Source organism: Spinacia oleracea, chromosome 5 (assembly GCF_020520425.1).
Source record: "Spinacia oleracea cultivar Varoflay chromosome 5, BTI_SOV_V1, whole genome shotgun sequence".
NCBI classification, from domain to species: Eukaryota; Viridiplantae; Streptophyta; class Magnoliopsida; order Caryophyllales; family Amaranthaceae; genus Spinacia; species Spinacia oleracea.
In genome coordinates, this window is record NC_079491.1 from 20,020,226 (window position 1) to 20,164,404 (window position 144,179).

At 36.1% G+C, this 144,179-nt stretch overlaps 4 protein-coding genes, 3 long non-coding RNA genes, 1 other non-coding gene and 1 pseudogene across 14 annotated transcripts; 5 read left to right on the forward strand and 4 right to left on the reverse strand.

Moving 5' to 3' along the window:
- Positions 1–272: 272 nt before the first annotated feature.
- On the reverse strand, positions 273–379 carry LOC130462131 (small nucleolar RNA R71). The gene has a single exon (XR_008922272.1). It is a non-coding gene; the product is annotated as a small nucleolar RNA R71 (small nucleolar RNA).
- A 14,030-nt stretch (positions 380–14,409) lies between these two features.
- Positions 14,410–31,996, forward strand: LOC110799782 (protein SHORT ROOT IN SALT MEDIUM 1). Of its 3 annotated transcripts, none has more exons than XM_022005053.2 (22): positions 14,410–14,589; positions 16,068–16,141; positions 16,259–16,459; positions 17,561–17,845; positions 18,749–18,846; positions 19,072–19,737; positions 19,840–19,885; positions 20,533–20,625; positions 20,741–20,796; positions 21,465–21,576; positions 24,861–25,072; positions 25,161–25,224; positions 27,516–27,689; positions 28,266–28,296; positions 28,380–29,515; positions 29,599–29,673; positions 29,762–29,836; positions 29,910–30,305; positions 31,132–31,341; positions 31,426–31,467; positions 31,554–31,616; positions 31,711–31,996. In XM_022005053.2, the coding sequence occupies exons 2-22, from the start codon at positions 16,070–16,072 to the stop codon at positions 31,807–31,809; spliced, it is 4,206 nt and encodes a 1,401-aa protein (XP_021860745.2). In that variant the 5' UTR covers positions 14,410–14,589; positions 16,068–16,069; the 3' UTR covers positions 31,810–31,996. The 3 variants fall into 3 exon arrangements, with proteins under 3 accessions (XP_021860745.2, XP_056684720.1, XP_021860744.2); XM_056828742.1 differs by having other exon boundaries at positions 14,412–14,626; positions 28,377–29,515; XM_022005052.2 differs by having other exon boundaries at positions 14,412–14,589; positions 28,377–29,515.
- Positions 31,997–34,190: 2,194 nt separating this feature from the next.
- Positions 34,191–60,383, forward strand: LOC110799784 (uncharacterized). 2 transcript variants are annotated; one of them, XM_022005055.2, is made up of 10 exons: positions 34,193–34,553; positions 36,691–36,753; positions 40,507–40,602; positions 49,559–49,677; positions 53,369–53,564; positions 56,611–56,786; positions 57,400–57,529; positions 58,301–58,461; positions 59,357–59,479; positions 59,830–60,383. In XM_022005055.2, the coding sequence occupies exons 1-10, from the start codon at positions 34,287–34,289 to the stop codon at positions 60,053–60,055; spliced, it is 1,557 nt and encodes a 518-aa protein (XP_021860747.2). In that variant the 5' UTR covers positions 34,193–34,286; the 3' UTR covers positions 60,056–60,383. The 2 variants fall into 2 exon arrangements, with proteins under 2 accessions (XP_056684209.1, XP_021860747.2); XM_056828231.1 differs by lacking the exon at positions 40,507–40,602 and having other exon boundaries at positions 34,191–34,553.
- A 15,405-nt stretch (positions 60,384–75,788) lies between these two features.
- On the forward strand, positions 75,789–101,104 carry LOC110787910 (abscisic acid 8'-hydroxylase 2). Of its 2 annotated transcripts, XM_056828603.1 has the most exons (9): positions 75,791–76,241; positions 78,179–78,506; positions 78,681–78,830; positions 94,495–94,770; positions 94,984–95,067; positions 95,221–95,299; positions 96,418–96,527; positions 99,086–99,204; positions 100,825–101,104. In XM_056828603.1, the coding sequence occupies exons 1-9, from the start codon at positions 75,973–75,975 to the stop codon at positions 100,913–100,915; spliced, it is 1,506 nt and encodes a 501-aa protein (XP_056684581.1). In that variant the 5' UTR covers positions 75,791–75,972; the 3' UTR covers positions 100,916–101,104. The 2 variants fall into 2 exon arrangements, with proteins under 2 accessions (XP_056684582.1, XP_056684581.1); XM_056828604.1 differs by lacking the exon at positions 94,495–94,770 and having other exon boundaries at positions 75,789–76,241.
- LOC130460879 (uncharacterized) lies at positions 89,063–92,848 on the reverse strand. The gene is made up of 4 exons (XR_008921071.1): positions 91,325–92,848; positions 90,973–91,236; positions 90,252–90,316; positions 89,063–89,298 (listed from the first exon to the last, which is right to left on the reverse strand). It is a non-coding gene; the product is annotated as an uncharacterized lncRNA (long non-coding RNA).
- Positions 101,105–101,871: 767 nt separating the features above from the next.
- Positions 101,872–102,393, reverse strand: LOC130461218 (uncharacterized). The gene is made up of 2 exons (XR_008921621.1): positions 102,257–102,393; positions 101,872–102,047 (listed from the first exon to the last, which is right to left on the reverse strand). It is a non-coding gene; the product is annotated as an uncharacterized lncRNA (long non-coding RNA).
- A 313-nt stretch (positions 102,394–102,706) lies between these two features.
- Positions 102,707–112,010, forward strand: LOC130461217 (uncharacterized). Of its 2 annotated transcripts, none has more exons than XR_008921619.1 (3): positions 102,707–102,842; positions 106,178–106,282; positions 111,491–112,010. It is a non-coding gene; the product is annotated as an uncharacterized lncRNA (long non-coding RNA). The 2 variants fall into 2 exon arrangements; XR_008921620.1 differs by having other exon boundaries at positions 102,717–102,842; positions 106,193–106,282.
- Positions 112,011–123,114: 11,104 nt separating this feature from the next.
- LOC110781632 (F-box/LRR-repeat protein At1g06630-like) lies at positions 123,115–125,706 on the forward strand (annotated as a pseudogene).
- Positions 125,707–128,844: 3,138 nt separating this feature from the next.
- Positions 128,845–134,089, reverse strand: LOC110778316 (uncharacterized). Of its 2 annotated transcripts, none has more exons than XM_021982883.2 (3): positions 133,782–134,089; positions 131,318–131,574; positions 128,845–129,418 (listed from the first exon to the last, which is right to left on the reverse strand). In XM_021982883.2, exons 2-3 carry the CDS (start codon positions 131,501–131,503, stop codon positions 129,233–129,235), a joined length of 372 nt encoding a protein of 123 aa, XP_021838575.1. In that variant the 5' UTR covers positions 131,504–131,574; positions 133,782–134,089; the 3' UTR covers positions 128,845–129,232. The 2 variants fall into 2 exon arrangements, with proteins under 2 accessions (XP_021838575.1, XP_021838574.1); XM_021982882.2 differs by having other exon boundaries at positions 133,761–134,087.
- Between the last annotated feature and the right edge of the window lie 10,090 nt (positions 134,090–144,179).

Here is a 144,179-nt window from a genome sequence, read left to right on the forward strand (position 1 = left end):
CATTCATTAACATGATCGAGAGACGCCAGTACGGTGGGGAACCAGGTGAAGATCCGAATCTTCACATTCAGTCCTTTATCCAATATTGCTCCACCATCAAGCAAAAGGGATTGACTCCGGAACAGACTATGGAGATACTTTTCCCGTTCTCTTTGAGTGGGAAAGCTAAACTGTGGATTAATGGGTTGAATCGGGCGGCTTTGAAAATAAATAATTGGGAATCCTTGGCTCTTGCTTTTTATGTTAAATATTTTCCACCTGAGAAAACGGCTCGTCTGAGGGGTCAGATATTAGGTATCTCACAACAAGCGGATGAGAGTTTGTTCGAGGTCTGGGAGAGATTCAAGGATATGCAAAGAGAATGCCCGCACCATGGTTTGGAAGATTGGTTCTTGATTCAGCAGTTTTATAATGGTCTGGGCAATGAGTCTAGATGTTTGTTGGATTCAGCTGCAAGTGGGAGGTTCATGCAACTTGAGGTGCCTAGAGCTATGGAGGTGATTGAGGAGATAGCCATTCACAATGCCCAGTATGGAAATCCTAGAGGTCTATCTAACAGGGGTGGTAAGCATGATTTAAATTCTATTGAACAATTAACTGCCCAATTGACTGCTTTACATTATAAGTTTGATAATATGCAAGCGGCCAATGCTCAATCTGCCCAACCTGTTAGTGTAGCTGCTATGAGTGCCCAACCTACTACTATTTGTGAAAGTTGTGGAATGTCTGGTCATTATGCACAGGAATGTAGGAGCTCTATTGAACAATGTAATGCATTTCAATCCTACAAACAAAACAACCCATTCTCCAACTCTTACAATGAGGGCTACAAAAATAACCCTCTGCTTTCCTACAGGAGCAACAATATCCAAAACCCTCACCAAGTTCAACATCCACCACCACAACCATATCAACCCCCACACCAACAATCTTACCAACCCCGAAACAACTACAACCAACAGTCTAGTGGGCCACCTGGGTTCTCTAGACAACACACATCACCCCCACAACCACAACCTCAAACCACACAGCCTGACCCTATGCTAGTAGAGATGAGAAACATGATGCTACAAATGCAAAAATCTCTAAGTGAAAAGGATGCAAAAATCGATGCTCTTACTGCTTATAACAAGATCATTGATATACAGTTGGCACAGATGGCTACTACTATTGCAGGGAGGCCACCAGGCCAACTTCCTTCACAGCCCGAAAATAGGGAGACTGCTAATGCAATTACATTGAGGAGTGGTAGGGATTATGATGGTCCTTCTATGCCGGTTGAGGTTGATTCCGGGGTGTCTGCTAATGATCTGGTCAGTGAGGAAATCCCGAAGATAGTTATGGGTGAAAAGGAAGCTGAAAAGGTAGTCAATGAGAATGAGGCTACAACTGAGGTTAAGAAGGGGGCGGATATTCAAGTACCACCTATTGCACTCCCCTTCCCAAACCGACAACTCAAGAATAAGCTGGACAAGCAGTTTGGCAAATTCTTGGAAGTGGTCAAAAATTTGCAGGTAACGGTTCCTTTTACTGAATTAATTTTACATGTTCCTGCGTATGCTAAATTCATGAAAGATATTTTGACCAGGAAACGTGCTTTTTGTGAGGTAGAGACTGTAGCTTTTACTGAGGAATGTAGTGCTTATTTGCAAAACAAGTCTCCACCTAAACTTAAGGACCCCGGGAGTTTTTCCATCCCATGTAACATTGGCACCGTATTTATTGATAAAGCTTTATGTGATCTAGGTGCTAGTGTGTCTGTCATGCCTTTGTCTGTCTGTACTAAACTGAATATGGGTGAGCTTAAGGTTACCAATATCACTCTGCAAATGGCCGACCGTTCTGTCAAATACCCCTTAGGTGTTTTAGAGGACGTTCCTGTTAGAGTAGGTAAATTCTATATACCTGTAGACTTTGTAGTATTAGACATGCAGGAGGATTCTCAAATTCCCATAATCTTAGGTAGACCCTTCCTTCACACGGCGGGGGCGGTAATTGATGTTAAAAGTGGGAAATTGACATTGTCTGTTGGGGATGATAAGGTGACTTTTAATCTAAACAGTGCCTTAAAAAGTCCCATGCTATAGGAGGAACAATGCTATCGCATAGATGTAGTTGACCTTATTACTCGTGATAACGTCTCCCAAGTTCTCGAAAGAGACCCTTTGGAGGCAGTGCTTTGTTGTGAGTCTTCTGCAGGTGATAGCAGTTCTTGGAGTGCTGAAGTGGATGCTCTGGAGTTGGCTCTTAATGGTGGAGAATCTGAGCCGGAGAGCACCAAATTGAAGAGGTTAGTTCGGCCGGTTTGCTCTGTTAAAGAGGTAAAGAAACCCGAACTTAAGCCTCTTCCTGCTAACCTTAAGTATGCGTTTTTAGATAATGAACAACTTTGCCCTGTGATCGTCAGTACTACACTTGATGCAGACCAGTTATCCCAACTTCTTATTGTGTTGAAAAGGCACAAAAAGGCCATTGGGTACAGTATTGATGATTTAAAGGGTATTAGCCCTGACTTTTGTATGCATAGGATACATCTAGATGAAAATCATAAACCATGCATTCAACCCCAGCGTCGTTTGAACCCTGTCATGCAAGATGTTGTAAAAGCTAAAGTTATGAAATTGCTTGATGCGGGTATAGTGTATGCTGTGTCTGATTCTAAGTGGGTGAGTCCCGTTCAGGTAGTGCCTAAGAAAGGGGGGACAACTGTGGTGAGAAATGAAAAAAATGAGTTGATACCAACTAGGGTAGTCACAGGTTGGCGCATGTGCATTGATTATAGGCGTCTTAATGTTGCTACTAAAAAGGACCATTTTCCCCTTCCCTTCATTGATCAAATGTTAGAAAGGCTAGCCTGTCACAAGTTTTTCTGTTATCTGGATGGTTATTCTGGTTTCTTTCAAATTCCCATACATCCAGACGACCAGGAAAAGACCACCTTCACCTGTCCCTATGGTACCTTTGCATATCGTAGGATGCCTTTTGGTCTGTGTAATGCACCTGCTACTTTCCAACGTTGCATGATGAGTATCTTTTCTGATTTTATTGAGTCTATCATGGAAGTGTTTATGGATGATTTTAGCGTCTATGGTACTTCTTTTGATTCTTGCTTGCTAAATCTGACTAAAGTTTTGAAAAGATGTGAAGAGTGCAATTTAGTCTTGAACTGGGAAAAGTGTCATTTCATGGTTACTGAAGGGGTGGTTTTGGGACATTTGATATCTGATAAGGGCATTCAGGTGGATCGAGCTAAGGTCCAAGTGATTGAACAATTACCCCCTCCAGTTAATGTGAAGGGTGTTAGAAGTTTTCTTGGTCATGCGGGGTTTTATCGCCGCTTTATCAAGGATTTTTCTAAAATTGTTAAACCACTTACCCAGCTCCTCCTCAAGGATGCCCCGTTTGTGTTTACTGATGCTTGTCTTGAAGCCTTTGACAGGATTAAACAGGCACTGATTTCGGCTCCCATCATTCGTTCTCCCGAATGGGATCTTCCGTTTGAGATAATGTGTGATGCAAGTGATTATGCAGTTGGGGCAGTTCTGGGTCAGAGAAAGGAGAAGGTTTTACATGCCATCTATTATGCAAGTAAGACCTTAGATGAAGCTCAGGTTAATTATGCTACTACTGAGAAGGAGCTTCTAGCTATAGTCTATGCCTTGGATAAATTCCGCACCTATCTGATTGGATCCAAGGTGATAGTCTATACTGACCATGCGGCCCTTAAGTATCTGCTCTCTAAGAAGGAAGCCAAGCCTAGGCTTATTCGATGGATACTACTGCTACAGGAGTTCGATATAGAGATCCGCGACAAGAAAGGGGCTGAGAATGTGGTTGCCGATCACTTGTCTAGATTGAGGTATGACGATGGTAAGGGATCTACACCAATTGATGATTCATTTCCGGATGATCATCTACTTGCACTTGCCAGTCAGTCACCATGGTTCGCAGCTTTTGCTAACTACATTGTAGGGAGAATTCTTCCGGCCGATCTTTCATATCAACAGAAGAAGAAATTCCTACATGATGTCCGGTTTTACTTTTGGGACGACCCTTATTTGTTTCGTGAGACTGCTGAAGGGTTATACAAGCGTTGTATTCCAGAATGGGAAGTTCAAGGTGTTATCAGTAGGTGTCATTCTTCACCTTATGGTGGTCACCATGGACCGTCTAAAACAAACGCTAAGCTGTCACAATGTGGTTTTTACTGGCCTACTATGTTCAAGGATGCACAGGCTTTTATTATGGCTTGTGATGCGTGCCAGAGGGCCGGCACTATTTCGAGGAGGTATGAGATGCCACAGAACGGGATCCTTGAGGTTGAGATTTTCGATGTGTGGCGAATTGATTATATGGGACCATTCCCATCGTCCAAGGGTAACTTGTATATCCTTGTTGCTGTAGATTATGTGTCAAAGTGGGTGGAAGCCGTTGCCTCACCTACTAACGATGCTAAGACAGTCATCTCCCTGTTCAAGAAGATCATTTTTCCTAGATTTGGGGTTCCGCGCGCTTTGATCAGTGATGGAGGGTCACACTTCCATGAGAAGCATCTGGATGCGCTCCTGCGCAAGTATGGAGTTTATCACCGCACTGGACTAGCCTACCACCCTCAGACGAGTGGTCAAGTTGAGGTCTCCAACCGAGAGATCAAATCTATCCTTGAGAAAGTGGTGGCGAAGTCTAGGAAGGATTGGAGCGATAAGCTAGATGATACTCTATGGGCATACAGAACCGCCTTTAAGACACCTATTGGTACCTCCCCGTATCGGTTGGTGTATGGCAAGGCGTGTCACTTACCAGTAAAAATGGAATACAAGGCTTATTGGGCAATCAAACAGCTCAACATGGATGCAAAGCTAGCCGGTGAGAAGCGGTTACTTCAATTGGGTGAGCTCGATGAATTCCGACTACAAGCCTATGATAGTGCCCGGATTTACAAGGAAAAGACCAAGAAGTGGCACGACAATCACATTTTGCGTAGAGAGTTCGCGGTGGGCGACAAGGCTCTACTTTTTAACTCTAGGCTTAAGTTATTTCCTGGAAAACTTAAGTCTAGGTGGTCTGGGCCGTTCACCGTGACTATGGTAAGCAAGTTTGGGTTTGTTGAAGTAGAGAATGAGAATGGTGAACGATTCAAGGTCAACGGGCAACGTCTGAAGTTGTACCATGATGGGGCCACTGTAGGAGTGGTTGAGGTCCATCACCTCAATCCCTCCGCCTCATAAACTGCATATTCAAGGTAACAAGGTCGAGCGGGACCTAGAAATAAACCAGCGCTTTGCGGGAGGCAACCCGTATTTTATCGCTTTAGTAGTATAAGTTTGATTTTTGGATTTTTATTCTATTTTTGTGTGTTTAGTTAGTATTTCCCATACCTAAGTGTGTTCAAGCATTGTTTTTGGTGTTAGTGAGGTGAGAAGAGGGCATTACGCTGTTTGGGTGTTTAATAATGTGCAGGCCTAAAGCTCCAAGTTCGAGAAAGTGAAATTACGCACAAGGCCAAGCACGCTGCAAACCGCACGATCCGAATCGGGCGAAGTGCGCCCGATCGGGCGCGCACGGATGAGATTCTTGCAGTTTATTTCCGCCCGATCGGGCGAAGCATGCCCGATCGGGCGGTCTGGCGAGTGGAATGCTCGATCGGGCGAAATTTTTTCACCCGATCGGGCGGTCTGGCGAGTGGAACGCCCGAGTCGGGCGTTTGTCTGCCCGATCGAGCGCAGAAGACGAGTGGAATGCCCGATCGGGCGAAATTATTTTGCCCGATCGGGCGGTTGATGAAATTTTCGAGGAAAAGTCAAGGATGATTATGGGCAGGAAAAAGTCAAGAAAATGAGCATTCGCAAAACGCCCGATCCGGATCGGGTGAGGTGCGCCCGATCGGGCGCGCACGGATGAAAAGAAAAGGATCGCATCTCGCCCGATCGGGCGGAATGTCGCCCGATCGGGCGCGACGCGATTTCAGCAATAAACCACGATTCCACCCTTTCTTTCTTCACTTCCTCTTCATCTTCAACCTAAATTTCTCTCACTTCCTCCATTAAACCCCAACTCCCAAAAACTTCAAACCACCATATCTCCCTCAAATCTCCACCAAATTCAACAATTCTTTCATCAAAATCATCCTCTCATCATCCTCTACAACCTACACCTAACCGATTTGAGTTTTCTCTCATCCCCACAAAATCCCCAAATTCACCCAAAAAGCTCAAAAACTCAAAAATTCAGATTTTTCATCAATGGCAAATAGACCACAAAGAAAATGCACGAGGGTACCAAGAAATCAACATGAGGCTTCCACGAGCCAAGCTCGGGAACCTCCACCACCACCTCCACCACCGCAATTCGAGCCCGACACGGATTTTCCGGATGTCATCTTTATTACGGAGGAGCAACGAGCACGATTCATGCACCTCAAATTGAGGGAGGTAATCCCTACTCGCTTTATATGTCAAAAATCCTTGCATGAAATGGGAATTGAGCGTGATGTAAAACGTGTTTTTGTTGGTGTTGGTATGAGTAAACTGTATAGTATGCTCCGTCTCACATTTAGACGGTTGACTCTAGAATTCTTGAGTAGTTTTAATGTGTGTAGGGATGGCTATCGAACCGTGTCATCGGTTCAATTTCGTGTGATGAATAGAACCTACACCATGAGCTTATCTGATTTTGGTAGGATTTTTGGATTATCTACCACATATAGTAGGAAACGTAAGGAGACCCATAACAACTGCACCATGTGGGGAAAGCTTACGGGCAATGATAATCCCGGGAGTATGCAACATTTGCATGCTTCCAAGATACAACACCCTGTACCCATTGTCTTTTACAGGTTCCTAGGATTTACAATCTTTGGTAGGGATGAGACCCAGAACATTAGGAGTACGGAGCTAGAGATCCTAGGTGGCTACGTTTCAGAAGGAGAGGAGAGCTACAAAATGAACCTTGCACATCACATGGCCTCTCAATTTTACTCCATAGCCACCTCCACACATACTACCGAAATTACCATTGGTGGGTTGATCACCCATATAGCCATGGCCACGGCCAACTTTACTGAGGCTAACCAGATTCCAGTTCTGGGTAGCAACTTGCTTGATTTGGCTTATTTTGCTGGACTCCGTAGGCTACAGGGGGAGCATGGGTTATTTAGGCCGGGAGCCATGTACTGGATGTTAGAGGGAAACAGGCTTTTCACCTTGCCTGACCCTCAGGGCCGCACTAGTTTCAGACCCGGTCAGGCTCATTATCTATTTGTTGGATTTGAGCAAGAGCCTCAGCCTGACCCCCAGCCTCAGCCTGACCCTCAGCCAGAGCCCCATCAGTACCAGCCAGAGCCTCGCACCTACTTCAGGAGGGGGCGTCGAGACACGGGGAGGCCCCAGAGTGGCCCGGTAGTACATGAGGAGCAGGGGTCCATTGATGAGAGGTTGAGCAGACTTGAGCTCGGGTTCCGGGAGTTCGCAGCTGATCACCAGAGGACCATGTTCCCATTTTATGATCAGTATGCCAGGCAGGGCTATATTGCCCCAGATTACGAGCACCCTACCTGGTATACCTATCCCGCGGAGGGATATGGAGCTCCGGGTTCTATGGGCACCTTCACACCCACCCAGTACGGAGGGTGGGGAGCGGGTCCTAGTGGGCATGGTGGCCGAGATGATGGTGATGATGATGATGATGGCGGCAATGGCCGTCAATGATGGAGATGAGATCGAGTTGGTTCGATACCCTTGAGCCAATGAGGACATTGTCTGATTTGGTTTGGGGAGGGTTTCACATTACTTGTACATTGTAGGTATGTTTTTCTTTTCTTTTCGCATTTCTTTATTTTGGTGTGTTTAATGCTTTCTAGATTAGTTTATTGCTTTGAAAAAAAAAATACAAAAATACGTTCCGATGAATGCAAAATCATGCTTCCTTGTGCCCCTTTGATTGAAAATTGTTTTGATTCTTGGTGTTTGATGATGGGCAATGTAGATGTGTTAGCCATGATTTGTTGTTCGATTGTTTTGATGCCTAAACATGAGTCAACTCCGACTAACTACTTGTGGACTTGGTGCTTGACTAGTTGACTTGGTTAGGATGTGTGATAGCTTCCTGGTGTGCCATTGATTTTGAGTATTGGTTTGCAACTATTAGTAATGTTTTATGACTCATATACATGCACATTGTGGAGGACGAAGGCATTTTCCTATTTAGGTAGCCTTCAGATGAAATTAGATACGTTTGTTCCCTCTTTTTCTACCCATGTTGTGCTTGTGCCATTTATTCGGTGACTAACCATATTACAAGCCCGTAAATTCCCCATTGGTTACTAGTCCCAAGCCTAGCTTGGGGGAGCTAATAGTAGTGAGGTGAGGGAGTTGTAGTGTGGTACATTTTGAGCATATTGAGTATTGAAAAGGGAAGTTCTTCTTATCATGATTGTTGTTGAAAAAAAAAATGAAATGAAAAATGAATGAGATGAGGAGAATAAAAAAATCGTGTGAAGGTTCCAAAAAAGAAAAAAAAATGAGATTGAGCAAGAAAAAAAAAAAAGGAAAAATCGTTATTCTCAAAACAATTCAAAGCATTGTTTCACTCAAGTATTGTAATTTCTTATCTTTATGAGTGATTGATTTTAATTGTGAAAGAAAGGCAAGAAAGTATAGTGTGGTTTGTTTGTTGTTTCATCATGTGTTGAGTGGGAGAGTTGTGGTCATCATTTGTGGTTGATCATGGTTTTGCTAGGATTTATGCTCCCCAAAGCCAAGGCTTTAAGCTCACATTTTACCCAAATTCACCGCACCCCTACCTAAGCCTATCATTACAAGCTTTGAAGACCTTCCGACCTTTGTGCATAGAGTCATATTAATGTGAAAGTAGTTGTTTATCAATGCAAGTTATGACATGACACATTCCGAGTCGACTACTAGGTTGAGTGCATGTTTTTCTAGACACACGAGTGTTGTGAGTTTGGGAGGGCATTGTACACATATATGTTGGGAGGGGAGCGAACGGGTACATTTTTTATCCGCCACATAAATGAGTGACGAGTGTGTGAGCACTGGTTTTGAATTCCATTGTACACTTGTGGTTCGCTTTGCGTGACGATTGTTGAGGTGGATTGGCGGTTGAATGAATTTGATTGGTTAACATTGATGCATGCTTGTTGGATTTTGCCTCGAATTATGTTTTTCATTTTTGAATTATGTCGGGGGTGAAGTTGGTTTTGTGTTCATCGATGATTTCCTTGCTTAGGGACAAGCAAGGATCTAGCTTGGGGAGGTTTGATATGCATGTTTTATATAGTACTTTTACCCCCGTCCCTTTGTACTTTTATGTGTCAAACGTGCTCTTAGGAGCCGTTTCTAGTACTAATGTGTGTTATTGAGTGTGCCTTGAGTTTCAGGTTTGATTATGAGAAATTGGTTGTTTTAGACCCGTTTCATTGTTGACCTAGGCCACTATATGAGTCCGAGAAGTTCGGGACCTCCATCGTCGACTTTCGGGAGCCTTGGATGCTTATGGTTGAGCCCCGGGAGTTAGACTCAGTGATATGGGCGAGCTACATTGAAGATTGCAAATCGCCCTTGTAACACCCCAACAATTCCCATTTTCTAAAATAACCTCTTTTTAAATATAACTGTAGGGAATTATCAAAGTATTATCGCCCGTGTGAAAACGTTACGGCTTATTCAGAATTTTGCAGCGGAAAACATAAAACTAACCTTTAGGTTCATAAATAATCTATTACATATTAGGTCCAAACCAATTAACTGAATTAAGGAAATACGAATAGTACAACAAATTTCAAATCCAAGTTAACAAATTAAATCACTTAATTAAACGAATAGAACTACAAGCTCTCTAATCCCGATCCCAATGATGCATCATCTTCAAACCTGTAGATGGGCAACGCTTATTGATCCTTAGAGACTGCTCACCAAAGATGGGTCATTACAGGATCAATAAGGCATAGCCATGATCAACACACACAAACAAAGCACGTAATCAGCAAAGCTGAGTACTACATACTAAAACAACAACAATCCTAGCATGACACTGTCAAACCAACAATCCTAACATGATACTAATAAATATAAGTAAGGACAGACAAAACATAATAATTTGACGATTATACTTGACTAGACTAAGCTAGGCTTAATAACCATAATATTATTTTAGTTGAAATAGACAATGGACCGAGTTGACCATCCAGAAGTCTTCACTAAGGAAGACGAGGTACGGGCGCGACTCCGTAACCTCAGTGACCTGCGATATCGAGGAACGTTTGAATAAAAAATAGGACACGGTGATCAATCCGGTCCCAGAAAAGGCCATGGGCTACCACCATGAACCCCAACTCCTGTTTGTCCGTCACTTCAGACGTGCACAGTCTAAAGCTATTGCTATTCAGTTTCACTTTACATGATTTACAAATTGAGATTCCGTTATGACTCAACCATTACCTAAGACAGACAATTCACATTTGTTCATAACTGCTTTTATCTTGGAATTAAGTAAGTGACCATAAAAGCATCAATCAAGACTCATTCCAACTTAACCAATCTTTCCTTTAACCATGAGCAACCCTGTATATGGGCATAAAGTTTCAACTTACTAAACAAGGTCCTCCGCCCTCATAAAGTAGTGAAAAGATAGAAAGGGAACAACAACCAATCGGTCCAACCCAATCATATAGAATAATCTAGTGTTCCCAACCAACATGTTTGTATCAATCATCCATACTAACATGTTACAGTTCTCATAATGCAAAATAAGTTCAATAAGTTTGTCCAACAGTATTAAACATGCACATTCAATATAACCCAGTTCGTCCATAATATCAACATCACCAAGTTCAACAATAATATCAACATAACCAAGTTCAACAACAAGATTCAACATGGTTTCAACAATTAGCACACATTCCAAGCACACAGGTATGTACGTACCTTGTGTAAACAAACTGATAGGCCACCTTAACACTTTCAAAAGTCGCCTAGAGAGAATTCTCCGCCTAAAACAACCAACAAGTAATACCAATCAATTTCTAATCATTGGTAACCATAATAAAGCATTCTAAATGCATCCTAAACATATTTAGAGCTCTCCCCAATATCAAAACTTAAACATTTGATTTCCTAGCATCATACTTATTGAACTAGTGACTGAAATTCGTTGAAAACTTTTTGCAAACACCGTACTTTAAATTTTCAGCAACATAATTAATTTCACACTACTCCCTAAGCTTTGAAATCATAAAAACAATAACTTTAATAATTTATAATCATCCTACCATGATCTCGAAACTATTAAAACCATTAAAATTCATACTTTAATAATTAAAACCATTATTTCAATCAAATTGCAAAATCTGAAAATTATATATATTATTTGAGCATACTACATAAATCTGAAAATCCAATTAACTCATAAAAATCATAAATTTATTAAATCAAATCATGAATTAAATAAACAAAATAAAATCAAAATATTTAGTTTACTTAGGGTTTAAGAAATAACCAAGAATTAGAGAGGGGAGAGGAGGCTGGCCGGTAGACGGTGGCGGCTTGCAGCGAGGGAGGAGCACGGTGGTTGCGTGCGGTGGTTGCTGCGCGAATATGGTGGTGGTCAGCCACGAAATCGAAGAGCAAGCAATGAACGAAGAACGAAAAATCAAAAGAAAAAGGGAGGAGGAAAGAGGAGGCTACCGTGCAAGGCGGTGGTCGAGGTTCGTGGGTGACTGCGCTAGGTGGTGGACGGCGGCACACGGTGGTGCTTTGCGGTGGCTGCGCGAATCAGAACGGAGTCAAGCCATGAGCAAGAACGAAACAAGGAAATACAAAGAAGAAGGAGAAGGAGAGATCGAATGAGAGGGAGAAGGAACTCACCGGCGTCGAGGGCTCAGTCGTGAGGAGGAGAGCCGCGGCGAGGAGGGAGAGAGCAACGGCTGGGAGGTTGTACGTGAAGCAGGAGGGTTTTTTTTTTTTTTTTTTTTTTTCTTTTCTGGTTTTCCACGTGAAGAGTAGAGAGGAGAAGGGTTTGGTGTTTTGTGTTTTGTGTTTTACATGGAGTAGAAGTGTGGGGTTATGGGTTTATATTATTGGGCTTTATTCAATTGGGCTAGACTTAGGAATTTAGTATTTAGGATTCGAATCCAAAATCGAATTCGTTTTAACGTAAAATTCGAAAATACATTTTGATTTCGTAAATCATTAAAAGTATTCCAAATGAAATAAAATAATTACATTTCAATTACATATTCGTTTCTAAAATCCGTAATTTATGTTTAAATATATATTAAATATATTAAATATTCGTTAAAATATATAACTAAAATGTATAAAATTACGGGGGATTACAGCCCTGGAAGCTGAGGGCGAAATGCAACCATCGGGCGGAATTATACAATATGGAATCATCAACGCGCGCCCGATCGGGCGCAGCTCGCCCGATCCGGATCGGGCGGTCAATCTGGAGGCTGAATGGAGAGTTCACAAACCGCCCGATCGGGCGGATTTTGGCCCGATCGGGCCGACTATCGAGTGGATCGCCCGATCGGGCGAAGCGACGCCCGATCGGGCGACGCCAACCCCCAGCACTTATGCGCGAGTTTTCTTTCCGTTTTTTGGGCTTTATTTTGGGCAAACTATATAAGCAAGCCTTAATTGTTTTTAGAGAACACTTTATTTTCTAGTATTGAAGCTTAGTATTATTTCCTTAGCCTAATTTTCTCTCTAGTTTATGCAAAAACACTTAGTTTAATTCTCAATAAAAATTCAAGCTTTCAATTCCCTTGTTCTTCAAATAGGTATTAATTCTTATTTCAATTCATTGTCTTGCTTCAATAATGCTTTTAATTATGATTATTGCTTTGTTTATTGTCAACATGCTTGAGTAGTCTAATTTCTAGGGTTGGGGATCCATGAATAATATGAAGGGATGATTGAATGGTTATGATTGTTGGATTGTAATTGATTCCTATTGATTGGTTTATTTCACTATGCAATTAGATTTGCGCAGGTTTAATTGTGGTAGTTATGCAATATCAAATTAAGATTCGAGAGATGCAATTTGATGTTTAGGCTTGTGTCAATAGGTAGAATTAGAGTTAATACGTAGCGAGAGCCCGTTAATTCTAAGTCTATGATTAGTATCGACTTGAGAGAGCATGCTAATCTAATTAATTACTTTGTTGATTATCGTGATTGTTCAATGTCCTGAATTATTATTTGTTGGAAAACCTATACCCTGGATTCTCTAATATATTGATTCATTCTTGTTTAATATTCGTTCGTAGTTTTAGTATACAAACCATCAACCAACTTTGTTCACAATAGTCTAGATTAATTAATTGATAGTAGAAAGAACGCCTGTTTCCCTGTGGATTCGATCCTGACTTCCTTGCTACCTAGCTAGTGGACCTTAGGTTATTTTTTACTAGGTAATACGACTTTAGCTTGTCACATGGCCTTTGCCTTAATGACCCTATGATGATCTATCATTTGCACTTGCATTGATGGGGAGTAGAATAATATAGCAGGTTGGTAGATCGAAATCATGTGGCTTGGGATGATTGAGAGAGTTGCATTCTTTCGTACTTTGAACTATTTTATTATACTTCAACTATGTTTGAATTCGTTGAACTTTTTATACTTTGGTTTTTGGGCCGTCATGGTTCCAATTTGTAGGAGGCCTCGATAATTTAATTATTTATGTTTTGAAAAGTTAGTTGACATTAAATTCCGCTGGGTAATTCTGGTAATAGCCTTAACCGTTATCACGGTGGCGGTAATACTTTAGTAATTCCTTTATTTTAAGTTGGAAAATGGTTTTATAAAAGCAAGGAATTTTTAGGGTGTTACACTTTTGTTCTTCTTTCGCGTGTTGGTTGCATCCACTCCTTCTTCTATCACTTTTTTTCCTTTTTTTCCCGCTCTCCTACCTCATAGTCAGATTTTGACACTTCTTTGCAAGCTTCTATATTTTTATTTTTGTTTGCCTAAGAATAAACAAATGTTGTCGTACACCTATGTTGTAACACCCTAATAATTCCTAGGAAATAATTAGAATGCTAAGCTTGTTAAGTGTTATAATTTTCAGCAATATTAGGACAAAATAGTAATTTTACATTCAGTTTCTCAAACCTCTAATTGCAAAAAGCTACTATATTAAGCTTTTTAAGGATTAACATTTTTATCCCAAAACTCTCTTCCAAATCTCTTATAACCTAACACTCCCAATTAGCTTTATAAAAAAATCAAACATCTAATCCACCTCAAAAATAACTTTTTTCCCTTAAACTTCTCATAACCAAATACCCTCAATAAAACTATCAATTATTTACAAAAATAACTATCAATTATTTACAAAAATGCAATTTAAATGGGAAAAATCACTTACATTAACTCGGACGACCCCTGGCTCGAGCGTTAACTAGTTAAACTTTTTCTCTCTCTTCAAACTCCAAATCTTCGCTCTGCATCTCTTTCCTCCGCCTCTCAAAACCCGAACAACAAAAGCAGCATCTTGTAGTTGTAGCTCTAGTCGGCGGCGCCTCTGCCAACCACCTCTTCTTCTCCGCTGCTGGTATTCTTGGTAATTATCTACGAGTATTTTGTATCGATTCTAAAATGTAATTTTCTAAATTGTTAATTTTGTTCTGTTAGGTTTTTGTTAGCTTTGTTTTCATATAACTCGATTTTTCTGATAAGACGGGTTTCAAATTGTTAAACATATTCTGTTGGGTTTATTTTGGTGTTGGTATGTGTCTAATTAGTCTATAACCACTTCATAATTTTACTTGAAGATCATACTATCTTTTTTCCAATATCATTTTGGTTAAAATGTTAAATGCTACTACTATGTTTTGAAAGAGGGAGCAGAGTAGAAAAGAGCAATAAATTAAGGGAATGATGAAGTTTATAAGTTCAATTGAATATCAATCTGGGCAACTTTTATTTCTATTTTTTTAAAAAAAATTGAATTCTTGAGCTTGAGGAAATGTAGGTGGTGGTGGTTCTTGAGTTTAATGATTGGCATCAATACCATTGGACTACTCTGGGCGTTCAGCCTAATTTCACAGGCTATTGTTTATAACCCTTTTATGTTAGGAAGGGAAACTATGAAAGTGGGTCTTTTCTCCCTGGGCCCGGGGTGGGCGCCCATCCTGCCTTGACTCTGGGACGGGCCTGGATACAAGTTGGCATTTCTGCTGTTTTATGTTGTCAAATTCCGCATTTTGGGCGAAGACTATGTTTATAGGAAGTGAGGTTACTTAGTTCTTTTCTGTTTGGATCTGGTGTAAATGGGCTGGAGCAGGAGGTGTGAGATTTCTTAGCCTGGAAGTCAGATTTCTTAGTTATCATTCTTTGTGTTGGGAAATGTGTTGCCGAAATCGGCCTGTCATGCATTTTGCTGAAATTCTTTGTTGGATAGAAGTAAACAGATTATGTATCTGTTGCTGAAGCTGCACACGTGTTAGACTAACTTGCTGATGCAATGATTACCCTTAATTACTCTTGATCCTGTAGAACTTTTTGTGTAGAAACCCGTGTTTCTTCAACTCTGCCATGTCTAGGCTTACTACAGGGGCTTATTAGTCTTTCACTTTATTATATATACTGAGCCACAACTTTTATATAGTCTGAAATGTGGTTTTGCAAGTTGGATAAACATTCATTGTACTTTTGTGCGCTCTTGTATCTTCTTAATTTTAAAATTTATTTTGATGTTATGTCTTGTTGCAAATAGAACTTAAACTATTATATTGATTCTACCTGTTAACCTGGAGATATGCTGATGTTCATCATTCCTTGTATTATTCAAGGACAACAGATCATTTGTTTTGAATATTAGAGGCTGAAATTGTACAACAACCCATCTATCTCAAGTACAGTAGAAAAAGGGTTGGGTACTTAGGTGGCAGGGTTGGTACTGGTCTGTTAATTATATGGCTCAACCCTGGCCAGTTTGGTTTCGACTTGGCCCGTTGAGTATGTCTATATGACGTGCGACTGTTTATCTGATAAATATGTATAAACAAGGACCTGATTTATTTTCCTTTGACTTTGCAGACATGTATTCCTCCAGAGGAAGTGATTCATATGGGCAGCAGTCCTACTCTGCACAGTCATCATATGGACAAAATGTAATACTATTGAACTTACACTCAATATTACCTTTCTTATCCTTTATTGAAGGTATATCATATCCTTCTATTAGGATTTTGTATCACATGCTCATATCTGCCTCTCCTTTTTCGCAGTCTTCATCTGCATATCCTGGGAACTCTGCTGGGGTACCAGCTAGTAGTTCTCATTTGACAATGGGGTCTCGACATCAATCAATTTTAGGTGGTCCGCATGAATCAGAAATTGGAGGATTTAGAGCTCATCCTGCAGCAGCACAGTATGGAGGACAATATGGTTCTTTGTACGGCCAATCTTCACTGAGTGCTAGTCAGCAGGTCAGTGGAAACTTGCTATTAAAGATATTGGAATAATTAGAATAATTGGTAAGGGGCAATCACATTTCAACATCAGGTTTCGAGTCAGTTAGACCCCAAATTTGTGCTTTATGACAGACAAACCAAACCCAAATCACTAAGATCCAGAGTTAGGGTTTGTAGAACCTTGGAGGCTGGATCAGACCATGCGATGGGACTTTAATATGATTACTCCATGAATTAAGGGAAACAGGCGAAGAAGCTTACCTGTAGCCATTTTGTGTCTCCAATTTCTCCCGCACTGCCATTTTACCATTTCTGTTCCCTTTCTGTGAACTCCATTTCCTCCTGCTTGGAGTTTCACCCTTGCATTATACCCATACCATCTCTTTTCTCTAATATATCTCCTTCTAGACTCTTTTTTGTGGCTAGGCCTTCCTCTACCAGATCACCACCATCTCAATTCCCTTCGTCCTTTTATCTAGGATCTGGCAGGATTATGTATTCCAGTTCAGTTATTTTCTCCTTTTTTTTTAAAGTTCTGTATCTAGGTTCGATATCTAAAAGTCTGATGTAGATTACCCTGGTTATTGAAAATAATGGTAAAATGATTATGGTGATTGTGATGTTGGCTCTTGTGAGGGTCTGAGGGAAACAATGTGGAAGATGAGGTGCGTTGGGGGCAGAGTGCCGAGGAAGCAACAAAGAGAACAGGGGAGTCATGGGTGAATTACGTATTAAGGAAGAAACTTAGTGGTGATGTTGGTTGGTGATGACGGAGGGAGGAAATTCCGGAATGTGGATCAGAATTTCTGTTTATTATCAACCCCTCCTCCCCCTAGTTCTTCTGTTATTTGATGAGATTATAAACAATCAACTTTCTGAAAATGAGGATATCACTTCTTACTCTTAGTTAACTATATGTCTATATGTATCTTGTTTTCCTCTCAATTTTGTTCCTTACAATTATGTTTGTTAGTTAGCTCGTATTTGAAACCTTATCAACCATTAATCGACATTAGAGTTGCATATGTAGTTTTAAAATTGTTTGTACATGTTAGTTTAGTTGGTTGCTTTATCCCCCCCCCTTTTAATTTGTGACAAGTCTTATTGTTTTTGAAGGGTACTTCTATAAGTGTTAAGGGATCTGGGCCATCTACTATGGAAGGGCGTGCTAGTTATGGTTCGGGGAGAGCAGATTCCCCGAAGTACGCCTCTAAGGACTATGTGCCTACTTCTAGCCATGGGTATGGCCACAAATCTGAGCTCTTAATCCCTGATAAGATGGCCGAATATGCATCACTTGAGAGAAGGCAATTTGCTGAAAGGCAGGGGGCTTATGTGGGAAGGGATTTGCCAGTTGATGCTGGTGGAAGATATGCTGATTCTGTTGGTTATACTCATAAGGTATTTTCTTTACTTTTTCCTCCTTATTTCTTTGAACTTGTATGCTTGTTCATTGGTCTTTCCTAATATTTTTTTTCCTTTCGATTTGGAGAGTGGAGGGGGTTATAGGTTTGGTAATTTGTAGGTTTTTTGCCTTACTTTGGCTCTTAGTTTTTTATTTGAAGAAGTTGGTAAATAGTGTTTATATTTTGTCCTCTGTTGTTGGTAGTTAAATTAGCGTATTAAAAACTCTGATAAAACAATTTTTTTGAGGTTTACTAAATTAGCATTACACACTTGTTCTTTTCTTCCCCCCCACAAAGTTCTATATTCCTTTTTAAGATGCTTTGAAATAATAGTTCCATTTCTCTTTTTGGTAAAGTTTTCCTCCCCTAAAGACGATGATAGTTTGATACCCCTGATAATATAGTAAAGTGGTCACATGGGTACTATCACATGGACATATATGTCAAAATGTTGCCCTTGGCCCACTCTTCTTACAAAAATGTGCCATTAAGATATAGAACAACTAAAAAAGGGAGGTAGTAATTTAAGAGAAGTTGTACGTAAAGTAGTTTGTTGGAGAGAAATTATTTAGGGTATTGTGGAGAATGTCTGTTGTCCTTGTGAACTAATGACATCATCATTAATAATGCAATGACTCATTATAGTTTCATATCTGTACTGTAATGATATAGACCTGCTGTTACTGTTGTCATTTCCTTGAATCAACTTTCTTTGGTACCTCCATCAGAGACTTCTTTTTATTTTACTAGGTGCAAGGCCTAAGGCATATTGCATACTCTATCTTGATAATAGAACTTACTAGACCGAGGTGCTTCTTGTGGACCCTATTGCACAATTCTCTGGTCCATGTTTGGAAACCAAATAACCAATTCCTAATTAATTTTAATTGTTCGACAGTCTGAGATGTATGATCGTTTGGATGAAGCTTCAATTCTTCGACAAGAACAGATGTTGAAATCTCAGTCATTGCAATCTGCTTCTCATGAGGCTTCCAGGTACTTATGATGGATGTTAATTTTACAGACTCCTGAAAGTTTTGTTTTGTGGATATCATCCTGTACTTTTGTTCTGAGAAGTTTCTTTATAAGGAGGAGTGTCAATTAATCCTGCTCCTGTTGTAAAACCACTTCCATGTTTATGAATTTGTGCTGCCTGTATGCAGTGTTACCAATCACTATTATTTTTCCTTTTTACACTAAATAGCAACACGTTTCTGGCAGACAAGCTGATTATCTTGCTGTAAGAAGTGGTATATTTCGACATCCAGCCCAAGAACTTGTGTCTTATGGAGGAAGACTTGAGGCTGATCCTCGTGTATCAGCTGTTGGGAATTCCTCATATGGCGGACAACCTGCTCCTTCAATCTTGGGAGCAGCTCCTCAGAGGAATGTAGATGATCAGGTGTATGCTCAAACTTCTTCAAATCCTGGTTATGGAGTGAGCCTGCCTCCGGGTAGGGACTATGGCATGGGGAAAGGGCTTCATGGAACTGCTCTCGAGTCTGACTTTCCTGGAAGTCTTTCATCACGTAGTGGACTTTCAAGACTTGATGATATAAAAGATGATAGATATTCTCGTGGACTTGATCTAAGGGAAGATGAGCGTCGAAGGGAGCAACTGCGTGATAGAGAAAGGGAAAGAGATAGGGATCGAGAACGGGAACGCGAACGTGATCGAGAAAAGGAGCGTGAAAGAAAGCGCCTATTAGAGCTCCGGGAAAAAGAGCGTGAACGTGAACGTGATCGTGATCGTGAGCGCAAACGAGCACTTGAAAGTAGGCGTGATCGTACTCCACCAAGATCATCCAAGGATCGGCGTGGTTCCTCATTGACGAAGGATGGCAAACCCTTAAGACGGGACTCTCCTCGCCGTGAAGCTCTTCATAGGTGGATCATGATGTTTGAATTTATCATGCTGTAGTTCTCTATATATCGTTGCTGGCATATCCAGGAGATTCTTAACTAACTTGTTGTTCTATTACGCTGAAGGATTCATTCGCCGGTTAGAGAAAAAAGGAGGGAATATGCTTGCAAGGTAAAGATATATCAAAAGAGCCTGCCCTGTTTGTATTACAATTGTATCATCTGATCCCTCTATATGGTATCTGAAACTGGATGCTGCTGAATTTCCAATTCCATGGTTCCTTCCATTCCTTCTACAGAGAATTATTTCCTTATTTCTGGCGTATCTTCTTGGCTCTTTCCTTCACTGAGTTTGTTCTTGGATTATCTTCTTGGTAGTTGGTACTTTCTTGATTGAATGCTTACATTTTGGATTCTGCCTCTGGAACCTGGCAGATTACCATCATCTTTTTATTCTCTCCTTCCTAAACCATGCATTTTCTTCCATTTACCTATTCGGCTATTGACCTGTCCTGCTCTTCTTTTCCTCATCTTCCAGTGTTTCTGCTCATCAAATTAATCTAGTTCCGGTACTTGTGGTTTCTAAGTGCCCTTAGATGGTATTGGAAAACCTACAGAGTTAGAAGAACATGTATCCTATACATGACCGACTTGAATTATCTGTTAACATTTGTTTTATCTGTAACAGTTTTTTCTTTATAGTGTACATCTGTACTGTAATATCTACCTAACTCACACCGCATTTGGTTGGGTGCTACTGATTTGCTTTTGCTGGCACTGCTTCATTATTGTCTTTTGACCAACCTTCTTTATCATCAGGTTTACACTTCTTCATTGGTAGACGTGGAGAGGGATTATCTGTCAGTAGATAAGCGTTACCCAAGGCTTTATATATCACCAGAATTTTCAAAGGTTGTCAAGACGCGTACCATAATAGTTTGTTTCATCTTGTTTGACTTCAGGGTTGCTTATTGAAATTCATATTCCTTAATACTGTTGAATCCTGATCCTGACTCTCTGTTCCAAGGTGGTGGTTAATTGGCCAAGGGTGAATTTGAAACTTCCCATGCATACTCCTGTCAGGTATCTCTACTATTTATCATATCCCCACTTCTCTCTCTCTCTCTCTCTCTATATCCCCACACCCCCCTCCCTCTCTCTTCCATACCTCTAGGCTTCAATGAATTTGGATTGATATCCTATAATAAATAGCTAATAGAAAGGGCCAAGAGTTCGTATTACGAAATTATGTCATACAAGTATTTACTCAAGTACAAAAGTTGAATGTCAGCAATTCAATTTTCCACTGGTGGAATGTGCCCTAGTACCTGAAAATATTGATGTTTAGAATGTCTTTTATACTTCGTTTTTTTTAATTGCACCATTTGAACTTTTTCACCATCCACTTTTTCACAATCCACTATCCACAACGAAAAATATAGTCATGCGAGATCTTATTAGGTTCATCTCGATTTATAGGTTCAAAATATCAACTTTTTGTTTAAAAGACAATTAAAGATACTAATGGTCAAAGTTTTGTATTGGCAAGCGTGGAACGCCAAATGGTGCAATTAAAAAAACGGAGGAAATATTAGCTAAGCTATTGATCACAACAGGTTTTGGTGAGAACTACTAGGTTGATGATTCTGCTGACCTTTTTAGTCCCATTGTTTATATGTATTCCTTATAAAGAATATTTGAAGTAATAAGTATCTCTTTTTGTGCTCTTCCCCAAATGTGTCTGCGAGCAGTTTTGAGCATGATTTTGTCGAGGATGCAAGCGGTGCAGTTCAGAAAGAGCTCTCTACCATGCATTCAGATACTGCAAATCCAGAGCACAAGCGGACTGTGTGGAAAGCAAAGGTAAACCTGTCTCAAATGTATTGTGGTGGAAAGAGGTTTATAACTTGTTTGGAGAGGAGGGAGGCATTATTTTAATTGAAAATTTCTTGTATTTGAATTGGACAATTGGTTGTCTGGCTCTGGCATCATCAACTATTCAACTGCCCTTAGAAAATTAAGAGTTTCGACTGATGTCCTATACATCTCGAGAAGGAGATTTGAGTTTTATTTTTATTTTTTATGTTGCGGTGTTATTAGGCACTTGCAAATTTGTTTCCTTCTAACTTTAAGACTTTTCATGATTATATTAACAAAAGATGTTTGTGCATGCCATCCTCAAGACCAATGTTTTCTTCATTATGTGAGGAATGTGGGGTAGATGCGTACAGCCATGTGGAATTGTATTTGGAATGTTTCTTTACTTTACATTTAAAAGTGGTCAAGGTTTTATAGAACCTAAAAGGAGAGAAAGCGCACATTCTTATAATTTATGTTACTTTTCTTCGGGGGATACAGATGTTGTGTCAGATCCACCATTGACTTTGAATTTGTAACTGATGCCAATTTCTCCCTGTCCTCTCTCTTTCCTATCTGTATAATATTATCTGTGACTGTGATGTCTGTTGTTCTACTTGACTTTTTAGTTTCTGTCAAAGCACCAACTCTATTGCAGTATGTTTGTGTTCTCTTCAAATCAATATATATACCAAAAGAAGTGATACTGTATCATTGAAATCAAATCGAGTTGGAGGAATGTTTTTAGGAGACAGAACTAGAATTCTTGAAATGAGTCATGACAATTTGATAAAGGTCAGATAAGCAAGGATACTGGAAAAGTCAGGGAGAAGAGGAAGTGAGACTGAAAAGGCGATTTTATCAAGTTAGCGGGAGGGATGTATGGTTACAATATAAAAAGGCTGTTGACATTAAACCGATTGGTTTCTCAGCTCAGTTACTATCAGATTTATAAAATAATTTAACTTTTTTGCTTAAAATATCTGACACCTCTAAAATCAAAGGGAAATTCTACATAGTAGCTCGTGTTTTGGAGTTTTCAAACTTGGTGGAAACTTTTTTTTCTTTTGACTTTCTAAATTGGCCCTTTGTTTTTGTTAAACAACTTTCATGACCTTATTTTGCCAAAAGAAAATTGAAAAGAAAAAAACAAACTACCTATAAATCTATAATTAATTAAAAAAAAAAGACTCAAAATTTGTTCTTTTAAAAAATCAACCAACTACTAACCCACCAAGAACAAACACACCACCGCCCTACCCCTGTCCCATCTCACAGCCATGGAGCCACCCCTTAACTCCACCTTCCATAAGTCCATTGTTTAAAAAAGTGCAAAGCGCACTAAAGCAATACGAGTCCTAGAGCAGTAGAGCTTAAGCGTAAAGCGCGAGCTTCATCGAAGTGAAGCGCACTTTTTAAGAAGTCAAGGTTTCTTTACCATTATAGAGCGCGAGCTTCATCGAAGTGAAGCGCACTTTTTAAGAAGTCAAGGTTTCTTTACCATTATAGATATATATCTTACTAAAATAACCACAAAACACATAAGCATCAGATTTTCTTCCCTATTGCTCCTTGTTTTAACAAAATAAAGCATATAACATAGTGTTTATCATGTAATATCCACTAGGAAACAAATATACTATGCTATTTTCAAAAGGATATGTCATCTTCTTTTTTTCTTCTTTTTTCTTTTCTTTTGGACTCTTGGCCCACTTTCTATTGTTAAGGATTAATAGGATGTGGTCCAATAGACAATAACAACATATAAAAAAGGCTTTTAACGTGAATTTTTTTTATAAAGAAGAATTTCAATGAAGCTCAAAAAAGCGCGCTTCATACGCTTTTTGCGCTTCATGCGCTTAAGTGCGCTTCGGTGCGCTTTTTCACAAACGCTTCGCTCAGACCTAATTAAGCCCTTTGCCCTAGAGCTTCGAGCTTCAGCGCTTAAGCGAGCTTTTTTAAACACTGCACCAGTCCCAAATGCTACTAACCGCCACCTGCAACAAACTACCAAACTCAGCCGCCCTGTTATCTGCCAAAAACTACCAAACGCAGCAGCCTTGTTGTCGAAATCACAATTCCAAGCTCACATACTCCTCTTTCTCTCTCCTAAAATAGTGCTGCCACTGTACATCACCACCACGTCCGTCGTGTATCCGACCACCAGGGTCACCTACAGTACATCACCATCTATAATCTTCGCTTCTGCTGCTGTTGACTCACCCAACCACATCACATTTAACGTCTTTGTGCTCCTCTGCTTCATAAAATAAGAATTAGTGTTTGCCCCAATTCTCAGTTTGGAGTACAGTACACTTATTTCTAAAAGGTAACCTCATGATCCTTGTGGTTTGGGTGGTGGCAAGAATGTTGCCGGCATTATGTGGTGTGGCAGGGGTGGACAGAGGTAAGGCGGTAGTGGTTGCTTGGTTGTTCTTGATTAGGAGGAGGGGATGGGGGTGTTTGGGTTATTTTTTTTCTTTTTAAAAAACTTATTATGGGTTGCTTGATTGTTTTTTGCAAAATAAGGTCACAAAGTTGTTTTACAAAAAACAGAGGGTCAATTTAGAAAGTTAAAATAAATAAATTCCACCAAGTAAAACCGAATACACAAGTCACCATGTAGAATTTCCCAAATTAAAAAAACGCACGCTGACCGATTCACATACACAGATTACATACCTTTTGACATACTCCGTCTGTTCATAAAACTACTCCCTTTTCCATTTTTTTTCAGTTTCGTAAAGAACTGGTGCCTCCAGTTCCGACTCTTGTTTTAGTCTTCGTGCTACTTGAATTTATTCGTACCCTGAAGCTCTGTATTTTTGTTGACAAAAATTGCAGAATCTCTTTTAATTAAATACATATAGTTTTGCTTCGAAAGAAAACCATCTTTTGCTCCATGTATCCCTGTTGTGTGCTGAGTTTCATCAAATTTTGAAGATATGCTCCGTTTTTCTTAAGGATTGGTAGTAGAGTTACAACTTGGACTAGTGGCCAGGGAATTGGGTGATGGGGTGGCGGTTATTGAACTTGGTTGTCACTGTTTAACTTATAGAGTACTGAAAACGAGTTGTAACTAGTTTTATTTCATGAACATTTTTATTTGATAAAGAAAATTTTGTTTGGTATGATGAAATGCCAAGTGTCCAAGGTGGCACTGACTGATTTTTCCTAGTTAACCTTCAAAACAAGATTAATCATTTTGATTTATCATTTCTGCTCTTTTGATAACAATATATTTGTCCTGGATGAAGTTTAGTTATTTTGTCGATTTGACTCTGTTACAGATGATTTTGATGAGTGGGCTCAGCAGAAGTGCTACTGAGGACCTCTGCTCTGAAAAAATTTCGGATGATCGCATACCACACATTTGCAATTTACTTAGATTTGCTGTTTTAAAAAAAGACCGTTCCTTAATGGCAATTGGAGGCCCTTGGGATGCTGTTGATGGTGGAGATCCATCACTTGATGATTCTTCATTAATTCATACTGTTCTCAGGTTTGTGTGTTTCTTTGTCCGTTTATGTTGCCCATTTGTGAGTTTTATGGTCATAAGTGTAAAAGATATGGACTTTGTTTCCATGTAGATATGCAAAAGATTTGAGCCATCTTGATCTGCAGAATTGTCAGCATTGGAATCGTTTCCTTGAGGTAAAGCCTTTTGGAGTGTTGGCATCAATTTGATGGTTAGATTCTTTGAACAATGTCTATGAAGAATTTGTGAATGTGATAATGTTGTGTATCAATGCTATGTGAACTGGGCTTGATGTTAATTTAATTGGGTTTCTCATGAAGATTTGTAAGCTTTTTGCAATGCATTTTAAGTTGTAAAGTATTTGTCAAGTTCCTGGTTTTATGAGGACTTTGTAAGGGTTTGGTTGTTGGGAACTTTTAGCTGGGTTAATATTCCTGATTGTATTTGTTTGAGAAAAACAAGTTGTTTAAGCTCGTCTATTCTATTCTTTCGAGTTAGGTGAGGATTAACTTATTGCTTTTCGTAACTGTATCTCTTGTGAGGCCCTTGTGAAACATTTTAAAGGCAAATCACCTCAATAATCCCCAGTTTTAACCTAATTTTACATTTATGATGCCCAGCCTTTTATTGCCCAACATACTAAACCCTTGATGAGTGCAATTAATTGTAATCATAGTTCATAATAAATTTATAGATGTATATGCTAGGTTACTTTAAATAATTCTGTTTAAGGGTTGTTTGGTTCATTAACTGGAGTGGATTGGTATGGAACTCATACCTGGGTGGAATGGGTTCTCTTTCCCATACCAATCTGAAACTGTTTGGTATAATTCTGGAATGAATTCTATAATTAATCATGTTGTTTGGTTCATTTTTTGTAATGGATTCTATATCTAGTTTTTTTTTTTAATGTAAAATTAAATAATGAACTAACAAAAGAATTCTCATCATCAAATTTAATTCCATTAAAGTCTCTTAAAAATTCTTCAAAAGGAAAAAAATAGAACTTGAAATTTTAATTTTAATTTGATTTGTATGGTATATATATCTCCAAACATTCTAAACATTATACTACCAGTTCAAGAATTATAAAAAGGACACAAGACAAAATCAATTTAATTAAACTTAACATGTAATGTACGAAGTATATACATAAGAGAACAAGGAATTGAAGGACAAAAATAATAGATTGTGGAATTATATGAAGCACAAAAGTAATAAATCAATGGAAGACACTTACAGGAGGAAAAAAGGACAACATGACCAACCCTATCTAAATCTTAAATCCAAAAATAAATCACCTCACTAATAACAACTGAGCCCCATGTCCAAACAACCCCATAAAAACTTCATCACATAGACAAAACTTGCGGAGAAAAGAAAAAGAAAAAAAAATCAACAGGAACCAACCATGCCGGAGAAGATGGAAGCAATGTATAAAAAGGCTCAAGGCGCAACAAGGCGATTTGGAGTTCCCAGCGCCTTAGGCGCGCCTCGGTGCGCCTCGGTGCGCCTCATTGAAGTGAGGCGCCCTAATAAAAAGTGAAAAAAAAAGTGAAAAAATGGTATGTCTCTTGGTAGGTGCGCCTTTTTTGCGCCCTTTTGCGCCTCAAAGTGCGCCTTTGTGCGCCTTGGTGCGCCTTTTTGCGCCTTAGGTGCGCCTCATTGAAGTCGCCTCGCCTAGACAATAAAAGGCGCTGGCTCCAATCGCCTTGCGCCTCAGAGCCTAGGCGCGCCTTTTTATACACTGGATGGAAGGTCGCAGTCTCGATGGTGATTGGTCGCCAGATTCGGAGATGGTGGGCAGTATTATTTGCGCTTCTCTCTCCTCCTCTCTCTTTGGTGAGTTAGGGTTTGTAACTTGAGTGAAATGCCTTTTGAATCTCAAGGGGGAGGTGGGTATGATGGGGAAAACCCCTTTGGTATGAGGCTCCATTCTAAAAAGCCTCAACCAAACAATAAAATGGATGGAATAGATTCCTACTCCATTCCAACCATTCTAAGATGCCCAACCAAATGCCCCCTTACTGTGGTTACATTAAGCAGCAATTTTTGGGGATGAAGTTTTGTTATTCGCAGATGCAAATGAATCATCTTTAAGAGATGACTATTATTAGAATTTAGACAGATGATTATTTTTTGTTACAAGATTTTAGAATGGATGATTATATAATCCCCTTAGATTTGTGAACAGTCTTTGGATTATGCGCTAGAATCATAAAATCTCCCTTTTGTTATCAGATAGGTAAATAGAGGAGAAAAGAATGATATGAAATGCTAACATGAGATATGTTATAGTACTCCGTGTAACATTTTGTTGTTTCTTAAGGTTGATCGTATGAGTTTATTATTCTGTAAATTACTGTTGTGTTTCAAATTTGTAGTAGGTACTCGGTCCAAAATGCCACAAAGTCACTGAATTTATTGGTTAATTCACTAATTTCTTTGATGGTGCTCTGTTCTGTAGATACATTATGACAGAGTTGGCAGGGATGGCTTGTTTAGTCATAGAGAGGTTACTGTAATTTTCGTTCCAGATCTTTCAGATTGTCTTCCTTCACTAAATGCATGGCGAGAGCAGTGGTTGGCGCACAAGAAAGCTGTTGCAGAGCGCGAGAAGAAACTCTCTTTAGGAAAAGAGGTTTGTCTGTTCAACAAATTTATGCATTACCTCAATTCTTCCTTGTATATATTTTACGCATGCCCATTATTCGTTTTGCAAACTACAACAACTGGATGTGGATACGAGTTTTTGACTTGGGTATGGATACAAGATTCAAACAGTGGATTTGTTTTTTTGTAATTTGAAGACTCAAGGACCTGGATAACAAGTGTCTAATTAGACACTAAGAGCTAGGTGATTTATATATAAATTATTTTAAAATTAAATTTATTTTAATATTTTTCGGGATTTATTTGCTAATTCTATTGATTTATAGTATTGATTTTACTTCTTTAAAATGATAGGAGTAACTTGTTTGACTAAAAGAATACTGTAAAAAATAAACTAGTAAAAGAATAGGAATTGGACCCACTGAAAAAGTATCCCTTGGGCTTCTCTAATTGATCGTAGTGCATTCTGGAAATTTTTCTCCGTAACAGAAAGAAAGGTTCTATGAACAGTCAATCATCAAGGTTATGGTTGTTGTGTTGCTTGTTTTATGTAGATTCCTTGCGGCTTTCTGTTTATTGATGCTTTATGTATTGTTCAATGCAGAAATCGAAGGACAAAAGAGATCCTCCAAAAGGTACAAGAGTTTTTACTTTTACGTGCAGTAGTTTTTTCTTATCATGTGTAGTTAGTAGTTATTCTACTTTCATGATGTAGCAGAAAGCAGCTCTCCACGGGATGTTAAAAAAGCTGAGAAAAAGAAGGAAGTTTTGAACCCAGGACAGGCAGTCGATGTTGATAAAGAGAAGGATGGAGATCTGAAGGGGGCTAGTACGGCAGAAAAAGGTGTAGACACAAGTTTAAAAAATGCCGAGAAGAAAGAAGTGGATGAATTGACTAACGAAGCCAACAATATAGAGAAAAAGAGTGCAGGGGCCAACACTAGTGCTCAAAAGAGTTTGAAACCTGCTAAGAAAAAAATTGTGAGGAAAATTGTCAAGCAGAAGGTTGCTGATAAAATCGTCACTGGTGAAAATGGAGGTAAAGATAGTAATAAGTTGGAGGATAAGGCTATTGAGCCAATGGGTGTAAACTCAGAAACTGCTGGTCAGCAAGATGCATCACCTGCAGATGTCACTGGTGTCAAAACTTTTACCAGAAAGAAAGTAGCAAAGAAGTTGTCAGAAGCTGACGCTGTTGTGAAAGAATTGGACAAAGAATCTGGTTTGAAAAGTGATAAGAATCCAGACTCTACTGAAGATAAACCGGAGGTGAAACCAGATGCAACTGGTGTTACCGTGGTGCGGGATGGTCCTGTAAAAAGAGTAGTGAAAAGGAAAATCATCAAGAGGGTACCAAAAAAGAAGGGCACTGGTGGAGTAGCCAATAGTGAGAACAAGACTGTTATTCAGAGTCTGGATGAAAACATGAATAATTCTGTAAAGTTAAGTGATAATGTAGGTGATGCTAAGGTAGATGAAGACAAGGCAAGTGTAGGTGGAAACTTAGTGAAATGTGCTCCTACAACAACCCCTATAGTAGAAGGTTCTCAGAAGCACGATGATACGATGTTATCTAGTAAAGTTGAGAAGAGTACTGACAAAGTTAAAGGAAAGGATAAAGAGATTCTTGATGAGAATAGAGTTTCTGACACTAAAAACGCTCCTACGAAGGATATTCAAGCTGATAGCAAGGGTACATCAAAGGGAAAGGCCAAGGAGAAGGAGAGGAAGGAAAAGGATAAAAAAGATGAACCAAGAAGCAAATCAAGCAAAGATACGGATCGAAAAAAATCAGAGGAACCTCCTCGACATCCTGGACTCATTCTACAAACAAAAAGTGGCAGGGAAACCTATGTATGTGTTTGTGTTTTCATTTTTATCCCTTATTAAATTGTGAATTTGATATGCCATTTTCTGATTATCGAAATTTGCTGCAGATGCGATCATTGTCACTTTCCCTGGACTCATTGCTAGACTATTCTGACAATGATGTGGAAGAAGAAACATTTGAGGTCTTTATAATTCTCCTTACCCCATGTTCACTATATTGTATCAGTCAAATCTACTAGATTCATGATGGTGGTTTTTTCATGCTCACAGCTCTCAGTATTTGCGGAGTCTTTGTATGAGATGCTTCAATATCAAATGAGTTCTCGTGTATTAACATTTCTACAGGTACAGAGATTGAGTTTCTACTTGTATTTGTCTCTCTAGTGAGTACATTATACTTACATGGCTGGTTTTGCAGAAATTGCGGATTAAATTTGTAACCAAACGGAATAATCGGAAAAGAGAAAGGGAGAGTGCTGAGAGAAAGAGAAAGGAGAAGGCATCAGCAAAGCGTTTGAAAACTGAAGATACTCCTACAGAAGAGAAGTCTAGTAAATCCCAGTTGAAAGGTGAAAGTCATTCTAGTGATGAGAAGTTGATGTCTGAGAAGGATAGCAATGTTGTCAAGGGCAGTAAATCTGAAAATAATGATGAAACTGAAAAAGAGACTGTAGAAGATGATGAAGAAATGATTGAAGAGGAGGATCCGGAAGAAGATCCGGAAGAAGATCCAGAAGAAGATCCAGAGGAAGATGATGAGGAAGATGATGAAGATATGCAAGAAGCAAGCCCTCAAAAAGACTTGCCCAAGGAGGTTAATATTTTTAATACTAGAGCATATTGTTTTTATCTTCTTTGCTTTTATTTTGGCATTCTCAATGTGAAAACATCATGGCCTCTTCCGTCTCCAAAATTATTTGTTCTTATCGTGATTTGGATTTTATAACATAATTTTCAACCTTTGCTGAATGAGCTGGCATTGTCTTTCCTTTATAAGTGTAGTAATTGGTCTTAGGATTTGTTTTGTCGGTGAGCGATGGAATGAACCCATCTATGTCAACTCGTATATGGTCCTCTACATTGTGCCCCCACTCCTCCTATGTCAACTCTTATATGGTCCTCCACATTGTGCCCCCACTCTTCCTAGAGTCCCAGGTATAAAACTGAAATTTATTATGAAATTAAAATTTTAATTTAAATAACCTTTTAGTTTATATAGTAGGCAGTCCACGGATGAGCATCTAAGTTACAAGTTCATTTACAGTTTTTATTGTGAAAAGGTGATTTATTCGTGATCTTAGATCAGCCATTAATATTCTATCTTACAAATGGCTATAGGATGATATTAAATGAAATATTCATCAATGAACCTATAGCAATTCATCATTTGTGACGTGATAGAATCCATTAATTTTGTTTGGTTGTTTGTTTGATGGAGGTTAATTGATGAACCTAAATTGAAAGGCTTGTCTGCTAAAGATCTTTCAATGTTGCTGACTTGTCGTCTAACAATAAAATTGAATGTGAAGCTTGTTTTTCATAGACCTCTATTGCTAGTTTCATTGATGATTCTCAACTGGGAGCATCGTACAATATTTTTTTTTCCGTCGACTTATCACATATCTTTGTTTTTGTCCTAGGAAGTTGAGCCGGAAAAGATTGAGACTGAGAAGAATCAGAAACAGGGTGATGACAAAGATGCAAGAAAGCAAACTGCAGAAGATGATGCCAACTCTGATGTGAAGAAAGTTAGTGGTGATGCAGAGGCCAGCAAACCAAAGGAAGTGAGAGCTGATGTTTCGAAGAAAACTTCAGCCGATAAAGCGCCAGTGGACAAGGAACTACTACAGGTAACTTCACTGGGATTGTTAGATATGAGTTCTCGTTTGAAACTTGACATGATTTTTGCTGATGGTGATTGTTCATGTTATCAGGCTTTTAGGTTCTTTGATCGAAATCGAGTTGGCTATCTCAGGGTAAGCATGTATAACTGCCTGCCAGTCTTTTTCTATCTGTGCATGTTTAACTTAATCCCAGACTTGGAAATGCGTTGTTATTTCAGGTGGAAGATTTGAGACTACTTATTCACAACCTAGGGAAATTTTTCTCCCACCGGGATGTGAAGGTTAGAGCTTGCTGACACTATCACACTTTATGTCACTACGTTTTTACGTGCGTTGTTATTGAGGATCATGTCCACTGATTGTCTTTTGTTTTAGGAACTTGTGCAAAGTGCTTTGTTGGAAAGCAATACAGGACGGGATGACCGCATAATGTACGAGAAGTTGGTAAGAATGTCTGTTGACATGGAAAAGTAATTGCTGTTTGGAATTGGCTGGCTTTGATATTGTATGATGATACTTCAAAACCTTGTATCATTTCAAACGAAGGGACAATTACTTGAAATGGTATTGTTTTTGTTATTTCCAGGATAGAAACAGGTATTTGTTTCAAATTTCGTTGTACCATGATTTTTTTTTTGATAAAAGAATCTGTTGCCCCAGATATTGTTGAACTGTGTGGTGATTGTGTTTTGATTTAATCAATTGGATTAATGGTAGAAATTTGAACCAGGCGAACTTCCCCAAGTTAGCGATACAGTGTTGGATGAAAAACCTCTAAATCTAAGAGGATTATGATTATGTTACATTTTATTCAGGCAAAACTTATTTGATGTTACATGTTTTCGATGGCAGATAGGTTTGATCTTTATTGTTGGTTATATTGGTATCCAAATACTATCTTTCTCAAAAGTATTGGATTATCCACAAGTTTTAAGGGGCTTACTATTTACCGCCCCATATTACTCAAAACCGCCCTAATATTTTACCCATATACCCCTTTTATTTACCCCCTCATTTTAGCATTTACCATTATCCTTTACCTTTTCCCTTTTTACCGCCCACCGTAAACATAATGTGAAATAATTTACATGGCCGAGACTACCGGTGGAACATCAAATTCACAAGAGGACTTTTTTTCGGAAAAAAATATTCAGAAACTTATGCATTTCTAGTTTGTACCATGGTACAGACTTATGAAGTTTAAGCTTGTACCATGGTACAGACTTATGAGTTTTGAGCTCCGACCATGGTATAGACTTATGTAGTTTAAGCTCGTACCATGGAAGGAGCTTAAACTTCATAAGTGTATACCATGGTCGGAGCTCAAAACTCATAAGTCTATACTATTTAATGTTTTGATTTGTTGTTGAATTTGATGTAATTTGTTTCGGAGAAAAGATTAAGAGACTTATGCATCTTAATCTTGTACCATGGTACAGACTTATGAATTTTAAGCTCGTACCATGGCAGGAGCTTAAAATGCATAAGTCTATGCCATGGTGTGAGCTTAAAATGCATAAGTCTATGCCATGGTGTGAGCTTAAAATGCATAAGTCTCTACCATGGTGTAAACTTAAAATGCATAAGTTTGTGGAATCAAAATTAAATTAGCATTTTTTTAATTTATTGATTAATGTACTTATTGACAAATAAAATTGCTTGGTTTAAATAATTTTTTTTATGGGTGTATGGTGGTGGTTTGGATGAAGATACTTTCTCTCTTCAAAATAGATGGGGTAATTAATTTGGGAGAAAAGTTTCATTATATAAGGATATTAAAGTAAAATAGTGGGGCGGTTTTGAATAATGTGGGGCGGCTTTTAGCGCTCCACAGTTTTAAACACAATTCTTAGGTTTATTACAAGTGTGGACATTTGAGACGCGATTATTTTCAGTCTTTCGGTCTCATTGCAAAGCTCGGTCTGAGAAATGATGATTGATTAAGCACTTTTATCACGTCCAAAATCGTAATCTATATGGGAAATTTTAGATTATATGGAATCACATTATCAATTAAAAGAACCAATGAGATCTTGGTGTAGTGGTTACTGGTTAGGACTTAGGACTGAGTGCCTATGTATAATAGGTCTTAGATTCGAATATTCCCGCCCTTATTTGTAATTCACTAATTTGCGTTGTCCTCGTTACTTAATCAAAAAATAAATAAATTATCAACTAAAAGGGATGTTCTTCTTGTACTTCCAGCGGAATTAAGTCAGGTTTGACCCATTAAATTATGTTTCAAATCAATTAACTTTTCCAGTTTTGGAGCGATTTTTTATAATAATGCTAAAAGAGTCCAAAATTCAAGAAATGCCCTATCAAAGATATGAGGACAATCCAGTTTTGCAATCTATGAATACTCACTTTGATTCACAATAAGCCCAATAACTACTTTTATAGTTTCCTTTTACGGTGCGATGTTTAGCGAGCATCAAAGCGAACTAATCTTCAAACTAGCAATCGTAATTACTCATGTTTTGAGGAATAGTTCTAATCAACATTAATAAGAACTACTTATGACATGATTTTAATCTCTTAAAATGTTCTCATGGTCAATCCGATACAAGATCCAACAAGTATCTATGCAAAAGATTTCTGACATAACATGTCCATCTAGTTCAAGAAACTGAACTAAAAATCTAGTTGCAATCTTACCTTCAATAGTCATTGATTTTCCAACCTTTCAATGATCCGGATTAGAAATCCTCTGTGACCTTCAATATTTAAGTTCACCTATGAGATGTTTATTTGTCAAATAATCCATACCTTTTTATACATGTTATGGATTTATGTTATATTTACCCTTTTTTTTTCCCCAATGATGTATTATTCCGTACATCTGATATCAAAATTTACGTCCTCGTATATAAATCGCGAAATCCCTTCTCTCTTGTGAGTTGTGATCCTGTCATCTCCTTTCCCAGAGCTGCAAGAAGCTGCAAAACGCAATGCAGGCAGCAGTGCACCTTTGCTGCTCAACCCCACAACCAATTCCAACCTTCTCGACCCATTATTTTCAATTTCCCATTTGTCACATTCACCACAAACACAAGCAGCAGTTTCTGCACCCCGTAATTCGATTCCCTCACCCCAAACGCCGAGCATTTCGGGTCATTAGGGCGGCCGCTAAAGCTGATTACTACACTTCTCTGAATATTGATAGAAATGCTACTTTGGATCAAATCAAGAGCTCTTATCGGAATCTCGCTCGCAAGGTTTCGTTTCTGCTGATTTTACTTTCATTTTCGCCGAATTTGTCTTCTTTGTGTAGTAATTATTTAGTGCATGCATCATTGTTTTGCTTCACCTTGATCGTACGGATTATTCAATTTGATTGATGATGGTATTCGTAATACCCATTTCTGTTTGGGTTTTGGTAGTTTATGGAATTTAATGTTGTGTTTGGGGGATTTTGGTTTTTTATAGATACACTGTTCTAATACTAACGAAACTTAGAACTCAGAACTCGAACTCAAACTCAAACTCAAATTCAAACTCAGAATGTGAAACTGGTCCTACTAGGATGATACTATTCATTGACTAATTCTAGCACTCCCACGAACCATAAGCTCATTGGGAATTTGGGATCAAGAGTGGTGCAGAATAATTGAATCACTAGTGTATGTTTAATGTGCCATTTTCCTGGAGTGGAAATTTCATGTGACATTTTCCTTATCTAAAAGCTGTTGTGGGGCATGATGTAACAGAGAGAGATGACAATGAAGGAAAAATAAATACCCCCTCTGTGTGATAGTTGATAGTGGTGTATTTTTTTAATATAATTAGTGGGAAATGTGTAAGGGGTAGTTGGGGTGTGAATTTTTAAATGATTTTTTGTAGGGAGTGAGTTAGTATGTAAGTGTGAGAAATAATATAATATTGGTAAAAAAATTTCATTTATAGAAGTGGTGCAACTGTGCAAGTATTAAGGGATGGTCTGAAAAAGAAAGCGGTGCGAGTATTAAGGGACGGAGGGAGTATTAGCTGAAGCTTTTCCGCTGGTGGGAGAATAACATTGGTTCATTCTTGTTTACCTAGTGTACCCCTCTCTACTATCTCTCCCTGTTCAAAATTTTCACTGATGGCTTCTTTTGTGTTTGGGTCTAGTGATGTGAGGAAGGGCCATCTCGCTAGGTGGGGTTTATTGTGTCATCCGAAGATGGTTGAAGGAGGTTTTGGTGTTGCAGAGTGGGGCCTATACAAATTGTGAAATGACTGATATCTATATTTCACTGTGCTATGATATTTTTCAAATTGCATTGAGTGCATCCCTAATAGCCCTTCTTCTTTTACATAAGGTTATTTGGTTATTTTCCAGTGTGAAGGACTACTATAAATATACATTATATCCAACAATGCAACCTTTTTATTCTGAAAATGTATTCAACAAAAATAGAGCTAGGAATTGTTCGTCTTGTTTGATATCTATCATACATAAAGGTTGGGTCTTTTTTATATAATTTTTTTTAGTTGGCTTTAAACTGCATACACCATGTTTCTATTTGTTAATTTGTTTTCTTAGACGAGCAAAGATTTCCATTAGGAGTTAGAACATTATTTCATAAGAGTTATGAGGAGGATCAATCCCCTACCAAATTCGAGAAAAATAAATATTGAACTTCAATCATGCATTATATTAATTAGAAAGGGGAACACTTGGGAAGGCCCCAAGAGTGTTAGGTGTGAGCCCAAAGAGAAGCTGAAGATACCAAATTTTTATGTAAGAAATCCGGAGGATTCCACCCGGCCCCAAAAAATAAGATCATACTTTTCCAATCAAAGACCCAATTAATAGCAAAAGTCGCAGCTCACCACAAATTTTGTCCTACCTCCCGGCCTCCCAACCTTATATGCTGTACCTGTTGATGTGAAGAACAGTTAAGGGAATTACCTGACTAACCCTGGCAGATTAAAAAGCCTTTGGCAAAGGAAATTCTCCAATATCACTGCAATAAGTGTTTCCTTGTCTCTTCATTAGCAAAACACAAGATTGACGTATGAGGAGATGGATAGCAGCTTGTTTGGCCTATGAATTTTTCAAACTACTCATGTTAACCCAAGTACATGGTGTGTGTATGTAAGATATAATAGTTGGAAACTCTTTCTTTAGTAACCAGACTGTATTATATGCAGCTAGACCCTTTTAAAGCGGAAATCTTCAACTATTATTAATTTGATTTGAAACATTTTATGCTGTGTCTCGGTGTCTGAGGTACCCCAGCCTAGGCCTCTTGCAATATTACTTTTTACTTGGTAGCATTTGGACTCCTCTTGTCATAAAATTTGATGGGATGTTAAATAGTGGTACAAATTTTTCCTTAATTGATTGCTAATATTGCTGTATTTAAACAGTACCATCCAGACAAAAATCCTGGTTCAGAGGACAAATTCAAAGAAATAAGCGCTGCATACGAGGTACTTTTCCCCTTGATAGGTCTTGCCTATTTGGGTAATGTCAGTTAATTTCTTTTCTTGGGATCTCGGCCACTTAGCTTTCCCGATCCTCTTATCGTGATAGAAATGTTAATACTTGCTTTAGAAGATATATGTTGGGTAATTGGAAGATATATTTGTTTTACTAGAGATAAAATTCCATGGTTTGCAATTTATTTATTTATTCCGTGTATGTATATATAGCCTGTTCATTTCCTGTATGGATTGAGCATGAAGAGAATGAAAGTAAGGATTTGATCATGCTAAAACCCAAGTAAAAAGATATAACCCTATGTTATAGGAATGGTGATATTATGTGTTTGTATCAAGTAGAGTGAGAAATTGTGTTGGTTTCATTAAACTTACATTTATGCGATTGTTGAGATAACTACTGAAAATGGCGGTCTAGATAACTACTGAAAATGGCGGTCTAGCAAATACTTGATATGCTCGTTAGGAAGGTTATGAAGTCTTAAATGAAAAGTTCATTGAATAGTCAGCACAATATGTTATATTGACCATTCATCTATTTTTCATTTACTCAAAATATCACAAATGAAGAACATTAGGGAAACAACTCCAAAATCTTCATTAACATGTCAAACCAATTTTGTTAAGGGATTTCCGTATTTGCACTTAATTTGGAAAATAAAATGCTAGTTGAAGGGCACTTAATTTTTTAGGCAAATATATTATTTACCTAAGGGAATTTATCGGTTACAGAACTAGTCAACTCTATTGCTTACAACTTCAAGAACCTTACAACATTATGTTCACCCCCCTTCTCCCAACCTTCTAGGAAGGGTTAAGTGCAAAGAAAAAAAAAAAATTTATGCTAGTAGGCTAGCACGAATCTATTACATTATACTAAAACAACGTGTCACTCTTGGTGGAAAATTTTCCCGCCAAATTTCTTTTCCTAAAAAAATCTCTATTTCATATAGTTTTTATTTCCTAATTTTTTTTTGTTTATGGATTATGAAAATAACATATGCCACATAATAATTTGCTTAGAATGATTTTTGGTAATATTTTAGTCAAATCGTTATATTAATAATGGAAAACGTATGTACTCAATATTTTGGCCAATTCAGCATATCAAGCAAATCAAATATGTAATACGTAGCAGGATGTAAATTGCATATTCGTATTAGAGGATTAAATGAGTAAGTTCAAGATTTAATAATTATGTAGTAACTTTAGGGAGAAAAATATTTCAGTCATAATTTTAGAATATCCGTGCATGCACGAGACCTAATCTAGTTTTACAACATAGGTCTCTCATATAAATCACTATTGCATCTAGAAGGAGTCTTAAAACAAAACTTCTTCCGTCCTAAAAATATTGCAACATGGCCACATGGGGGGTAGTGCCCAAAATTTAAGAAATTGGGTAAAAGGTGAGAGGACACAAAAGCCATGTGAATTACCCACAAACTTAGGAGTTATTAGTAAGGGTATATTGGATATTGCACATGAAAGGAAACATTCAATTTACTTGAGAGGGAAACGTTCCAATATTTGTGAAACTTCCTGAAATGGTAAACATTTCAAAGTTAATGGAACAGAGGAAGTATATTTAAAGACAATATTCATTCAGATAACGTACACTGTACACTGTCTCAACGAAGAGCATACCATATAAACTAGCCGTCTTCTGCTTCTTCCTCCAAGCTGGAACTGCCATATTTACTTCAGCCTCTAAGGATAGATTTGTATAGAAAATCCTAGCAACATTAAGACCTTTTCTAGGCATGGGTAGAGAAAGGACACTCTATGCTTTGCAGATTCTGGTTATACAGAATACAGTAGACAAATTGGATCAACATTCCCTTCCCACTTCTAAAGCTTATATTTTGTCTTCCATTTACCAAGTACATCAAGCCAGGTGACAAAGACACATTCTGGACTAGCTTAATTGTTGTATATAAGTCTTTTCCAAGAAACAGCAGGAAAAATACTCATCAAGTGCTTATAAAATCTGCCTGAAACCTTATTGCGTGAAACAAAGTTTAGAGGATTGACATGTTCCTCCAGAATATATCTGCATTCCCAAATCTCCTTCAGAGCCCAAGAAATACCTTTGAGGGTGGCCTAATTAATAAGACTTCTATTTTAGTGGGGATGTCATGCCATTCTTCTTGTTGAAAAATTTCAAACTAAACCTAAACCCTATAATTAGGTTGTTAAATGTGGTAGTTGTATAATTAAACTGTTAAAATAAAATAAAATAAAATTTAAAGATTTTGAAAATGCCAAACCAAACCTATTGAAGTAGGTTAGGATGCAATCCCTGCGAATTCATTTCATTTGCACCATGTAATTCATGGCTACTTGCATCATGTTCTCATTTTGCGTTTGCATTTATTTGCCTGGTGTTTGGTATTAATCCCTTTGATTCGATAAAGGAACCCAATTTTTTGCCCCCAAAGGCTTTTTGATATTCCCTCCACCCTAAAATAATTGTCACATGGATTTTAGACTCTTAGAGACGTGAAAAAAAAAAAGAGGAGCAGGCAGTCATTTCGAATGTGATTTGTGAACAAAGAGTTATCTTGCTTCGGATTAGCAGTGGTGATTAGGTCAACCGAGGAAGGAAGCTCTCCGATGGTGGCTTATGTGATAGAGGGAAACAATGGAAGACTCTAGATTGAACCTGATCCTCTAGAGGTTGGTTATTATCAGACAGAAACGGGCATGTGTTGTTCGTATGCGTTTCAAAATGTTGACACATCATCTCGACCTTTTGGATGACCAAATGTTTTGGGTTTCACGTGGGCGCTTTTGTAGCATTTCGTATTTCTCGCTTTAGGAGGTTTAAATGCAAACCCTGAGTGTGTTCATGTGCTTTATAGCCTAATGGTTTTTGGTTGGGTTTAAAATATCCTTAATAAGATTGAGTAATGAGCATAGTGAAGTATCCAACTGTCTGAAAGGGTTTTGTTCAAACTTTTGTCAACCTTAACTCCAAGTGCTTGAAAAATGTAATGTTTATCTTTGGACTCATGTTGTGGCTGCCTGGCCTATATGACTAGTATGTTCTACATTACTCTGTGCCATGCTTCATGATGTCACTGTCTTTTGGAAACCACCTCTTAGCTATCTTAGACTAGTTGGAGGATTGCATACATTTACACCTCTCCAGTTCCCGTCATTTGATCGTTCTATGATTGGTTATGAAAACTCTACACATGTACCACAACTAGAAGACCGTAGCACTTGGACATTTTGTCTCCATTCTAGGTGTAGCCCTTAATCATTATATGGAAACACTAAGGATGCTCATTTTGTCAGTATTCATACTGATTATCAGAACAAGTTAAAACATTAAGTTATGGTTTGACATGACGCTTTTTAAAGTTAAAACATTAAGTTATGCTTTTAGATGACACTTTTTTAAGTTAAAACACTAAGTTATGCTATTAGATGACACTTGTAATGATGCTGTAGTTAAAATTCTTCAGTTTTTCTGTTTCTCAAAGACTCAAACTGGAAACTTAGGATGGTATGAAGGCAATACGTTGGAGAACTACCAATAGATTTAATACAACTGGATATAGTGTTCCCTTAAGTGGGATATATTATCTGGACTTAGAATACATAACTGTTTAAGCTCTTCAGCGCCGTTTATCTGATTTTTGATACGTGATTCATGGAATGGATAGTAGATTCTGTATCCAATACTTCTTTTAAGATACTTGTTCCTTAATCCTCTGGGAAAAATGTTATTTGTAGATCTTGTCAAATAAAGAGAAGAGAGCATTGTACGATCGTTTTGGTGAAGCTGGTTTGCATGGAGAGTCGGTGGGCCCAAGCTTTGATGCCCAAGAAGTAAGGTTTTACTTGTAAATTGCTTTTGCCATGTTTGCTACACTCTCTTGAAGTGGTATTGATAATAAGGGTGTATTGGATGCGTGGTACAATAATTAGCCAGATACTGAACACATTGTGGCACGAATCGCATGATACTGTAGACATGTACAATTCTTTCAATTTTAATTTGGTAACTAATACTACTACCTCCAATTTTTTGTTCTATTCACTCACTGTAGACACATAGTTTAAGAAAATTGTGGAAGATAAAGTAGGAGAGAGGTGTAAAAAGGTGGTAGGTGTAAGAAAAAGGTGGGTGGATGTAAGAAAAAGTAATAGAGAGAAAGAGTGGAAAAGTGTAATATCGTGGGGTAGTAGGGTAAGATGGTAAAAGAAGTATGCCAAAATGGATTAAAATAAAATGAGTAGAACGAAAAAAACCATAAATGGAAAGTGACTAGAACATAGAAAGCCGGGGGTATAGTAATGGAGGAATTGAAGAAAGAAATTTATGTGTTGGATTATAGTGGAGTGTGGTTAATTGGAAGTCATAAAGCTTCCCTGTAACATATTGGAGTATCAACTACCAAAGATTGCAAAGTTTAAGGATATGGACAAGCATATTAGCAAATCTGAATCTATAATCCCTTGGTCCAATAGCATGAAGATTGCCTTTACTCCCCAACTTCCCTGGTTTGAATCTAGTGAAGCCTCAATTTCTAAGTTGGGATATTTTTTCCCTTTCAAAAAGAGGGAGGCAGACTAGCAGACCATAGAGCATGGTCACAGTTCATATTGGATAATTCATGAATAGAAAGTTGGACTAACCTATTACGAAACTAGATTGGCCAATCCGTTTAGTGAAACCTTCGCCCCATGCCACTATTAGTCTTTACCTTTGCTGACTGATAACTTTACGGCCTATCACACTAATATCTTATCGAATTATATGTTTTCTTTTTCTTCTTGTATTGTTTATTGTTGTAAATCTTTTTCATTTTAAACAGTACTTGGCAGAGGACTTGCTCCGTGGATTGGGAGAGGGTAATTAGTTTTCACTCACAAAGGAAATCTGCAGCCCATCTGGGTTAAACCTATGAAATGACCACGAAATAACTCCCAAGTTGGCTACTCTACACGTTTTTCATCATAATATTGGTGCAAATTTTAAGGGGGGTAGCATGTTCTGGGTCCAATTTGTGTTGTGTGTCTCTAGCAAAGCAATGAATATTTCCTCCATTTTTTTATTAGTTATTTAGTTGCAACCAAGTAAAGTTTTTCACTATTCGCATACTCCCTTTTGGCTATCTTTTATGATTTATAGGTAAGCCAAAACATAGTCATGTGGGATTGTGTTAGATCCTTCTCAATGTATATTTTTCACGATATTAACTTTTTGTAGTTTTTACTTATGTATAGGAAAATATATTTGTGGTTTAAGTTATGCGTTGACAAACTTAAAAGTCAAACGGTTGCAACTATAAAAACCCTTGGAGGAAGTTTATGATTTTAAAAGTTAGTTAGCTAATGGATTGATACAAGATATTTTCATGTGTTTTTATTTTCATATTTTGTTAGGTAGTCAAATTAGATTGTCCTTTTGTTTGAGGTTGTACGTTTAGTCGGCTTTGGAGCTGGACAATTTCTATCTTTATCTTCGTAAGTTTAAGGGGCCGTTTTGTTCACCTTTTAAAAAATAAATTTTCAGGTCCAAAAAGTTCCAATCAGGTGTAATAAGTTTCAATATTAATAATGATAATAATAATAATAATTATAATAATAATAAATTATAATTATTGTTACGATATTAACTCGAACCGATAAGAACCCAACCTCGACGAAAATCGACCCATTTCATTTCGCTACCCGATTAACCCAATCCGACATGACCCAACCCGATCCGATATGACCCAATCCCATTCTCTATGAACCCGAGCATTAAAAAGACGAATCCGTTTAAACTCGGGCCCGTTTCAACTCGGCCATATAAACCCGAACCCGTTTCAACCTGGACTCATTTAAACCCGCATCAATTTAAACTCGGACCCGTTTCAACCCGAACCCGTTGGTTGGTTTAGGGGGTGTTTCGAGGTTTGGATCACTCTTAGAGGTTTGACTAGTCAAACTCTAAAAGTGGTGTTTGGTAAAAATGATTATTGAAAAGAGGATGGAGTTAAAAGTTAAAACCTCTCATTTTGAAAAAGCTCATTTCACTAACTTTTTGCTAGAGGGTTGCTAATGTAACATTGTAAAATACATTACTCCATAATTACCGTTCTTACCTAACAACATTTAATAAATGCTACTCCCTCCGTATTTTTTTATGTATGTACCCACTTTCCAAAAGGAGGTGTTTTGTTTATTCTACTTTACTCTATATTTGACAATCGTTTGTTACCATCTCACCCAGGGGTGTGCACGGTCCGGTCCGGACCGGAAATTGGACCAGAACGGACCGGACCAATAGATTCCGGTCCGGTCCTCGGTCCTTGAAAATACACAATTCCGGTTTTCCGGTCCGGTCCGGTCAAAACCCGGAATTTTCCGGTCCGGACCGGTGACCCGGAATATAATTTTAAAAACATAAATTTTAGATAGAAGAGCACAATTTATAGCCCACATACATTAATCCTCTCCCGCAAAAAAAAAGACTTTGAGAATTTTTTGTATATCAGTGGCCTTTATCCCCTTTAAATTAAGCTTATGATGTGATGTATGCTATACTTAAAGAGAAATATAGGTCGTAAAAAGATAAAATCGTAAAAACAAATTGAGTTTAAGATTGTAAATCGCAAAAATAAAAAAAACCGGTCCAAGCCGGTCCAAAACCGGACCGGACCTGAATTTTCCGGTCCGGTTCCGGTCCGGACCGGATTCTTTCCGGTCCGGTCCTCGGTCCGCGAATTCTAAAAATTCCGGTCCACCGGTCCGGTCCGGTTTTGGACCCGTGCACACCCTATTCTCACCCCTGGCCCCATAATAAATAATAATTACACCTTTTCATCATCTCTCTCCTACTTACCCACTAGTACCATTAATTAATTACATCTCTCTTACTTTTTCCACCTTTTTTACACTCACTCGCCATTCCTCAAAACAAGAGTTTACACTAAAGAGTATAAAAGACAAACGTCCATAAATATCATTATACAAAATAAAATAGTTAACAACTTTTAGCAAACCTCTATTTGTTACCAAACATATTTATACAAACAACAAAAAAAGGTAATTAGCTACCTACAAATGCAAACATCAGTAAACAGTTAAAAACTAAACTCTAATTGCTAAACAGTGCTTTAGTGCACAAACTTTAACTCACTACGTATTAGTTACGTTTTTCATTGGTCCTGATAGGAATGCCTTTTCTTGCGTTGTTGCTGATATGGAAAGATTTCAACTTGGGAGACCTCGGTTAGAGGATAAAGCGAATTATTGTGATCTTTATGATAATTATGTCTTACATGTTGATACTAAGAAGGTTGATTTCATATTTATTCCATATGCCCTCGTATTCTCACTATCCAATTGGAAAAAACTTTGGGAGTCACAATTCTGTAGTTGTTCATATAAATCTGAAGAAGGGTAGGTTGTTAGAAAAGTTAAATAGTTAGGAAAATTATTGCTGACTGATAATTTTGTTATGCATAGTTCCTACACAAGAACTTGAACAAGAAAGGAGTGTTTTCAATGGTGTAGCAATCCACCTATCTTAAAGTAAAGATAACATTAGGGATATAATTTTCTGTTTACCCACAAGGAAAGATGAGCAACGTGGATGTTTACCCACAAGGAAAGATGTGCAATATTCGTGGGTGCTGTGAAAGTTGTCAAAGCAAACACAATAGATGTGGGAAAAATTTGTCAATTGTTACCTAGCTTATTAAAGTTAGCATTTACTATCTAGCTTTCTAACACGTGATGCTAATTGCTATCTTAATTCGTTTTCCAGCCAATTAAGTCGATTAATATCATAATTAGTTAATTACCCTTAATTACAATTAAAAGATTTTAATAACTAGTAATAAATTAAACATACCACCCAATTTTTTTTAATAACCAACCAAAATTAAAAAGAAAAATTGGATTTAAATAATACCAACTGTCGCCGATAGGTGTTAAATAATACGACCTTAATACTAACTTTCATTCATTGCGTGTTAAATGATATGATGGCGACCAGAGTATGAAATAAAAGAATATTCCAATTAGGGTGAAATTTTGTTATTAAAATTTTAATTCAATGACCAAAATTGTTAATTAACTAACAAAACTCAATCCATAGCTAACTAAAAATTTAATTAACTAATAAAAGTAGTTAAGTCTAACCAGAATGGTTAATTAAATAATAAAAAATCAAATTATAGCTAAACAAAATTTTTACTAACAAAAAAAAATCTACTTTAATACAACCAGAAGGATAATTAAATAGCAAAATTAAACTTATAGCTACTCAAAGTGTGTTGATTAACTAAGGAACATTAATTTTGCTAAAATTTGATAAACAATTAAATTAGTTACAAAATACTTTTACTTTATTTTCTTGATTTTATAATAATTACATACTATTTCGGTTAGAATATTCCTTATATTTCTATTTGGTCACCCGTTATATTATTTAGCACATAATCGTTGAAAGTTGGTATTATTTACAACAAATAACTAAGGTCGTATTATTTAGCACCCATAAGCTATAGTTGGTATTATTTGAAGTCAAATTTTCAAATTAAAATCCCACAAATGCTACTTTTCTTGTCTCAAAATCCAAAATCCTTTGTTCTTCTACCCAACCCACTTTCACTTTCTCTCTACTTTCCTAGATTACCCAACGATGGGTTCAACTCTTCTTTTCCCTCGGTGTGGTAATATGGATGATTATCATTTGCAAGAGCAAAACTTATCGTTTGTAAACGACCTGTTATTCTCAAAAAATGTGGAGCTTTTTCTGAGCAATCTTTCACGGATTTAGCAATCAGCTCGGGTTGTAGGGTTATTTCTATGGTTCACCAATTTTACGTTTATTAGGTATTTAATTTGTTTAATTGTAATTGGGGTAATTATGATATCATTTGTCGACGTAATTGACCGGAAAATGTGGCTTGTACTTGATAAACTCCTTAACATGGTTGTAGTAATTGGTATCACGTGTTAGCAAGTTAAGTAGTAATTGCTAACTGTTGATAAACTCTTTAATAAGGTAGATAGTAGTTAACAAATTTTCTAGATGTTGTTACTTCTTTGATGTATCAAATTGATCTTCTTATGCCTTTATGGATATGGACTACGAGGAAATAAATACATGAATACGAGTGTATATGTAGCCAATTAGAAGCTCCCTCAATTATTGAAATTGTTGCTCTTGGGTTGAGTTTGATGCGTTGAAAACCATCAAATTACTAAAGATATGTGTACTTATCTTTCTCAAGAATGATGTGTGGGCTCGTGTGTGACTTAAATTTAGTAAGCTCATTGGGGTTCATTTTGTGTTTTGCTCATCTTACGTAGGTTTATATTGTGGACTTATTAGACTTAGGTGAGTTGGGGATGGTTTTAACTTTATAAAACTAAACAAATATTATTTCTCACTCTAGTTTGCATGAATACAAGCTAAGATGTGGCTTAGCAAGATAAAGGCAGATGACCTAACTCTATAATTAAAGGCCAAGATAAAGTTTTAATTGTCTATTTCCAAGCCTTATGTACGCTGTCCACTAGCGTCTCAATCCCGTCGAGCCACTAGTCAAGGCTACCCGATAATTTGCCAAGTTAAGTGTGTTACAAAAAAAATGACTAAGTAATGAACTTTGTCCGTAAGTAGAATGATTACAAATGTGTTGACTACTTTGTACAAATGAATGGGGTTGCCTATTTATAGGCCACCTTCACCTATCTCTAGAGTATTACAACCTAGAGTATTCTATACAATTCTTACAAGGAAATGCCTACAAGTTTCTAGAACGTTCCCCTCCTTGGGAACTTTACATACAAGTAGGCTTCTAGAAATATTGAGTGCTTCTAGACTTTCATCATCTAGAACCTTCAAGAGAAAACCATACTAGAGTGGTGAGAGTGCTTAAGAGTTCACTGGAAAACTCTAGAAGCTTCCGGGCCCATCCGGGGCTGCCTGCTGTCAAACGTGACTTTCTGGGCCCAAACAGGTGGGACCCCCTATTTGGATTCCTCTATAGGGGGTGGACGCCTCCCTTGCTGCTGCCTATGCACTCCCCCATGGCCCATGATGCTGTCAATGCCCACGATAGTGCACCCCGATGCTTCAACTCCCCACACGACCCTTTATGCGATGGTGCACCACATTGCCTGGTGGTTCCCAACTCCTTTGATGCCGCCTTCGGTGGTGCACCACGTTGCCTTGTGATGCTCAATGCGCTGCATGCTACCACATGCGATGGTGTGAAAGGCCATCCGTGACAAGCAACTATGTTTATAAAAAACCGTGAACTTGAGTCTTCTGTCCAACCAAGTGGCGAATTAAAAGACATTAGAAAAAGAACAACAATTTGTAGGTTTTGATCTGGAGGAGCACTCATATTTTTGTGGGATTCATGTGGCATGTGGGCTGCTCATCGCATGCTTTATGATATATTCATAGTGTTAGCGGTAGTTTATTAGTGTGGTCTTGGTCTAGCACGTGTTTGCATGTCTAGCAATTGCTGCAGCAAAAATAATGTTTCAAAAGTAAGCTTCTGCACAAGGAATTTCCAGTGTTGTTATTTCCATGTTTTCTTAGGTTGTCACGTTAGAGTTTGCATTAGTTTAACGTAGTTACTTTCAGCCGGTTTCAGAACTTGACCATTTCGAGTGCATTTGTGTCGGTTTTTTTTGTCCTTTTATTAGCTGTGGTGATTTGTTAGAAGTACAGTTTGGTGGCTGTTATGATATCAGTTTTCGATGAGTTACGAGAATAAGGCTGTTATATTCCGAAGTATAATTCCTTACAGCCTTTTGTTTGAGTTATTACGTGCGAATGGAAAGCCAAGTCAAGAGTTTTGGATCATTGAGTTCTGAATATAGTATTCAAAACCCTTTGCTCGGCTTACTCTTTTGTCACCATTCACTGAAGCAGGATCCAAAACAGATTGCATCTTGTGGCACATATGATTTTGATTTGGCTACAAAGTTTCAAATGTGGAACTCTAAGCCTTTCCAACCACCAAAGAAACAGAGCTAGCCCATACTTCACGGGGGACTGGAATTGTTCTGATTGAAGCAGTGATTTATGGGGCAAGTTGAGAAAGAGCTGAAGAGGTAGCCTTGGTGGTGATGTGCAATGTAGGCATGTAGCTGGTGAATGGTGATGCAAGATCTGGGGTTTTGGAGTTTGGGCTGTGGTGGCCCTGTTGGGTGGCAGGGAAAGGAAAATGGTGGCTGCATAGTGGAGATAGGTGCAGAGAGACACTGGGGTGGTTGTGCCATTGTGATGGTACCAGATTAAGGGACATGGGGGGAGGGATGATGGTGGTCAAGGGTAACTATTGAAGAGAGAAAAGGGTATAGTGTGTTAATCCCTTCCTTAAAATATTTGACAACCAAATGCTTTAATAGAGAATTGGTTTTTATCCCTTGAACCAAAAGTAAAGGGTGAATTCCCTTCCCGATTCCTTTTGCCCTATTTCAGTCTCTTGATTCCTTAGCTTTCCTTGATGTGACCTAACCAACCATTTGATCACTTAATCAAAGCCTCCACATAATTCATATAGTAAGTGTATTAGAATATTAGGTACATCTTTAAGAGGTAGTCTGGATAGGCAATCAAAGGCAAAGAATAAACTTTCTTTAACAAAAACTCCGTATGTGGGTACATGTAAAGTTGTAAACTCTTCTTGAGGGTTATCTAAATAAGATGGAGTATTAGGTTTAGTATTTTCGATTCTGCTTGACGATCTTGATTTACTTTTATTTACTTTTATGTCCTTTTTATTGTTGAATAGCGTATTGCTTTCAACCTGTCTTGTGTACTGGGAACAATATAAATTTTTTGAGCAACCATGCCTTAATCATTCTTGTTTATGAGTGACACTTTTGTTAGTGTTACCCTTTTATGTGTTAAGTGATCCTTTTAAAAGGGGAATTGAAAGCATTACAACTCTTACTTTGACTATGAAAAATGTAACTTGTGCAAAACTAGACCTGCTGCATGATAATATTATTGTGTGGGCGCACCTGATCTTTTGTATTGGTTATTTGAAATAATAAGATATGTTTACACAGTAGATTATCCAAGTCACCCAAATTCCTTAAGTTCACCAGTAAATACGTTATAATCTTATTGAATACCTGTTTTGTGGAATATTTTCAAAACAAGATGTGCAGCTGCTCCATGAGCTACTCCATTTATGCAAAACTAGACCTGCTACACAATAATATTATCGTGTGGGTGCACCTGATCTTTTGTATTGGTTATTTGAAATAATTAGATATGTTTACACAGTAGATTACCAAACCACCCAAATTCCTTAAATTCACCAGTAAATGCGTTCTAATCTTATCGAACACCCGTTTTGTGGAATATTTTCAAAACAAGATGCGCAGTTGCCCCATGAGCTACTCCATGTTACTTGTGATTCATGAGGAGTTTCTCAGTTTTCCCATGAATGCCCTTTCATCAGTAAGCTACAGGCTAGCTAAAATGTGATCATATTATCATAAGCTCATTGTAATGAAACCTACATCAACAGAACCTAGCCAAGCACCTTTTCCGTTTTGGTCTTTAAAATATTTCCCTTTCAGATGTATCTTTAGGCATATGTGGAAGGACAAGCCAGGACTTTGGGAAACTATTCTTTTTGCTGGTTTACAAAAAACAAAAAAGAATCTTCTATGTTATGTTGACTTATATCTGTATTTTGATTGATCATTTGGTAATGCATTTGACTTTTCCTTGAAATGTATTTGGATTTTACTTATTATTATGTGTTACTCAGTTGTTCATGTACTTGGTCTCGTTCTAATTCCGTAGGTGGATCCTTTTCAAGTATTCGATTCAATATTTGGTGAAGCAGATAATTTTTTTGGAGGTCAAGGCATGGGTGTCAATTTTGAAAGGAGAAACAGAGGCAGGCTTAATCTTGATATTTGGTAATTGTTGCATTTTACTGCATGCCATTAAACACTAAGTGAAGATATGCTTGGATTTTAGAATAATGTCAGGTTTAGCCCTGCAAATGTTGTGGTAGGAATTTTCTTCAACCAATGAGTATTACTACTTGTGCTTGCTTTAATTTATTCCCTATGGTTGTGAACATAATTTCTTAGATGTAACGATTCTCTGCAATTTATCTCCACAATTGCCTTTTTAGTTCTGTTTGAATTTGATATAAATTTGGTTTAAAACTCTTGATGTCAAACTCCCTGAAATATAAACAAAGACAATGTTTGATATGTAAACTACAAATCTACAACACCGCTGATATTTTGCTTGGTTAGAAGGAACAACTGGTCATCGTTCCTCTTGTTCCATTTTTTTTCTTTTTTTTCCTCCAGTTTTTGGTTTATGTTGTAGTTTGATTTCTCTGTTCCCTACCCTGTTGTTCAAATTAGTTTGAAGGCTCCTTTGTTAGGTTTATGTGATGAGTTGATTATGTTTGGAGTTTCAGTATATTGTTTCATGTTAGTGTCGGTAGATGTACCCTATCTGTTTTCTTTTGTTGTTCCCGCTTTCCTAAAGGGGTGCCCTTTTTTTTTGTTCTATCCACTTTTAATTTATTCTATATTTGGCACACATTGTACCATGTTACTCCTTTTCCCTCACAATAGTACACTTTTCACTCACTTTTTATTTTTTCTTACACCCACCCATCTCTTTCCTCTCTGTTACTATATCTACTGTTTTTTACACCCTGTCATTTCTCCTAAAAACAAGAGAATGTGGCTTTCAAAATTGATGGGGTTTGATTACGAAATTCAGTATCGAAATGGACAGGAGAATGTGGTTGCTGATGCATTATCAAGGGTACACGGAGCAGAAATTTTGTGTATGGCAATGTCTTTAATCTCTTCTGATTTGGGAGATCGTATTAAGGCCAGTTATCTAGCAGATGATAGTTTTAAAGCTATTCTAGAACAACTACAACAAGGTAATAATCATCCTACTTTCGAGCTCAGGGGTGGATTATTAAGGAAGAAGGGAAGAATAGTAGTGGGACCTGATTCAATATTGAGGGAAAAATTGATTCACTTGGCAGCATTCGTCACCAGAAGGGGGTCATTCAGGCAGAGATTTGACTCTAAGAAGGTTGAAGAGTGTGTTTTACTGGAGAGGCATGAGTAAAACTGTGAGGCAGTTTGTAAGAGAGTGTGTAGCATGTCAGGCATCCAAATATGATGCATCTGCATATCCGGGTTTATTACAACCACTTCCTATCCCAGAAGAAGTGTGGTTGGATATATCCATGGATTTTGTAACTGGGTTACCTAAATCCATGGGTTAGGAGGTAGTTTTGGTCGTAGTGGATAGATTGAGCAAGTATGCTCATTTTATTGCACTAGCACATCCTTTTTCTGCTATACAAGTAGCGCAAGCCTATTTGGACAACGTATTCAAGCTCCATGGGTGGCCCAAGAGCATAGTGAGTGATAGAGATGCTGTGTTTTAGCAAGTTTTGGAAAGGGTTGTTATCTCCTCACGGGACAGAGTTCTTACTATCTTCTTCTTACCATCCTGAGACTGATGGACAAACAGAAGTAGTAAACCGATGCTTAGAATGTTATTTGAGGTGTATGTGTGGAAATCAGCCTAAAGATTGGTGTTTATGGTTACCTCTGGCAGAATGGTGGTACAATACTCACTATCATTCATCCACTCAGCTAACACCGTATGAGATAGTATATAATCAGCCACCCCCTCTGCATTTACCTTATCTAGCAGGGGATTCATCCGTGGAAACTGTAGATAGAAGCATGCAGAAGAGAGAAAATATGATTAAGGAACTTAAGGGTCATTTAGAGAAAGCTCAGAACAGAATGAAATGTCAGGCAGTTTAATATTGGAGATTGGGTTTGGCTAAAGTTGCAGCCATATAGACAAGTGTCAGTGCAGCAAAGAAGCAACCAAAAGCTGTCTCATAAGTACTTTGGTCCTTTCCAAGTACAAGCTTTGGTTGGAAAGGTAGCATACAAGCTTAAACTTCCGGCAGATTCTCAGATTCATGACGTATTTCATGATCACAGCTCAAAAAATTTCATGGACAGTTACCAGTTGCTGCTCATATTCCTCTGTGGTTCCAGGGTCAACACGATTCTACTGTTTTTCAACCAGAAGCAATAATAGGAAGGAAAGTTGTGAAATTTCAGAATCAAGCTCAAGTGCAGTATTTGATTAGATGGGTAGGGTATTCTGACCTGTAAGATTTTTGTAAAGTAACAAATTATAACGTTTCTTTAAAGCTTCAGAAAAACATCTCACTATGCCGCATCCTCAATGACCTAAATAATCCATCTTGAATTCTGACAGTGAAGGAACTTGGGAGAATGCAGCAGAATTTGAGAAGAAGTACCCTAATTTTGATGTATCTTAGACTTGGGACAAGTTTATTTTTGAAGGGGGAAAGTATGATACGGGAAATAACAGAAATCTGTTATAACTGTTTCAGCAGAAGTTGTTAAGCTTCTTGATTGTTTCCTTAGTAATAATCAGCTAATTAGGGAGCTGTAATTAAGCTGTACAAACTCATTTGTAGAATTCATTCATTCATCTAATAAGAATCTCTTCTTTCTCTCTATATTCTCTTCACTTCTCTCTCTTGTTTCTATCAGATTATGTAGGATCTTTTGATCCTGCAACATCTACAGTAAGTGGGTATAACAAAAAAGGGGGGCGGGGGGAGCATATCATCCCTCAAATAGATTATCCTTTTACATGGTTTTAGAACAACTATAAAAGGGTAAAGAGGAAACCTTTGATCTCTGATTAATGTAGCAGCACATTGTCTGAAGTCTGTTTCAACAACATGATGCTCTTCTGGAACCAGAACTAAAAATAGGTGCTTGTTTTATTTTAAATGCCGTTTGGCTGAGTTGCTAGAGGCATTTAGTAATTCCCATATGGAGGGTTTGTCATAGGAACTATCTTTCCGGGAAGAAATTATGGTACATGGAAAATAAGTAAGTTGATTTGTGTAAGTAAATGTGGTGTAAAATGGATACCATAATATGAACTGGCAGTCTGACACTATAGTGTTATACGATAGAAAAATGACTAGAAAGTGACGGAGTACCTAAAAGTCTCTTCCCCACTTTCGGACCTTCTCTTCTGAATATTGAGCTCACCATCTATAGGGGTAGACAGCTTTAAGTGAAGTAGCAAAAGGGAGGAATTGTTAGGATTCGGAAGCTTACTAGTTTGGGGGCCAGGAAGACTTTGGTTTACAGCTTTTAATGAGGAAACTAGAAACGCAAATAGTTAGAGATTTAGGAAAGTAGTCACTTGTTTGGTTGTTCCTAGCCATGACCTAATCATAGTGAATGTAGATTATTGTAAATTTGTGCATGAGAGCCAAGATTTTGGGCAGGGGTAATATGGAGGACTTATAGATGCCTCTGACATGCATGCTGTTGTCTTCGTTGGTGGTGATGGTTGCCTCATGTGCTATTGATACCAGTCTCTTTTGAGTTATGATCTTCACATTTGACAATTGAATGTCTTAAATATCTCTGCATATCAAAGACTTTATCCACAAAGTATAATGTCGACCTGTTATTTGGGTTGTCTAGTTCCTTCTTTCAAAGTATCTGTTGTTTACTATTGTATAATATTTTTCTTCTTCTGTAGGTCGGATCTTAATTTAACCTTTGAAGAATCAGTCTTTGGAGGAAAGCAAGAAGTTGAAGTTCCCTGTTTGGAGACATGTGGTGTATGTGGTGGTACAGGAGCTAAATCAACCAATTGCATCAAATCATGTACTGACTGTGGAGGTAGAGGAAGGGTCATGAAAAGTCAGAGAACACCATTTGGTGTAGTTTCTCAGGTAACACTACAACTTTGCAGTGAATTATCCTTTGATTCAGATCTTTGTTTTGTAAGTGAATTATTGCAATTACTGGATTCATTTCTTCTTTGTTATTTATTGGTGAGTTTTGGACACAGTTCACATTTATTTCCATTATGAAATCCATAATTTGACATCATCTTCTGATTCTTCTCTATTATCTGTGAATTGATTCGTTTTTTTTTCCGGTGAAAGGGAGCTGTGGACTGGGTGTCAGTGGTTTTAATAAGGGAAACATCTCTAGTTATCTGTTACTAGATCTTCCTGAAATCTTCTGGTAGGGGAATTTCTGCATTTGATGGACTATGAATCCTTTGTTATTTGTTCTGGTCATTGTCGATTTCTAGGGCAGTTCATGTGATGAATTTTTAAACAAGGGACCGTTAGAATCAGCTTCTCTGCTGTTAAGGCCAAATACTTCTGAGTATCCCTAGAGTTTGCTTGAAGTGGCAGCCTAGTGCACTATATGTATTTGATTTGAGTAAACTAAAGAAACCAGATGGCTATTGTTATGACAAGAAAGATGTTTGATCATGTTAAATTCCAAAACCATGCATTTATGATTTGTTATGTCTGCTACAAAAATTGATTTCTAAAACATGCAGTTGAAGTATGGGAAAATTCTCAACCTGGAGGGATTTCCCTTACAATCAGCTTTTAGGAAATTGTCCATGGTAACCCTGTACTACGGGCCATTTACCAAAACGACCCTCACTAATTGACTTTCTCTAAATTATCTTTAATTTTAAAGTAAACTCTGACAAGTAATCTTATAACCCTGGAAATACTTCCTTGTCATGAAGAGGGCTCATTTTGAAAAATGATTTAACCTACAGGGTTAATGGGTTATCATAGATAGTTTTCCATTTGTTGAAAATAAATTCATGAACTTGTATTATATTTCATTGAAACCAGAAAGATATGACCAAAAGAAATTAACATTTTCCTATTAGGCAGGGACAGTATTATATTGGTGGCAGTTGATAAGCTAGTATGAAATTTTTGAGTGTTTGACTCAGAAGAGGAGAGAACGAGCAGAGAATTAAGGGAACATGACGTATTTAATCTATGAAAGACTAACATAGGTGCGGAAAACTGAATTCTAGACAGAATTTAGGATAATTTTTTTTTTACCACCTAGAAAAATCGAAAAATTGATTTTTACCACCTAAAAAACTAAAACTTGTATTTTACCACCTAAAAAAATTTAAAACTTGTTTTTTACCACCTGAAAAATGGGAAAATATATGAAAATGTTATGTATGGGGCCACAATATCGGTAATACTTCTTATATGTTCTATTCTTCCACGATTTCATGTATTTAACTCTCTTCTCTTCCCCAACTTCCTTATATTCCATGAATTTACATTATTTTTCACCACCATTAACTCAAAAAATTGACAAAATATAATGAAAGTAAAGAGAGAAGGGTGAAAGAGTTAAAAAAAATCACACAGGGAGTGTTAAAAATTGAAGGGAAATTGAATTTGGTAGCCATACATAAAGGTTTCATCTATTTTTTCGCTTTCAGGCATTAAAAGCAAGTTTTAATTTATTTTTAGGTGGTAAAATACAAGTTTTAATTTTTTAGGTGGGAAAAAACAAATTTTCGATTTTTGTGGGTGGTAAAAAACAATACGTCCCAAAATTTAATCACCAGGATTTATGGCTATCAAATAGATTTAATCATTTAATTGCATACAGAAAATAATCACGAACAATTAAACCTAAACTAGATTGGTTGAAAGCATAAAGAACTAAATCACCAGCTGAAAAAATTAAGCGTACATAGATCTCTATTAATATGCTAATGAATACTACTTCTATTCGAAAAATAATCCTAATGACTTAACCAAGAAACCCCCTTCGATTGAAAGGAAATAACTCGTAGCCAAAATCTAAGAAAACGACTAAAACTTGCAGACCATGGTCTTGGGTCAGCCCAAAGTGGCGTCTGACCAAGCCCAGGTGCAAGACGAGCCAAGCTAGCCCCGAGTGAGGTAGCGCGTGGGCTCTGGATGGCGCGTGACCCTCCTGAATCTTCAAACCAAACCGTAACTTGATTAGGAGCTGATTTCCATGATTCGTTTGTAATTAAGCTAGCTATCACCTTTGTAGTAACTCCTAAGTCCTAACCAATTCCCATGCAAAGCATCAATTCATGACAAGTTTAAGGCGACATTCTTAACCATTAAAGCAAGGATTTCATCATCTAATGCTCTTGCATCAGAAAGTTGACCAAAAAAAAAGGAAACAAAAAGGGAAAAATGTGTTTCTGGGGTGCGTGTGGGAAGGGTGGGATTTGGGCTGATTATGGAGAGGAAATCATTATATGGGTAGGTGGGACAGGGGATAGTTTAAAAATGCTTCGTAATTAATTTTAAAGCGTTCGAAGTGTCTGTTTTCCCCGAAAACGGGTATTCTAAAATTGATATCTTATGTTTTTTGGATATCCGATTAGATATCCAAATAATTAGATCAAGATACGGATCAGTTTTTCGCACAATTTTTCATAGCGCTAGATGGCATGGGTTATATTATGGTCTAATGACCTGATCCTTATCTACTTGATACAATTACCTTTGAATATTTGATACCTCTGCTTCAGTTGGCCCTATAGACAGAAGGATGCAAAGGGTTCAGGTGTTTGCACATTTTGACTTGTTGAATACTCGCTGCTGCCTGATCTGATGATACTCAAATAAGTTGCTTATCAGATTTAGCATTATGTTCTGTGGATGAAATGTCTAGTTTACTTGGCATCACAAGCTTAGTTGGTCCTTTTGTGTATGTAGATCTTTAGACAAAGTGCACAAAAACTTATGCAGCATTGTAAGTTCTTTCATCATTATATGGTACTTGTTGGTTTTTAATGCAATAGTGTATATGGTGACTAGCATTTTATATGTATGTTTTTTTGGTTTTGGTGAAAGCATTTGATATATTTTTGGACTGCTGATGTTTATTTAGATTTGAAGTTATGCTCTTGTCCTCCCGAAGCTGCATGTTATGTTCATTTTGTAGGTGTCTACTTGCCTGAGTTGTGCAGGAGATGGAAAGGTTGTGACTGATGATTGTGCAAAGTGTGGTGGGCTAGGCAGCATAAGATCCAAGCGGAGTTTTGATGTAGTTATCCCACCAGGTGTAGATGATGGGGCCACAATGCAACTACGAGGAGAGGGTAACTTGGATAGTAAAAGGTATAGTCTTGCTTTCGATGCATTTAATGAATAGTTCTGTTATGCTTCTTTAGTTATTGAGATAAGTAGTTACTGCAATTAAGGCATGCCCAGCTTGCTTAATCCAAGCTCTAATAATCAAATGACATAAAACACAAACTAGAAAATAACAAGTTTCTTAGTGTCTTTTCTGTATCAAGTCATATTCAGTTTTATTGTCTCCCTGCCTACCCATAATATACTAGGAAATTGTGCTAGTTGCCTACGATACTATAGAAAGGGAAACATTCTGTCTCCCCTCACCAATGCATATGTAAAAAAATAATATAGTACAGGTATTTATAGTCTGCATTTATCTTCTGCCATGCATCTTTTGGTCTCACCTATCTTGATACAAAACTCTGGAGTTTAACTGAAAACAGCTAGTTAACATTGGTGAAAATAGGACATGTTTGGTGGTTTTTGTTTCACATTCTCTTCCATACTTTACAGTTTTGTTTTTGGGGTGCTGCATTCCTGATCTTTACGGGATTGGGTAATGACGGGGGAGGGCTGGCTCCTTGATGCCAATGCCGAAGAAACAAAAGAGAGATCTCTTGGTTGAAATAAAGGTTATGGTGTTCTTTGGATGCAGGGGAATTCGTGGAGATCTATACTTGGTTCTTCGTATTAAAGGAAAAGATGGGGTATGGAGGGAAGGTCTCAATCTTTTCTCTAGAATCAGGATCAGTTATACTGAGGCGATATTAGGGACTATGATCAAGGTATGCTAATGGTTAGATTTGGGAATTTTATTATGTAATTGATTTCTCTATCTACTTGTTTATGTTGCTAATTCTCTGTACCTCACAAAATAAGTATTTCATTTCAATGAGAAATGAGATGAAATACTTCTATTGAAAAATAAATGTTAGGAAATTTTGATGAAGTCAATAAATATAGAGTATCAACACTTCGCACAAAATGAAACTGTAACAAGTGATTTAGGGCAGACCCCTGTACTTCATAAACAAGCCTTTTGAAGTTTGTTTCTCACCTTTCTTCTTCCCCTCTAGTCTGATATATGATTCGTAATGGAAGAAAATTATCGTTTGGAAGCAGTGGAGCTATTGTACCACTTTCTTTACACGTCTATATTGCTTGAAGTTCTTATCCTCTATCTCTCTGTTCTTTGCCATGGAATCATTCATTGTTTTAGGAATATTCAATCCAGAAGAAACCTACTAGATTGGTAATTGGACATTGTCTTCTGTACTTCCTTGAGTGTAGCTGCTTGTTTCCAACGGAAAATTTTATCTGATTCTTGTAGCGGAATCCTGTTAAAATCTATAGAAATAGGGGAGTGAAAAAATAAATATTGGCAAGTGGGCAAATGGTATTGAAGGAGAGAGAAAGAATAAAATATTAGAGGAAGTTGTCAAAAATAGAAGTGTTACATTTATTCAGGAACGGCCGTTTAAGGACAGTGTCGCACTTAAATAGGAACAGGGTGAGTAATTCTTTTAAATGATGACTTGAATTTTGACCATTTTCAGGTGGAAACTGTTGAGGGTTCAAAGGAACTGTATATTCCTTCTGGAATTCAGCCTGGAGATGTCGTAAAATTACCATCAATGGGAGTTCCAAAACCTAATGAACGCTCTGGAAGAGGTGACCATGTTTTTATTGTGGACATCCAAATCCCCAAAAGAATCAGGTTTTGCAACTCATCCTTTTGTTTCCTTTCCTTTCCTTCTCCAGACCTTGAAATCTGTTCAACAGGTTAGGGGAAGATATTGTTAAAATAGAAAGGAATATTTTCTCTGAAATGTTGAGTGAGCATTGACAACATATGAAAATGTTCCCATCTTTTTTGTGCTTACAAAGGCTGAAGAATTTTGATTTTACAATGTTATAAGTTGATGGTCAAAAACTGTACCGTCATATACTTAAATTTATTTATAGATCTTTTTAGTGAAACATATTTAGCTTCTTTGCTATAATTTATCCGTTCCATTTGTATTTATTGTGTAACTTTCTGAATATGAGATTTCAGCACGGATAGTAGAACTCCTCGTAAGGTCTAATTTCAGCTGTGGGCATCTAATGGAGCAATTCCTGCTTTATTTCTTTGTGTTTTACATCCATCCTTTAGGCTTTCATTTCAAATACGCTCTCTAAGTCTCTAGTGTACATTGGTGATATGGTCATTTACATGCAGCCAGCATTTTGCTTTGAAATTTTAATTTTTATTTACTCTCTGATTCAGGTTGATTGTCTCATATTTTTCTTTTCCGATTGTTCGTTCCCTTTCTCATTTTTGTTTTCCCGTGTTTGTCAAGTATTTAAGTATCGGGGAGTAAATTTTCGATCTTTTCTAAATGACAAGTGTCGCTATGACAATTGTACTCAAGGATTTGAAGTTTGACAGCATAGTAACATGCTAGCATTGACCAATCACTTGCTGTATACAACACCTATATCCGTTCTAAAATACTAGATGCTCCCTTGCCGTTGCTACTGTTATTATGAATGTTAAGGTCCTTATTGCTCGACTGCTAGGAACCTAGAGTTTAAAATTGTATCTTAAACTGGCAAATATATGATGGCAGTGACAGAGAAAGAGAGCTGGTTGAAGAGTTGGCTTCTCTCCAGGCACCATCATCAGAACACCATTCACACCAGAAGGGTAAATCTGGGAGTTCTTTGTTGAAGTCTGTTGGAAAATTATTTCGGTAAGTTTGAGGGCTTATGTGACAACTACCCCGCTTAATTTCATGATTTACCACAAATTATTTCACGCTGCTGTCTTCTTCCTGTAAACTTTGTTGTTTTATTTCACTTATCTCCTCAATGGCTCAATGTTGACATACACTAACGTTGTTCAGTAATCTTCTCAATGGCTCAATGTTGTCCTTTTCATTTGACAAGGATTTCCGTTGCGGCCTGTATTTACTGATTGGATAGTTTAGTCAAGTCACCTGGGTGTACGAAAGTTATATGATAGTTGTGTGGTCATAAGGTTAAAATAGAAAGCTAAACCTTTTTGGCATATTGTTGATTGTTATATGGTTTATTTTTACAGGAGGGGAAGACAGTCTGGAAATGGTTTTTCATCTACAACTTTGGAAACGACATCCACATTGTGCAAAGGCGGCAAACTTAATCCTCTTATTGCATCTTTATGGTTTGCTGTATTTTTGCTTTCCTTCATTTTCACAGTTATAAGTAAAAGTATTTATAGGAAATCTATCCAAGCAAATTCAACTACTCAATTTTCAGCAAGTAAACCTGTTAGAAGGAAGCCTTAAATGTTCTGTTTTGTTACATGTTGATCTTTCTGGAAGGACAGCAAGAACTCCCCAAATCAGTTGTTTCTTTTTACGCGTCGATGGAAAGAGGAAAAAGTAGGTTGCCTTTGTCCTTTACTTGATTTCTTTTCTTTTTCTTTGATTAACTATACTATCTCTTGCATCCAGGAAGCTAGCTCTGAAAGAATTGTTAAACTTTTAACAGCTATGCTATGTGTTTTTTCAGATGTTATGTGATAGCTATAAAGTGAACAAAATATAATGGTGCCATGACTGTTATGCAGTATGCGCTGCCTGTTTTCGTTCCTAAATGCTAGCAATTGTGACCTCTTAGGCCCTGTTCTTTTTGCTTAACTGCAGTTTCAGGACTTATTTCGCAGTTCAGTTAGTTTCAGCTCAACTAATTGCAGTTAAGTTAAGTTCAGTTTAGTTCAATTTAATTCAACTTATTATTATTATTATTATTATTATTATTATTATTATTATTATTATTATTATTATTATTATTATTATTATTATTATTATTATGGGAAACCACCAAAACGTTACAAGCTTAACAAGCTACAAAGATCAAGTAAACTACAAGAAGTTGGTGGGGAGCCGAGATACAATCTGGGCCCCCACTCCTCTAGCTATGGCGAACCCGATCCTGCTGAAAATGTGGGCAGCTGCCCGTGCCCCTATGTCTTGAGCCCTGGAGTACGTCTGGACCCGCTTCAGCAACGAAATAGCCCCTTTCTCTAACTCCCCAAAAGAAGAGAAGGAAAAAGGAAAGAAACCGTAACCCAAAGCCCTACAACGTGCCGCATACTTAGCCTGCTTCCGCTGCGCAGCAACCGCCACAACCCGACCCGGAACGAAGTCTGACAACCCAGATTGCGTCATAGGTGAAGACCCAGTCAAGTCAACACACACATCTACACCGCCATCCCAAGAATAAAGCAATATATCTGCAGGACGAAGAGCTCCATCACTCTCACTAGTCAGCCCAACATCAACCTCCTTTCGAGCAGAAATCCCCGACCGATAGCAAATATCCAAAAGGGTATCACGAACAACATTATGTCGATGTTTGATACCCACGATCCCAGCACAAGACACGGCATGATCCCCATAAATATCCCCATCGAAAACCCGAGAGCAAGCAGAACACGGCGTCGAATCAGAGAACAACGGAATACCCAACCGATAGCAAAGAACCGAACGATAAGTCTTACCGTTCATAGTCTGGCCTAAACCCGAGATGGGGACTGCCCGCAACCAAGCTGAGGAGTGATCCCCCTGCTGGGATTTCCAAAGGGCAACATGACGCGAAGATAAGGAGTAGGCGGATACCGCATCAGCAGTAACCTTCGTGAAATATATGTCTGCCAATTTCTTCATGAGAGTGGGGGCAGCGATTTCACTAGGGCTACTCATAAGGTCGCTCTCCACGGTCCTATTGAAAAGACCAAGAGCATCATCAAAGGCCGACCCCGGACCATCAACACCTGAAAGCCGAAGAAGCGAATCCTGCAAACCAGAAGACTGCAAACGGGATGCAAGAAAAGCATAATGCCGAACATCACCAGCTGAATAAACACCCAATCCTCCATACGAATAAGGCAAGGTAGCAAGACGCCATTGCCAGTCACCGAACCCAGGTCCCGAAGCAGTCACGATACGCTCTAAAGAAGCCCGAAGAGCCACATCAAAAGATACTTGGGCCGCTTCAAAAAGATGAGGTGGACAAGTGCGCATAGCAAAATAGAGTTTAGAAACTCCAGTGCACGCACGAAGAAGCAACAACTCACACTGGGGATCATTAAGCTTAGCTACAGCATCCATCAACACAACAGTCTTCGACACCCGTCGCGAAACCAACTCCTTACAAAAAGAGGAATCCGTACTGACTGGACCACCAAGCAACTTAACACCAAGCGCGGGACGAGCAATACCAGTAGGAAAGACACCCTCTAGACGACTGCGTGGGTCCTCCGAAGGCCAGAAAACCTCTGTCTTCTCAACATTAACATGGAGACCTAAATGAGGACCCTCCTCCAAAATCAACTCCAAGACCTTTCCAACCACCAAACTGTCACCAACGATAGTGCCATCATCCAAGTACCACGCCTGCAGAGATAGATCAAAAGAGTCCCTGATTCGACACACCAATGGATGTAGAACCAAAGAAAATAGCAAAGGGCCGAGAGGATCCCCTTGCTGCACACCTTGACAAGACCACAAGGTATGCTCCCCATAATACAACCGTGCTGGAGAAGAGTAGCAGAATTCAACCCAACGCGAAAGAGCAGGACAATGTAGCCGAACCTCACGCAACAAAGCCGAACGATCAACCAAATTGAATGCATTATGAAAATCCACCAATAACATAGAGAGGCCAACATCGGCCCCACGAGCCTCAACCAAACGATTGACAGCATGGAGAATAGCCTCACCACCTGCTGGAACCCCAACTCCAAACTGAAGCCCCCCAAAGTAGTTCCCTAAACGCGGACCAATCATAGCAGCCCCAACCTTAGAAACAAGAGGCCTCCAAATAGTGCCCACAGCAATAGGCCGAATACCACCACCCGGCTTAACAAGTGGCGTAAGAGGAGCACTAGCAATATATCCACCAAGCTCAGCAGGACACTTTCCAGCAAGAAAGAGATTAACTACCTGAGTGATAGAGTCCACCAACTCATCAGAAACAGCTACAGCAGCACCACCCAAGCAATCCAAAAGGTGTTGAGCACGCAAGCCATCTCTACCGCACGAAGTACCACGCGGAAAGCCCCTAATCTGCTCCAACACAACAGCGGAGGAAGCAGTAAGGTGATGATCAACTGGGATATCCGGAAAGGTAGGTTCCGGAACTGAAGGGTGCTTTGCTTGCAAATCAGCAAGAGTAGCATCATTGTAAGGGGCAAGACCTGAGGACGAAAGAACTCTAACGGCAGCCGTGTAGTGACCGTCAGAAATTTTTCTCTTGCATTGCTTAATATTACGCTCCGCCAAATCATGGTCGTCGTCAACATCCAATAGAGGGGGAGACACGCTAGCCAATGTGTCCATAACAAGCTGCTCAGAACCACCAGGCACACCCCAAGAACGAATAGCAGCGGTGATACTCTCTTCCTGACGACGACGCCTAACACCGGATGAACACTCACGATTACTCCGCGGAGAAAAAGTCGTGAGGACACAAAGAGGTAACACGAGCAACTGAACCCAACAAGCGATGTCATCTGATCTGCAAATCACCTTATCAAGCGCCCCTTTCAGAACCCGCGAAAAACCCAAACGACATTTGGGAGGGATGGATTTCACAGAACGCAACCGCTTAGACAACAAAGAGTCTAGAAGAGCAACATCAAAAGAAAAATGATGTTCCCGAGGCGCATCAGAAGAAGGCAGCTCGGAAGTAGGAGCTAGGGGTTTTTGAATACCATAGAGAATAAAACGGGGAATACCATCCCCAGAATCAGGAGGGTCCACAAAAACAGTACTAGAACCACTGCCATGTCGACACCTAGTACGATGAGTATGAGTCTTGTAACAATCTCCACATAGCCAAATTCCCATACGACGAAAGGTCACCTCAGCCGAAGTAAAAACCTGCAAATTGGTAGTAAGGGAATGACGGGTAGCATCCCGCACACCAAAGCAACAGTGACGATCCCGTAAGTGAGTGATCAGAGAACTCCTCACCAAACCACGCCCACCTCCATCCTGGCACCCGCTAAGACCCACAAAAGGGCAATGAAACTTCTCCACAGAAGCCGCCATATCAAAGCACTTCAACCGCACAGAATCTGAAACGGAACTCACCGAAACTTCCAAACTGCCGAAAACTGACACTGACCACCACGCAATAACCACCACACTAAACACCAAACCGCCTGATGATCGCACAGAAACAGCCCAAAACTACGCCAATACCACCACGCCGGAATACCTGTTGCTTGTCAACTACTTGTCTTCGAACAAATAACCAGAAAATATAGCCCAATTCACACCCCTACTGCTCACGAAACTAGAAACTCTTCCAAGGATGTCGGCCAAAAGAAGTAGTGTGCCAACACAACAACACAATAGGACAAAATAGGCAACAAGACAAAACAAACCTCAAGCACCAAAAACTGCACCCACACGCTCACACCACACTGCCACAGAACCGACGAACACAAAGCCACCACAAAGCCAGCAAACCGATCAACAACAAAATGTGGGCACAACCCCAAGATCAACACTCAATCACCCTTGTTGTTGCTCGCGAAATTGCAAGTAATTAGCCAGCAGAAACTCACAAAAACTGCGACATTCGAAGGCCCTTGTACACCGAAATTTCAGACAGTTTCACGCCGATAAATGAAGCTCTTACCCCCTGAACACGAATGTGAGACTCCCGGAGATCGACGAACCGTCGTTGTACCTGAATTTGCAAACTGAATTTCGATACCTGCAACCAATTCGCAATTTCACACCCAACAATAAACTTCTCTCGCCCTCTCGAATTGCCTTCAAACTCGCTGGAATCTAGTATCCCTGATGCCGGAACTGAACAACCCTTTTTACCGTCGGGACCTGCGCCACCTAAACCTTCGCTTGAACCCCTATGTTACGCTTGAGAAACGTACCTGAAACAGACCGGAATTGCAAGAAAAACTTCACCGAGAAATTGCACCAAAAACTTGCACCAATAACCTCCGTGGGACCGCTGAACGCCGATAAACTGCCGAGGAACCACCGCCTGAACCGCCGAGAAAAACTAGCTGTCGCCGGTGAAGTTGCCGTGGAACACCATCGTGCCCTAATCACCCTAGTAGAGAGAAAACGTGATAACAAAATTATATAATTTTTTTTATTATTATTATTTTTATTGTTATTGTTATATATATATATATTTTTTTTTTGACAAGAGGATTTTATATATTAATCAAACAACTATTACAAACTAAGCCAAACTAAAGGGAGACAAACCTTCTAGGAAGGACTCCCTCCACTTTAGCAGGCAAACCAGAGCTCAAAAGAGCAAAAACCAGTACCATTACAGGGAATACAGCCAATCCCTATCTCTAGTACTCACTTTCTTACCTAGGATACTCTTAATTCTGTGTCTAACATCAAACTGAATACAGCTTACACTACTATCCAGAGATGGAACCTTAGCATCCCAAATAGCTGAATTTCTTGCCTTCCAGATCTGATATACCACCTCTGCAACAGCAGCATAACAAACTCTCCTCCTAAAACCACCCACACAGTGCCTATGAGCCCATTTGAGGATCATGAACAAGCTTGTTCTGTGAGTGTTGAACCCCAACCAGAACTTTCCTACAACATTCAGTGCTGTAGTGACAGGAGAAAAACAGATGAGAGCTATTCTCTGTATGTAAGCCACAAAGAGCACATAGAGCCAGCCAAAGAATGACCCTATGTTTTGGAATGGTGAATCTATTCCATACAAAGTGAGACCAATTGGTCTTAGCCTGTTGCTCCCCTCAATTGCCTATACATGTCACCAATAGAGTATTTTGTGGTTGTCAGCCAAGAGTCAGAGTGCAGCCTATTGGTACAATCAAGCTTGACTTTACAGATGTACTTTACTGCCCCACTACCAGCAATAGAGGGCATGTACACCAACCAGTTCTTTTGTTTAACATAGACTGCATGCACCCATTTTACCCATAAATTATCTTCTTTTTGAGCAATGGACCATGCCAGTTTTCCAACAGCTGCTTGGTTCCAAATAGCAAGGTTTCTAAACCCAAGCCCACCCTAGGTTAATCCAAGCCACTGGACCAAGTCTGCTATCATCATAGGTACCATGCCAAAGATAGGCTCTGCATAGAGTTAATTTTCCTAATAACACTCTTAGGGAGGATGAAAATCTGGCACCAGTACACACTGACACTCATTAGAACTGAGTTAACAAGCTGCATTCTTCCAGCAAATGAAAGATGTCTTGAGCTCCAAATTTTAATTCTAGCAACCATTTTGTTCACCAGTTGGTCACATTCACCAGCCTGAAGTTTTCTGGTACTGATTGGTACACCCAAGTACCTAAAAGGTAGCTCTCCAAAGCTGAAACCAGAAGCAGCACTGATTCCTTCTTTGTCAGTATTAGAGATACCACAACAGTACACTGAGGATTTGCAGGGATTTGCTTGCAAGCCAGTAGTGTTTGAGAATAGGTTAAAACTTTCCGAAAGCAGGCTAACTGAAGTAATATCACCTTTACAAAACATCAAGAGATCATCAGCAAAACACAGGTGATTCAACTGAAGAGTTCTGTATGGAAATGGAATTGGGGGTGTTCACTAACTGTAGAAATACTCCATGCATAGGGTAAAGAGGAGGGGGGAGAGAGGATCCCCTTGTCTGAGTCCTCTTTTAGGATGGATAAGATCAGAAGGGCTACCATTAATGAGAAGAGAGTAACTTGTTGTTGAAAGACAAGTCATGATTAGGTTGATGAAGAAAATAGGAAACCCAAGCTCAGTCAACATTTCCTCAATGAATGCCCACTCCATTGTGTCATAGGCTTTCCTAATATCAACTTTCATCAAACAGCAAGGAGGGGTGGGAGATTGGTTATACATCTTAATTATATCTTGACAAATCAGAACATTATGCAGAATTGGATATGCACTTCTAGATGACAGAACAACAGGCTATTGGCCTGAAATCTCCCACAGCAGCTGGAACTGGGATTTTAGGAACTAGAGTAATTGATGTAACATTAACTTCTTTGAGGATTTTCCCTGTGGTAAAGAAGTCAGTAATTGCCTTATAGAGATCATCTTTGACAACATGCCAAGCAGATTTAAAGAAGTAGCTATTGTAGCCATCCATTCCAGGAGCCTTGTGGTTAGGAATTGAAAATAGAACCTTCTTCACATCATCCATTGAGAAAACACAATCCAGCAAGGATTTCTGAGACTCATTAAGTGTTGGCCCTCTATTGATAATCACAGGATTAACATGAGTTCTGTGTTCCATTTGAGTACAGAACAAGTCAGAGTAGAACTGAGTAAAGGCATCTTTCACCCCTTCAATTGTTGTGATCCTGTCACCTTGCATGTTTTGAATTGAGTGAATTGTATTGTGTCTTCTTCTCTACTTGATACTCTGGTGGAAAACTCTAGTGTTCTCATCCCCCTGAGCCAGCCAATTAATCTTGGCTGTCTGATGGAGAAAAGACATATAAGCATTGTGAGCCTGTTTTAATCTGCTGCAGCTAACTTTTCAGCATCAGCCAAGCTTTCATCATTTGGGGTGGCATGTAATCTTGCTTGGATTTGTAGTAAATTAGAGTAGAGTTTGGTGTTTTCAGCTTCAACATTACTAAAACCCTCCTTGTTCATTTGCTTGAAGTCTATCTTTAACCACTTGAGTCTCTGTAGAATTCTGTACATGGTACATCCAAACACAGGTTTCTCCCAGTTGGTTTGAACAACATCAATAAAGTTCTCAGCATTAGCCCACATATTAAAGAATTTGAAAGGCCTTTTTAAGTTATCATTTTTGTGAAAGCAAAGCAACATAGGGCTATGATCAAACTCACCTTCAGGGAGGTAGTTTGCTTCTACAGTAGGGAACAGATCAAACCAACTAGCATTGGCCAAAACTCTATCAATTCTTGAAAAAACTCTTGCCTCCCCTTCTTTCTTATTGTTCCAGGTATATTGTCTTCCAACTGTCTTAATGGTGGAGAGGTTGCAGTGGAACATACAATTCCTCATGGCCTGAATATCACCAAGCCTAACAGGGCCACCAATTCTATCCTCAATCTCCATTAGTGCATTAAAGTCACCCATAATGACCCATGGTTGACTACAGTTATCAGCAATGTGAGATAGAGAGTTCCAAAGGGGCAATCTCTCATTTTTCCCATTCATCCCATATATGAAGGTGCACTGAAAACTGACACCAGTGCTTTTTGGTTTGATTACACTATGAATGTGTTGGCTACTCATGGACACTATATCAACATCAAAAGTAGAAGGATCCCATGCCAGAATTATTCTTCCTACAGAGGAACAGCTAAGGTTGGTAGTGAAATTCCACCCTGGACAGATATTGAGGTACAAGTCACCCATTTTTGGTGCCTTGACCTTTGTTTCAAGGAGACTGAACAGTTTAGCCATGTGGGATTGAATAAACCTCCCCACCTCAGATTGTTTGGCTCTTCTATTCAGTCCCCTCACATTCCAGCAAAGGATATTATCCATTAGACCCAGGGGCAATCAACCCCTGATCTAACAGACCATCCCCAAACACCTCAGTATCAGAGTCATTCTCACCATCATTATCATCGGTGAGCCCCAGTGTCTGAAATCTATTCCTTGTGTTCACTGGTTTCAGTTGCTGGCAGTGTTGCCTGCTGAAAGAAGTTGCCTGCATGAACCCTTCTGCATCAAGAGTAGTGACAACTTGTTCATTGACTTGCTCTTCTGTCACCTGTGTTCTTTGAACAGCTTTGGGTTGCCACACTTTTTTTACAGGCTTGCTCACCACCTTGGCAACCTTGTTCTGCTTTGGGTTGTTCTTGGAACAAACATGGCTATCATGCCCAATCCCCCTGCAGTGGGTGCACTCAATGGGAAGCCAGTCATATTCCACACTTTGCTCCATTAGTGCTCCTTTCTCATTCACAAACTGAATGCATTTAGGGTAGTGTTGTCCAATTGTGACCTCAACTAGAATCTTTGCAAACATTAGCTTATCCCTATTCTTAGTTGCTTGATCAACTTTAATGGCTTGTCCAACTTGTCCTGCAATTTTAAACAAGCTCTTCTCTCCCCAATATTTCACCTCAAGTCCAAGCAGCTTAATCCACACAGGAACCTGTTTGATTGGGTCTTTAGCATAGTTAATCTCTTCAGACCATGGCTTGATGATTAATGGTTTGGAGTCAAAGAACTGAGTACCACCATTGATCACCTTCTGGCAGTTCTCCATAGTGGTAAATCTAATGAGAAACAGCCCCTTCCCCACCATTGCTACTTTGTCTACTCCCAGTTTCCCCCAAATTCGATGCACATACCCCTCCATGACATGTTGGGGAGGGTTAGCTCCCAACACATAACAAACAATTGTTGATTTCCCGAAAGTAATTTCATCCTCAATATCATCTAGTTCAATAATTGCAGGGGTTATTAGGTTCTCATTATCAGTTGTAATCTCAACATTAGGCAGCACATTAGTTGCAGTATTATTTTCAATTGATTTCGCAGGCAAAATATGGGTGTTCGCGCCAATTTTCACATTTGAATGAAAAAGGGTACGAGCATCATTACCCAATTGAAGGCCATTAATCCATTCATTGAAATCATTTCGGACCTGTGAACGTTGTTGTAGAGCAACCAGTGATGATTTTGGAGTAAGAATTTCGTGTTCCTCGAAAATCAGATCATCTGGGTCTACAATCGACTTTCCAGAAATTTCATCATCCTCCACCATTGATGGAGCTTGGTGGTTCTTAACAGTTGCTCGAGTGTGTGGTTTAGGAATTGCACCTTCATCCTGTTTCTTCGATTTCTTTCCAGAAGATTTGGGCTGAGTTTTCCGAGGTCTTCCCATGGTGACGAAGGAGGTGATCGCCTCTTCGAAACCTCTCAAACGCAGCTTTTGGTTGGTTGTGTTAGTTATTTCTGAATAGTTATTGTTATTGTTATTATTATTATTTATTATTATTATTAATTATATTATTATTATTATTATATATAACTAATTATTACGATTATTTTATTATTAAATACCATACTCCGTAATTTATTATTTATTATTTGACATGTGGTTTTGAGTCATAGTCATAACATAAGAACATGCTATATAAATAGAACATGATAATATACAAAAACTATTCAAAAGAAGTGCAAATGGAATTGCTCATGGACTAGCTGATATTGGCAGAAATATAAATGTGGAACGTACCTACCATTTGCAGAATTCCAGCCACCACAGACGGTTGAGGAATGTTATCTCAATGAACTTCCCCCTGCTATGGATGCTTGACCTCTTCTGTTTCATCATTGTCAAACTCTCAATGTTTATATGGCAGCTTTCCTTTAGTTTTTTCTTTGCTTTGCTCTAATAAACTATTTGCTTTGGTTTGGCTTTGGAGGTCAGCAAATCAATTATTTGTTGGACTTGCGTTGAAGATACACCTGCTAGCCCACCAGCTATGGTATTTGCGGTTACTGCCGAGGCTTGATGTTGTGGTTCTTTGCCGACCACTTTATTAGCCCGTACACATCTTGTCCCTGAAGTGCTACTAGGGATGCTACTGCCACTGCTTCCAGCACGGCCTCGACCCCCGGGAACCCAACAAGTTGATAGCACGTCTCATTTTCGTGCCCTAACTTATTGCAGTAAGTACAAAATCGGTCACTATTATCACAATAATTCGAATTACCTCAAACTTTAGTTTTGAAAGTCATGATGCATCCCCCGTGCCGATGTTCTTCTTCCACCCGCAGGTTCTCCGTATTTATAACTGACTGATATGCTTCATCTACGGTGGGCAGGGGAGTCTGCGCCAGTAGTTGTGCTCGGATGGCCTCGTACGGTCTGTCAAGCCCAATCAGAAAGTGATGAAGGTGTTCCTCTTCCCTAATCTCTGCGACTTGTGTGGCGATACCGCACTTACAACACCCACAAACACATTTAGGTACTCTAGCATAGTTTGCCGGTTAGTTGAGAAGCACTGAAAGCCTACCATAATACTCATCGATCCTCTCATTACCTCCCTACTTGCACGCACCTAACGTGGATTTCAATTGGCAGACCCTTGTGTCACTAGCCACGCAGAAGCGTTTCTTGAGGTGTAGCCACAGAACACTGGCATCGTCAAAATCTCTGACGTCAAAGACTCCTCTAATGTGTTTTTAATCCAAGACACCAACATAGATGATTAGCAATCCAATCTGCCAATTTGTCTGGGTCCGTTGTTGGTTCCTTTATTTTCCCATCAATGAAGCCGAATTTTCTCTTCGAAATTAGTGCCCTCCTAACTAACGTAGACCATTCATTGTAGTTTTTGGCTCCTCAAAGTTTTATCGGTGTTATGAGATTTCCTGGATCATCAGATGATCCGAGATATTAATCATTCGCAAGTTTGTCCTTCGATGGCGTTGATACATTATCATCCTTCGCCATTACACGATCCCAAACTCATTGTGTTTCTCTCGATTTTATGGAAAAAAAAAATCAGTTCTTATCTTGCTCTTGATACCATGATAAATTATAGAGAATATATTGTTTAACTCTAGAACTTGATATTGAAGGAAATAGTGCCCTTGGTCCAAGTATGCATATAATATTAAGTCTAATAAATGCGGTTCAGTATTAATTAACAAGTTAATAATTCAGTGAGATCAAGTGAGCTGAATGCCAAGCTAGAGGCCGCTTCGGTTCAAGTGATTATTTTCGAAAATGGATTTTTTTGTGCTTTATCGATTCATATCCGAGAAAAGAAAGAAATATATCGATCAATTCCGAAAAATAGAACGAAATGATCCTCTTTTCTTTTTCGAGTCGCTAAAGCGAAGATTTTGGGGAGATTGGTTACTCCAGATATTGGATATCTTTCTCTTTGAATGAGATCTCAATTTCAGCGACGGTTAATTATATTAATCCACAGCTTACTCTTGACTGAACCCGCAGGGTCACACAAATAGTACGTAAACGGATACAGTATTTAATGGCATTAAATACTCCATCTATGGATATTCGGAATCGACGGATCTTGGTTTCAGTGGGAGCTGAGATCGTCATAAGCAAGAAATGAATACTCCGGAAATGATGATATTGCCGGAAACGGAAATATGGATCGTATCGGAAATATGAATATTATCCAAGTCGTAGATGTTGCCGGAAACGGAAACATGGTACGTATCGGAAAATATTAATGGAAATGGAAATATTGCCGGAATCGGAAATATTGCCGGAAACGGAAATATTGTCTGAATTGGAAATATTATCGGAATCGGAAAATAATTCCGGAAACAGAAATATTAAATATTTGTCCGAAACGGAAATTAATTCCGGAATCGCAAATGTTAAATATTGTTCGTATCGAAAATGAATTCCGGAATCGGGAAGTTAATCGGAAGCGCGACGTACGAATTAGCATCGGACGAGACTTGCTAGACGAAGGCCCAGCACGAAGCCAGACCCGCGTCCAGCAAGCCTGCGCGCCACAAAAGGCAGCCAAGGCCACGCCAGGCCCAGCGCAAGGCCAGGCCCAGCAGGCCAAGGCGCACGCACGAGTGGGCTGCGAGCTGCGCTGCTCGCGTGGGCCGCAAGGCTTGCGTGGGCTGAGCGCTCGCGAGGGTCGTGCTCGTGGGTGTTTGTGTCCGATACAAATCCTAAATCTAAAAGGGTTTATTCAAAGATTAAATTCCTAATCCTAATAGGATAAAATAGTTAATAAGAGTTCTAATATAATTCTAATTAAGCTAATTAGTATCCTAGTAGAATTCCAATTCCTTTCCATAAAACTCTATAAATATAGGCCTAGGGTCACATATTTAACAGACGATTATTGAAGTATTCAAGGTAAGATTTTAAGCAAAAATCAGCCAAACACTTGCACCCAAATAGCCGAAAATCTAAGAACCTTAAGGGCGATTCTAGTTGGTCAATCTTAAGGCGGATCCGGACGTGCTGTGGACTATCTACGGAGGGACGACACTTGGAGTCCTAAAGACTTGTTCTTGTTCGGTTCGGGCGCAGCTAGGGAGGGCACGCTACAAAGTGTATGCATCTAAATTATGCTATATGATTATGTGTAAGTAATATGTTTCCTGGCATTATGGTTTTTCCGTATGATTTATGTTTACTCATATGTATCATAACCTAACAGATATTTCTTATTAACGTTTTCCAGCATATATATATATACAACAGTAGTAATTAACTCCTATTACTACACTAATCAGGGACTGCTAAGAGTCCTAGATATACAACAATCCTAGGTGCATCAATCCTATGTATTGTAACATACCAAGCAATGCCTTGGCCTAGTGGAAAAGGTTCCACATTCCAACCAAAAGGTTGAGGGCTCAATCCCCATCGTAAATAATATGATATGGGTTATTAAATTATGAGGGGTAGCCTCATATTTATAGAGTAGGAAATAAGGAATTAGAATCCCACTAGGAAAACAAGTACCAATCTTATTAGGATTGTAATTATTAATCAATTAGAGTTATAGGAATAATTAAACTCCTAATAATCCAATTCTAGTAGGACTAGGAAAACTAAACTTAACACCCAAGTTACTTGGCGCCTCGGATAAGGCTAAGACGCACGCCCATAACATCCACGAGGCCCACGTTTGGAGCGCGCCTGACCAGGCCCAAGCGTGCCTTGCAGTTGGCCTTTGGCCCGTTGCTTGGTGCGGCTTGGTCGTTGCTCTCCCACGGCCTGCCGCATCCCATTGCTTGCCTGGCCCATCGCACAAGGCTGGGCGTTTGGTGCTGGGCTTCGCGCCAAGTGTTGTGCGCTGGGCGTTTGGTGCTGGGCTTCGCGCCCAGTGTTGTGCGCTCAACCTTTTGCTTGTCGAGCGATGGGCCGGCTCGCTTGACGGCTTGTCGCTCGTCGAGCTTCCGATTCGTTTTCCGATTCCGGAATCTATTTCCGTTTCGAACAAATATTTACGTTTCCGTTAATATTTCCGATTCCGAAAATAGTTCCGATTCCGGTAATATTTCCGTTTCCGGCAATATTTCCGATTCCGGCAATATATATTTCTATTTCCGATAATTTTTTTCCGATACGAACCATGTTTTCGTTTCCGGAAACATCTACGACTTGGATATTATTTATATTTCCGTCATGAACCATATTTCCGTTTACGGCAATATCTTCATTTTCGGAATATTCTTTACTTTGCCTTTTGACGATTTCAGCTCCCACTGGAACTGAGATCTTTCATTTCCGAATGATCATAAATAGAGTACTTAATGAATAATATGTTCACTTAAATACTTGATCCGTTCACGTACTATTTGTGTGACCCTACGGGTTCAGTCAAGAGTAAGTTGTGGATTAATGTTATTAACTCCACTTGAACTGAAGCGGCCTCTAGCTAGGCATTCAGTTCAATTGATCTCACTAAATTATTAACTTGTTAATTAATAAGGAACCACATTTATTAGACTTAGCATTAAATGCATTAAATGCAAACTTGGACCAAGGGCATTATTTCTTTCAAAATGTACTACGAAGTACATAAACTTTAAAGTCTTAACCTAGCTATATTCTATATTATGTATTTCTCGAGATTAATAAAATTTTCCTCTCTTTTACTTGTGGACTTAGTTAACACATTGTTAATGAACCATAATAAATTTTATAATTATTTTTAATCATCTTTCTGATAGGACCCTAGTAGTATATCAACTACTCACAAAGATCACCTCCAAGACAATCAACCAAACAATATAACTCCAATACACCACAAATAATCCACGAAACAAATAACTTATAAATCAACCAATAATGGACAACAAGAAACAATCAAATGCGGAAGACAAAATGCAATCAACACACACGAATAATACGTGGAAAACCCCTTCGATGTGAAGAGTAAAAACCACCGGACTTGTGAGGAGTCCACCCTTGTCATCTTATCTTATTATGATAAAATTGAGGGCAAAAAAACCTAATCAGACATACAAAGGTTCATAACCCACCAACACTTCCATGCATAAGAGATGAACAATTAAGAGACAAGAGATGAAAAATATCACCCATAAATGTAGGTTCTGTCCAGCAGCGACCACGGACGAACCAGAGATCAAAACGACGATCCAACCGTTCAAAATGAGGCCCTATGTATCCTCAGAAAGCTGACCAAAAATAAGCACGATCCGACCGTTGAATCTCCGGCAAACGACAGTTTTCTGATGACTGCCTTGAAAGCTACAAACACCTCTCTTCTCTTTCTCTCCTCTCCTTTTTGTGTGTGTTTTGATCTGATTTTTTCCACACTCTTTTGCTGCCTCTCAAGTCAGCCAAAGAGAACCCTAAACTTTCCAAAGAAGATTCAACATAACACAACATTGGGCCACAACCATAAGTGGAGTATTGGGCTTCCACTTAAAACACAAGCACAAATATTAACATAACTTATACACAAAAGTGGGCTGAGCCCACAACACTTTTTTTAGAGAGTACATATCACAACTTTTTGTTTTTATTAAGGCAAATTTGTCAAATACAACCTAATAAAGTTCTCTATTTGCCAATTACAACCTCAAATTTCTAATTTTGCCAATTACAACCTTAAACTTGTACATCTATTTTAAATTACAACCCGGAACCCCTTTCCGGCAAAAATCACCGGAAGATGATGTCATAACTTTATTTAAAAAAAAAATATGAAGTACACAATATCCGTAAAAAATATTATTTTTTCGATTATTTTATTTTTTTTGTTTTAATTCTTATTTATCGATTTAATTTTTTTATAGAAAATATGTAACTATTTTTTTAATAACATTATGACATCATCTTCCGGTGATTTTTGCCGGAAAATAATTTCGGGTTGTAATTTAAAATGAATGTAAAGTTTAAGGTTGTAATTGGCAAAAATAAAAATTTGAGGTTGTAATTGACAAACAGGTAACTTTATTAGGTTGTATTTGACAAATTTTCCTTTTATTAATGTGAGTGTGTTAGGTAGATGCGTCGGTAAGCACATGCTAATTAACTTGGACATTTTCCAGTTGTATGGGGTAGTATTGATGAAAAGAAGACAATTCACATAAGCTAGTATTTTTACAACCTTACTTCCCATCATCGTACAAATGTTACAATATATGAGTGATTATTGTGTTTAGTGAATGGTGAAAAACTCTCTCTTATCTTATATATCTGGAGCATATCTTGTCATATCTCGATTATAACACGCTCTCGCCATGGAAGAAACATGGATAATATCACTACTGTTGGGAATATTACCAATCGTAGGGTTGATATTATGGTGGTGGAATGAGATTTGGTATTTGAGAGGAATCAAGGTTAGATGCTCAAAATTATTTAACACCAATAATAATAATAATAATAATATTGTGAAAATACCACCTGGTCACTTGGGTTTTCCTTTCATCGGAGAGACTCTATCATTACTATGGTTCTTCAACATCATCGCCCGCCCTGATGATTTTATCACCTCTAAGAAATACAAGTAAGTTAATTAGTGTACATTATTGACTTCCTACACTATTTTGCTGTGTACTATCTGACCCATTTTGTTAATATACGTGTAAGAAAAAAAATATTATTTAGTGTTCTATTTAAGTTTGTTTTAAAAAAATTATTACTTAATTTTTTAATAATTTTGACTTGTACGAATTAGATGCTCCGTATATTAGTTGTTAAAATTATGTATTGAAAAGTCTATTATAAACTGAGGAAGTTAAAAATTGGATGATTTTTTTTTATTAGATTTGGAGTTTTAATTGTCGAGTTCACTTTTAAAATTGAAAAAGGAACGTACAAAAATAAGAGTGGTGGTGGATTAATGGTTGCGGTGTGAAATATTGTAATTTTGTTGCTTTTAATCCGATGATGGGTTTTATAAAAATTTTGATGGGTTCTATTTAGTTGAATTCTTTGAATTTTCACGGTTATTGATACATAAATTTGATTTTTTAGTAGCTCTAACTACTTTTTGTTATTATTTTTTTTAAAGTATGCGTCGTAAGAAATATAACAAGATTCATCATCTATTGAAGTCTAAATTGTAAACAGAGTCCGTGAACGAAATAAAAGTTTAAGGATTATTCTTGTGTGGATCTGATCCATAATAATAAGTATAGCATCTTAATTGTATGTCTAGTATAGAATCAGAAAACCTCCACAACATGTACTAACGACATCAATTTAATACTTGTTTCATAATAATTCTAATAACACGTCAAAATAAATTAGAAGTTGTTAACTTTTTTTAGGCATAGCCCACAATAAGTTTAGTATAGAGCATGTCATTTAAGAATTAGTGAAAGTTTAAATGGTGCAGGTAAAAAGAACAAGTGAAGTTCAATTAGGCCTATCTCATTTGAATTTCACCTGAAGTAGATGTTTTAGTTTTTTCAAGTAGTTTCCTACAAACCAAACAATCTTTTAATTTCAAAATTTGAACTTCATAAATTACTAGATGTAATTTCTAAATGTTACAAGAGTATTTTGTTTTTATTGAAATATGATCAATTTCTTGTAGCTTATGTTTGGTTAAGATCTGGACGACCCCAACAAAACATCAAATGTTAATATTCTATACTCCCTTTATATTTTAAAAAGAGATACACTTTTTTAAATGACTGTATTTTAAAAAGAGATACACTTTTCTTTTTTGACATATTTTAGTCTCTACTTCCATTATATTAATATTACTCTCTTTCTTGTGGTTTCCACACTTACTCACATCATCTTTTTACTACTCCCTCTACTCTTAAATGTTCTTCCTGTTTCCATAAATAGTGTTCATTTTTTATCTTCCTGTTTATATTTTTGGACGTGACTTTTTACCATAAATTTCCCCCACCATCCCATATTTAATTCATTCACATTTCCCCATTCACCCACCCAACCCCATTTTTATTACTTTAATAAAAATATTTTCTCTCTCCTTCATTTCTTTATTATTTTCTCTTACACCCAATCATTACTCTTACACCCAATCATTACAAGATTCTATTTTCTTGATTTCCACCCCAAACTCCAAGTAGGAACAACTTAAAGGAACAGAGGAAGTATAATAAATAACTCACCCACTACCTCATTTTCATCTTATTTTAATAAATTCAACTCACTCTCGTAAAACTATATGCCGGTCAAAGTGTATATCTTTTTAAAATACGGAGGGAGTGTTGATTAAAAAAAATGTATTGACAGCCATATTGTTTTGGCGGGACCTGAATTGGCTTCAGATAAGAGTATAGTTTTATCTACTGACCAATTAGTTAAAAGACAATGTGATGGAACAACCACTATGCCAAAACCAATTTGGTTGTATTTGTATGATCGAGTGCATTAATTAGTTCTATATTTATTGGTTTTAATTGAATATCGTTCCCGTATTTATCGTCCATATATAATTTGTAGTTATGTTTGATGGGGCAGGTATGGAGAAAATGTGGGTGCATACAGAACCCATTTGTACGGATGTCCAAGCATCATAGCATGCTCTCCATCCCTTTGCAAATTTGTACTGAATTCAAGTGACAAATTCAAACAAGAATGGCCAACCACCCAAGTTTTGGGTGCTAATTCTGTAATAACACTTGAGGAGGGCCCACGCCATGGTGTTATCAAGAATTTTATTGTCAATTATATTAACCGTCCTGCTTCTCTAACCCGGTTTCTGCTCCATGTTCAACCTACCATAATCCAAGCCCTTCAATTATGGTCCCACCAGCACAAAATCAAGACATTTTATCAAGTCAAAAAGGTAATTATCTCGTGAATTGCCAAATGTTTGAAAAGGTTGGACAATGTCAGGGTCTATATATTTATTAGAGACATGATAATGTATAATTATATTATTAGACTTGGGCTTTACACGGCTGATCACTTGATTATTACTTGACCATGCATTTTCTTAATTTTATGGTATAACATGCAGGTGACACTTGACTACACTATGAAGTACATGGCTCATCTTGAAGCTGGAACTCAAATACATGTTATTGAGAAGTTATTCGAGGGTGTAGCTTCTGGCTTTAGATCTCAACCATGGAACATTCCTGGAACAAGTTTCTATCATGCCCTCAAGGTAATCATTACAACTTACTTACTAACTAAAAATACACTACTTTTGTATTAACTATATATATTATGAATATTTTTATTATTAATTACTACTTTTATAGGAATTAATATATTTATTTTATTATTTTATTAATTTTATAAAACAGAATATCAGTTAGTTATATTTCTGTTAGAGAGTTTGTTATTCTAGCTTTGTATATAAGCAGTTTGTTCTGCTTTCTTCTGTTTTGTGTGAGAATATTGTTCAATCAAATAAACTCTTCTCCCAATTCTCTCTGCAAATTGCTTAAGATTCTATATGGTACCAGAGCTGTGATCTCGATTCTGAGATTTAGGTTTGCTCATTTGAGTTCTTCTGATCAGCCCTTAGATCAAAGCTAAGAGTGTTTGATTTCAGAAATTTTGGTGCGAAATTTCTTGCGATTTGCGTGTGCGATTGCGAAATCTTGCATTGCTCGAAGTAATTTGATCTTCTGGATCTTCTGAAATGGCGATTATTGATTCTGAAAGTGACAATTCGCACAACAACACCAACAATGGAGGTAATGCTGACAATTCTGATCCATATTTCATTGCCAATTCTGATCATCCTACTTCTTCATTGGTTGCTGTGTTGTTTACTGGTGTGAATTTTGTTAGATGGAGTAGAAATGTTAAACGTGCCTTAGTAGCTAAAAATAAAGAAGGATTCATAAATGGTGAAATAACAAAACCAGCTGTAAATCACAAAGATTATATGAGATGGAAACGAACTGATTTCATGGTGGTTAGCTGGATTTTAAGCTCAATGAATCATGATTTAGCTGATGATTTTGGTTACATTGATAATGCTGCTGATCTGTGGTGTGAATTGAATGAGAGATTTGGACAATCAAATGGTCCATTAGTGTATCAACTGAAGAAAGAAATTGAAAATCTGACACAGCAGAATATGACTATTGTGGCTTATTATGGTAAGCTCAAGAAACTGTGGGATGAAATGCAAAATTTAAGAGCATTTCCTAGCTGTACATGTGGAGCAATGTTGCAATTTAGCTGTCAATTTATGAAAAAGGTTGCTGAGTTTGAGGAAGAAGATAAGATGATGAAATTCTTGCTTGGATTGAACGGAGGTTTTGATAGCACTGTGACAAATGTTTTGTCAATGGATCCTTTGCCTAGCATCAACAAGGTTTTCTCAATCACACAACAAATAGAAAAACAGAAAGAACTAAGTGGTGCTACTGCAGAAAGCAATGCTATGACAAGCAGTGCTATGGCTGCTCAGTCTTACAGAGGAAATCAATCTCAATTACAGAAGTACAATACAGGAACTGGAAAGAAAGATTGGAAAGAAATCAAAAAGGAAAAGATGAATCGTATCTGTACTCATTGCAAAGGAAAAGGACACACAGTTGATCAATGTTTCAAGCTTATTGGCTATCCTGACTGGTACAACACAATTAAGGCTTCTAAGGGGAGTAATTCTACTGGTGGTAGGCTTGCAGCTAAAGTCAACTACTCTGCTGATATTGGAGATGAACCTTTGGGAAATACTGATGGTGATAATGGAGTACTGAATAATGATATGCTGAATGCAATTTGCCAAGAAGTTATGAAGGTTATGAATAGCAAACAACCTCAAAACACTGATGCAACTAGAGCTACTTGCTCTTATGCCAATTATGCAGGTACTCTTTCTCACTCATTCAACTGTGCTGTAAATAAACTGCATAATGAATGCTTGTGGATTGTTGACTCTGGTGCATGTGATCACATGACCTATGATGAAACTATTTTAACCAATATTAGGACACTTTTGACTCCTATTAAAGTTGGACTACCAGATGGTTCTCAATTAGTTGTTGATACTATTGGAGATACTGTCCTCAGTGCTAAATTGATCCTGCATAATGTTCTTTTGGTTAAAGGTTTCAAGCACAATCTATTATCCATTGGCAGACTTATTGAACATACTGGTGTGAAAGTTGTATTCACTGCTACTGGATATGTTTTCCAGGACCCTGCTAGTTCTGAATTAATTGGTGCTGGAAACAAGACAAATGGTCTGTATTATTTTGTTACATCCTCAAACAACATATTATCAAGTGCTGCTGACCAAGGTACCCTTCATCAGCAACCATATTGCAATACTGTGTCCAGTATTACTGATGTAAATAAGCTTGATGAGAATAAGATTGTTTTACCAAACAAAACTGCTACTGGTTTTTCTATGGCTAGGGAGTTGGATTCAAATAAGATACACATGCTCCATGCTAGATTAGGACATCCCTCATTGTCCAAAATGAAACATGTAAATTCTGAGTTTTGTAAAGATGTTTCTGAATACAATTGCATTGTGTGTTACAAAGCTAAACAACACAAATTGCCTTTTTCTGTCGGTACAAGTAAAGCAAATGCCTGTTTTGATTTGATTCATGTGGATTTGTGGGGGCACTATAAGGTTAAAAATCTAGATGGAGCCTCTTACTTTCTTACCGTACTTGATGATCACAGTAGGTCAACTTGGACTTATCTCTTACACAATAAACTTCAAGTTGAGAATATTGTTTCTGATTTCCTATCCATGGTTGAGACTCGGTTCAACACAAAAGTTAAAAGAATCAGGTCTGACAATGGTACTGAAATTGTGAAAGAGTCATGTAGGAGCTTTTTTGCAAACAAGGGAATTATACATGAAAGAAGTGTTCCATATGTTCCTCAACAAAATGGCAGGGTTGAGAGAAAACACAGGAGCCTTCTTGAAATTGCTAGATCTTTAAGGTTTCTGTAACACCCCGACAATTCTCTCTTTTCTAAAATAACCTTTTAATATAAAATATAGAGAATTATCAAGGCATTATCGCCCGTGTGAAAACGTAACGGCTTATTCAGAATTTTGCAGCGGAAAACATAAAACTAATTTGAGGTTTATAGGTAATTGATTACAGGTTTAATCCCAAAACCAATAAACGAAAATAAGGAAATATAAATAGTACGACAAATTTCAAATCCAAGTTAACAAATTAAATCACTTAATTAAACAAATAGAACTATAAGCTCTCTAATCCCGATCCCAATGATGCATCATCTTCAAACCTGTAGATGGGCAACGCTTATTGATCCTTAGAGACTGCTCACCAAAGATGGGTCATCACAGGATCAATAGGCATAGCCATGATCAACACACACAAACAAAACACGTAATCAGCAAAGCTGAGTACTACATACTAAAGCAATAATAATCCTAACATGATACTATTAAACATAATTAAGGGCAGACAAAGCATGATAATCTGACGACCATACTTAACTAGACTAGGCTAGACTGGACTAGACCTTTATAACAATAATATTATTTTAATTGAAATAGGCAATGGACCGAGTTTTCTAGCTAGACGAGGTACGGGCGCGACTCCATAACCTCAGTGACCTGCGATATCGAGGAACGTTTGACTGAAAATAGGACGCGGTGATCAATCCGGTCCAAATGAAAGGCCATGGGCTACCACCATGAACCCCAACTCCTGTTTGTCCGTCACTTTAGACGTGCACAGTCTAAAGCTATTGCTACTCAGTTTCACTTTACATGATTTACAAATTGACACCCTGTTATGACTCAACAATCACATAAGGCATGCAACTCACATTTATTTATAACTGTTTTTATCTTGGAATTGAGTAAGTGATCACAAGGCATCAAACAAGACTCATTCCAATTAACTCCAATCTTTTCTTTAATACTGATCAACCCCTGAATATGGGTATAAGGTTTCAACTTACTAAATAAGGTCCTCCGCCCTCATAAAGTAGTGAAAAGCTAAAAGGGAACAACAATTAACTGATCTGAATTATATACTAAATAATCTAGTGTTCCCAATCAAACATGTTTGCATCAATCTTCCATACTAACATGTTATAATCCTCAAAATGCAATAAAGGTTTAATATGTCCATCCAACAGTATCAAACATGCAATTTCAACCTGACTAAGTTCATCAATAACATTAACATAACCAAGTTCATCAACAATTCAACATGGTTTCAACAATTAGCACACATTCCAAGCACACAGGTATGTACGTACCTTGTGTAAACAAACTGATAGGCCACTTTAACACTTTCAAAAGTCGCCTAAAGAGAATTCTCCGCCTAAAACAACCAACAAGTAATCCCAATCAACTTCTAGTCATTGGCAACCATAATTAAAGCATTCTAAACGTATCCTAAACATATTTAGAGCTTTCCCCAATATCAAAACTTAAACATTTGCTTTCCTAGCATCATAATTATTGAACTAGTGATTGAAATTCGTTGAAAACTTTTGCAAACATCGTACTTTAAATTTTCAGCAATATAAATTCATTTAAAAGCTTCCCCAAGGTCAACCTACGTTCCTAGTATCTCAAAACAATCAATTCAATAATCCATACTCAACCTATCATGATTAATAATTATAAAAACCTTGAATTTCATACTTTAAACAATCAAAAACCAATATTTCGATGTAATTAGATAATCTGAAAATTAATAACTTTATTATAAAATTCATATAATCTCAAATTTATAATTTAAATCACAAAACCCATAACTTTAATTCAAGAAAACATAATTTAAGTTAATAAATTATGATTAAGCCCTAATCTTAATTTTAATTAATCAAAACTGAAAATTAATTCGTTTTTAATCTCAACATCAAATCTGAAAATCACATTTACCCTAAAAATTATAAATTTAATTTAAGAATATAATCTAAATTAACAAACTTTAATTTAAAATAATTAGTTACTTAGGGTTTAAGAAATAACCAAATCAAGAAGAGAGTGAAGAGCAAGGGCGCCGGCTGGGCAGGGAGCGACGGCGGCCACGGCGGTGCAGCACAGGCGCAGGAGTGCGGTGCGGCACGACTGTCAGGTGGCAGCGACGGTGGTGGTTGTGCTGATGGTGAAGCAAGAAAAGAAGAAAGGGGAAGCTTGTTGCGTGCGTGGAGGAGAAAGGAGGGAGACCGCCGGAGGTTGGGAAGCGTGGCAGCAGTGACAGGCGGCGGCAAGGCTAGCGGCGTGTGGTGGTGGCTGCCGAGCAAACAAAACCAACAAAATAAAGATATTGAAAAAACGAACGAGAGGGAGGACGAAGCAAGAGAAGAAAAGAAGGAGTTACCGATCGACGGAGGAGGTGGTGGCCTAGCAACGACGGCGGCCAGGCAGTGGCTGGTGCGGCGGCTGTGCGACGCTGAAGGAGGTGAGGGCTGCAGGTTCACGTGAAGGAGGAAGCAAGGTTTGAGGGTTTTGGTGTTTTTGGTTTCACGTGAAATAGAAAGAGGAGGGAGTAAAGAATTTGAGTTTTTGTTATTTGGGCTTTATCAATTTGGGCTAGAACTAGGATTGAGTTTAAGTATTTGAATCCAAAACCAATTAGGATTGTTTTCCAACTTCAAACGGTTTTCGTAAATCGATTTCTTTTCAACAAAAGTTCTAAAATTATTTTAATTTCATAAATCGTTGAAATATTTAAAACGTATAAAAAATAAATATTCGTTACTTAAATATTTATTTCAAAATTCGTAAATTCTATTTTAATATAATTACTTATACGTTAAAATATATTAATAAAATGTATAAAATTACGGGGGATTACAATCTACCCCTCTTAAAAGAAGTTTCGTCCCGAAACTTGACACGAAAATTCACACATTTTTCAAAAGTTTTCAACTTATTCTTACTGTAGAAGTACTTTGTGCCACTCTTGTGCACTCTTTTGCCAACTCAAGGATGCTTGTGTTACTCATGAACACCTTTTTCTTATGCGGAGAATTTATTTACTTTGCACAAACATGTATAAGTTGCTAAAAATTAGCATAAAATGCATAAAATTGCTATAAAAATAGGTAAAAAGCGCGAATTTCTATCGCATTCTACCCCCTTAAAGAAAACGAGTTACGCCCTCGTAACTCATCTCAGGGAATAACTTTGGATACTTCCACTTCATCGAATTATGTCCCCAATACAATATTTTCACTCAAATCATTCCAGCAATGGGCTTCTACACTTTTTCCACACAATGCCTCAACATGTGACATCGTAATGCTCGCATGGTAACTATCGATGCACGACAATTCAATCAAATCTAAATGATCTCCCAACTTCTCTTTAAAGTCAATAGTACATGCTCTCAACATATCTCCCATGGTTTGGTTAGTGCTCTCAAGCTGACCATCGGTTACAGGGTGGAAAGCAGTATCATTTTCAATGTTGTCCCCAAGCTTCAACTGGACCTTATTGCCAAAATTTCAGACTTTTGTGCTCGATAAGGATCTTACATGTTGCCCTATAAAGGTAATGTCTCCGAATATTCGCATATAACACAATAACAGCTAGCTTTAGGTCATGAGTAGGTTAATTAGCCTCGTAAGGTTTCAACTGACGTGACAACGAGTGCGGGGGTCAAATGCTCTTTTACAATCTGGAAAGCTTTTACACATTTCTCCCTTCACTCAAACTTTGATTCCTTTTTCATCAGATTGGTCATTGGTCTTGCTATCTTCGAAAAGTCTCTCGGAAACCTCCTATAATAGTCAAATAGGCCTAGGAAACTTCAAACATTAGACACGTTCTTTGGAGTAGGTCACTCACTCACAGCTTGAACCTTAGTAGGATCTACAGACACTCCTTCTGCGCCACTTTCCTTTTCTACTGAACCTCATTACGCCTTTCATGGATGTATAACTCTTGGGCTTCAATCCTAGTATTTCACCAATTCATATATTCCCTTCTTTTCAAGACAACAAATTTCTAACGATCCTGGACCACTCGAATCACCTCTTAATGTTACTCCCTTACGTAACGTAGTTTTCGATCAATATAGTCCTTCACTTTTCCACTGGTGTCACTTATACACACATGACTTCAAGATTTGTATACTTCATTTAAGAAAAAAAAAACTAGATTCTTTCTAAGCGTCTCCAAAGTAATCCTCAAGATTTCATTATGCTCTTTTTGCATTCTTGAATAAATCAGGATACCATCAGTAATATAATAACGAACTTAATTCGGAATTCGTGGGAAATCTCATTCATCAATTTCATATTTATGGCAGGTGCATTGGTTAACCCAAAAGACATTACTCTAAACCCATAATGACAATAACGAGTCCTAATGAGGTCTAGGCCCTTATCATCTATCCTCAATTGGTGGTACTTCAACACAAATCAGACTTTGAGAACACACTCGCCCAATTCAATTGATCAAATATGTCATCTATCCTAGGCAAAGGATACTCGTTCTTGATGGTGTTTAGCTCCCTAAAATCGATGCATGATTCCATACTCTTATCTTTCTCCTTAACAAACAACACAGGATCTCCCCACGGTGATGCACTAGGCCTAATATACCCCTTAACGAAACAACTCTTGCAATTGTGTCTTAATTTGCTCATTTCGAGAGGTGTCATTCTATATGGTGCTTTAGTTATAGGTGTCGTTCCAGGAACTAAGTTTATAGTGAACTCAAAGGCTCCAACAGGTAACATACTTGCAATTTCACTCGGAAACACATCAATGAATCCACTCACAATACATCCCTGATTTCCACTCCAACTTCTTTACCCACCTCTAACACACTGCAGAAAAACAGTTCACACTCCTTATTCATCAAGTCCTCACTTGCATTACAGAAATAACTAAAGGTTCTTGGACTTCTCAAAACATCTATACGAGGTCAATATTCCAATATGGTTCCTTAAATTTACTTTCTGAATTTCAGAGTACATCTATCTTAGCCTTGTACAAACTTAGCCAATCCCATCCTAAGGTTTATGAACTATTGTGCCTTTTGCTTTCACATTAAAGGAGTTTCCTTAAGACAGTAACAAACGAATCCCAATTGAATCTCTCAACAGCGCTAAGTCTAACCCCATTTTCTCTCCACCACAAATCAGCTTCATCTTCCAAGTACAGTACAACTTGACCACTCTCATGTTCTCAAGACAGTTCACATCCCCAAACAGTTTCTCAAACTCTCTAACCCAGTTCTCTAAAAAGGTAGGATCAGCTTTCCCCTTAAAGTATGGTGGCTTAACTTGGTTAGCCTCTCAAACATGTCCCCAGTAGAATCAGGACGCTCAGTTCTCTCTTCAGCCAGTCTTCCCGCCAAAAGGCGAATAACAGCAACTAACTCACTATTGCTTGACATTCTAGTGTGCGACCTAAAATTAATTACTCTACGATACATAACTCATATGTCATCTCTACGAAAGAAATTTAGATTTGATCATAGAGATCGCATCAACAAACACTTATTCGAGAATGTACACCAATAATAGAGCAATCATCGTCACTCATTCAAGAAAATATCCCCATCAAGGACATACAATTTGAAAACCAATGAATGGAAATTCAATCACAACAACTAAGTAATAATATTCCCATTCTCGTGCCCAAAATAAACTCTTGATCATTTGGATTATCAATAATCTAACTCTATTCCTCAAAAGAATGTTAATAACAATTTCTAAACCATAATAACACACTTGTCCTCAAATTAACATAAAGGTTCTACGACACAAACATAAACTATTGTTGGCGAATAATGGAACTTCACATTGGAAACGAATGCTTTAACTTTTATTGCTAATTCTATAAAGATTTATTACATCCTTCAAAATAATAAAGAACATTTCAAACTTCAATAAACTTTAACCTTAAACTGTTGTAGCTTTGCTACTTATTTTTTAAAACATAAAAGAGCTAATTAACTATTTATGACTTCAAAATATTTGTGGCCTCTTGCCTATCCATTGCTCCTGAAACTTGCGGAGTGACATTTAGATCTCAAGATCATCGAACTCTTCTTCAGGGTCTTCATCGGGGTCTTCCTCAGGGTTCACATCTTCTCCCCTGTCTCCATCTTCATTAGGCTCACTTGCAATCTCCTGTTCACTTTCGAGCTCTGCATCTGAGTCACTAGAAATTTCGATGGTTGGCTCATGGGCCACTAGGTTAGGATTCTCTGCCTCAACACCTACATTCTCATTCTCCACAGCTACATCATTTTCCTCTAGGTCATTATTTACACTTATTCCCATAGGTTCTTCTGTAACTGAATCCCCAACATGACTCCCTACGATTTTACCGTCTCTAAACCCACTTTCTGCCGCTTCAATAATGGTGATCAGAATTTCTGAATCATATTTCCATCTACCATCCCAAGTCCCATACTTAGTCAAGTTTGGAGTTCCATTATCAGAATGCATGTCTTTAAACTTTTCCTTGAGTTCTAGATATGGAAATTTGTTAGGTAAGCAATTAATGATAGTGGCTGCTATGATATCCTTTCTCATTAAGATAGGTTGCCCTTGAACTTTAGCATAATATTCACATCCAAACATGATTTTCTTCACGTAAATATCAGGGGTTTCTATATCAAGTTTCTCGAAGGATCCTATGTTGGTATACTTGGAAAGAAACATTTTATTCCTGAAATAAACAATTCAAGGTCTCACTAACGATTTTCCAGCCAAAACATAAACAAGGTTCAATAAGTTTGGTGGAATCAAACAATTCTTTATGCACATGTAAATGTAACACTTAAACAATTAGCACACGCACGTTCATAACAATCAATTTCTAATGCTAGCGTTGACTAGCCACTAATGCACATATAATTCTATCTTATATGCCCTTCTTATACTACGCATCTCTCATAAGCTAAAGCATTGGAATAATTTAAATAACAAGGTAAAAGGACGCTAATATAATAAATTAGAGAATAAAGTTAAAAAATTCGAAAAGATTTATATTTTGCTAATTAACGAATTCTAACTCTTGAAACAACTAAAAAAAATTGAACTCCTTTTTAAGAAAAATGTATTCATATTATTTTTATTTATTTGTTTGAATAATAAATAATAAGAAAAATAAAAATGTCGAAAGTATCACTTTAACTTGGAAAAATAATTTGATTTCGAACGTAAATAAGGAATATCGTATACTTCAAACAAGGTAAAAGGAAATCGGCCCCCCAAAAAAAAGTACCAATTTTTTTATCACTATAATGCGTAGAATCTCGATTTTTAAGAAATTTATTTTAAATAACTAGATAGTTAGGCGCCTAAAAATTTATTAAAATAAAACCTTAGCTTCTAGATACCACTTTGTAACACCCCGACAATTCTCTCTTTTCTAAAATAACCTTTTAATATAAAATATAGAGAATTATCAAGGCATTATCGCCCGTGTGAAAACGTAACGGCTTATTCAGAATTTTGCAGCGGAAAACATAAAACTAATTTGAGGTTTATAGGTAATTGATTACAGGTTTAATCCCAAAACCAATAAACGAAAATAAGGAAATATAAATAGTACGACAAATTTCAAATCCAAGTTAACAAATTAAATCACTTAATTAAACAAATAGAACTATAAGCTCTCTAATCCCGATCCCAATGATGCATCATCTTCAAACCTGTAGATGGGCAACGCTTATTGATCCTTAGAGACTGCTCACCAAAGATGGGTCATCACAGGATCAATAGGCATAGCCATGATCAACACACACAAACAAAACACGTAATCAGCAAAGCTGAGTACTACATACTAAAGCAATAATAATCCTAACATGATACTATTAAACATAATTAAGGGCAGACAAAGCATGATAATCTGACGACCATACTTAACTAGACTAGGCTAGACTGGACTAGACCTTTATAACAATAATATTATTTTAATTGAAATAGGCAATGGACCGAGTTTTCTAGCTAGACGAGGTACGGGCGCGACTCCATAACCTCAGTGACCTGCGATATCGAGGAACGTTTGACTGAAAATAGGACGCGGTGATCAATCCGGTCCAAATGAAAGGCCATGGGCTACCACCATGAACCCCAACTCCTGTTTGTCCGTCACTTTAGACGTGCACAGTCTAAAGCTATTGCTACTCAGTTTCACTTTACATGATTTACAAATTGACACCCTGTTATGACTCAACAATCACATAAGGCATGCAACTCACATTTATTTATAACTGTTTTTATCTTGGAATTGAGTAAGTGATCACAAGGCATCAAACAAGACTCATTCCAATTAACTCCAATCTTTTCTTTAATACTGATCAACCCCTGAATATGGGTATAAGGTTTCAACTTACTAAATAAGGTCCTCCGCCCTCATAAAGTAGTGAAAAGCTAAAAGGGAACAACAATTAACTGATCTGAATTATATACTAAATAATCTAGTGTTCCCAATCAAACATGTTTGCATCAATCTTCCATACTAACATGTTATAATCCTCAAAATGCAATAAAGGTTTAATATGTCCATCCAACAGTATCAAACATGCAATTTCAACCTGACTAAGTTCATCAATAACATTAACATAACCAAGTTCATCAAAAATTCAACATGGTTTCAACAATTAGCACACATTCCAAGCACACAGGTATGTACGTACCTTGTGTAAACAAACTGATAGGCCACTTTAACACTTTCAAAAGTCGCCTAAAGAGAATTCTCCGCCTAAAACAACCAACAAGTAATCCCAATCAACTTCTAGTCATTGGCAACCATAATTAAAGCATTCTAAACGTATCCTAAACATATTTAGAGCTTTCCCCAATATCAAAACTTAAACATTTGCTTTCCTAGCATCATAATTATTGAACTAGTGATTGAAATTCGTTGAAAACTTTTGCAAACATCGTACTTTAAATTTTCAGCAATATAAATTCATTTAAAAGCTTCCCCAAGGTCAACCTACGTTCCTAGTATCTCAAAACAATCAATTCAATAATCCATACTCAACCTATCATGATTAATAATTATAAAAACCTTGAATTTCATACTTTAAACAATCAAAAACCAATATTTCGATGTAATTAGATAATCTGAAAATTAATAACTTTATTATAAAATTCATATAATCTCAAATTTATAATTTAAATCACAAAACCCATAACTTTAATTCAAGAAAACATAATTTAAGTTAATAAATTATGATTAAGCCCTAATCTTAATTTTAATTAATCAAAACTGAAAATTAATTCGTTTTTAATCTCAACATCAAATCTGAAAATCACATTTACCCTAAAAATTATAAATTTAATTTAAGAATATAATCTAAATTAACAAACTTTAATTTAAAATAATTAGTTACTTAGGGTTTAAGAAATAACCAAATCAAGAAGAGAGTGAAGAGCAAGGGCGCCGGCTGGGCAGGGAGCGACGGCGGCCACGGCGGTGCAGCACGGGCGCAGGAGTGCGGTGCGGCACGACTGTCAGGTGGCAGCGACGGTGGTGGTTGTGCTGATGGTGAAGCAAGAAAAGAAGAAAGGGGAAGCTTGTTGCGTGCGTGGAGGAGAAAGGAGGGAGACCGCCGGAGGTTGGGAAGCGTGGCAGCAGTGACAGGCGGCGGCAAGGCTAGCGGCGTGTGGTGGTGGCTGCCGAGCAAACAAAACCAACAAAATAAAGATATTGAAAAAACGAACGAGAGGGAGGACGAAGCAAGAGAAGAAAAGAAGGAGTTACCGATCGACGGAGGAGGTGGTGGCCTAGCAACGACGGCGGCCAGGCAGTGGCTGGTGCGGCGGCTGTGCGACGCTGAAGGAGGTGAGGGCTGCAGGTTCACGTGAAGGAGGAAGCAAGGTTTGAGGGTTTTGGTGTTTTTGGTTTCACGTGAAATAGAAAGAGGAGGGAGTAAAGAATTTGAGTTTTTGTTATTTGGGCTTTATCAATTTGGGCTAGAACTAGGATTGAGTTTAAGTATTTGAATCCAAAACCAATTAGGATTGTTTTCCAACTTCAAACGGTTTTCGTAATTCGATTTCTTTTCAACAAAAGTTCTAAAATTATTTTAATTTCATAAATCGTTGAAATATTTAAAACGTATAAAAAATAAATATTCGTTACTTAAATATTTATTTCAAAATTCGTAAATTCTATTTTAATATAATTACTTATACGTTAAAATATATTAATAAAATGTATAAAATTACGGGGGATTACAGTTTCATGCAGGTCTTCCTAAAAAATTCTGGGGAGAATGTATACTTGCTGCTACTCACCTAATCAACAAAATTCCTTCTAAACTTTTGGGTTTGAAAACTCCTTTTGAGGTATTGTTCAATAAACCTCCTGCATATGATGCCTTAAGGGTGTTTGGTTGCTTGTGTTTTGCTCACAATAATCATATTGGTAGGGACAAATTTGATTCAAGGGCAAAAAGGTGTTTGTTTATTGGATATCCTGCTGGCTACAAAGGTTTCAAACTTTATGATCTTGATACTCACAAGGTGTTTATATCCAGGGATGTGATATTTTTTGAGACAATTTTCCCATATGGTCTTAAACCTGATTCTATTCCTGTCATTAATCCTCCTTCTCTAGTTCATTTTGGTACTGATAGTACTGTTATTCTTCCAAATCACACCAATGACTCTGATCATTCAATTAATTCTCCCAACTCTCCTATTATCTCTCAGTCATCTCCAACTCTTTCCAATCACTCTATACATTCTGATCCCCCAAACACACATTCTTCTCCTTCTTTTCCTTCTAATTCTTTAGAATCTGACCATTCTCATCCACCTTCTAATACAATTACTCTACCTTCAAATCCAACTACCAGACAATCTACCAGACAGATCAAACCATCTTCAGTTCTTACTGATTTTGTAGGAGGTTATGTACCTCATAGAACTTCTTTGGCTGCTCCTAATGACAGTGAATCTTTGTCATTTTCTGCTGATTCTATTCTGCCTCACATCACTCATACAGCTTCAACTGAATTTAATTGGTTACTTGATTTAGCTCTTCATAACTTTGATGTTTGGGATTCTCTTGCTTTCTCTGTATGCTCCACTTCTTCTGATCCTCAACATTACAATCAAGCTAAGGATGATGAAAATTGGATCTTGGCTATGGACAAGGAAATAGAAGCTCTTGAGAGCAATAATACTTGGGATCTTACTGTGCTACCCAAGGACAAAAAGGCTATTGGTTCAAAATGGGTTTATAGAACAAAATTGAATCCAGATTACACAATTGATAAACACAAAGCAAGATTGGTTGCTATTGGATATCAACAAGTTGAGGGGAGGGATTTCACTCAAACTTTCTCTCCAGTTGCTAAATTGGCTACTGTTAGAGTTGTAATTGCACTTGCTGCAATGAAGGGGTGGATTCTTTGTCAACTTGATGTCAACAATGCTTTTCTTCATGGCTTTCTTGATGAGGAGGTGTACATGAAACCACCTGCTGGTTACAGTAAAGCTAAGCCAGGAGAAGTATGCAGACTCAGAAAATCAATTTATGGTCTTAAACAGGCTTCTAGACAATGGAACAAAGAGTTAAGCAAATTCTTGAAAACCCTCAATTTTCAACAATCCACCCAGGACTATTCTCTCTTTACTAGAACTTTTGATGGTGAATTTTTGGTATTGCTTGTATATGTTGATGATATTCTACTCACTGGCACCTCTTCTTCTCAAATTGAAGCAGTCAAAATAGCCCTTGATCATGCTTTCACAATCAAAGATCTTGGTCAACTGGCTTATTTTTTGGGTATTGAGGTGCACAGGAATGAGAATGGCATTTTTCTTTCTCAAAAGAAATACATTCAAGATATACTTGCTGATGCTGGTATGGAAAACTGTGATTCTGTATCTGCTCCTTTATCTTGTGGCCTTAAACTTTCTACTGATGTGGGTGATCTACTTGCTGAACCTGATATTTACAGAAGATTGGTTGGTAGATTGCTTTACCTAGGCATCACCAGACCAGATTTGTCTTACAGTGTTCAGCACTTAAGTCAATTTGTTCACTCTCCTAGAGTTCCCCATTTGCGTGCTGCATTGCATGTTCTAAAGTATCTTAAAGGCACCTTAACTGATGGTATTTGGTATTCAGCTGATGCTGATCCTACTTTATCAGCTTATAGTGATGCTGATTGGAGTTCTTGTCAGTTCAGTAGTAGGTCTCTTAGTGCCTATGCAGTCTTTCTTGGTCCCAACCTCATCTCATGGAAAACCAAAAAGCAAAGAAGTGTTAGCAAATCTTCTGCTGAAGCAGAATACAGGAGTATGTCAGCAGCTGCAAGTGAACTTGTTTGGATTCATGGTTTGCTTGAGGATCTTCAAATCACTGTGCCTTTACCTATTACTTTGCACTGTGATAACTTTTCTGCTGAGCACCTGGCCAAGAACCCTATGCTTCATGATAAAACCAAGCATCTGAAACGTGACATGCACTATGTCAGAGAGCAAGTTGAAGCTGGTTTCATTCACACAGCTCATGTATCTAGTTCTCAACAACTGGCTGATATCCTTACCAAGCCATTGGCTTCCTCTCCTCACAAGCAACTTTCTGCCAAGCTAGGACTTATTTCCAAGGTCCAGCTTGAAGGGGGAGTATAGGAATTAATATATTTATTTTATTATTTTATTAATTTTATAAAACTATCAGTTAGTTATATTTCTGTTAGAGAGTTTGTTATTCTAGCTTTGTATATAAGCAGTTTGTTCTGCTTTCTTCTGTTTTGTGTGAGAATATTGTTCAATCAAATAAACTCTTCTCCCAATTCTCTCTGCAAATTGCTTAAGATTCTATAACTTTAATTAAAGTATATTTTTATTATTAATTACTACACTACTTTAATTAAAGTAGGAAGTTTGGTTGCTAATCATATTATCAATATCTAGTGCCGGAAAGAGATAATGAAGAAGCTGAAGGAACAGCTAGATAAGATGAAGCAGAATACTGCTATCGAAGCAACGGATCAATTAGAGAGTAGAAGTAGTGATTTAATGAGTGGATTGTTAGAGATGAAGGATGAAGAAGGAAGACATTTAAGCGAACAAGAGGTTTTAGAAAATGTTTTAAGCACTATCCTCTTGGGTCATATGTCCATTGCTTATGTCTTGACTTGGTCTCTCTACTTCTTACACAAGTCTCCTCAACTTCTTCTTAAGCTTCGGGTACGTAATTCTCGATCTTTCCTTTTACAGTTTTTCTTTTTTCTTTTTTCTTTTTTCTTTTTTCTTTTTTCTTTTCCTGTGAGGAAGCTAGTTTATTACTCCCTAGCCTCTGTCGTTGTAGATATATTAGTTTTTACACTTCAAATTAATTCACACGTACTATTTCAACTTCGCAATGTATTTCTTGTACTATTTACGTGTACGTGCTTACAGGAAGAGAACATGGCGATGGTAAAGAAGATAAATAGTGGGAGCCTTACGTATGAAGATATCTTGAAGCTCAAGTATACAAACAAGGTATTTCGTACAACATTCACAACGTAACTAAATAAAAAATATTCTATTTAGTACAATTTACGGTATCTATATAATTGTGTATTTGTATCATATGTAATAAAATTTTGAAACTTTAATCTACAGTAATTCATAAACAACATGGGTTTATTGCAGGTTGCGGAAGAAACAATTAGAATGGCAAATATCGCAGGATTTGTATTCAGGAAAGTTACTGATGATGTTGAATTTAAAGGTTAGAAATCCATTATTTTACAGGGTAGTATACACAACATGGCTGGCATGTGATTATGTGAACTTTGGCATATATGCTGGATTGCTAGCCTTGTTTTGCAATTAATTAACGGTTAGTTGTTAGCTGTGTATTAACGGGTTAAATGAGTTGTTTTGTAGAGGGTATAGTAAATTAGTTGTTACTTGTTTAATGTGTAAAATGAACATTAAGCATATTGATGAAAAGTGACGTAGGTTGGTAATTTATAAAATATGAGGATAAAGTTGTCATTTTAACTCACTTCTTCAAACCTCTAATTCAAACAACTCCTATATTAAATTTTTTAATCCCACTCTCTTCGAAACCTCTCATAACCAAACACCTCCTATATATAGCCTTTTGAAATGGTCAAACCTCTAACCATTTCAAAAGCTCTTTTTTCTCCAAACACCACATGCATGCTATCTCTCAATAGCTCTATTTGGTGCAACTTAAAACAACCTAGTAGTGCCTTTTTGCATAGAAAAGTAATTACTTTTGCTGCTACAACCCTTTCTTTAAACTTATTTGTCAGTTTTTCGGTTCAAGTCCGATAAGTTCAATTGAAATATCACTAAATAATCCAGTTTAGTTCATTTCAGTTCAAGTCCACTACATTTAATTTATTTTAGATTAATTCAGTCTAATAAAACAAGACATATATGTTGCTTGAACCGGTGCTCACAGCTTCTATACTTCCTCCTTTTTTTTACTTTCATTTTGGGTTTGACACAAAGATTAAGAAAAAATGTACTTCATACTTCGTAAATATTGAAATTGTCCATATGACAACAAACAAAAGAGAGATAAAGAGTTAGGTAACAATGGTAAATCTGAAATGTGAGTAAGGCCAAAGTGAGTATTTATAATTAGTGTGTAAACACACTAAAAAACACGTGAAAATATACTATGAAAAAAAATGATACAACTAATATGAAACTTTCATAAAAGAAATGGTGCAAGTAGAAAACGGAAGAAGTATATTCCAACGTTGCCTTGATAGCAAAATAATTTCGTAAATTTCAGCCAGTTAAACTTTTAGCAATTCGATCGACTCGATCCTAAATAAAAAATTCATACTGGAATTTTGTATGTTGCAGGTTACATTATACCAAAAGGTTGGAATGTGATTATATGGCTTAGGTTCCTTCACAATGATCCCACCAATTTTGATGATCCAATGAACTTCAATCCAGATAGATGGGATGTAGTAAGTATTTTTGTACCTGAATACTGACTGGAATTTCTACTATTACTTTTGCTTTATAATAATCTTCTTCTTCTTTTTTTTTTTTTTTTTTTTTTTTTTTTTTTAACCAAGTGTGTCTTGGCCTAGTGGAAAGGATTCCACCTTCCAACCAAAAGGTTGGGGGTTCAATCCCCACTAGGGGCACTTTGAGGGAGGGTTCCCCGTATCACTCCCCCCACTCTCAAAGTGTCTAGTCTGCTAATCCGGGCGGGTTGACCCGTACGGGGTTCCGACCCGGTAGGACTATTCATCTTACCTTGCAATAAAAAAATAATCTTCTTTTTTTGTTTTATCCCGTTTCATAATTTTATTTTATTTACACTAATTTGTGTCCGTGTTAATGCACGGGAGTACTATAAAATTAAAAAGCTAATAAAAACGAGAATTATATTATATAAAAACTACGTACTATGCTTGTTGAGAATAATAACACTATAAATTTGGAGTAGTTATGAAATTATAAAATGATTCTCTCACACACGCACGCGCACTAGAAACAACCATTTTTGTGCTTAATTGGTGTGTAAAACGAAAATTAAAGTAATAAAATATAACTCTAATCCCAATTTTGCAGCTTAATTAGTTACAAATTGGCGATTTATTTAGCTTAAAACCCCAAATTAGAAAACCCAAAATTCAACAAGTGAAGAACCATGATTTCAGATATTGGGAAAATTGCATGCTTGAATGATCTATACATGATGCAAGTTTGTGGGACTTTGACGAATTTACTTGCCTTAAATCAAATTACTTGGAAAATTTGAATAGAAAACTACCAAATTTCTGGAAGTTTTGCTTAAATTTGAAGCAACATATGAACAAAGGAGGAGAAGTCATGATTTAATGGAGGAGAAAAGGAGGGAAACCAAAAAAGTCGTTGGAGTGGACCCCATTAACGGAATACTTGACAAATTCCGCTAAGAAGTACGTGTTGATTTTTTTAAAAAATCTATAAATTTAAGGTGGTAATTTTGAAGAAAAAAACTAGATAAGGTGATATTTAGAGTACAAAAGTTGGATAACTACCGAAAAATCTGTAAGGTTATGAACAGTTTAAACAATATATATTCATGCGGAAAAACCATAAAGCCAGGAATCCAAATTAATTGTCACATTGTCAATTAACATAATTTAGGACACATGCAATGTGATGTGTGCCTTCCCTAGCTACTCCCGAACCAAACCATAACAAGTCTTTAGAGCTCCAAGTGTCGCCCCTCCGTAAATGGTCCACAGCACGTTCGGATCTGCCTTAGGTTAACCAACTAGGATTTTTACTAAGGTTTTATGCACTCGAGTTAGGCTATTATGTTCTCCCTTGAACACAATCTATGTAAACTATATTGTATGGTTGTCTATAAATTGTGAACACTAATCACCTATTTATAGAGTAGGAAATAAGGAATTAGTTTTCTACTAGGATTCAATTAACTAATTCTATTAGGACTCTAGTTAATTAGTAGCATTAGAATTCTAGGATTAATTAAACACTAAGTGTTTCAAATCTATCCAAAATATCTAATTTTAGTACAAGTAGGAAAACTGATTTCTTAAGGCCCATTACTTGGTGCCGAAGAAATCGCACAAGCCTTGGTGCACAAGGACTCGCCACAAACGCAGCCTTGTAGGCCCACGCTGGCGCGCTCCTTGGCTTGGCCCTAGCGAGGCTCGCTGCTAGCCGTGGCCCATTGCTTGCTGCTTCCCATCGCATAACATGCCAGCACCATTGTTGTGCACTAGGCCTAGCGTTGGCGCTGGGCCTTGTGCCTTGCGATGTGCGTACGGTCTTTGCTTGTCGAGTTATGAGCCGACTCGCTTGTCGGCTTGTCGCTCGTCGTTCTTCCGATTCTATTTCAGATTCCGAAATTTATTTTCGTTTCGAACAACATTTACGTTTCCGTTAATATTTCCGATTCCGGTAATAATTTACTATTCCGACATAATTTCCAATTTCGGTAATATTTCCTTTTTCGACAATATTTCCGATTCTGGCAATATTCTATTTCCGTTAATATTTTCCGATACGAACCATGTTTCCATTTCCGGCAACATCTACGACTTGGATAATATTTATATTTCCGTCATGAACCATATTCCGTTTCCGGCAATATCTTCATTTCCGGAATATTTTTTACTTTGCCTTTTGACGCTTTCAGCTCCCACTGGAACCGAGATCCGGCATTTCCGAATGATCATAAATAGAGTACTTTAATGAATAATATATTCACTTAAATACTTGATCCGTTCACGTACTATTTATGTGACCCTACGGGTTCAAGAGTAAGTTGTGGATTAATATGATTAATTCCACTTGAACTGAAGCGGCTTCTAGCTAGGCATTCAGTTCACTTGATCGCACTGAATTTATTAACTTTTTAATTAATACTGAACCGCATTTATTAGACTTAGCATTAAATATATAAATGCAAACTTGGACCAAGTGCATTATTTTCTTCAAAATCTTTTACTTTGGGGAAAAAAGTTAAGAAAAGTTAGTAAAACCTCGTTTTAATGCACAGGCACGCCCGAAGCATGGAGCATACCTTCCTTTTGGCAGAGGTTCAAGAAGTTGTGCAGGGAACACACTCGTTCGAGCATCTCTTGTCCTTTTCCTCCATCATTTGTCTATTGGATATGAGTAAGCCCTTTTTTCCCAAATTATTGATGATAATATTTGGTTTTTGCGGAATTGTACCCGTGCGATTCACATATTCTATTAAATTGTTAAGTTAAAATAAAACTCTTATATATACCAACTGCTATATTTTATATATTAGATTGGATTAGTTTTTTTTTTTGGATTGAATTTAATTTTAGATTTATTTTTTAATTATTAGAGTGTTTGATTTTGGATGAAATTGTATATGCGTAAAATTTGTAATTAATTAATAAAAATATCTACGTGACACCTAATTATTTAATTATCTACGTGACACTCTACTTTTTAATTCAAAAGTAATTTCGAAATCTTATTTTTATTTGGCAAAACCCTTAGATTTCCTACGTGGCGCTCTAATATTGGATTAATGTTTGATTTTGTATTGAATTTTATTTTAGATTAGTGTTTGATTATGGATGAACTTTATTTTAGATTTTTTTTTAATTATTAGAGTGTTTGATGTTGGATGGAGTTGTATATATTAATAATTAATTAAATTAATTAATTAAAATATCTATGTGGCACCTAATTAACTATCTTTGGGCACTCAATTTTTTTTAATTCAAAAATAAATTAGAAATCTTATTTTTCATTGGCCGAAACCATTAGATTTCCTAAGTGGCGTTCTAATAGCTCAAAAAATATGTCTCCGTTACATATGTATATTAGATTAAATTCTACATTCTTAATATTAAACAGTAATTCTCCAGGATTGGATTTGAATCACATTTTCCCTATCCAAAATTTTTGGATATCCTAAGTATAAATGTATAATTGAACACCCCTAATAAAGATGGTGGTGGTTTCGATGGTTTTCAGGGGATGGTTGGATAGTTGCAGTGGTTGTCGTAAGTGATTTTGGTTTAGCAGGTCTTGCAATTAACTTCCAATTATTAGATTTTATCAAAATACATAAGGAATACATATTGTTCATGTCGAAATTAAGAAGCCCTAAGCTTGTCATCTTTGAGTCTTCTGACTAAGGATAAATCTCACAAACAACACCAATTTTGTCAAATAGGCCTTTCAATGAATAATTAGTGTGCGCATTATGATTCATAATTGGCTACCGATCGAATTTCTGCAATAATACCAACCAAATTTTGGGTGAGGAATGTTTATAACAGACACCCCCAAAATCTGAATCGCCCCAAGTTAATAAAAATTTGAGACCTTTTAAAAAATGTCGGTCATAGCAGAACCAAAAAAAAAAGTCGGTCATATAGTTAGGACTAGTAGCGTACAATTTTCCTACTATTTTTATGTTCATTTTATATGAAAGAAATATTATCGCCCGGCCCCCTTCACGCTTAAGGACGTGTTCGGCAGTAGCTTTTGAGGTAGCGGGTAGCATTTTGACGTATACAATACGCTACTTGTAAAATTTATGAGTGTTTGATAAAGTAGCGGTTTAGGTAGCGGTTAGTGGTAGAGGTAGCAATTGAGTAGCTTTTGTCAAACGTTAAAATTAGTAGCTTTTAAGGTAGTGGATAGTGTTTTGACAAAATAAGTTAGCGAAAAGAAGATCCATCTTCTTTGAATAATCATAATAATTTCATAAGTTAAAATCATTTAATCTACCTTTGGTACCTTTTGCAGGTGGGAGTTGCTTAATCCTAATTCCAAGATCAAATATCTTTCACATCCATTACCTGTGGACGGCCTTGAGATTTCTATCAGGAAAATTTAAGAAATCACTAGTATGGCCGTGTCAATGTACGGGATATCTATATCGTGATAAGATGTCAACTACTCTTTTCAAATGATAATTATGTGATTTTTAGTATTATAATAATAGCCCTGATTTTAAGTAACTCTTACAGTGCTGTGAAATATAATTATTCTCTTAATCTCACTCTTAAAATAGTTTAGAAACAAATATGAGTCAATGAATTAAGGTTTTATTAATGGATTTAAGTTTATTATTATCTCTCAAAACTAGCTATGAATGGATTCTCCAGTTTTACCACAAGATAAAACTTTTGGAGATTTTCGTTCAAAGTGTTTAGACTTTTGTTTTCTGAAACAATTTTTTTTCTATTTCAATCAAACTAGTGGTAATCCATTATTCTTAATATATTAATTTTCCTAAATATGTAATTCCTAAACCATTTTGGTGAAGATTTATAATCAATTTTTTTTAAAACAATGAATAAATAATCTAGAGAAATTCCATAACGTTATTATTGATTAAGTAATGCTACTTGTCCACTTAAAAAAGTACCCATTAGGAGTCAACACTCTAGAAAAGTCTAGGAGACCCTTTCCTTCTTTCACACTTTCTCGACCTCCTTCTCAGTTCTCACTCCTCTCATTTCTCACTCTTCACCCTCTCCTCTCCTTCCCTTTTAGGGATGGCAATGGGTAGGGTCTGGGACTCTGGGTAGGGTCTAGTAATACCCGGACCCGGACCCTAACTTTTTGACATATACCCATACCCTACCCTTATCCTACAAGGTCTAAAATTATAAGACCCTTACCCGTACCCTATGGGTTCGACAGGGTATGGGTAGGGTCTAGGATCTTATGCGGTTCCGCGTAAAACTATAACTTTTATTTTCTTTTTTGTATACAATTATATGTAATATGCAAAAATAATACAAGAACAACGATTAATAAGACATTTTAAAACAAATAAATAGCTAGTCTTCAAAAATTATCCTTGTCTTTCCTTAAACACAATACATTTTAAAGTACGAAGCTCATAAATTACAAAATCCCACATTCTTAAATACACAACATTAATGTTAATAAATAGGCATTCATTCAGTACTTTAGTAATAGTTATCGTCCATATCATCATCTACTTCATCATCAAGATCCTACAAAAAAAGTGAAGTACATAAAAATAACAAAATTTAAGTGGGTCTAAATATAGGGTATGGGTAGGATATGGGTCTTAAGGGTCCGCGGGTAGGGTATGAGTAGGGTACGGGTCTGAAAAATTAAGACCCTTACCCTACCCTAAAAAAACAGCATATGCCCATACCCTACCCTTACCCTATAGGGTCTAAAAAATAAAGATCCATACCCTAATTTTAGGGTAGGGTCTGACAGGATCCGGGTAGGGTCCTGGACCCGCTGCCATCCCTATTCCCTTTACCACGAATATTCTCTCTTTCCGTCGCTGCGTCGTCGACCATTCCTCTCTCGTCGGCGAAGCTGGTTCTACTGCTAAGAATGTTCGTTGTTGTTGTGTTGATTCAGTGCTTCTCTCCTCTCTCGTCCCTTCCCCTCTCTTGTCCAAGCTTCGTGATGTCGTCGCCGATAGTGGTTGCAAAATCACCCGTATCTTGACTCCCTCTTGAATTGGCAATTCATCTAATCCTTCCATAAATTGATTGAATTAAATTCTAATTGAGGAATCTCATACCCTAACCCATTTATTTTCTCCCTCTTATTGTGGTGAGCCGATCCTTCCACCGCCGATGTTGTTGTTTTGGTGGTGGTGTTCCTAATGTTGGTTTCTGTTCTTTTATGCTTTCCTTGCTCCTTTCCCCGTCCTTATCTCTTTGCTCCCCTGAGCCACTGCAACACTATTACCCTGCTCTCCGCCGCTGGCCTGCCACCTCTGGCCTTGAGCGTCGCCGCGTCTCTGGCTCGCCGTAGATATCTTGGTAATGTTTTTGTTGTCGTTGTCGTTAATCTTTGTTGTTGTTGTTCCTCATTGATGTTGATGGTCCCCTTGTTGTTGATCCCTCCCGCCTCTTTAATTCTATTAAGGGTATAAACGAAGCTAATTCACTTCTCATCTATTTTAGTTTATCCAATTCAATTGCAATAGGTTTATGGAAATTAGATTTTCATTAAATTATTGTTTTTTTGATAATGCATAAATGATTTCAACTGATTGATCCACGAATTTTGATTTAATTAGTAGTTGGGAGTGTCATTTTTTTTTCTCAAGGATTTTCTAAATATATATAATTAAGATTTCCTCGTTGATTATATATTGATTAAATTGTAATTTTAAGGTCGTTAATAAATTATATCGAACTGTATAGTTTTCAATCACAATTAATGTTTAGCAGTCTAGTCCAATTTTTATTAAAATCAAACTAAGTCTATGAGGACGTAGTTCTAAAACGAGTTTTCTGACATTAACTAAAAGTTTTCTCAAAGAAACCCAATTTAGCTCCTAGTTCGATTTAGATTAATACTAGTATATCATCCGTGCGATGCACGACTAATTGTCTAAATACAAATACAGATGAAAGTATATTACAGTGGTAGAAAATTATCATCAAAATATTGATTATTCCTCATTAAAATTAATGATTGATAAATTTGTTATTGTTCCATTCAGTGTCTTACTTATTAAAACTATAAAACAAATAAGGATATATGGACAAAATTATTTTCATCACTTGTGTCAAGCATAAAGTTATTCTAATCCAGCATTCACTTCGATAAACATACCCATTTAACAATTGCCTCATTTACCTCATTACCGATCACTCAACACCTACCCCACCATTTACTTTACTCAGCTAGTGATGGCTTTGAGGTAAGTCGGTGCCTCCACACCGGTACTTGTCTAAAATTCTCATCCCCGCCACTCACGATAGGAAAGGTATCCACCCCTTCCAATATCCTTAGGGGTATATCCCCGCAACTCATGATAGGAAAGGTATCCACCTCTCCCAATATCCTTAGGGGCAAAAAATAAAACTCATCCCCATTCCATTACTCACCCGTGCATCCACATCCTCCTCAAATCCACCTCTGAATTCAACATTTTTTTTTATAAGAGGGTTTTGAATTTTAAAAACTCTATTTTAGAGTATTCGACAATTCAATTGTCGGAATAGAATAATGAAGTAAATAAACAAAACATGATAATATGTACTCCCCCGTCCTAATTTAAACGTCGCAATAGATGGAGTTTTTGTGATAAGTTATTTTAAGTATAGGTATGGGGGGAGATTGTGGGAAAAAATTAATTGAATGTGATAAGATGTGGGAAATAACTTTTGATAGTGGAAAGAGAAAGATAACAAAATATCAATGTGTTTCATGCCATAAAAGAAAATGAAAATTAAATTGGGAAGCACAAAAATTGCTACAATTAAATTAGAACCGAAGGAGTATGTTAGTAGTAAAAAAAATGTTGATATATATTCATAATAAATTAGATGAAAGATAAGCGTGACCGACAACTCCAATCTAATCTATCCTCACCCCGTTACCCATAACTAATCCATTTTTTAACCCCATCACCCACAAAAAAATTTCCTCTATCCCCGTCCACTTGGGGCGGAAGCGCATAGAATCTCCTCAAAAAATCTGTCCCACTTATAATCTGACAACCCTATACATTCATTAGGTAAACAATTCATTCCTTTTAACTATATATATATTATATATATATATATATATATATATATATATATATATATATATATATATATATTGGATTAGCTATTATATTGATAAAGCATTTAAAAGTGATATACATATTTAGGATTGGTGAGTGTTCATATAAACAATGAATACAAACTCGCCCCCATCTCCAAGCTAACTAAGGTGTGTACATGTTATCCTTATAACCGCTCACCAACACCAATACTTATTTATTAGTCAATACGTTTTTAAAATATTGCAATCTATTACATTAATATAAAAATATTTTCTTATTGTTCTACAAACTATAATAGCAATCCTTTACATCAATCTAAAATTTGACTTATTTAACAAATCGTGTGATGCAAAATAACTGTAAGATCAAGAATTTATTTTCTGGGACAAAGAGAGTATTTTTATAATTACACCTACATATCCCAAATCACCGGTGGATGCATTTTAAAAGTTCAAAGAACATCCAGTTTCACTTTATCGGTATATGCTCTCTATGTCTCTTTTTGTTGCATTTGCAATTTTAGTCACCTAAAAGAATATGATGTTACGGTAAATGTTCATAGAGACCACAATTTTACACTCACATAAACTATATTTGGTCCCACCACTTTTATTTATCCTCAATTTCATACAACCAATTCTGATTAAAACACTTTTGGTGCATGAGGTAAACAATTACGGACCAAGGGATCGAGTCCTCCTATAAGTACTGCTATTATGCTGTACGAAGTATGTGTTTGACATTTTAGATCATAATTTAATAGTGTGTACTTAATGTTATTTAGATAATATATAGAAGTATTTTTTTATATTTTTTTTTTGAGGGAAATATAGAAGTATTTAATTATATTTCTAGAAATAGTAAATTGTAAATACTAATATATAGCCATTAGTTTCCATTAAAAAAACATACACGAAATTGCCATTAGAAAAATTCAAATTGGCCCTTTTACAATTTAGTCTTAATTAGCTTCGTCCCTGTCTAAATAAGATAAAATTATCTTAGATAATCTAAAATATTAAGCTTGAGATATTTTGCGTGAGATATTAGGCAATAAATATTAGGCATAGGATTTTATTCCATATTTTGTTAGAGCATATGAAATATTTTAATATAAAAATGATTGTTACAGTATATTTTTTACTACACTTTAGGTAGTATGTACTTTGTATATTTAGTAATAAATTACGGAGTAAGCTTAAATTATATTTTGCTTAAATTATTTTATATTAAAAGAGAGGCGAATCAGAGAGCGACATTTGTCAGCTCCACATTGATTTCCTCTCTTTTAGTATAATATATACTACCTCCGTTCCTTAATGTTCTTTACGGTTACTATTTGCACGGACTCCAATGCAATATTTAACGACTTATATATCCATTTTGGTATGTGAAAAAATTATAAAAAATTGATATTTTAAAAATACACAACGAGACCAATCTAACAAGATCTTACCTGATAACATTTTGATGTATATAACAGTGAGAATCCACAGTCAAAGTTTTCATACTTTGGACACATATTCCAAAGCGTAAAGAACATTAAAGAACAGAGGTAGTAGATGATATTAACTCGTGTCCTTATTTGTTGAGGTGGATTGTTGGAAGGGGAATAAAGAGAATAGAATCGTGGAGTATAAGTGGATATCGATGATCGAATGTGTATCTTCTGGAGTTCATATGCGTTGTTGATTCAAGGTACACATTGTCCAACCATCTTCAATGATTGAAATTATATTTTGTGTTTAAGTATTATGTATATATATATATGTATGGATTTTGAATGTGCTTTGGAAATTAAATTGTGCTTTGGAAATTGAATTGTGTTTTGCAAACAATATTTTTGAAAATTGAATGGTGTCTTTCGAATTTAATTATACTTTGCAAATTGGATTGTAATGTTTTAAGAATCTTTATTCTTTTGATTGAATATTTGTGCCAGTTGGGAAATGAAGTGAGAGATGGTTTAAGTTGAGAGGTTGTGAGAGATGGTGTCTTCCTCGGTGTCAATGGTTTTGTGTTGGGTGGTGAAGAAGAGAAAGGGGTTAGTGGATCGGTTTTCCGGGTTTCATTGCAGTTATGACAACATTAAGATGCAATTGGGAAAGAAATTGTATTTAAGCGAGTTTGACTCGTATTTAAGTGAGTTTTACTCGTAGTAAGCGGGTTTGACCCGTAGTTAAGCGAGTTTTGTTCGTACTAAGCGGGCTTGGTCGGTAGTTAGGGACATGTCCCAGTTAAGTCTTGCAAGCGTATGTTTACAAGGAAGGCGACGACCCCCACCATATAGAGACAGTTGGTCATGGTGACCCCTCTCTATTCGCGTTCACTTTCCCCAATTGTAAAACTATGAAGTTGAGATTGAATTGTAAAATTACGTATTGGAATAAAGCTGGTCTACCAGGTTGGTTTCAAGAACAACTTTGTCTATTAATTGTTGAATTATATTTCGAGCAAGTAATGAAAAGTATACTTTGAGAAATAAGTGTGATTTGTGATGGGTTAGCTTTGCGCGCATTTTATATTTATATCAATTTAGAAATTTGTTTATGGCGGGAAACATTAATTTATGTGATTATTGCTTCGGGATATTAATTATTGTTAGAGAAGCTTTTGTCTCGGGACCCTCTCTCTTAATATTTGGGGTATAGTGTTTTATAAGTGTTGTAAGCGGTCTAGTGAGGTCATGGATTTGTATGTGGGTGTTGCCATTTCTTGTTGTTCCCTTGCAAGAATTTTAAACAGAATTATAAGTTATTTAAGACAAAATGTTTCTCAATTAATTCAAGATTGAATTTTGTTGAGTTGATTTGGTTTGGTTTGGTTTGTTTTAACAACAAAGTAAGTTTGCTTTATAACTCGGATTTGTTAAAGTTTGCTGTCAACCAGAAACAAAACTAAAACTATTATGATCCACCTATCAAAGTATTTAAGGTTGGATACAGTGTACTCGATTTCCTGAATTTTTTCTCTGAACCTGTCCTGGTGGGGGGAGTATTAAATTGTTTTGAAGCTAGGTAAATGGCCATATGATGTTTTAGAGATTAATGCAAGGTTTACTTGTGTCATGGCGGAATTGTTTAGAGAGTGTATATTAAGTTGCTCAAGGTGTAATTTTAAGCTTTATCGAAGTTTATTATTTGTGATTGGTTGTTAATTTCTAATATTTTCTTTCCTATGAGGGATCCTTGGATTATTGTTAATAGTTTTGTAATCCTGGTTTAAGATATATTTAGGCTTTAAGTTGTTGGTTTAATTTTAATCCGATTGATTAAGAGCCAAGTGTGATAAGCAAGTTAAGGGTTGGCTGTTACAATAATAATGACATGGGCTTAGAAGATGGAAAAAATATTTTTTTTTAAAAAAATAGGAAAATTAGAAGGGAGTTAGGAAAGTCTTCTATCAAGATTGTAACCTAACTTATCTAAATAAATAAAATAAGAAAACTTGTTGTCTACGTAAAGGTCAATATCTTGATGTGTCTGAACTTGATTACCTAAGGCGGCAACATAATCAGCCGCTCGATTGGCTTCCCGATAGACATGACGAGAATCAACTTTTTTTAAAGTGAGACAATAGCTTCTTTATATCATCCATTAACAAAAGAATCTTCCAGGGACACTTTGATTTACTAAATATAACCGGTCGTTTGACCCTTGTAAGGCACATGGTAGTCTTAGAATATAAGATATCTTATACGTGTTATTTTTTATTAATATTTGGATGGTCGGTGAGTGTTCGTATTGAGTTTTAATGTTTTATTGTTATGCATAGTACGAGTATTTATTATGTAATTTAGCCAAAATAGGTTACAACTACACTAAAATAAACCTATGAAAGGAACCTAAAACATCTATATTTTATGGACAAATTAGTTATCTTAAAGGTATTACATGTCTTGTTATTATATAAGACTTCTATGACAAATATTTTCTTGGAGTCATTGTAATTCATCCGTAAGGTAATTTTAGATAATCCGCCTGCTTTTTATTTCCTCATAAAAATAAAAAATAAAAATATAAGAGTTGTTCGACAAATATAATGCAGGCACCTGAGGAACATAGATGCAAAATTTCGTAATACGTGAATTTGTTCATGCCCAAACTTGAACCTCGCTATTTTCATGAGTCCTAAAATACATCATCCACTATCGTCATGTACAAATATTTAACCATTAAAATGTAATCATACTACTACCTTATAAATCATACGGAGTAAGAAAATACAGTACAGATAAGTACAAGAAGGTGAACCACTAACATCAATGTTAATCTCGCCAAACTTTCCTCGATTTCTTCCACTGTTAATTGACCCATGTTTCCCTTGATATATGTCTCGTCAAAACCAAGGTAAGATAATGATCGACTCGAATATTTTAGCCAACAGTAGTCTTGTACTCTTGTATATGTATTTAAAGTCGTCCTTGACACTGCAGAAGGTCAACCTTTCTCTTTGAAAGAACCATGCATGTTAAAGTTTCAATGGTAAAAGAAAAATTGCAACGATGGAGAGAATTGAAATTTGTACAAAATTTTTAAATGAACAATGACGGCACTTTTCTAAAACTCAGTCATTCAACAATAAAAACTCAATCAAACTAAATAAAACACAAAATAGAACTTAGGGAAAAATATTAATTTTAGGTAATACCTAGACCTGTCAAACGGGTCGGTCGGGTCGGGTTGTAAAAAATTATTTTCGGGTTCGGGTTGAATCGGGTCGGTCACTTTCGGGTTCGGGTTTACAAATGCTTGTTCAAGACCCAGAACTTTCGGGTTCGGGTCGACCCAACGGGTTGAGAGATTTTAAAACGCGCATTATATTTTCTCTAATTTAGGTGATAAATATACAAAATATTGGCACAATTTAACAAATTTTCCTGCACAAGTATATATATTTAGTCAAATTCAACCATAAAATGGTGTATAATTCAAATTAAAATCATATTACACACAACAATAGTAACAAAAAACGTGTTTATTATACTTAAATTTATTCATAATGTCATTTATTACTATAAATACAATGATTTTCAATCGGTCGGGTCCAAAACGGGTTCGGTCGGGTTTTGACCCATTACTTTTCGAGTTGCTCGGGTTCGGACAAAATCGGGTTACGGGTCACAAAATCTTGTTCAGGACCCAGTATTTTCGGGCGGGTTCGGGTCGGTTTTCGGGTCGGGTCGATTTTTGACAGGTCTAGTAATACCAAAGACAAAGCCACAAAAGGTATGATTTTTTGCATAGCGGTTATATATCCGGTGACTTATATTTTCGATCATGTACCTGAAAAATAACAATTCAATATTCTCACCAATCAACCCTATTAATAGCTAAGTAAGCTAACTACTACAAATGTCACAAACTCCAATAACGCCTCGAACTTATCTCCTTGATGAATCAATTAATTGATATGTTAAAATGGTGCAATAAATAATTGGGAGGAGAAGAGTGAAATTTGAGATATCAATTTGGAGAAACGAAGTAATTTTCAATTTTAACTAAAATAAATAAACACTTAATTTAAAGGTTGAATGAGTGAGTCAAATTAATGGAGAATTAATTGGTTTGGAATGTTGAAAGGGGAAGAATCAGAAGATGAAGGAGTAAGGAGAGTAATAGATGAGCCACGTGTCTTTCTAGGTATGGATTTTGTTGAGACACATGTCCTCTTATAAAGTTTGGTTTTCTTTTTTATAGACTAGGTATAGACTAGGTATAGATGCATGTATATATTTGTTATTTTCCTATATGTTACAAAGATATGTTAGTTGATTATTTCCCCCTACATTTATTGAATTTCCTTTTTTGACAAGTGCATAAGAATTAAGTATTGACGGTTTTCTCATCTCTCATTGAGTGACACTCTGCTTTAATATATATATATATATATATATATATATATATATATATATATATATATATATATATATATATATATATATATATATATATATTTCCCAGCGTCAAAATGTGCCACGTGTAATTTTATTGATGCAACTTGTTTTATGTAAAACTAGCATTTGACCTGAACAATACACGGAGCATTTTATAAATGGATAAACATATAACTTTTAGGTATTATGAAATTTTAAATATTCAAAATTTTTGTTAGTGTAAATATATAATATTTAACCTTTAAAAGTTGGAGATTTGTTCCTTATGAATAGTAACTCCCAATCTCCATAGTCCCATGTACCATTCATGAGCTCATGGGCCCATAAAAATTTGTGTTCCCCAACCAAAGTTAAGCCCATAGATGGAAAGGGTCAACCAACTAATAACCCCTAGATTTGGGTTACCATCAAATAGGTCATCCTTACTGTTACGTGAATTGAGGTCTTGAAAAGGGGACAAAATAGTCAAACTTTTCCAAAAGTTAATGTTTGACCAAATACATTGATCGTCAATTTAATCAATTGCTTCCCTTATTGGCTTATTCTAGCACAAGTACCGTCTAAGGGGAGTGTTATGATATCCCCTGACTTATAGCAGCCACCAAGTCTAAGTTAGAATTCCCGGAGTACTTGGGCGGTAGTGGTGGATGCAAATAATTACGTACATCGACAGATAAGCCTAAGCACATTGACTGCTCAAGGTGGTGCTCACGCGCCTACAAGGTGGGGTGAGGAGAAAGGGATCGATAAAGCTAATTGGGTAAGGTATCTTGTTATCAGTAGTAAGATGTCGAATTGTTGTCTTCAGCTTTTAAAAGATTAAAGATAGAAGAATGTCTAACTCAAATTAACTAGCCCCCTCCCCTCCCTAAAATCAGTTACAAGTAACCTGGCTACATAATCCAACAACTAATACATTATTTTGAGGAAAGATATAGTAAAAAATGTTTGTGTTCTCTTTTATTTATGCATCATATGGAGCTCAATAATTTTTGTGTGATGTAATGTAGGTTATTACATTAGCATGGCTCACACGCATGTGAAAGTTTCAGAATACAAAGAACAATGAACAAGAAAAGGTTATGAAAGCCCATCAATGATGTTTCTATGGAAACTTCTTGGTAGGAAAGTTGAAGAGGATGTACAAAAAGTTAAGGAAGAACTTTTGTAGATCTATCCGAAAATTAACATAAAATACACCCAGAAAGAGAAAAGCTTATATCTTTCAAACTATCCAGTTGATGTATCACAAGGTCTTATATTGTACTAAGTCCTATGTCTTCTGCCTATCTTTTGTTTATTAAATTCTTCTTTATCTTGTCGTGTGTATAAGTAATTTCAATGCACAACTTTTACATATACGCACATTGAGTATTGGACCAAATTTGGTGCCATGTAGCAACTCCTAGCCATAGCGCGCGCGCACGCGCGACCAGGGGCGGTTCAACTAAACCCTTACTGGACAGAGAAAAACGTTATATACTGTTAACCACTATGATGTATCATAAATAAACCAACTAGTGCAGTGGTTTTGAGATCAGTATCCTATACAAAGGTCTGGGGTTCGATCCCCTTGTGTGTAGCGTGCTGCCGTGCTCTGAGCATTATTTTTTTATTTTTCCTTTCCTCTTTTTTTGTTTTCCTTTTACACTTGAAGAAAAACTCCAGTAACTTTCTTGTTTACTAGTTACTTTTTGCAAATTTATTCATGAATTTGAAGAGTTGAGTTTTGAAACTTTGAATATTTTGGTGTAAAAAAATTGCTAACTTGGAATTAGAATTAAAATTTAAGATTTTGAATAGATGGACATGAGATGAAGGTTTAGATTGAGGTTATTTCGAAAAGAGATGTATGTCAAAGTCACAAAAAATTTCTGCTTGTTTTTTTACCAAATTCAAGACCACTTTAACCACATGGAAATGAACATCCAACACCTCAAAGTAAACCTCTAACACCTGAAAATGAATCTCTAATACAAGAAAATGAAAACTCGTGGAGTTCAATTATAGTTTTTTAGTGTTATTGTAATAGAACACGTGTACCACCGAATTGCTAGTTGTAAATTGAATTTCGGATTATAATGTATGATTTTGTTATGCGTTTGAAAATTCCGAACCCTTATGCGTAGAATCCTGGCACCGCCACTGCGCGCGACCAAGCCACTAGTAAACAAAATAAGATAGAATCACATTATGTATACTTTAAGGTTACTACTAAATTAATCTAAACATCTTTAGAGGGAACAATAACATACAGTATAATGTTAACAGAAGAACTAGTTGTTATTAAAATAATCATAAATAAATTGACAAAAATTGTAATTTAACCATAAAAATATAAGATGTACACAAACAAAGCACATATTACATATGAAAAATGTAGGATTATGTAGAGATGAGAGTAAGATATATAACAAATATTGTTGGTAGTAAAATATATTTATAAGATGTGCCTGGAAGATGAGAGGTTGATGACTTAGTTTGAGGAGATGTTTAATTTTCTTATATTTTTTCTTAGTTAAAAGTTTAAATATAATATTAACTTAAGTACTAATCTTTATTGTTATTGGTATGAAATATGAATTGATTAATCACAACTTAAGTTAGCTCATTTATTTATAATTAATTACTCATAAATTTATGTTATGTGTGTTTATGAGTTGTTAATAATTTTTATATGGGTGTCTTTTGTGTTAAATATAAATAAATAATAATATCTTTTGAGTTTTATCTATTTAAATAAATAAATAAAATTAATGAGGAGATGACACGTGTTAGAGTGTCATCCATGGTTTCAGTTTTTAAATATTAGGTATAAATAAATAGTTTTGTATAAGAAAAATTAACCATGATTAATGAAAAAACGGAAAAAGGGCATGGCTAAAATTAGAAACTGGAAAAAGTATTGAATAACGCCAAATTAGAAAAACAGGAAAAGAAATAAGAAAGAGACGGAGTTAATAATTCTTCTCTTTCCCCAAATCTAAATGTTGTCAAGGTTAGAAAACTTTCTCTCTCCCCCCCCCATTGATTTATCATTTATGTAAACAATTTGATGATAATTTCTCATAATGACATTGTTTAATTGGATATATTTATTTTTGGATTTTCTCTTAACAATTCTATTTTCCTTTTTTAATGTTGTTGAATTTTCTCCTATCTGTGTGTATTGCATTCTGTGTGTATTGCATTGAGTTATGGTAGATCTAGAGAGTTCCATTATTAGTCTATCTCTAAATTTATGTAGACAATTTAGTAATTATTCATCGTAATGATAATTATTTCTCTGTAGTTGATAAACTTATCGGGCCTAACGAGAGTCCGGATAAGATAAGAGATTGACTCCATATAAGTTTGATGGGGTTCGATCTTAAAACCAACTAGCTTTCGAGTCCGTTCATAGAACGGGCGGTTGTATAGTGGTTGTTCATATGTCTTTTGAAGTTTTAATTAATGAGTACTTGTGAAGTGTAATTTAAAGGTTGGAAAAATATAAAAATTATATGTTGAATAAATATTGGATGTTAAAGGGGTGGAATGGAAGAGACTAATGAGTATATTAGACTATTAATAAATTGATTTTGAATAAGGAAAATGGAGTGGAAGATGCATTAGAAGTTGAAAATCATATAAACAATAAAGAAAATTTGAAAAAAAAATAAAACAAAATGATGGATGAAAGGAGAGATGCCACATGGCTTTTAATAATCTATGGTATTCCTTTTTAAATACTAGGTATAGATTGGTGATAGGTGGAGTAGCCCGGCCACCAATCTTGTATGTTAGTCAATCTCTTTCTATTTTTTCAACGTGGGATTGCTAGTACAATACTCAAATGTGGATTCTACTCTTATCAGTAGTTTCTCCTATACGAATCTATTTGGTTCATTATTAGTAAAGGAAAAGGAAGAAAAAAGAAAGGAAAAGAAATGAAGGGGAAGAGATTTTATTTTCCTATGTTTGGTTTAAGGGAATGAAACAAAGTAAAGAGAAATTAAATATAAATGATAACTTTTAATTTTCTCTGTCCTTTCGAATTCCTTCAATTCTGGGAGGAAAGAAAGCTGAAATTTCTATAAAGAATTTTCCCTCTCATTTCCTTTCCTTTCTCGTCAAATTCTATGTCGATCATTTACCTAACCGAACATGGGAATATAATAAAAACTATTTCCTTTCCTTTATTTTCCTCTCAAATCCCCTCAACTAAACGTAGGCACGTAGCCTACATGATTTGTTTGATTCTAAGTTGTTTTTATTGATCCTACTTTTAAGTAATGCTTTTTGGAAAAAATGCACATTATCATTCAAACATTTGCCCCAATCTTTTGGATATTTGTAGACATTTTCCAAACTTATCTTTTAGAATGTGCCTCTCTTTTAGGAAAAACTAGTATAATACCCGTGCGATGCACAGTTTAGATTAATTTTGAATGAAAATTAAATTATAGTTATTGACAACTGTCATCAATAGTGTTTATAGATGTTCTTCTAACTAAAATTATTATTTGATAGATATGTTATGGCTTCATTCAGTCTCTTATGTTATTTAAGAAAAAAAAACACAAAGGGTACGTATATAAAATTATTTTCACCATGTTCATCACCCGGGTCAAAAATTAAAGTCATTTGCATCCATCATTTACTTCAATAATCATATCCACTTAATACTTAACAAACCATGTATCTTTATACCCGATCACTTAACACCCACCTACACAATCTAGTTTATTTAGCTACAGATGACTTTAACACGGGGCGAGTGCGGAAGATTGGTCTCTCCATAACTGTACTTGCTTATCCTGTTCCTATCCTCGCCACCCACGATAAATATGATACTCATCCTCATCTCAAACACAATCTCGATCCCACCCTCGCGGGGCACAAAATAAAACTCATCTCGCTCCTTCACCCACCTTGAAATCTACACCCGCCTCAAGCTCACCCTTGGTCTGACAATTTTTTTTTTTTTTGGTATGAGAGTTTTGAATTTTAAAACTCTGTTCTAGAGTGTTGGGCAACTTAGTTATTTGATTAGGTGATTGAGTAAATGTGCAAAATTATAATATGTGGGTTAGTATTAAAAAAAATATTGATATACTTATAATCAATTAGGTAAAGGATAATTGAAGTTGTCAGGTCCTACGTACCCACGGCGGATAACCTCATCACCCGCATCGGATAAACTTCATTCCCATAACCCACAAATCTTATCTCCATCCCTAGCCACCTAGTATCGGTGATGGGGTCAATCACGTTGAGGGTCAAAAACTTTCCTTCATTCCCGCGTTAGATAACTAAGTTACATATATATGAAATAGTTCATTATTGCAAGATAGTATATCACTTGCATGATTCACGATAAAATTTTAATATTAATTTATGCACTAATTTAAAATCAACCTACTTATTGAGTAATAGTGAAGATGTTTACATTTTAATTAATAAACTACACCCCTTGTTGGAAACAATAGCGTAGCAAATGCAAAGCGGTAGCAATAGAACAATAGGAGATGTCAAGTCGAAGTAACTCACAAGTAGTTGCCCCACATAATGTTTTCTTCAATTTCTTCGTTTTTAGGTGGTAAATTTTTTTTTTTTTTTTTTTGAGGTGGTAAAATAAGTTTTTTTTAGGTGGTAAAAAACAAATTTTCGATTTTTTAGGTGCTAAAAAAAATTGTCCTAATAAATATGGATTATGAAATTCTATTCAGCACTCCTATTTTTTTATTTTTTAATGTTCAACAATAAAGCAATACAATTAGATAGTGACACTTGTTAGCTCCACACTGATGCATCTTTATATACAAATTAAAATTAATTTATTTTAATGAGTAATAATGGACATCTATATATTAAAAGATTAATGAAATTGCAAATATGTATATGGATTTTGAAATTCTCTTTAACACTCCTATTTACTTATTTTTTGAATGTACAACAACAAAGCAATACAATTTTTCCCTTACTCTATTTTGAATTAATTGAATTACTTTTCATAACAGGGGATTTAAATGTTCTTTAAGATATGAATAAGTCATATCCTAACCCGTTCTATGTCCTTTTTTTAATATGTCACTTGTTGTATACAACAAAAAATTGTAAATCCAATTGGTAATTTCATATATTTAATTTTTTAACTTGCAACATAGTTTCGCGATACACAACTTACAGAGGAGGTAAAGAGAAAAATATCAATATAAACATAGCTATATTTTGAATCACATACTGTGCTATCCTTACATATGTTTAGGTTTCAATTAAGTTGTTCGTTTGCATATTTTCTTATTCCTTTTAAACTTGGGCTTTGTTTGGTTGATAGATAAAGAGTAGTATATTCTTCATCTAATCTATTTCTATGTTGTGTAATAAAAACATATTTCTCTATCAATACAATAATAGTGGCTATAATATTTCATAATATATTTTATTTAGTGCATATTTTTCCTTAAATAAGACAACTTAAATTTAGATTATTGATTTTATTTACATTTTTCTAAATTTAGAGGAGAGGCGAATCATGTAGTGACATTTGTCATCACCACATTGTCATCACTCCTATTTACTTATTTTTTGAATGTACAACAACAAAGCAATACAATTTTTCCCTTACTCTATTTTGAATTAATTGAATTACTTTTCATAACAGGGGATTTAAATGTTCTTTAAGATATGAATAAGTCATATCCTAACCCGTTCTATGTCCTTTTTTTTAATATGTCACTTGTTGTATACAACAGAAAATTGTAAATCCAATTGGTAATTTCATATATTTAATTTTTTAACTTGCAACATAGTTTCGCGATACACAACTTACAGAGGAGGTAAAGAGAAAAATATCAATATAAACATAGCTATATTTTGAATCACATACTGTGCTATCCTTACATATGTTTAGGTTTCAATTAAATTGTTCGTTTGCATATTTTCTTATTCCTTTTAAACTTGGGCTTTGTTTGGTTGATAGATAAAGAGTAGTATATTCTTCATCTAATCTATTTCTATATATGTTGTGTAATAAAAACATATTTCTCTATCAATACAATAATGGTGGCTATAATATTTCAGTATTAATATACGTCATAGTACACATATTGCATGTTCAATTTTTTTTGATATAAGATAACATACAAGTTTTCCATAATATTGTATAAGATAATTGTTTTTTGGACAAAATAATATTTATGTCAAAGGTTGTTGAAATTTATTTTCTGGAAGTTTGTTGCATTTCATATATATACTCGTTAGTATGTACTTATCAGTAATATTTCAATTTTTATGCAAGTCTATAAAATATGTCTTTTTAAAATAAAAATTCTTATATTATATTCGTACAATATACTCCGTATTGATTCTATCTTCATCTTTCTTTTAATATAAAATATGTTCTTACGATATATTTGATTCTCTCTTCATCTTTCTTTTAATAATTTTAATTTATATTTTTAGAACCAAAAAGATACTATAGTACATACTTAAATCAAGGCGATACTATGTAGCATGTTCTAAGTGTGAAATAATTACAACAAAACTACGAAATATGTTACAAGTGTGAAATAATTAGATCAATGAGATTAAGAATGTCAATTTATTGATTTAAGTAAATATTAAACATCCCTTATGTTAATAAACACTTTATTAAACGATTGTAGTTTAATTAAATTATATCGTAAGAGTATTAAACTCTATTCTCTAATCGTAAGAGTGCTTAACATAAGCATGGTTAAATTGCCTATACATTAAATTGATATTTATCAGACAATTGCTCTCTTTTTCTCTCCCCTCTCTGTTTACATTAGCACGTTATAGAATCTAAATATTAGTATTGAATATTGACAATTTGTATGTCAAAAAAAATTTACAATTTAATATATAGGCATAACCTGCAATATATAGGCAACTTAACATAAACAATCTTATTACGATATAATTTAATTAGATTATAAGCTCTATTTACATGTCGTTTACATAAGCACAGGAATAGAATATTGACTTATCTATGGTTTTTCTATTTTTATTTAGTATTTTTATGATGTTTATTATCAACAGAATCTTTAAGATTTTTATTGGAAAACAATAATATTTTATTTAGTGCATATTTTTTCTTAAATAAGACAACTTAAATTTAGATTATTTATTTTATTTACATTTTTCTAAATTTAGAGGAGAGGCGAATCATGTAGTGACATTTGTCATCACCACATTGATTTCCTCTCTTTTAGTATAGTATATAGATGATGTTTATTATCAACAGAATCTTTAAGATTTTTATTGGAAAACAATAATATTTTATTTAGTGCATATTTTTTCTTAAATAAGACAACTTAAATTTAGATTATTTATTTTATTTACATTTTTCTAAATTTAGAGGAGAGGCGAATCATGTAGTGACATTTGTCATCACCACATTGATTTCCTCTCTTTTAGTATAGTATATAGATTAGTGTAGTACCCGTGTAATGCATGGTTTATAATCAAAATATTAATTTTGAATAAAATCTAATCTACAGTTATAGAAAATTATCATCAATAAATCTTATAGATAATTTTCTAATTAAAACTAATGATATATGTTTTGGCCCGGTTCAACGTCTTAGTTTTTTTTTAAACGTAAAACCACTAAGGTTAGGTATATAAAATTATATTCACCCATGGTCGTCCCCTGTTTCACAAAATAAAGTCATTTGCATCCATCATTTACTTCGATAATCATATCCACCTAATACTCGACACACAATTCACCCTTGTACTCAATCACTTAACACCCACCACACAATCTACTTTATTCAGCTAGAGATGACTTAGAGACGGGATGGGTGCGGATGATTGGTCCCTCATAACCGTACATGTCTATCTTGTCCCCATCCCACCACCCACGATGGGTACGGTACTCATCCTCATCTCAAACTCAATCTAAGTTCTACCCGCGTAGGGTATAAAATGAAACTCATCTCTTCTCCATCACCCACCCGGGAATCCACACCCGCCTCAACCTCAATCATAGGTCACACAATTTTATTTATTTTTGGTATGAATGTTTTAAATTTTAAAACATTGTTCTATATTGTTTGGAAACTCTATTGTCTGATTAGGGTGATTGATTAAAAAAAACAAAACTACAATATGTAGATTAATATAAAAAAAATAATATTGATACTCATAATAAATTAGATAAAGGATAATGAGGCGGTCATGTCCAATCCAAAATTCATCATTTCCCCATTGCCCAGGGTGGATAACCCGTCACCCGCGCCAGATACATTTCTTAATCCCATTAACACACAAAAATTATCTTCATCTCCGCTCATTGGGGGACGGTGATAGGGGTCAACCATGTTGGAGCTGATGTTGGGGTTCAAAACTTTTCTCCATTACTGCGTTTTATGTTGCATATATATCAAATAGTTCATATTTGCAAGGATAGTACAACACTTGTGCGGTTCACGATTTATAAAATTTTAATATCAATTTATGTACTAATTTAAAATCAATCTACTTACTAAGTAATAGTGAAAATGGTTACCCTTAATAGATTAATAAGCTACAAATATGAAAATGGACTCTGAAATTCTATTTAGCACTCCTATTTTCTTCTTTTTTGAATGTCCAACAACAAAGCAATACAATTAGAGAGTGACACTTTTCAGCTCCACATAGATGCACGGTTGGTAAAATTTTAATATCAATCCAGCAATAAAAATCAATCTACTTTAATTGTTGGGTAATAATGGACATGTGTATATTAATAGATTAATAAAATTACAAATATAAATATTGATTTTAAAATTCTCCTAAACACTCCTATTCGTTTTGTTATTTGAATGTCCAACCACAAAAAAATACAATATTTTTCCCTATCCTATTTTGAATTAATTGAATATACTTTAAAATATGATTAAGTCACACTACAAAATTATGCATCAATTAGAGATGGATTTTGAGACGGATACAACAAACGTCTCAAAATTGAGACGGATTACTAAATTTCGTCCCTAAATTAAATTTGAGATGGAATTGTATAAGGAGTTTCAAAAATTCCGTCTCAAATTTGTAATGGATTTACAAGAATTCCGTCTCAAATTATTTTGAGACGCTCTCTATAGAGACGCCCTACTTTCGTCTCAAATCCGTCTCTAAGCATCATTTTGAGACGGATTTAGATTATATAGAGACAAAATTCCTCGTCTCTATAAAATGATTATTTTGTAGTGTCATATTATGACCCGTTCTATGTCTACAACAAAAAATTGTAAGTTCAATTCATATTTTCCATTTTTCTTTTTTAAACTTACAAAATAATACCGAGATACTCAACTTAATGTTAGATTTGTTTTTTTAACTTGCAACACAATATCAAGATACACAACTTGCAACATATTACCACGATACAAATTTATAAGATTGACAGATCAATAGTGACACTTGTCAGCTTTGCATTGACTTCTTCTCTTTTAGTATAGTAGATAGATAATATACACTTTCTGTTTTAGGTTGTTTCATAATTTTCTTTACATTGTGCTTTATAATATTTTTGTACATGAAAAACGATCATCTTACCTTCACAAGATGTATCATCTTTATTTTATTTTATTCTTACACTCACCCATCCTTTTACACTCTATCTCTTATTTAATTCATATTTTATTATATTCACCCACTTTTTCACACACTTTCTCCTATTTGTTTTAATAATTTATAGTACTTGTAAAGGTAATTATGAAACGGAGGTAGTAATAAGTATCTTTAGTTTTGGTTAATTATGCTAACTGAAATCTTCCTTGAGCATGATTTTGATGTTTAATTACAATTTTATATCTTTTAAGTTCGAAAAGGTGAATGGACATTTACTATAGAGTATGAGGTAGAGCATTAGAAGCATTATCAATACAGACAACATTATGTCAAGCAATAAATATTATGATGCGGTAAATTATGAAAATGTAACAACTTTTCTCCCTTTACATCCCTCCGCTCCAAAATAAATAAATGTAACGTTTTTTTCCCAGATTCGATACGATTCTTTAATTAATAATATTTTCAATTACGTAGGATTTTATTAGTGAGAGTTATGAAATGTTGACATTTTGTTAATATTAAATCACACGTTGAACTAATCTAATAAAATCTCACATGGTTTCATTTTTTTAATCATGGTGTAAATAATTTTTTACCTTTAAATGGTGTTAAAATATTCATATTTTAGACAAATTATTCTCATATGATTTTGAACATTGTGATATTGAAGTAGATTCTCAATATAATTTTTTCAGTCTATGATTTTGATGTATATTGCGTATGTATCAAAGCATGTTAAATTTAGTAGTATATTTAAATTAAGAAATTTGTTGCTATAAGTAAATAAGTATTTCGTAGTGTATACTCGATTATTACCATAAGTAATTAAAAGGTTTTAGGTAAAAAAATATATGAAATATATTAATGTATACTATTATTAAATCTCCAAGGCAAGAAATGTCACGTTGTCATGTGTGACAATGATTTGGCAAGTGAAATGATGATGTGTCATGCATGTCATGCGTGCGCACACATGCACTACTCAATTATTATCACTAAAAATGTTAGTATCAATATACGAACACATGACCTCTTATTCATAATGTAAAGTTATAACCATCTCTACAATGATATAATGTATGACCCTAAAGTAATGAAAAAAGACAAAAGTCATTCTTATAAATATTCAAACTTTAATGCCCAATATATATTTTAATAACATTCTATTGTAAAAAAAATTAGTTAATCTTTTTTAATTACTCAGATCATACGTAAAAATGTTAATGGTTACACTGCTTCTTTAGATAATCATTGTGTATTTTCCAAAAATATATTTTTTTTATTCAATTTATAATAATTGATAATTTAGGAAATTTCTTATGTTATGTTTATAAGTGAATTACTCCGTAGAAAAAATAAAGTTTTATACGGGTTACTAATCAAGTAAGACTTGAAACAATAAAGTATCTGAACATAGGAACTGTTATGAAACTCTCATATGTTTAGAGGAAATTATGTAACATGGCAACAAATGAATTTAAATTAAATTAAACAAATACGGATAGTTTTGCAAGGAAAAAAGCATTAACTAGATAAAGAACAAATAACAAATAATAAAAACAATAAAATTCGGGGCATTGCTCGGGTCACTAACTGGTTATATTGTTATAAGTTCATTATTTATATTGAAAGAGAGACGAATCAAAGAGTGACATTTGTCACCTCCGTATTGATTTCCTCTCTTTTAGTATATTATATAGAATATATAAAATAGATTGTCAAAAAATATCTTGTTTTTAGGTCAGTTTGTGAACTAGTACCTTATAGTTTATTTTGTTAAAAAGTACCTTGAATTAAAACGGGACATTTGGCCCACATTCCGGCCAAACAACCAACATCTTGCCCATTGACACTGAATGTTGGCAAAAATTAAGTGGGAAAATAGCGTGTACGCGCAGGCGCAATTGTATATAATAGAGTTTTGCCACTAAAACACTTAAATGACACATTTGGATCAAAGATTTTTGGTGTGTTAATGCCTATTTTTAAAACAAAACTAGGAGCGCGTCGGATTTCCTGGTCAAGTGTGTTACACGCACATTTTTTAGGGAAAGTGAAATCAATGGACGAAAAGTTACTGTTTGACCGGAATGTTCACCAAAGGTCCCATTTTTAATAAAACTTGTTAATTCAAAGTAATTTTTGACAAAATTAAACTAATAAGATACTAGTTCACAAACTGACCTTAAAAACAAGATACTTATTTGCAATATTTTGCCTCTATTTTATCATGTAAAAGTTGTTTATTTTGGTGTTGTTAATTGACCCTTTGAAGCTTTCTTTGTGTGACCGATGGCCTGCACTCGAATCTTGCAATCAGGTACAAATTTGTTACCTTATCATCTACTAGTATTACCTAATTATGAGATTTACTACAAAAAGAAATTCATGGTGAACACTGAACATTGTCTTGTTTGTGAATTGTGATAATATATTAAAGTGTTATGAAGCAAACGACAGCAATGTGAATGATCGATTCAGTATGTTGCCGGATGAAATTCTGATATTGATCATGTCCAAGTTACCAATAAAGGAAGCAGGAAGAACAAGTGTTGTTTCGCGCAGATGGAAATATATATGGCATTGTTTGCCTGTCTTATTCTTCGAAGCTAATTCTGCAGGAAGGGAAACGATCATAGACTTCCTCGTGCAACATCAGGTTTTACTAGGTTGGTGAACAATGTTTTGGAAGCTCATCTTGGTACGACTATAGACGAGTTAAGAGTGATCTGTGACTTGGATGTTAGCCATGAATTCGATATCGATAAGTGGCTGGCTTTTGCTTTCGCAAAACACGTCAAACGGGTTGAACTGGACTTGAGTCACTTCACAGAACTAACCAATAGAACTATTCCCTTGATTAATGACTGGGACTGCTACACTTGGCCTCTCCAAAGTCGTTTGAAATTGAAATCTCACAATCTGGTTTCCCTAACATCTTTGAGTCTCAAATATGTCAGTGTAACTGTAAAAGACATTGAATGCGCTCTGCATTCCTGCCCTGCCTTAGAGAATCTGTGTATTTTTGGTGGGTCAAATAGTTTAACATATATAAAGCTTCCTCATTTATCTCTAAAACTTAAACATTTAGAGGTATCATGTTGTCCCCGTTTGTTAAGCATTGACATTAGGCCTCCAAAACTGGTGTCATTAGCTTTACATGGACGGCGTATATTAGAGATTCATCGTTTTATGAAGTAACAATAGGTAATGGAGATTATGATGGTGGAGAGATTGCGGCCTATGCTTGTAGCTCCCTTTCTAAATACTTGTTGCAGATTTTTTTAGTGTTTTTGCTTATGTTTTTCCCCCCATTTCATAATATTGTCTTATCATGCAGCGGTATTTGGAAATATGTAAACCACCTACCATGACAACAAACCTTAAGCATCTACAACTCCATGTTGAAGCAGAGGGTGGTGATAGTATACTTGGATGGACTTGTTTAATCGAGGCGTGTCCTGTCCTTGAGTACCTCACTTTGAAGGTATGTACACCACATAACCAAAAATCAATACACCCGAGGTTTGAACTCTAGACCTCATGTCTAAATGATAGTTCTCATTACCATCTTAACCAACCACCAATTGTGGTTTATTTCTTCACGTTAATTTATAAATAAATGTTAACATGAAGTCTAAACCAATTACATTTTTATTTGATTTTTTATTTTCTATGGAATATTTTGAAAAAAAATAAAAATAAATAATTAGGACAACTATGAAGAAACATGATGTCATGAATCTCATAAGCATCAACTATAGAAATACCTTGCATGGCTGCTTATATCTAATTTGGTGTTATTAATTTGAAGCACTTAGTTCCACTAGAAAACAAATTATACAATTGTAAGATGATCTAATTGGAAAATTACTTGACATGATAAACGACGTAGTGTAGTTGACACACTTAGTTGATGTTTTTAACTTTAAGGTATACGTGCATTTCGTCAAGTATTGAGCTCAAGAAAAATCTATAATTTTAACTATTCAATGTAGCGATCCGGGCCACACACTAGTTTTATTCTAAACCTTGTGCAAGACATGATCATCATGATCCCGGCTCGGAAAATAGGGTGTTGGGCAGAAAAGTTCGACCCAAGGTTTGTCTCGGTACGACCTAATGGGCATAACTTTTAAGGCGTGGCCCGGTCCGAACCTGCATTTTGATCAAGTCTACCTTGTACGTGCAAGACCTTTTAATTTGTGGAAACAAAGGTCAATTAACATTTATTGTATGGCAAAGAACTGAAGATCCTCCAAAATTGATGGTCATGCTAATTGGATCATGGTTTTCTCATCTTACAGTTCTTATGGCCGAAGCAATACTATTCTACTCAAATACCTCGAAGGAATATATAGACAAATACAAAGGGCGTCCCATCAGAAACTTGAAGACCTTGGAGCTCACTGGGTCTGGAAGTCCTCTTGGATTGCCAATTGACCTTGAATTTGCAACCTATGTGGTTGAGAATTCCATCATGTTGAAAGATGTAATTTTCTCATCACCATTATCGCCACAACTATACAAATATTTTAAGCCCATTTACATATATGCGGCAAAACGTGTTTCCAAATTCGGAAAGACGTTGCCTTCGGGAGTTGCCTTTAAATACAAAATTGTAACAAAGAGTTGTACATCATGTACCACTTAGGCTCGGTTCTTTTGAACTTATAATACTTTATTTTTTAATTTCAAGATTTTTAATTTCAATTTAGTTAATTTAATTTACTTTCAATTATTTTTTAATAATGTTATTATTAATAAAATAATAATAATAACCATTATTATTATATAATAATAGTAATCATTAATAATAACAATAATCAGAATAATAATAATAATAATAATAATAATAATAATAATAATAATGAATTGTTATTATATTTATTGTTTTATTATTATTACTATAATAATCTGAAACACATGAATGAGCTGTTTCGTTTCAATCCGTACCGCTTTAGCCTGAGGAAAACCAGTTTAATCCAAATCGTCTACAATCGGAACTGTTCAACTCGTTAATCTAAACCATCTACAACCCATAACCCGTTTAATCCCACAATCTATTACTATATACTAAAAGAGACACCAGGAATGACACGTGTCAATTCCTGGTGCGATTTTTCCCGCCAAAATGTTTTAATTTTTTTTCTTTTTTTTTTCTCTTAAATTACTAAAACTAGATTTTTGCCCGTGCGATGCACGGTTCTATTAAATTGTTATGTTTAAATAAAACTCCTATGTATATACCAATTTTATATATTAGATTATATTAGTTTTTTTATTTTGCATTGAATTTCATTTTAGATTTTTTTTTTAATTATGAGAGTGTTTGTTTTTTGATGAAATAAATATTAATAATTAATTAATAAAAATACCTACGTGGCACTCGAATTTTTTAATTCAAAATTTATTTTAAAATGTTATTTTTCATTGGCCGATACTATTAGAATTCCTACGTGGCGCTCTAATATTGGATTAATGTTTGATTTTAAATTGAATTTTATTTATTTTATTTTAGATTAGTGTTTGATTTTGGATGAATTTTATTTTAACTTTATTTTTATAAATTATTAGAGTTTGATTTTAGATGGAGTTGTATATATTAGTAATTAATTAATTAAAATATCTACGTCGCAATCGATTTTTTTAATTCAAAAATAAATTAGAAATCTTATTTTTCATTGGCCGAAACCATTAGAATTTTATTTTAACTTTATTTTTTAATTATTAGAGTTTGATTTTAGATGGAGTTGTATATATTACTCCCTCCATTTCTTTTTGATGTATCCATTTGGAATCTGGTGTGGTTTTTAAGAAAATTGGAATATTGGTTTGTATGGGTATAAGTGTAATGATTTGGTGTAAGAGAAATGATTGGGTGTAAGAGATTATAATAAATAAAGGAGTGAGAAAATAATAAAGAAATAAGGTAAGAGAGAGGAGTGATAATGATGGGTAATAAAGGAGGTGAGATAGTGGGTATGTGGGGAAGGGAAAAGAATTAAATATTATGGGTGGGAAAAATTAGGTGGGAATATGGGTAGAATCTTTAGGTATTTTGGTAATTAGATAGAAATGTAAGGGTATTTTAGGATAAAATGTATATCCAAAAATAGAATAGATTCTAAATGGATACAACAATATGAAACGCTTAAAATGGAAACGGATACAACAAAAAGAAACGGAGGGAGTAGTAATTAATTAATTAAAATATCTACGTGGCACCTAATTAATTATCTACGTGGCAATCGATTTTTTAATTCAAAAATAAATTAGAAATCTTATTTTTCATTGGCCGAAATCATTAGTAATCCTAGGTGGCGCTCTAATATTTCAGCAAATATGCCTCCTTTATATATATAATATATTAGATTAAAACTGTATAAAGACAGATTGCAACGATTTTATAATTAAAAAGGTTGACTATTTTTAATGCATTTAAATTGGTGGTAATCTTATTTTTCCTTTTTTAGTATTAGATTCCTCAAAATGAATACAATTAACAATATTTGACCATAAGTATTAATATATCAACGACCTAAATTACATAAATTGGTCATAATTTCAGCAATTTCAACTATCTTTGGAGAATATATTAAAGCAAAGTTTCAGCGATTTCATATTTAAATTGGTCATAATTTTATTTTTCCTTTTTTTATTAAATTCCTTTAAACGGGTACAATTAATAATATTTGACCATAAATAATATTCACAAATTCTTATTTACAATGGGTGTACAATAAATATTGTACACCGAAGTAAAAGTTAACTCAAAATGCTTAAAAGTTAAGCTTATATATGTAAAAGTTATCTATTTTTAAGTGATTAATTTTTTCATTTTAATAAAACTTATTTCTTCAAAATCACTTATAATGTATAAAATTAATCATTTAATCATTTCTATCAACTTTCTTTTTTACTAATATAAAAGTTAATTAAAACTAGGTTAAAGTTACGAAAAAATGGGTAAAAGTTATCTTGGTGTACAATAAATTTATTGTACACCTTGTGCGCGCAAGACCTTTTGAATAATATTTCAACGACCTTACTTAAATTAGTCATAATTTTAGCAATTACAGTAATAGATTTGATAGAGAATCGTGAAACTGCCAAAAAAAAAAAAAAAAGCGATATAGAATCGTAATCTACGGTGCACGTTATGGAAATTATCTATTACATAAATTATATACAAAACTAAAATCAACATATTAGTATAGAGCTTAACATATAAAAATCAACATATTAATATATCAAATATTTTGGTCAAATTAGCATATCAAGCATATAAAATATGTAATACGTAGTATGATGAAAATTGAGTCATCCGAATTAGATGATTATATAAATACATTTATCAATTATGCAGTAACTTTAGGGACCGAAATATTTCAGTCAAATATATTACGAAGTATAAAAAATATAAAAAATTAGTCATTATCCGTGCATGCACGAGACCTAATCTAGTTGATCTTAAATTCTTAACCTTTTAAAAGTTAGTTATTGTCCTTGTCCCCTAATTAAGGTCTCAATATTATAATATATAAAGGTAATGAAAATTAAAATTTTAGTAATAACCTAATATTGTGATTTTATAATTTGGAATCGAATTGATTAGACCTGAAGTGCAACCCGCTATCCGTTTAATCCCACTGTTGGTTTTCACACCTATATGATAAGAACTTGAACCCAATATAACCCGACTAAACTTGATCAACACGACCCATTTCAAAACCCAACCTGATATGAGTTAGATCCGTTTATCCGAAGCGTGTACGTATAGTGTAGTACATGGCAATCAATTAATGTTCTCTAGCTTCATGTAATACTAAGAAATGGAGTGATTTGGTTTGTAGGTGCTACAATTACAAAGGCAAAGATGATCCTATTAGGAGGAAGTAGCAGCATAGACGACAAAAAGGAAATAACAACACGGGCTGATAGAGGCACAACTGAAATCAGCGGTGGCTTCATATGAAAAGGTGAAATGGGTGAATTCGAGTTTCTCCAAAAGATGGTGGAGTTAAGACGACCGACAACGTGAAGGCGGTCGTGGTCAATGCAACAAATAATTAGATTGTTGCAGCAGTAATGAACTAATGATGCTTCAGCCTTCAAGCCAAATATTTTGATGAAAGAAAATGTTGCTGAAACGGAGTAAACAAACAAGCAAGGAGTCTTCAGAGAACAGCAGCAAGGCCTACCTTCTTAGGTTCAACTAATTTGTTTCCTGGATTAGCATTGCGTGATACATCGACCAGAGCCTTGAAGCTGTAGGGCTCGTGCATCGCCAGTTCTGACAATACCTTCCTGTTCAACTGAATGTTTTCCTTCATCAGCCCACACATGAAGTTACCATAATTTACCTGCATCCAAAAGAGAAGGAATATTTACTGATGTAAGTTAATTGATGACACCTCAGATGAAATTTTCTAACAAAATTGTGTATGTGCATGCGTTACAAGCACACACGCAAACTAAGCCAGAAAACTGTGTATATATATAAATATATATATATATATATATATATATATATATATATATATATATATATATATACATATATATATATATATATACATAACACAATACTACTAAAAGAGTAGGACATCTTGAAGCATTCTTACATATTATCAGCACTCCAAGACAAAAATACAACATTACCCTCAATGCATTTACAGATGCTCCTGGCCTTTGGCACGACAAGGGGGTCGAAGCTCCAAGGTACAATGACAAAGAGGTGGTTAGACTGGTTACCAACTGATCCTTAATCCATTACGCATAATGGTTCATACTTGAACGAAAAAGAAACCCGGACTACTTATTGAGCCATTTAATTTACAATCCAAAAGTTGAATCTGTAACTCCATTACTGTACTCTTTTTTCCAAATTTAGCCAACCACCAAGAAGAAAAAGATTGTGCAGGACATATGAAGCATGTACATGTGAAGACAACAGGGGCAGAATGAATATCAGTCCTCATATTTTATTCAAGATATATGAATCACATCGAATGTAAGGCTTCTTCTGTTGGTTGTGTAATCACAATGCTAAGCCTCCACCCCACCCCCCTCGTTTTACACGTAACCTAATTTAACCTGTTAAGTATAGAAGCCCTCCTCACCTCAGCATTTAGACTAGTCAAAATATGCTTCCAGGCTGAAACTTCAAGGTCCCAAAGTCTCATTGTTTAGAGATCTCATCTCCCAAGAAAAGAAATGAAAGGGAAAATCATATGATAAAGAAGCAAAGAAAGAATCAAAAGGGGAGAGAAAATCAAATGAAGAAGAAAGCACCGAAGATTCTAAGATTCCAAGGTCTCTTCTCTATTTATAGATCTCAGATACCAGGAAAAAGAAAAGAAGAGGGCATCTTAACTAAAAAGAAAAGGAAACATCAAATTAAGGACTTGTTCATGTAGAAAAGGTTTCAGATTTGTGTCCTCAAAAGAGATAAAGATTCATAACAGAATCCTGCAAGAAAAAAAAAATTATTTGAGTAGCCAAGTATCCTTAAAGTCTTCAACAAACTTTCTGTAAAGATTACAACTATATCATTGTTCTAAAGGAGACGGACAAGACTACTGTGCAATCAAAAGAAAAAACACCTTTTCTGAATGCTTTATTTTTTGGCAAAGTTGTTCATCAGTACAAAACTTAAATGAAATTTCTCCTAGATGTATGGTGAACACAACTTATGCATACACAGCACCATTTAAATCTGGCAAACAGTTGGAACATAAGATTAAGTAGCCTAATCATGCAGCAAGCAATACAAATTGAGTCAGAATCAAATTCGTGTTCATCTTCGGGATATAGACTCTCTGAATTAAATGTTCCATAAAATTGCAGAGCACTGATGCTATTGTTTTTGGACCCCAGCAAAGAATATAATTTTTCAAAGAAGATGAAAGGCCAAAACGACTTTCCATTCGAAACTCAGGCTTTGATTCTCATAAAGAAACTCAACAATCAACGTAATGTCAGAAGTTGAACAGTTACATAAGATATTTCTTACTTGCCATCTTAGGCTATGATTTTTGAACAAATATAATCAATAAAACTGACAACGAACACACCTTGAACAATTAATCAGTTCCCCACCGGCCCACCCCAAAATATATTTCCTAGACCTTCGAAATATTGTTTCAAAATAAGAATTCTCAAGTTTTCAACTTTTCATAAACTACTGCTTCAAAGTTTCAAATGATAAAAACATAAATAGATATAATCAAATCAAAAGAGGAGGTATAAGGAATACGTACGCCATGTTGGCGGGAACCAGCATTGATGCGTTCAATCCAAAGAGAGCGCATATCACGCTTCTTGGTGCGGCGATCTCTATAAGAATACTGAAGTGCCTTCTCTACCCTCTCTCTTGCTATCCTTATGCAATTCTTTGCTCTGCCTCTAAACCCCTTAGCAAGTTGGAAAACCTTCTTCTTGTTCATTTTTGTTACTCTCTAACAGCAAAGGTGATGGTAATTAGGACTATGCGCTGATAGGGAAGTAGTATTCCTCTCTGTTTGCATAACAAGTAGCTTGTCACATTCTTATTATTATGAGGGAAAACAATAACAGCAACAACACTACGAAAAGTATTAGCAGGAGAAGGAAGAAAAATTAGCAGAAAAACATAGCAGCAAGAGCAAAACACCGGACATTACAACAGAACCGGGGGGGGGGGGGGGGGGGGGGTGGCGGCAGTTACAAAAGTATAAACCCGCAAGAGCAGTAGCAGTAACATAACAAATCAGAAGCACATGTGAGCAGTTTTTTAGCATTGCATGGTGATAAGGGAGAATACATAAAATGTATAGGTATTGGAAGGAAGCAGGGGCACAATGCCTGAATGATTGGGATGCACCCTAAGCTATATTCCGACCAGAATGTCCAGGATGCAGGGGAACAAGCAACGACGAGTAAATAACTAAGCCATTACTGATAAATCAAAGAGATGAGTAACATCACGAAGAAAAGATGAAAATCATTTTACAGAGTGATAACTATTCACTAAAGACCAACTAATGGAGCTCTTAAACTTAAATCTAAGATTAAGCTTTAAGACAAGGTGAAGTAAAGAAAAACAGGGTCGAACAAAGCACAATACAATAACAGTAGCTTGGCAAGGGGGCAAAACCGTTGGCAATTCTCCGAACAAAATTCATGCTAATGAAAACATCATGAAAACCTAATCATGGGGTCTAAGCTAGGAAAGACAAGTTCTTCATTACTTCATTAGGAAATCTCTATCATCTAAAAATAGCAACAAGCTAGTCATCAGATAAAGTTATCAACAACTCGGGAAAGAGCCAACCACCTCAAAAATGCCATTGAATAGCTCAAACGCGGATGAATCAGCTCATGTAACAGAGAACATAATAACGCAATGGCTGAACAATATAGGATAACTGTGTAGGCAACTGGACAATCCCATATTCTTATTTTATCAAAGGTGAAGCTCTATAAATAATGCAGTATGTAAAGAATTTGAGTAATGAGATAAAATGTAAATGGTAAAGAGTGATTCTCTTTCTCTTCATTAAAATCTAGTTGTTATCACTACTAGTCTACTAATAGTCTGCTACTAGTGGCGGATCCATTAAAATCTAGTTGTTATCACTACTACTCTACTAATAGTCTGCTATTAGTGGCGGATCCAGGATTTCACGGATGGTTGGTCACCATCGTCCACCGATCACCATACAATCAATAACCAATGCATAAATATAAAAATTTAAATACTTTGAAAAAGTTTCATCCCAAAAGTAACAAGTATCAATATTACAACCAAATAGTTACTTCAAAATTTGAAATTACAATTGTTCTCTATAATTTTTCATGGTTTGATTTCTATCTACTCCGTATAATATTATTCATAATAACATTAAAATACAAATTTCTCTCTAGATAATTAATCAAACAATCATTCAACATTTGATAAATTTAATGCATATATCAGATTATGAATTAGTCACTACTACCAATCAAAATCATGATTCCTAAACAAGTAAACAACTCACAAACAACACAATTCAACTACTCAGCCACTACTAGTCCACTACCATTCTAGCCATTCATGAATCATCAACATAATACAACCGTTAAAGAGAGTGTTAATCTAACAACTAGGTGATCATAAACATTTAATGTTAATCTAAATCCTTCATGTTCAAAGTCTAAAGCTCTGGACCCAGAAATATACTTCGTATATATGAACCTTCAACAATTACAGTTCAGAAATCACATCAACAATTGACTAATTGGACCTAATGTAGCACAAATCATCCTCTTCTACACCAAAATTTCAATTTCAGTTAACAGTATTTCTAAAAGTACAAATACTTCAACCTTAACTCTTAAAACACCAAACTAATCTACAATAAGTAAAAAAACAACAACAAATTATGAACTTTAATATGAAAAACTTAATTTAAGTTCGATAAACTTGCAATAGAATTACTAATTAGACAAATAATTAAGACAATGTTTCGGCGTTTAACACGTTAGTGGGGTTTCCTTCAAAAAATTGAATAGTAGACTAGTAGAAAAAGATGAGCAGACGGGTTGTATTATTAAGTTCGAAACTCGTGCACCAGATTTGCACGGCCACCGTGTCGTCGGCGCACACCCTGTGCGCGGCGGCCATGGCTTCCCCCGCAAAGGCCGTGCGCGACATTCCCAATTAAAAAAAAATTAAATTCATACCTTCCGGCGGGTTTCGCTTACTTTATCGTCGGCGAGTTTGGATGAGTGGAGGGCACACGACGGGGAGTTTGGTTGAGGGAACACGGCGAGTTTGGATGAGGGGAGGGCACACGACGGGGAGGACGAACAAAGAAGGAGGACAAACAAAGAGGTGAGGACGAATGGAAGACAGAAAACAGACAGGGGAGGAGTAGTGGGGGAGGCAGCGCATATGTTCAGGGTGCCTGGAGTGTTTTTGGGGGCCCGGAGTTCTTAACAAAGAAAGGATAGGGTGGCCGGAGTTCTAACAGAGAGGGGAGCAGAGGTGAGGAAAGGGCGAAGAGTGAGGGGGTAAACTCGTACTTTAATGTAATAAATTAGGGCTTTTTAACGGATTAGGGCGTCGAATAAAAATTCCCTATATAAAGGCTTGAACATATTTTACTATTCATGTAACAGTTAAACGATCACAACGCCTTTTATTTTTCTTTGTTTTGGTTCGCCCTCTTCTCCAGATTCTGCCACGTAGCCTTCTACTCATCCTCCGTTATCCCATCCGATTTTGCCACATCATCACTCAAATCGAGAACAAATCTTTCAAGATCGAAAACTTACTCGGCAGTAATTCAATTTTCTCTCTCCAATTTTTTCAAAGTTTCAATCTTTTCAAAACCCGTTGAAGCTCTCAAAACTACGCTTGGAGGTTCATCTGCCATCACTAAAGATGATCGCTACAAGGTTAATACTCACATTTTCTTTTTAATTTCATAATTTGATTATTTTGCATTCTACGGTTTGTAATTTTGGTTTCTAATTGGGGATAAATTGTATATAGTCGGCGAATTGGATAGGGGTTCTTCAAGCGATAATGGCGATTAAAGATGTTGATGGGATGCTCGCTTCTTTGGATTGTGAGTATTATGATATTCTCATGAAGTATGTTACCTTCATTTTGATCTCCAATTTCAATAATTTTATTTTACACTGTATATATTTTTTTGGTTTTGTGTTTTTGATTTTTTTAATCATTTATTTAATTTTGGTACATGTATGAATTGTGAGTTTGAAATTGTTTCTCAATTGATGCAATTTGTTGGCTTAATACCATTATGCCATAATGTAATTTTTGAAAGCAGAAACAATTGGTTGCAGTGTTGAACATTTTAGAAATTAGAAGCACTAGCTAGAAGTCTAGAACATTTACTCTTAGATTGAGGTTTGTTATAGTTGGGCTTGTGATGGATCTGATTTACTAATAGGTGAGGAATTGGCCAGATAGATTTTTAAACTATTTCCAGAGAGTTCTGATTGGTTTCAAACAATGTCATATAATATGATCTAGTTTTGACTCAGATAATAAAGATAATAGTATTCCTTACCTAAGCAGTACAAAAAGATACACTTCTCCTTAAAACTCTCTCCTTCTCTCTCCTCTGATCTGAAAGAAAGCTTGACTGTTTTGGTTTCTTATAAAAAGATAGGAATCTGCAAAATGGTGGGAGGTGGAATTATCAAGGCAGACAACACAGAGTTTACATAATGTTTCAGAACCATTGGCAAAGCACCTTATATCATGTGCCTTGCTTTTTCTGCTTGCATTGGAGGCCTTCTCTTTGGCTATGACATGCACAAGGTTTTTGATCCTCTTCAAGCCTTATTTTTATATGGGTGCTTGATAAGAGGTAAGGTTGTGTACACCTGAACCACCACCTTAGACGCGCGTGTCTAAGGCGAAATGTTTCAGTGAATAATTTGTAGAATGTTTAAAGCTATTTTCTTGAATTGAGAAGTTTTGATTGTTTATGCAAACAATACATGTTGTTGAGATGGCTAGAAAACATCCGCATTTCTTCATATGATCGTTCATTTCATATCTTTTGACCCACTTCTAGGATCCTCACAACAACTTCAAGTTGAAAACTATTTTGTAACACTATTCAATTGATTAGTGCTTGTTGCTTTCTATGGTTGATTGGTTGTTCATATGATACTCACTCTGATCTTGGACATGTGGGTTATGGGCCCACAAAATAACCATAAATAACTCAATGAATCCTTGAATAAATAATAAACTTTTATTTACAATCACATATACATCCATTCTCAATAGTAATCTCACAAATGAATATAACCTTAATTCATAAAGTGTAATTTACTAATTCAATATATTCACAAACTTGACTTTTCATCATCCAGCTCGAGCCTCCACAAACCTTCTTAACAAAGAAAAGACGTACAAAACAAACAAAACATCCAAAATGAGTGAAAACTCGTAATCTTTACGTCGGGCCGTCAAAAAGTTTTATTTCAAAATCATTTGATGAAAAGATTTTTCAAAACATCACATGGTAATTGTTCGGAAATAACATTTATCATTTGAAAACGTATAGTTCGCATTGATCATTACCTTCACAATCAGTGGCAAGGACATGCTTTGGATGAAGGAAATATGTCCTTCACCCAAGGTGCATTAGTCTAATACCAAGGTTCAGTTTAATTACAAACAATTAATTCAGTGAGATCAAGTGATCGGAACACCTGGCTGGAGCAATGCTTCCGATCAGTGAGTTCTATTCTATATTGCTCACAACTTACTCTGGACTGAACCTATAATAGCTTTTCGGGAATTAGTTCGGAAAAACATAAATATACGATATGACGTTGGATCGGAATCGTATATCGTATCGCGAATATTCGTAAGCTTTGAGAAACGAATAATCGTATCGTACGACGGTGATTCGTCAAGCACTATACGATAAACAATAGCTGTAAGACATTGGTCGCGGATACGAGCAAGGCAAAGTTGCGGGCCCGTCGAGCCAAGCGCGCAAGGCACAACGAGCGCAACAGCTCGCCAGCGCGAGAGCAAGGCCCATGGCTTGCGGTTGGGCGCGCGGGGGACATCAGCAACGGCAACACACAACAGCGAGGCCCAAGGCCCATGGTTGTGTTGCTGCGCGCGTATGCTCGTGGGCTTGTGCGAGAGCTGGCCGGCCTAAGGCCTTGTGCTTTGGCCGGTCATGTTATAACCTAAGGGTTATAACACCTCCCCTCATATTATGTTTTTCCAACTTACACATTACGTAATTCAGTTTAACCTAAATCAAAAGAGAAACCCTAATCTCTTTTGAGCCTCCGTTCAAACTGTTCTTCCCTAAAAGCTAAAATATCTTGAGTGACGTTTAAGCCATTAATCTCAAGACGGATCTAAACGTGTCGGTGAACCAAGTAGAGGAACGGCATTTGGAGTTCTTGTTCGTGTTCGTGATTCGTTGAACTAGGGAAAACACGCTACAAATGTAAGTCTGCTTGATCTGTACTTTATACAGTACATGGTTCTTGCCTTTGGGGGGTTAATTATTCCGCTGCGTTAATATGTTTTTAACTGTACTCCCCTACAGTCGTATCATGAGCAACATGTAATTTAAGTACTTTTTTGGCATGTTAATATGTTTGTGATGTTGTCGAATTTTTTTCTGATTTTTTCGTGAATTTTCAAAATATTTCTGGATTATTGGACAGATGGTAGAATATCTTCTGAATTCGTAAAACGTCGGAAATTCGATTTTTCTGACCCTAATCTGATTGTAAACGGCGTTTTAAAATCAATACATGAGCACATAATCGCAAAAACAGGCCCTGGAGTTCGAGTTTTAGGCGTTTTTGTTAATTAATGGATTAAATTAACAATTTTGGAAAGTTTTTCAATTAATTTCTCAACCTAAACTACTCGGAATTAATTGAAATTTTTCCCTACTTTTATTGGATATATTTTAAAATTATGGTAAAATTTTCGGCCATAAATGTTAAGTATAAACCTTAATTTTATTTTTCCCTAATTTAATGATTTTTAGATCGTAAATTGATTTTATTAATTATTTAGATTTGGAAATTTTTTTAGTTGGAAAAGGGAATTTAATTTCATGTTAAATGGCAGATTTAAAAATTTATGGATTAAAATTTTGATTACATTCGTTTATTTTAATCGATCACCTATACCAAATTTGATAAAAATCTGAAATATAAATGTTTAGAACGATTTAAAATTTTGGATTGGATTATCATACTTATTCAATTTTTTTTTGATATTGATCGTTCGTTAAATTTGAATATTTTGTTATACTAGATTTATTATATTTCATTAATTAGATTGTTTGAAATTTAATAAAATCGGTCAAAACGTTATTTTTCGTAATTAAAACGAATAGCTAGTTTTTGTTAAAATTATAAAAATTGATTTTTTTGTGCAATTTCGTTTCGAACATTTAAAAGGTTAATTTTTTTTTAATAAAAGTCGGACATCAAGCCGCTTGCACGAAGCAAGGGCTGCTGCCCGTATGCGGAACAAATAGGCAAGCCACACACACGAAGGCAGGCCCAAGGGGCGCTGGCCTTGTGCGATGTGCCTACGGGCTACGAGCAAAGGTGTGTAGCATGCACAGAGATGGGCGAAGCCTACGGGCGAGCTCGAGGCACGCAACACGTACCAGGCAGCGCTGCGCCTAGGGGTGTGCACCGGTCCAAAACCGGACCGGACCGGACCGGAACCGGTTGGACCGGTGGACCGGAATTTTCAAAAATCTCGGACCTAGGACCGGACCGTAAAAAATCCGGTCCGGACCGGAAAATTCAGGTCCGGTCCGGTTTTGGACCGGCTTGGACCGGTTTTTTTTTTATTTTTGCAGTTTACGATATTAAACTCTATTTTTCTACATTCTTCTATGCCACCTATATTATTCTTTAAGAATATCATACATCGCATCATAAGATTAGTATAAAGGGGATAAAGGCTATAAAAAATATCAAAGTAAATAGTTTAACATAAATAATTAAGTACAAACACAAGATAAAGTTCTAAAGTAAATCTCACATATTGAAAGGGATCCAGAGCTTAAAGAGAGGCGAAAACAGTAGAGTGCTTACGCAGTTACGCTGTTGTCAAACAAGCTTACAGGGCAAAAAATCACTACTTCATATTTATTCGTAGAAGGGAATTAAGTTGTGTACTGTAGCCTGTAGGTGGTTATTTCATTTTAAAGGTAGATTGTTGTTCTTGAAATTTTTAACTACGAGTACATGGCTGTTGCTTTGAGTTCTTATTCATGATGTGATCAACTAGGTTTTTGACACTATTATCCCAATTAATAAGAGCACCATAAATGCAAATAAAAAAAAAAAAAAAGTAAATCTCACATAATACAAGTTTTTCATCTGAAAATTAATAACAAGAGTTTAACGGAAAAAAATAACAATCCTGTTTGCTCCTCCAAACATAACAAATCATATGAAGGAGTCGACGAATATCACTTCATCACCATCATCCAAATTGTTATTTTGAAAATCTGTTAATAAGAGAAAACAAAACTTACTAATGAAAAACAAAAAAAAGTATATAATTTTTAGTATAAAAAAATAATGAAATTTATCATTACCTTTTTCAAGTTCCTCTAACTCCCTCAAGTTTTCTTCAATATCAATGGTTGATGTTCCTCTTGGGCGAAGCCAATCTTGTGAGCAAATGAGAGCTTGTACCATCTTTCAAAAATATGAAATCCAAATACAACATGTTAAATATTAAAGTGTAATATAAATGAAATTAAATGAAATTAAAAGTTATGCATTACCTTAGTAGTCAATGAACTCCTAAATTGATCAAGATGACGACCTCCCGCACTAAAGGTGGATTCAGATGCAACTGTAGACAATGGAATGGCTAATATGTCTCGTGCCATGCGTGAAACAATGGGAAAACGGTGCCAATTATTACGCCACCAAGACAATGCATCCATATCTTCTTCCTCTGCTCCTAATTGTTCATTTAAGTACCTTTCAAACTCACTCCTTACATATCCACTTGACCCCTTCAACCTCTTAGCTCTTTCTTTTAGATTTTTCATATAGCCCACTCCACTTCCCAAATTATCATCCTCATTTGAATCAATTGTCATAAAATCATTGGTTTGTCCACTTTGAGGAATAAAAGAAGAATACAAGCTCCTATACTCGTCAAATAAAGAGAAAGCATAATTCTTGACCTCAATAGCAAGCATTGTTTCCTTTTCAATACCATACATGTCGGTAAGTGTCAATTCAACAACTTCAAATTTAGAATGAGGATCAAGTATTGCAGCAATATAAATCAACATATTCATTTTCTCCACATTCCCCCAATACTTATCATACTTCTTTTTCATTGAAATAGCCATGGCTTTAAAATTTTCATCTGGATTTTTCTCCCACTTATTCAACATATCATATATCGCTGCAATCTCAAATAAACCTTTATTACTAGTCACATATTGAGAACCAGAAATGCGACGAGTTAAAAGGTAAAATCCTTTCAAAAAGAAAACCAACCTCTCCACATTTTTCCAATCATCAAATTCAGGGGGCCTTTCATTGTCCTTCAAACCCATCCCATCAGGTAAAGACAAACCATTAAATACACGTTGAAATTTTATAGAGTGTCCAACATTGTAAAAGTTGAATTCCATCGAGTCGGTACATCAAAGGACAAGGGAGATTTGCTATCTATATTTGCTTTTTGAACAAGGTCTTTAAACCTTTGTATTCTCGCGGGAGAATTCTTAACAAACTTAACAGCATTTCGGACCCTGTCAATGCATACACCGTGCTCTCTAATGCCATCCCACACAATAAGATTAATAACATGAGCAATGCATCTAATGTGGAGAAACTTTCCATCACTAACACATCCAGTTCGTTGCACCATTCTTTTTAAGTGCACACAAGCAACATCATTAGAACTAGCATTATCAACAGTAACAGTAAAAAGTTTATCCTCAATACCCCAAGCTTCCAAACAATGCTCAACTGCTTTCCCGATAGCCTCACCTTTATGACTAGAAATTGGACAAATGCAATTTCCAATCATTATCAATGAAATGAGCAGTGAGACACATGTAATTAATACGCTGAATTGATGTCCAAGTATCAGTTGTCACACAAATTTTCTGGCAATTCTTTAGCATGTTTTTCAACTTTGCCTTTTCACTATAATAGAGTTCAAGACAATCTCGGGCAACAGTGGTACGTGATGAAATGTGAAATCTAGGACAAGAAACCCTCATCATATACTTAAAGCCAAGTTTCTCTACAAATCTAAAAGGAAGCTCATCCACAATAATCATATAACTAATGCTTCTCTAAGTTCTTTCAAGTTCACTGTTCCATATTTTAATTTTCCGTCACCATCCTCATTATCCTTGTCTCCTTCCCCATGCTGAAAATACAATTCAGTTTGCTTTCCTTTACCCTTATCTTTGTACATAGGATTATTAAGACACTTCATTTCTGCATGATACTTAAGATTTTTTGATCCATTTTTATTAGGATCAGCAGCAAAAGTTTTATCAAAAAACTTACATTCGGCTCGTATGTTTCCTTTATCATCGTTGTACTCGATATAACAATCCCAAAAAGATGCCTTCTTCTTACTTTTTCTAATTACATAATCACGTCCCTCAGTTAACTTCTTTTCTGGAGGCAAAGACTTACGCAACTCTTCAATGTTAGCCGTATCTAGTATTGGTTGTGTCTCGACTGTCTCCATCTACAATAAACATTAATAAATTCATGTACCATTAGATTCCTCATATATGCACAATGTAAATAGTTTATTTAATCAAACATTTTATTCCTTAAATATCATCACAAATTATACTGAGTATTACATTCGTTTTCATTTAATGTAATAACTAGTTCTTTAAAATATGTTGTATAGTCCATGACTCCATGCAACAAACAGTACACGCAAAACTCTGATCTTATTAACTTGGAATATAATTTAAAAATTTTAAAACTCATATTATTCATCATTATCATAATATTAATCACAATTCACAACTATTGCTGCAAGTCTACTATACGACAAGGAGTTTATTCACGTCTGCAAGTATACAATGATTATAAAATACATGAACAATAGTTCCTTAATACTAGTCCCAAAACTCATAAAACACTTCAATATTTTTTGTTAATCTAAAATCATACAAAGACTTACCGACTATATGTGAGTCGTAATTCGCAAAAGTAATTGAGAAGATGCAGTCCAAAGTTCCAAACTCCCACGGTGGTTTGCTTATGGTGATGTGGTGGACGACGGCAGGCGACGAGGTAGTAAGACGATTAACAGATGAAAAGAGGGAGAGAGAAGAATGGAGATGAAAGGTTTTTCCCTAATTTAATATATGAAAACGCGGTAGGTTTTTTTTGTGTGTGAGATAAGTATTACGTGGGCTGCAAGCCAGCCAAGCCTACAAGTTGGGCTCTCCATAATTTTTTTTTTTAATAAAGAGATTCTGGGTCACCGGTCTGGACCGGGAAATTCCGGGTTTTGACCGGACCGGACCGGAAATCCGGAATCGTAAATTTTCAAGGACCATGGACCGGACCGGAATTTCTTGGTCCGGTCCGGTCCATTTCCGGTCCGGCCCAGGTCAATTTTTCGGTCCGGACCGTACCGTGCACACCCCTAGCTGCGCCAGCGAGCGAGCTTGCGTGTCAGCGCGCACTGGCCCGAGCGTTGCAACAGCGCAGCGAGCAGCGACGATGTAGCAGGTACTGGGCGCGGGCATTGGGCCTGTGCGTTGCTGCGATGCTCGTGCCTGCGCGATGGGCTTGTGCCCTCGTGTGGGTGCGATGCAGCAAGGCACCGCGCGTCGTTGGGCTAGGCACTCGTCTAGCCCACGATGCATCGAAATGTGCATATTTGCTTTGTTTTGGCTTTGGACTTAATTTTGCACGAAAATGGCTAACGATGGACTTTAATTATTTTATTTTATTTGACTTGGGCCGGGCCGTGAGTTTAAACATTTAAAATTTAATTGTCCAAAATTAAAATGTTGGTTTAAGTGGGAGCCTTTTAATGTAATTAAATGAAATAATTAATTTTAATTATTTTCGTAGGGCACCATTATTTTAATTAAATTAAATTTTGATTAGAATAATTCTAAGGATTAATAATACGGAATTGATTAATCTTTTAAGACGCGTTTTATGTGAACGTGATTTTTAAATAAATCATGTAAATACTTGCATATTTATTTGGGCCATTCGTTTTAAGACAGGAATGGATGAATGCATAGAAATTATTTTATGTATTGCAGGTATTCAAGGTGACTAGTATGGCCAATCTAGGATAGTTAAATACGGTCTGCGTACCGTTTTATCTTTGAATGTAAAGTTTCAAATATGGTCTGCGTACCATTGAAGTTTTGATGTAATTATTTATTATTTCAAGTTCTTCTAGGAAATTTAGAACTTTAAGTTAGCTTTTGAATGAAGTTCAAGACGATGCCAAGCTAACAAGGTGACGGAAGATTGGATGCTTCAAGACAAAGTTTTGGGCCATACTAGTTCACCAAAGTTAAATTTATGCACTTATATATTATGAATGAATGTATATTATGCATGAATGTTGTTTGTATGTTCGATTAGATTTAGTTCACTAAATAATCAAACCAACATAGAAACAACTAGGTCCAAAGTAATATTGAGTTTATAATTGTCTTCCAAATCTAGCACTTACAAAAATCTAATTAGGATCTAAGGCAGTAGGTTTCCGCCAAAGTGAGGTGCTATTTTAGTTGACTTAGATGGTAAGGTATCCCAAAGGAACACGTTGATTGTAGTTTTAACTCAAACAACAATGGCATGTGTTGCGGCAAAGGAATAAATTATGGAATTAATTTATTAACCAAGAGTAATTTGGAGATGGCTAGAAATAGGTTTTTCTTACCTAGAATCTTAAAAGACTTAAGACATGCCAAAGCTGCTTAAGAATTTAGGACTTTTAGGGTCTTGGAATCGTTTCATTCATTTTGGACCATGTTTTATTTTGCATGAATGAAATGTTTAATAGCTTTATTGATTGCATGATCGCTTTTATTTCAAAGTTATTAAAGATTGTGAATGGTTATTTATTGCAAATTCTTTTCAAATGTAGTAATCAAATGGCCGCAAACAATAAAAACTCTTTCTACTTACGTTCGATTCTCGACAAAGAGAAGTTGGATGGCAATAACTTCCTCGATTGGCAAATGAACTTGCAAATAGTTCTAATGCATGAGGATAAAGAGCATATCCTTGAGGAAGAGTTACCAGAGGCCGCCGGGACGGAGATAACTCAAGCTGCCCTTAACCGTTAAATCAGACCAACAGGGATGTCAAATGTGTGATGCTTGCATCCATGAATCCTGAACTTCAGAAGACGTTCATTAACTCAGATGCTTACGAAATCATCTCGGAGTTGAAGAACATGTTTCGGGACCAGGCCAGAATCGAAAGATCCGAGACTCAGAGGTTGATCCTTGAGACTAAGCTCAAGAAAGGAGAACCAGTGAGCCCGCACGTTCTCAAAATGATTGGATTGTTTGAGAACATGGGAGCTCTAGATTCTGACGTCTCAAATGAAATGGC

Coding starts and splice junctions, on each gene's coding strand:
- LOC110778316 (XM_021982883.2), bottom strand. CDS start 131,503: ATGAACAAGAAGAAGGTTTTCCAACTTGCTAAGGGGTTTAGAGGCAGA. Junction 129,419..131,317: donor CTGGTTCCCGCCAACATGGC/GTACGTATTCCT, acceptor TTTTGGATGCAG/GTAAATTATGGTAACTTCAT.
- LOC110799784 (XM_022005055.2), top strand. CDS start 34,287: ATGCAGGCAGCAGTGCACCTTTGCTGCTCAACCCCACAACCAATTCCA. Junction 53,565..56,610: donor CATTTGGTGTAGTTTCTCAG/GTAACACTACAA, acceptor TTCATTTTGTAG/GTGTCTACTTGCCTGAGTTG. Junction 56,787..57,399: donor GGTAACTTGGATAGTAAAAG/GTATAGTCTTGC, acceptor CTTTGGATGCAG/GGGAATTCGTGGAGATCTAT.
- LOC110799782 (XM_056828742.1), top strand. CDS start 16,070: ATGTATTCCTCCAGAGGAAGTGATTCATATGGGCAGCAGTCCTACTCT. Junction 19,738..19,839: donor CGCCGTGAAGCTCTTCATAG/GTGGATCATGAT, acceptor ATTACGCTGAAG/GATTCATTCGCCGGTTAGAG. Junction 25,225..27,515: donor ATTGGAATCGTTTCCTTGAG/GTAAAGCCTTTT, acceptor TCTGTTCTGTAG/ATACATTATGACAGAGTTGG.
- LOC110787910 (XM_056828603.1), top strand. CDS start 75,973: ATGGAAGAAACATGGATAATATCACTACTGTTGGGAATATTACCAATC. Junction 76,242..78,178: donor ATCACCTCTAAGAAATACAA/GTAAGTTAATTA, acceptor TTGATGGGGCAG/GTATGGAGAAAATGTGGGTG. Junction 95,068..95,220: donor AGCTCAAGTATACAAACAAG/GTATTTCGTACA, acceptor GGTTTATTGCAG/GTTGCGGAAGAAACAATTAG.